At 45.1% G+C, this 144,179-nt stretch overlaps 1 protein-coding gene across 2 annotated transcripts; it reads right to left on the bottom strand.

The window, feature by feature from the left end:
- Positions 1 to 35,450: 35,450 nt before the first annotated feature.
- LOC146855975 (neurotensin/neuromedin N-like) lies at positions 35,451 to 131,966 on the bottom strand. Of its 2 annotated transcripts, none has more exons than XM_085650689.1 (4): positions 131,781 to 131,966; positions 70,486 to 70,547; positions 47,755 to 47,991; positions 35,451 to 35,735 (listed from the first exon to the last, which is right to left on the bottom strand). In XM_085650689.1, the coding sequence occupies exons 1-4, from the start codon at positions 131,953 to 131,955 to the stop codon at positions 35,586 to 35,588; spliced, it is 624 nt and encodes a 207-aa protein (XP_085506815.1). In that variant the 5' UTR covers positions 131,956 to 131,966; the 3' UTR covers positions 35,451 to 35,585. The 2 variants fall into 2 exon arrangements, with proteins under 2 accessions (XP_085506815.1, XP_085506816.1); XM_085650690.1 differs by having other exon boundaries at positions 47,767 to 47,991.
- Between the last annotated feature and the right edge of the window lie 12,213 nt (positions 131,967 to 144,179).

Raw genomic sequence — 144,179 nt, 5'->3', positions numbered from 1 at the left:
TGTTTTAAAATTCTGAGTTTGTTTCTCCAGACCAATCACTATTAAACTATACCGCCTAGTAGTATGGTTGTCATGTGACTCCTACACCTTCTAGTCCTTAGTCTTATGTAACATTTTCTATACAGTGATTTACACACATATTGATTGTCTCTGAGTAATGTGTGTGATGTAAAGTGCTCTGACATCCTACACTGGTATGAATGGCGCTGTAAATCAAATTAAATGCATCTGAGAGAGAGTGTGGTTATGGAGACTTGAGGGGCACTGTTAAAGGGTGGTAGTGAGGGAATCCATGGCAGAGGTGTATATTGGGGGGTACTAACAAACATTAATGCAGAGGGCACCACCAGTGCTAAGACCGGCCCTGCCCTTAAGGCCAGTCTGCCTCAACCATAGTTAGCTCCATTGGCCTTGTTTCAGAAGTAGTAGCTGCAACTCACCAGGGATTGGCAATGCAGATTTTGGCACGCACACCAAACTAAGTTCGCAAACTTTACAGTCTCTCTGCTTCATTCACAAGCACTTTTAACATGTGCTGCTTGCTGTGGGGTCACTGGAATTACATATGCAGCAAAGGAGGACAAAATTATGCCACAGTGTTGACTAAATTATGCATTTAAAAAAAGGCTGCAGCTTAATGCAGTATATTTTGTGATATTTTATTTTTTTGACGTGTACACATGCTAACAGTCTTTGGAAAGATTTTGCCTTATTAGCACCAGTGTAACATACAAATGCAACAGTGATAAAGATGATCAGTCAACCTTTGCAATAAGCCATCCACTCCACAGCAAAACAAGTCACATTTTTTGTTAACTTTTGATACATTTGAGCTATAAACAATTTATTAGTTTAAATGGTCAGATCATGCAGCAGATCTTGCATTAGGAGGCAAATATGGCAGAGCCAGAGTTATATAGAAAACATTTGCAAACTAGGATATTTTGCCATTCATGTTTGAACTGCTGTTGTGGAAAAAGGGAGAAGTGCTGATGATAAACACCATGGCTCTGCGAAAAATGGCCTGTGCTTCCACATTTTATCGTATTTGGGACAGTTTTAATGTCAATAACTCATTATAACCTTATATAATCATGTGTATCCATTGGTTGATTAAACTGGGCAGTGAAATACCAAACAAATACTAAAACTTGGGATATTTGCGCATTCTGGCCACACCTCTGGCTCCGCCCACTGAGCCAATCCTTGGGTTATTCCCACCCTCTGATTCTCCGCCCACAGTTCCCCTACTTTTTTCCCCCCACTTCGACCACTGGCTAAACCTGAGCAGTGGTCAGATCTGCCAGTGTGCCAGCGTGTATGGATTCCAGGCTTCTCTTGCTATCGACCTCATGGGCTGTCATTTAGGCCTGGCCCGGGCTGCAAGTGCCGTTCCGCTTGGCCTGTACCTTTGCTGACCCCTTGCCTGCTCCACCGTGCCCCTGCTGTGCGGCATCCCAAGGGCACTATTCGGGCAGCCCTTCAATCCTGGCTGCCCCTGTGTGCTGTCGCATGCTCACCTGTGCCCCTGCCATGAGGCATCCCTAGGGCACTGTCTGAGCACTTTTTCTACCTAATTTATTCTGTTTTGTAGGTACCTTTCTGTGGTGCTACCACCTCGCTGCCAACAGTTCCCCAACCGATGGCAGCTCCCCCATGCAGCCTGGGCTCTCATGAAAACTCTATCTGCTCCAGGACCCCGACTATGTTTAAAAGGAACATGTCCACGCCCACTCCAGTCAGATGCACCCCATCCTCAGTGTGGTAACCTGGTGACCTAATGTTGATGAGCCCATGTCTCACGAATCCCCAGCAGTTGTCCCTGCAAATCTTTGCCATTCTCATGTTGAGCTTTTTTCCAGACCTATCCACTGCCCCTGGGTCAATGGCCCCCCGCCACACCCATCGTGCTATCATTTCTGACCAGATCAGCTCCGCTGGGTGAAGTATTTTTGCCAGAGCCACCATCCCTGAGATCATGGTGCTCAGCGATTCCTTCCTCCCTATATTCACCAGGTCGTTCCCTCCCAAGTGAACGATGATCGCATCCAGCCTCCTTCTGGTCCGTAGTTCTCTTTGCATTGTCGGGAGTAGCTGCTACCACCTCATGCCTGGTTTTCCCATCCATTTCACATCCATGTGTCTCAGTCATATTCCCTGGAAGTCCTTGCGTGTCGCCGCCCAGCATTGCACCTGCGTGACGTATGTGTGCCCCACGATCCATACCATGCACCGACCCCCCATCAGATCTGTATGCCTTGTCCACAATGCAGTTGATGCATGTGTCCCTCCGTTTGCCGTTTTGATCAGGTTTTGACCTTCTCAGTTGAACTATCATGAAGATGTCCCCTAAGTGTAGATCTCCTATCTGTATTCATGCGTTTCTCCTGGCTGGCGCCACCAGTTCGCTCACTCTGTAGGCCCCAAAGAAGGCCAGAGTGAAAGATGCTCTGAATAACTGTCTTTCGTGCCCCTCCGGGCATATTTCCTCCAGCTCCTACAGGGCTACCTTTAATACGTAAAAGTTGATAGGTCTCCTCCTGTCCTGCTGTCTGGGCTGTAGCTTCCACCATCTCTTCATTGCTGCTCTGCATCTGCCAAGAAACCTTCCGCTTCTGTTTACGTGACCCTGTCGGGAGAGACTCCGGCCTCGTTGCCCTCTTTAAAGTTTCCCAGCACTTACTGTATATGCCTGCAGTTTTCGGAGCCAGCACGTTGCCCACCAGTGTTTTCAGTGTACTTCCATGATATCCCATATTTGCCCAGGCAATGGAGTCATGTCCCGTTCTGCCTGGGGTGCCAGCTCCCTGAATCTGTCCCACTGAAAATGAGAGATGTCATCCACTATTGAGCTGTCCATTCCTTGAATGAGTCGCATCCTAACTGTAATGTTCACCCCTAGCTGGAGGTCTGCCATCCACTGCTAGGCATTTTGCAGATCCCATGTTGATTGCCTGTACTACTGCGTGGTTGTCTGACCACAGCGTGATCTGCCTGTTCGCTAGCCTCTCTTTCCAGACGGTAAAATCCACTATGATGGGGAAGAGTTCAAGCAATGTGATATTTTTTGTGACCCCTGTCCGATGCCAGCGGCATCTGTAAATAGTTACAGCTGCTCTGAAGTCACCCACATGAGCGACCCATTGAACCCACCTAAGAAGGCATCCCATTGGCCCAGATCCTCTTTAACCCTCTGTGAGGCCAACCCAGTGGTGCTTTTTTGATAGTCCTTTCGTCAACCATGCTATTCTCCTAGCAAAAGGATGTCCGGCCGGGATCACTCAGCCTGCAAAATTCAGTTTCCCTATCAGTTGTTGTACTTCTGTCAAGGTGGCCTTCCGCTTTGGAGCTGCCTTATCAACTGCTGCAGCTCTTTTACTTTGTCCTTGGGTAACCTATACATCCCTTCCATAGTGTTCGACTGTATGCTCAGAAAGGATAGCCTTGTCATTGGGCCTTCTGTTTTTCTGGTGCCAGTGGCACCCCCGGCTCCTCTGCTAACTCTTTGAACTGTTGTAGTAGGCTTGCGCATTCGTTGGTCCCTGGCTGCAGTATAAACAGGAAGTCATCGAAGTAATGTAGGCATCCTCCCGCCGAGTGGCGTCTCCTCACTTCCCATTCCAAGAAATTACTGAATGCTTCAAAATAGGGACAAGATATTGCACAAACCATAGGTAGACATTTGTCATAGTAGTATGCCCTGTCCATCTGGAAACCCAACAGGTGAATACTGTTGGGGTGTACAGGCTGGAGGCGGAAAGCTGCTTCTATGTCAGTCTTTGCTAGGAAAGTTACCCGTCCCATATGTCTAATCTGATCCACTGCTTCGTCCAGCGACGTGTAGGACACAGAGCAGCTCCCTAGATCTAGACCATCATTCATTGACTCGCCCTCTGGGTAGGATAGGTGATGAATGAGGTGATACTGCCCCACTCCCTTTTTTGGCACCACCCCTAGTGGGGATACCATCAATCTTTCCATTGGAAGGAGCCTGCTACTGTTCCTAGTCTGACCTCTTTTTCCACTTTCTGCCTAGCCACCTCCTAATTTTCCCTCACAGATTTAAAATTCTGGATACTTCTTGGGAGCACCTAGCCTTTGCATGGTATTTTGAAACCTTCTGTGAAACCCCTAGCTAAGAGTTGTTCATCTGTCTGCTTTGGGTATGTGCCCAGTGAATGCAGCAGTCTTTGAACTATTATAGGGGTGGGTAGTGTTTGTGTTGGTGCCATGTTTGTTCCCTCCCTTTGCCCGGTGTCTGTTCCTCTCTATTTCTTGTGTTTGCTGTCATCGCCCTCCCGCGCTCCCTTGGGCTGCTTACATCGGATGGCCAGGTGGGTGCTGCCACAATTCCCACAGCAGTGTCTAAACCTGCAGGCCAGACCCCATTTCCATTTGTCCTCGTCATATTTCCAACATGCGGCCGTTCGGCCTTTCCCTGCTTTGCCCCCAGAGGTGCTCTTGTACTTTGCACCCTGTGTGCCACTCTTAAATTTTCCTTTACACCCTGAGGAATTAAAATTGATTTCACGGGCTCCAACCCCTTCTCTGGCAGATACCATGTGGCTTGTGAAACCCTCCAAATCCTGGTGGTCCCATTCAATAACTGGCCATGTTTGCATTTTTTCTCGGAAGCCCACGTTGTAGTGTAACCAAGCCTCCCCGTGGAACTTCTGCTGTGCCTCATGCACCTCCTGTTCGTGCAAAAACAGCGCTGCTGTGCTCTGTGGGAATGTTTCTACAAATACGCATGCCAAGGTTCCCATTGCCAGCTCTCTATGGTCCTCTCTACCCCCGGGCTTGCGTCTCTCCCTCCTACCTTCCTACTTTTTTTCCTGTATGGTGAGGTCTAGCCCTGCCTGGCGCACTTCTAGTAAGGAAAAGATGTCTATGACTCCTTCCTCCATATTCTCTCTTTTACTGCCAGTGGTATCAGGTTGGTGAGGCCGGTTAACCTTGTCGTGATGGGAGGGGTCCCCCGGGGAGGTGCGGTGGTATTTGCTTGCAGGCTTGGACCCATCCCCCTGGGTCCCTTCGTTCACCCTGCCACGTTTGGGTTCACCCCTTTCTCTCCCCTCGTGCTCCTGGGGCGCTGCTCCCTGTGCGCTGTCACCTTGGCCTCTTCTCCACTACGCCTGTAGCTCCATCTGTCTTTTGGTGAGCACCCTGTGGGCACTCCCAGCCTCACCTGGGTGGTGCTGCAGGGGCAACTGAGCTGGGCTGGTGATGTGGCCTTGGCAATGGCCACCATGGCATGAAGGGGGGCGTGGTCGCCCATGCTCTGTAGAGCTGTTAGACCCGGCCTCGTAGCATGGCTCTTCCTGTCCTCGCACAACCTAACCGGGTACCAGGGACCCCAAGCACACGGCCCAGCCGATCCTTCCCACCAGAACACACACACGCGACCCGGGCCTCCCCGTCCATGGCCTCTCTCCTTTCGGCCACCCCGGGCACGCGTGCCCACTTCGTGCACCAAGATGGCCGCCCGGCCCCAGCACAACCCGGGCCTAGAGGCGCCACTCCGGCTGGAGGACATCACGCTTCCAGGGGATGAGAGAGGGAGGAGCAGTTTCTATCGCACCTCTGAACTCCCCTGGGACGATGGGTTTCGATCGGCCCTCCGGCCTCCCTGAGGGCTGGCTCCACGCCTGCTGGGTGTCTGGGACTCCTCCCGACCCGGCCCTGAAAGGATCAAAAGACAATGGCAGGAAACCTCGACAAGCGACCCCCAGGTGACAAGACCCCTGCCTGCACAGACTCCGGACATCAAAGAGGGGTCGACCTATAACAAGGGGTGCTCTGGGACTGTCCGGCAGATTCGCCTTGGAACATCTGAGCCCTGCTGAGTGACTCGCGGCTCCCCGAAGATCGTAAGACCTCCGAACTGGTACCTGAGCCTGCTGAGTGACTCGCGGCTCCCTGAAGATCGTAAGACCTCCGAACTTGTGCTTGAGCCCTGCTGAGTGACTCGCGGCTCCCTGAAGATCGTAAGACCTCCGAACTTGTGCTTGAGCCCTGCTGAGTGACTCGCGGCTCCCTGAAGATCGTAAGACCTCCGAACTTGTGCTTGAGCCTGCTGAGTGACTCGCGGCTCCCCCAGACTCTCTTTGGTCCCGCCGGACCCCACGACGACAAGCGTATCCCCCAGCTCGAGGATTGTGAGCTGTGCACCGGGTACGCTCCTGCATTTGATCCATATCCCCCCAAAGACTGTCCCGCTACCTCCTATCCCCGCCAAGACTCTGTGAGCCCACGCTCTGCTTGTAAATATCTGCCTTGCTGATCATAAAGATCTTACCACTTCGATTTGATAAAGCTTGAATCCTAAGAACCCTCGGTGTGGTGTCTCTTTGTCGTGTGGTGCCGAGTGTACGATCCTAGATACGAGATTCCTCCCCTGCGGAATCTCCCGCCAGTGCCCGGCTACGATACCTTGAGGGTGGGTCTCAGGACAGCCAGGGCCCCCTCCGGGCTCCTCTGAGGTCGCCTTCTAACAAGAGCCATGGGGCCCCATGATTCACCCTGAAACCCCTCCCCCCTGAAGGGCCAGCACTTGTAATGGCCTGCCAATGGTAAGGGGAGACCCACGGACCCTGCGTTGTGGCATTAGTCACCCCAAGTTGTGTCCCACAATTGGCAACACTGCCCGGTCCCCCTGGGATTGCCCCCTACCCCTTTTTGCTGCACATTATGCTGACCAGAGGTGTTCTCCCGCCTCTCCTGGGGGCCGCCGATGTGGCCACAGGTCCCCTTTAGGATTCGCTGCTGCAGATGTCTTCCATTATCTCGATATCCACTGCAGCTTGCCAGCTTTGTATGGACGCCGCACCCTTTGCCGCCCACTTCCCCTTGTCCTCCTTCCTTCTTGGGTGTCGGGCGTCCTCTCGTGGTCCTGGAGTCTTTTTTCCAGGGGGAGCCGCCGTTCTGGCTGCATGCCCCCTCCTGCGTGGCTCAGCCCCCTTTCTATTATCCAGCTGGAGTCTCTTTACAGGGCCTCTTTCAGCCCCTTCACCATCTGCTGGTCCACCCATCCCTTCCCTTTGGTTTCGATCAGGGCTCTGGCTGTTTGCAGCATTGCCTACAGGTCGTCATCCAACATCGGTCCTGAGTCCCTCGCCCTGTCTCTGCCCGGCCTTAGTTGCTCCTCTTCATCCTGAAAGCGCACCGGCCGTCGTCGTGTTCTTCCCGCCATCCGGTCGGTGTGTCCTTTTTTTTCCACACATGACCCATGTGTAATCTGCTGCACTTTGCAGACACTTCTTTAACCAAAAAGGGGGTGCCGAGTAATGCCGCCAGATCTTATAGTCCCACAGGCTCCGCAGCGTTCTCCTCTTTATTGGCCCACCTTCTCCCGCAGGCCCTTGCTGCTTTAAGAACACAGGCCAAGACTCTCAGCACTCGCGAGTGCTGCAAAAGCCCTCGATTGAGCAGGCACTTACCAGAGTTCCACCCTCTCCTGCATTTGTGCCTGGGAGCTGTGCCCACTTGCTCGCCGCCACTGAGTCAGATCTGTGGAGGCTCCGACAGGCCCATTGGACAGGGGCCACGTGGCGGTGAGTGCATCAATGAATGAGGGACACAACACTCATGGTAGTGGTCTGGGCCGGAAGTCCCGAGCGACCTCCGCCCATTTATTTATTGTCTCTCTGGCCACGCCTGGCCAGAGAGTGTTACAATGTGTGCATGTGCTTCCTGCAACCTTACGTTCCTTGCGACAACTAGACCGCTACATCCCATCCCAAATCAGTTCTTTTCTTTCCGACCTAGCTGTGCACTCCATGCAAACTCCGATAGCTGGCTGTTCGGCTGTGGATTAGGACGTAGATTGTACCTGTGTCGCACTGTCTCTGTGCCTCTGGTCGGGCTACCCGTTCCGGACCCACATGGTGTTTCTGTTGGGTTGCTCGCCTCCGTTCTTATCATGGTCGGGGACCTCGGTTGCGGACTGATAGGGTGATCGATGCTCGGATCTATGTCCGCTATGCCGGTACAAGGGGTTCTTTCTGCCCCAGGGCGATCTTCCTCTGCCTCCGGAACTTCTTTGAACCAGGATATATTTCTGGTTACTAGTTCGCCGTTCCTTTCTGCTGTCACAGCGGTACCTCTGACCTCCTGCACCAACCATGATCCTGCCTCATAGGGTGTTCGGAGCTTTCCTCCTGGTCTACGATTTCTTATCAGCACACGGTACCCTGGCCTCAGAGTCCGACTCTTCGCTCTTCTCCGTTGACTGGCTCTGATATTGGTCATGGTTCTCCTGTGCTGAGTTGCAGACGCATCGTACGGTTCTTGTTCCCACGTTTCCGACACCGGGAAACTGTCTCGCCGAGGTCCAGCCAACATTAGCGACCACGGGGTCCTCTGAGTCGTGCAGTGTGGTGTGCTGCGATATTCTTGCAGAAATTTCTGCAGCACTACTTCGGGGTCAGATTGTTCTGCCATGGCGATGCGCAGGATCTTATTCAGAGTTCTCATGAACCGCTCTGCTGTGCCATTGGCTTGGGGCCATTGGGGAGTTATGCGATGGTGTTTTATTCCCAACCGCGCCAGGAACTCCTTGAACTCCCCTCCTTGAAAGGGGGGCCCATTGTCAGTCTTGAGGGATCCAGGCAGTCCGAAAAGTGCGAATATTTTTAGGAGCGCTGGAGCGAGGTGATCAAACGCTGTGGATGGTAGTACTTCTACACACGGGTATTTTGAGTAGCTATCCACCAGCACTGCAGTGACCCTCCCATCTGGGAAACTCCCAAAGTCTAAGCTCACACTTGCCCACGGGGCAGGTGCGGGGTCCTCCGTGATCACTGGGGCCGGTGCCTCGGCAGTCCCAGTCAATTGGCACGCTCGGCAGTTCCTGACTACCTGCTCCACAGCCTCCGCTAGTCCGGGGAACCACAGCTTTTCTCGCAGACGGGACTTCATTCTGTTGACCCCTTGATGGCCTTCGTGTGCCAGGTTAGTGATCCTATCCTGCAAGCTTTGTGGAATGACGATTTTTGACCCTCGCAGTAGAACGCCACTCTCCGTTGTGCTGAGTTTGTCTCGCACTCTCCATATTTTCCTGAGACGCGTTCTCTCTGCCTCATTCCACCCTTGCACATTGTTGAGAAAACCGTCCCACGCCCCTGTCCTTATAGTGTCTACTGTCTTCTTGAGGACTATGTCTGAAGCCATGTTTGCACTCACTTCTTCACACGACACCGCTTGGGGGCACGCCCATTGGGACACCATGTTCACAAAGTCTTCGGTCCTCCGTTCCTGTGACGTGTCCCCTTCTTCTTGCCGGCTCGGGTGGCGTGACAGAAAGTCTGCTGGGTTTTTAGCACCTGGCCGGTATGCCAGTTCCATCTGGTATTGTTGAAGTTGTATCGCCCACCTTTCAATCCTCGGTGGTGGGTGTGGGGCTGTCCCTCGAAATAAAGGGAGCAGTGGTTGGTGGTCGGTCACTACTCGGAACGGGTGCCCGCTGACGTATAAGTGAAAATGGTTGCATGCCCACTTGATAGCGAGGGCCTCTCGCTCAATTTGCGAATACCTGGATTCTGTTGCGGTTAGAGCTTTGCTGGCGAACGCTAGCGGCACCCATGTTCCTGGTTCCGTCTCTTGGGTCAGGACTGCTCCCAGTCCCACCGGACTGGCGTCCACGATCAACTCTGTTTGCCGATTGGTGTCAAAGTACGCCATTGTCGTGCTGGCTAGCAACGCTGTCTTGATTTTCTGGAAAGCGTCTTCCTCTCTCTTGGACCATTGCCACCCGGCGTCCTTTTTCGTGAGCTGGCGCTACGGCTCAGCTATTGTCGCCAGGTTCGAGATGAACCTCCCGCAGTACGTCGCCATGCCCATGAAGCTCCGTACCTCTGATGCAGTGTTCGGTGCTGGTGCCAGTTGGATCGCTTCCGACTTTTTTGGGTCAACTTTTACTCCCTCAGGACCAAACACGTACCCGAAGAACTCAATGGACCGCTGGAAAAATTGGCATTTTTCCTTATGTAATGTCACTCCATGTTCTGCTAGCCGCTTCAGCGTTGCCTTTAGTCGGCGGTGGTGCTCCTCGAGTGTGGCAGAATGTATCAGGATGTCATCACTCACATTCATGACTCCTTGCAGCCCTGTTAGCACTTCCTTCACTGCATTTTGGAATATTTCCGCGGCGGATGAAATTCCAAAATTCAACCTGCGGTATCTTCGTAGTCCTAGATGTGTTGAGAAGGTGGTGATATACCGACTGTCCTTATCCAGCTTTAGCTGATGATACCCAGCATTCAAATCTAGTTTTGAAAACCATTGTGCGCCGTTGAGATCGGCTAGAATGTCATCGACTGTGGGTGTCAAATGTCGTTCTCTCTTAATGGCTCAATTAGGTATTCTCATATCAATGCATATGCGGATTTTCCCCGGTTGACGAGGTTTTTCCGCAATCACCATTGGGGACACCCACGGGGTCGGACCGGACACCTCCTCAATTACACCTTGCTGTTCCAGCTTTGTCAGTTCTTGCTCGACCAGTGGGCGCAGGTGAAACGGTATTCTTCTGTGACGTAGGGCTATTGGTTTTATCGCCGTGTCAATGTGTAACTTAATAGGAGGTCTTTTGATCGTACCTAGACCTTGAAACAACTGTGGGAACTGTGTTAGGATTTCTTCCGTTTGTGTTGTCTTGACCGCGTTGGCGAACGTGACTAACGACAGGTCTTCTGCCGTGTGGCTTCCAATCAAAATGTCTGCTTCTTTGTCCACCACGTGGAACGTGGTAGTAACTTCTTGGTCTTCTGCCTGCACGGTCACTGTCATTTTCCCCTTTAGCGGGAGTGGTACCTGGCTTCCGTACGTGAGGATTCTTACTTTGGACGGCATTAACTGAGGTTTTGCCTTGAGCGCTCCGTAGTGTTGAGACCCCATCACATTCACAGAGGCCCCAGTGTCTATTAGTGCGGTGACTCGTGTCCCTGCGATTGAGACTTCGCATGTTGCTTGAGGACGACGTTGTCTCTTCAGGTCACACACGAACGACACAAAATGGCATTCTTCCTCTTCTTCTTCGGACGAAGAGGCTTCGACATACCGTGGATGCCCTGATCCGGTTCGTTGTGACGTTGCCTGCGCTGTCTCTTCCAGCGTTAACTGCTTCACTTGCCTGTATGGCGCCTTTCGTCCTGTCCAGCCTCTCAGACGTGGGCCTCCTCTGCATACGCTTGCAAAGTGGTTGAGGGTGCCGCATTTGGTGCACGTTTTCCCCCTTGCTGGACAGCTCTCTGGAGGGTGGTCTTCCTTCCCACAGTATCCGCACTGAGGTCTCCTGGGTGTTCGGGTGGGCCGCCTCCCTCGAGTACCACGTGCCACCGTACGAAGTGCGTCCGCTCTCTCCGTCTTGGTGGTGACCGTCGGTTCCGCCGCAGTGTGGAGGGCCGCCTCCATCGCAGACGCGCGGACATCAGACAGTTCATGTGACCTGGCTAGAATGAGTATGTCTTCTAGCGCAATGCGCGGTTGACGGAGTATGAGTGTCCTTAGTGTTTTGTTGCGACACCCCTGGATCAATTGAGCTCGGGCTTCCTTCACGGGCTAGCCAACTCTCTCAGGCGGGCATGAAAAGCGTCCATTGACTCCCCTTCCCTCTGCTTCGCTTGACACAATTTGAACCTCTCATAGTCAGGGTTTAGCTGGGGATCAAAATGTGCGTTTAAGGCCCTGACCGCAGCGTCATAGTCGGTTGCCGGTCCAGTGTTTGGTAAGTGCGCAAATAGTTTGTAGATCTCATCCCCTGCAAAGTGTAGCAACAACGACCGTTTTACCTTATCATCCGTTTCTCTAGTGGCAATGAAATAGTTGTCGAGGCGACCCAGCCACACTTTCCATCTTGGGGACGCCGTCGCAGGGTCGATCAGCTCACTGAAGGGAGGCAGGGCGCTTACTTGGGTGTGTGTCGGTGTCGCGACAGGCGCAGGTGTCACCTGTTGTCTGCTCGTGCTTGCCACCTGGTCCACCATCGCCGCTATATGACAAGTAGCCTCCCAACACCAACAGCCGTGGATAGATAGACCCGCTTCTGGGTGTGTCTTGAAGTATGCGCGGCCGCCCCGTGCTGCGCTACGGCGAGACAGAGCAGACTCAGTCCAGCCTGCTGTCACACCAATGCACAAGACCACCTCCGCTGGCGAGCAGTGCAACCTAAAATATGCCTCTCAATCAGGTGCAAAATACAGTCTCAAAGTCTATCCCACTGTTGCATGCGCCAATACTTGATGGTGATGATGATAACTGCTGCATGAGCCAATGCTTGATTGCACTTTCTTTCCGTGCTCCAGGGAGGTACACAGCCGCTCTGGAGGCCAGGGAGATCATACACGGGATGCGTGCAGAGCAGCACAGGCAGGACAACACGTGCGCACCAACAGGCCTCAGAGCGTGCTCCCGCGTCGCGTCTCACCGTCAGGCAGGTGCTGCTCCCGTTGCGCGCGACTCGCGCTGCTGGCGTCAAAGGGAGACGTGGGACCACACCACCGGCATACAGCCGCTCCGCATTACCGGGCAGGCAGCCCAGGGAGCCCGGACAACAGACTCGGTCCGTCGCGGGGCAGCACCCGCATCACCAGGGCAGCGATCGTTGCAGCAGCCGACCAACGCCCACACCGAGGCACACGCTCACGGGGCCACGCAGGACAGGTGGTGCCCACCCTCGTCGCCAGTGTGGAGGCTCCGACAGGCCCATTGGACAGGGGCCACGTGGCGGTGAGTGCATCAATGAATGAGGGACACAACACTCATGGTAGTGGTCTGGGCCGGAAGTCCCGAGCGACCTCCGCCCATTTATTTATAGTCTCTCTGGCCACGCCTGGCCAGAGAGTGTTACAATGTGTGCATGTGCTTCCTGCAACCTTACGTTCCTTGCGACAACTAGACCGCTACAAGATCCTCCATTCCTCCCTGCAGCACTGCTCCGGAATGGGAGGAACCGGCTGGTCCTTAACAGCTGTCCGCTGCAGTGCTCCCTCTGCCGCCGCCAACTGCCTGCAACTCTCGCTCCTCTCCTCCCCACTCCGCACTTCAGGGGGGACGGAAATTTCCCCAGCCGATATTCCGTACCACGTGGTCGCCCGTTGGTTTGGTGATGGTTCAGTGATTGCGACCTCTAGAAATGCCGATCTCAATGGTGAGGTTAGTGTAACTGGGAAGAATTGCCTTGTTCTGGGGATCCTACCCCCTTTTTACTTCCTGGTCCCGGTCACCTCCTACTCGCCCATTGGGTGACTTTTCCTATTTAAATGTCGCGCCAAATCCTGGCGCGCTTATTTTTGCTGCTTTCGCCCCTCGATTTCGTTCCTGCCACCGTGAGGGCTTCCCCGTGGGCCTCTATTGGTCCACTGAGCTTCCCGGCCCACGCCCCCAGTCCACTTCAGATGTGATAGTAGCAGGCCCAACCACTGTCCACCTTAAATTGACTTCCTTGTACAGAATACCATCACCCACCACAGTCTACTTTTAGTGTGTTTCCCATACAAAACAGCAGCACTCCCATTCCAGTCCAGCTTTAACTGCCTCCCAGTGCACACACAGAGCAGTGACACATATAACAGCTCAATTGTAATGTGCATCACACTCACAAACAGACCAGCAGCACCCACCGCACAGTGGGCATCAAGTGCTGGACAAACAGGGCAGCACCCAAAGTACCGTTATCTTGAACAAGCAGAGGGGCATCACTCCGAAAGAATAAACAGAAGCTGAATCTCACTCTAGACTAGAAGGTACATACAACATATTTGAAATGCAAACATTTTGTATAATAAATAAATTACTCTTATTTTTACTGAACAACTTGATCATATGCCTAGAGCATTTTTTTTGCTGTGGCTGTTAACAATTTATCCTCTAAAGGATACTTTTTTTTACAAACCAACACCATCTGCTCTTAGATAATTGCTTGCCTGCACATATATGTATACACACACTTTGCAGAGTGCTCAATGTCATGATCCTGCGGCCAATGTAGAGGTCCACCTGTTCGAGAGAATCTTACCTTTGCAGTTCGTTATCACCAGCTTCAGGACAGATTCACGCTTGCTGCTGGTGAAGTTGGGGACCGTTGCTGACTTGGTGAGGCCATTGGCATGGTGCCCACCAAGTCGAATTGAGAAAGGCAGGTAATCGAGCAGTGGTCGATGGGCCGGTGCCTCAGGGACTTTAATGTGGCACCAGCATCGCAGAGCACTCCCCTGACATGCTATTAACTGAGGCTGAGGTCCAGGTGTTGCTTTAGCCTTTGAGGCATTCTCATCTTAGCACTCTGCCTCTCATTCTCAGCCAGGAGGCCACTTCTCTTACCCCCTCCCCAGCCCATTATAGCCTCATGGCATTTAGCTGGCAAGAGAGGTGTCAAAAGCAGTGTTATCCCCCACAGGACCATCTCTCTTAGACAATGGGTGTGGAGGAGGGCACAAGGAGGGTGTGTTGTATGCAGGGGCCTCACAGGGGTGCAGGTGATATTTGGTTATTCTTACCTAACTTTCCCCCCTTGAGGCTGTAATGGGTTGGGGAGGGGGTAAGAGAAGTGGCATCCTTAGCATCCAGTTGCTGTCACCTCAGCCCCAGTGTCTTTAAGGCCTTTTTGGGGGCTGAGGAGAGGGTTGCATATAATTGAATGCAGTACCATGGGCAGAGCTGCAGATGTTGAAACTGGGTTCGAGTTCCAGTGTCATCTCAACATCCTGTGATTCTAGGCACATCCCTTAATCTCCATACTAAAAATGAAAATGAATTTGATCTTGTGTAATGTAACTGGTTCTCATATCTCCAATGACTTTGGACTGAGTTCATGCTATACAAAACTATAAAAAAAATAATGAGCCTGATTCTAGTGAGACTAACCAGATGGAGAATGTGGGCCACTTTTTTGGGAGTGAACGGGCCTAATTGTGATCCCCTTCTGACCCTGGTGCCCAACCCAATGGGGGGGAGGAGACTCTTGCTCTTCAGGTGCTAGATGGTGCATGATGATGATGAGGAGGCAACAGAAGGCTTTTCTGCCGACTCACATTGAGTCCAATATAGTCCATCGAATCCTCAAAGCGTAGCCACTTCTGGATGTGGTTGGCCATGAGAATTTGGTGTTTTATGGAGACAAGATGGATAACACCCTTCCCTGAACTACTGTTATTGAGCTTCCTCTTCTTAAAAGCACCTCCAGCACTCCTCACACATGGTTACATTATCTGTTGCAATGAATTATGGGAATAGGCATCAGACAACTCCTGATGCCGGGTGAATGGGCTTGTATCACATCCCCTGTATAAGCCAGATGTCCTGTGACTTTGACAATATACATATATACTGTGTACTGTGTGTACAGGCACCAGCGTAACCGTCACCCACCGGAAGTGCTCTTGCCCGGTTCTTTCATAATGCTTCTCGCCGATCTCTTCCTCAGAGCATAGTGGCTCTGGACTCCCCGTGGCTTGCTCTATGTGAAATTACACTCTGATTGGCTGTTGCCATTTATTTATAACATCATCATGCATGTTTTATGGGGGTGAGTGCTTAGCACACCGGAAAACTCTGTTCCTCTGGTGGTTTTTTGCCAAACTCTGCACCCCAATTGAAGCATGGAGTTGGAAAACTTCACGAAATCCACTGGTGGAGCATAGTTCACCACCCACCCCTACCAACCACCACACTCCTTCAAATGTGACAAGTCAGACTTGGCCAGAAATAAAAAGATATCGGCAGCAGGGAATATTCATTTTTAATGTATATTGAATGATTAAATGTCTGTTATTTCGCTCATCTCAAAATTAGACAACAGCGCCACCAAGTGGCAAGCTGTCATTAGAGCCCGTGCTGAGCAACGGAAACTACTGTCTCAAATTAAGCACTGCATGAATGGTCAGCATGTGGCAAGAATGTATAATAATGCACACACCACCACTTCTCATAAACAAGAATATACCATGCATACTTTCAGTAAATGCATTATTATTACACCAATCACTTTACATGTCACACACACACATTGACAGAATGAGGAGTCATATGTTAGTACAGACATACATCCACAAATATTGAGGACCACTAGGCCTGCACCACAGACTCGCCAAAATACTAGCTCTATCCCACTTGTGGCAGTCTCAATCAATACCTCTGCTTTTTGACAGCAGGACCACTAACATGGAGACATTTTTATTGTAGTTCAGAAAAAGGAACCCTAATGTGAATGAGGAGCAAATACTTCACTGAAGCTCCAAAGCCTCTTACAAAGCAGACAGTGAGCCACTGCTATAATCCCTACATGTATAACCAGTACCACTGACACCTGTCCCAACAGCCAGTAATTGTTGTCCAATACAGCCAGAGGAACTCTCTAAACCCGTAGACTGTTAGGAGATAACTATTACCAAAATGTTTTTGTTTTGTGCCAAGAACAACATTACTGAACCACTTACTGAATCTACCACTCCATTCCATTGTCCATATAAACACACACACATATGTGTGTGTATGTTTATATATATTCACTGAATAAAAAAACCTTGGAAATCCACTGAAAAAAAACAAAGGTTACAGGAATGTTATAATTAGGCTCAGATTTCACTCATTCAAAACCAGTGAAATTCAACAGTTTTAGTTACCTGAGCTACCCATAACTTACACCCCCGCAATGCGCTGCTTATGACCTCACATATTACATCACTCATGACATAGTCAGTGACATCACTGATGACATCACTGATGACATCTCACATGACATCATTGATGACATCATCTAGTAATTATGAAAAAAAGTTTTTGTGTGTTAAACGTATATACTAATGTTTCACAAAAGTTATATTTGTATATTTTGTTTACTACTAATGAGTGATTCCATTTTTAACATAGTTTATGTGAGTCCCTGTGTAACTATGTGCATATGTGTGTGTGAGTGGGTGTCTGAGTGACTGTACAGGTGTGTGAGTTGGTGTGTGAGTGACTGTATGGGTGTACAAGTGGGTGTCTGAGTAGCTGTGTGGGCGACTAAGTGGCTGTGTGAGTGGCTATATTGGTGAGTTAGTGGGTGTGTCAGTGGCTGTATGGGTGGGTGAATTAGTGGCTGTGTGAGTGGCTCTATGGGTGGGTGAGTGGATGTGTCAGTGACTATGCATGCATGAGTGGGTGTCTGAATGGCTGTATGAGTGAGTGACAGTGTGTACGTGGCTGTATGTGTGAGTAGCTGTTTGAGTGAGTGTTTGAGTAAGTGAGTTGGTGTGTGAGTGGCAGTATAGAACAGTGAATGTCTGTGGGATTGGCTGTATGGGCGAATGAGTGGCTGTGTGAGTGTTTGTATGGATGTGCGAATGGGTATGTAAGTGGCTGTATGGTTAAGTTAGTGTGCGAGTGGTTGTATGGGTGAGTGAGTGGCTCTGTTGAGAGGATGTATGGAAGAGTGGGGTTGTGAGTGTCTGTATATATGAATAACTGGGCATGCCATTAGCTGTATGGGTGAGTATGTATCTATATAAGTGGCTGCATGGGTGAATGACTGTTTGTGTGATCAGGCTCTATGAGTGAGTGGGTGGGTATGTGAGTGGCTCTATGGATATGTGAATGGTTGTGTAGGTACTTGTATGGGTATGTGAATGGTATGTGAGTGGTTGTGTGGGTTTGTGAGTGGGTGTATGAGAGGTTGTCTGGGGTGTGAGTGGTTGTGTGGGTGATATCATCAGTGATATCATCTGTGATGTCACTGACCATATCATGAGTGATGTAATATGTGAGGTCACAAGCACTGCATTGCAGAGACATAAGTTATAGTTAGCTCAGGTAACTAACTGCTTAATTTCACTGGTTTTGTAGTAGTGAAATCTGAGCCTAACTATAACGTCCCTGCAACCTTTTTTAGTGAATTTCTAAGGTTTTTTTAATTCTATTTCCTAACAATAATGTGCCTGTAACCTTTGTTTTTTAAGTGAATTTGTAAGGCTTTTTTTAATTGTATTTCCTAACTGTATCCACTAACCTTTGACACTGAGTGTGTGAGTGAGTGCATGAGTGTCTTAGTGGATGTTTGAGTAGGTTTATAATTGGGTGTGAGACAGTATGAGTGGGGCTGTAAGTTGGTGTATGAGTGTCTGAGTGGGTCTGTTAGTGGGTGTGTGAGTCTCTGAGAGGTCTGTGAGTTGATGTGTGAGTCTCTGAGCAGATCTGTGAGTGGTTGAGAGAGAGTATGAGTGATTCTGTAAGTGTATGCCTGAGTGTCTGACTGTGTCTGTGAGTGGGTGTACGGTGTACGTGTCTGAGTTAATCTGTGAATGGGTGCATGAGTGAATTGGTCTGTGAGTGGCTATGAGAGTGTCTGAGTTGTTCTGTGAGTTGGTGCATGAGTGCCTGAGTGGGTTCTGCTCATTTTCTGTAGGCCTTGGCAGAGCTTGCGGAGTTGTAATCTGAGGAATTCCACAGAGTTACTGAAAAACTCTGCCAAGTTCTGCAGAGTTACGTGAGTGGGTGGAGTATTGCTCAGTCATCCCTAATGAAGTTCCCTTGGCTGCTGAGGGATATTGGGGGCCAATAACACCTATTGTTCCCCCTAGTAAGTTTCCCACAGCAGGATTGCTGAGACCTCGTCAGAGGCCCCCTTATCACCCACTCTGCAGATGCTCCGCCAGCTGCACTACTGGTTAGGGGATGAAGTCTCCTTGGCTGCTGAGGGTTGTTGGGGGCCAAGAACCCCTATTATTGCCACTGGTTAGTCACACACAACAGGATTGCTGACATCTCATCGGAGGCCATGCCCCCTTTCTCAACACTCTGCAAAGGGCCTCCTGGCTCATTACTGGTTGGGGGATGAAGTCCCCTTGGCTGCTGAGGGTCACTGGGAGCCAAGAACCCCTATTGTTGCCATAATTAAGTCCCCCAAAGCGGAATTGCTGAAACCTCATTGGAGGCACCTCCCCCTTTATCAACCACTCTTAGGAGGGGCCTCCTGGAGCACTACTGTTGAGGGATGTAGTCCCTTTGCCTGCTGAGCGTCATTGAGGCCAGGAAGCCCTATTGTTGCCACAAGCAAGTCACCCACACTGGGATTGCTGAGGCCTTGTTGGAGGCCCGCCTCCTTTCTCAATCGCTCTGCAAATGCACCTCCTTTCGCACTACTGGTTGGGGATGAACTTCCCTTGACTGCTGATGGTCATTGGGGGCCAAGAATCTCTATTGTTGCCACAAGTAAGTCACCCACAGCATGATTGCTGAGACCTCATTGGAGGTCCAGCCCCCTTTCTCAACCACTCTGCTAAGGAGTCTCCTGGAACACTACTAGTTGGGGGATGAAATCCCGTAGGTTGCTGAGGGTCGTTGGGGGCCAAGAACCCTTAGAGTTGCCACAAGTAGGTCCCCCACAGCAGGATTGCTGAGATCTCATCGGAGGTCCTACCCACTTTCTCAACCACTCTGAAAATACGCCTCATAGTGCACTACTGGTTGAGGTAAGAAGTCCCTTTGGCTTATGAGGGTCATTGGGGGCCAAGAACTCCTATTGTTGCCACAAGTAAACCCCCAAAGTGTGATTGCTGAGATCTCATCAGAGGCCCCACCCCCTTTTTAAACTACTCTGCAAAGAGGCCTCTTGGCACTGTACTGGTTGTGGGATGAATTCCCTTGGCTGTTGCTGGTTGTTGGGGGCCAAGAGCCCTATTGTTGCCACAAGTAAGTACCCCACAGCGGGATTGCTAAGACCTTGTTGGAGGCCCCACCCCCTTACTTAACCACTCTGTAAAAGGCCTCCTGACGCACTACTGATTGGTGGATGAAGTCCCGTAGGCTGCTGAGGGTCATTGGGGGCCAAGAACCCTTATTGTTACCACAAGTAAGTCCACCACATCAGGATTGCAGAGACTAGTGGTGAGTGTACCTTAAACTCCTCTCCGCCAGTGGATTGGTAGAGTTTTCTGTGGAACTCCGCATTCCAAGTGGAGCACAGAGTGGCAAAACTCCGCAAACTCAGTAACCGGAGCAGAGTTTACGGCCTACCTCTGCTTTGCACTTAGTCACTTTTTTGAAGCTTTTCTCTTGTTGATGTACTCATCGGTGAGTCCTTGGGTCTTTTGGATCTGATGCTCATTTTGATGAAAGCAGACTGACTCAGTGCAATACCTCGTTGTGTCTCTGGAGGTCTTTGTCCTTGACATCGACAATGTGGAGTGCTGGTGGAGCATTAAGTGGAACAAGCTAGCATGGTCAGGCCGATTCTCAAGTCGATGATGTTGGCTTAACTCATCATATTAAGCCAGTCTTCTCTTGGAGCTTTTTACCAAACTTTTGTAAAAAGATCCTAAACTTTCAGAACTTCTTCTGAGTAGTTTTCTTTGGGCCAGAAAGTGTCCAGCAACATCAGCCAAGAGTTCAAAAGCTCTGGATTGCCTCTTTGGGTCTGGGACTTAATCTCCCACAATGCATCTGGTCAGTCAAGGAAAATCCAGTAGTAGCTGGTCAGCTGGAGTAGTCCTTTCAGTGACTGTTGCAGGTGGTTTTTCCCTGCCCTTTTCTAACTGTTGCTGCTCAGGAAGTCTACTCCTTTTCCCTCAATTATGCACAGTCCTTCTTTTGTGAAGTCCTGAGAGTGCAGCAGGTGCAGGCTTTCTGAGTGCAAGCCTTCTGTGGTGCTGTCCAAAGGTCCAGCAGGGAAGTCTTTCTTCTCCTGATGTTTCAAGCAGGGATTTGAGGGGCTCCTGTAGATCGTCCATGTTTATTCCACATTCTGCACTGGCAAGAGGGGGGATACCCCAACCAATGGGGTTCAAATTGCCACAGAGGAAGCATCCACAAACCACCTCCTGGGAAGTGTGTCATATTTCTGACCCAGAATGGACTATTTATCATAAATCTAAATAGAGAAATGTTCTCTTTAGAGTGTGTGTCTGGCTAACACAACCCAGATGTGTGGTTAACATTCACTACACTCTCTTTTCAGCCCCTCTCCTTATCTAATTAGGATCTTCCAATCTGGCTGGGGATCAAGGAAGTGGATGCTAGCTTGGGTCTTGTGACATCTGTTCTTCTACCTTTGAATTTCACTTTATCTCATTATCCCCTTCCTGTCCCTGGCTTCAAAAGAAAGCAAATCTCCTCTTTCCAAATGGCTGTATTGTTTCAGCCCCAGGCCTTTTCACATCTACCCAGGGAGCAGCTTGGCTTAGGCTGTCAGAGGATGGCCAATCAGAAGAGGCTACTACAGGGCTTTTTAGGTAACTTCAGGATAGTAAGTAAAACTACTTTCCTGTAATAGTTATAATAAATCTGACCATGACAGGTTGTTGGATTTATAGTAGCTAATCATGTTGCTAGCTAACTCCAATCAAAAGTTAGACTTTATTAATGTTTAATAAAGCCTTCCCATGTTAGTCTCTGCAGCTAGCAGCACTACAATGGGAAAAAACAACGTTGATTGTTTTTCCCCGAAGAGGGCATATAAAACATATTTTATAATGTCCCTGATTTTTATAGCAAGGCACCCCACCCTTGGGGCACTTAGGGCAGACCTTAAGGTTGACTTCTAAGGAATAAAAAAGTAGTTTTGGCCTTTGGAATACTTTTAATTCCAAAATTGAATTTAGAAACAGTTTATTCTAAAACTAGCCTGCAAGGCAGGCCTGGCTTTAAAGTGACACTGCAGCAGTGCACACTTAAGTGCATTAAGTCCACTGGGGTCTCTAAAGCTATATGCCCTACCATATACTAGGGATTTACAGGTATGTTGTCTTAGACAATTCATACATGTGCTTAAGGTCAGCAGTGGCTTGAACTTACTGCTTCTTGGATTACAGAGACGGACATGATTTTAGATCTGGTTGCTTCGCAGTATACCACCAGAACTTCATCACCACTTCTCACTGATAGGATTGCTAATAGCAGATTATATGATAAAATATTTAAGACCCCGACAATGCTGCTGCAAAACTGTTTAGATTTGTTGCTAGGGGTGAACAGTTACATAACTAGATCGCTCAGTTCAAAGGAAAGTGTTTTTGCTTCTACAGGTAGCAAATAAGGAGGTAAAGGATTTAGGGAACTGTCTAACTTGTTGTGCATTTGTGTCTTCTGTTTGCATGCATTCCTGCAGCTCCCTAGTGCTTCATTGGGTTCTTCCTCTGCTGAATCAAATGCAGGAGATTACCTGGGAAATACACGTTGCTTCTATGGTTATGGAACCTGGTCTTTACTCTGACACACAGTCAGTCAGTCAGTTAGTAAGAATATCCAGAATGAATTTTCCCTATGTTTTATTGTTGTTTTTATAAGATTTTGTAGTGTACTTTAATGGTTTTAATTAACCCAATAAAGTGATTACTCTGACACACCTTATTGAGAGTCTTCTTGAGGCCAAAGGTTGGCACTACGCAGCCCAAAATGCACCAGCGCAAGGAGGAGCTGAATAGCTAGTATCTGTGTTATTAAATACTTGGGTAGACCCACATAGTCAGAAGAATAGTAGATGATGCAAGGCAGAGCCAGAGTTTGCAACAGTACCTTTAAGGAAGAAATTGAGATAAGTGTTCTGAATTTATGAGTATTGAACAGCAGGTATGAACAAGTTGTTAGAACAGAAGCTATTTCATGAGCCAAACTCAAGGACAAATTAAACTGAGAGCTCAGATTCTGGACCGGCACAGAAAATGGCACAGCACTGGGGGCAAAATAGTGAGAGGAACAGGATAAGAAGAAACAGCAGAGGAGAAATGTGCCTCAGTTTTAATGGGATTAAATTTTGAGAAGATGGTGACCATCCAGGCCTTGGTAGCCTAATAGACAGACAACTTCCTAGGACTTCACCATATCAGTGCTATGAGGCCAATTGTTGCCCCATGCCCCTTTGTTTGGAGCATGGGGCAGTTCAGAGGTTTGCCCTGCATCATGATGTCATACGGAGGTTGGCATACATGTACTCTTGCAATTGTGCTATCAGAAAGTGCCCGGCTGCCTGACCTTCACAGTCAGACGAGGATCTGACTATAAGTTGGGAGCAGGAGGAGCCACAACATTCTATTGAAGGGGCCATCTCTGTTTCTGCCCTTTCAGAGGATAATGATTACCTTGGGCTCCTCAAGGGGGCTTACAGAATGAGGGTAGCAAGGAGGGAGCATTTGCACCGGGTGAGACAGTCTCCTCCTATTAGATCTTACATTTTAAAACTGGTGCTGATGGAAAGAAAAGTGCCTCATATTTGCTGAAGACTACGAGGAAGTCAGGCAGTTCCTCTTCTGGCCCATACACATTCGGAGTCCATTACCGGACTTCCACTAACACAATGTGCATGTGCAGAAGACCTTAATCTTTGGTGAGGTAGGAAGACGATGACCAAAATATTCTGCAGTCCCCCAAAGATGAGGGTAGCAAGGGAGGAGTAACCTCACCAGGTGAGACGCAAGAGGAGTACATGTAGAATTATATGGTGTTCGACTGGGGTGCACTCCACTGAGGGCTATATTTGACTACTAGTACCTACCAAAGGCATATGCTTCAAGTTGTTCCTATAAAAATTGAATTCCAGATTTTCATAGGACAGTATGGTAAATCAAAATTAAATTTCCATGTATAACAATGATGCATGCCTCAGAGAATCATCTTGTTATGCAGATGATATACAATAAATAATGTCTACGTGGCTGAACCACTAAACCCCTTATTTTGAGTGGTCGAATTTCACGGTTAATGCCAGATGAAGTTAAGCCACCCACAATTTCAGGTACCTGTACCCCTGGAATTATGGGGTTCATAAACTCTGACTGAATAATTATAGAACTGGAAATTTCAGGCCCTTTTCCAGGATGCAAGGGCTGCACGCAATAGGACAATGCTACTCCTGCCAAACCCATGTGGCAGCAAGAGGTAAGAGACATTTCTCCCTCCTGGCCTGAAGTCTGCCCTGACCCCCACTCCCCACTCAAAAATCACCCTCCGCAATCTCCACCTGACACTTTCCACCTGCCCTGAGTCAGCAGAAAACGCCACAGGAATCAGAACAACATGGAAAAGGTTATGTGTGGTTATTACTCATTCCAGGAAAAGAGTCATCATTGACGGTCTTCAGTTCGGTGATACCAGACGGAATCCCATCTACAAAACCTACCAGGCTCATAATGGACCTTAGCCATCTGTGCACTAGGGGGCAGATTTACTACAAAGTAACGCAGCACGGTGCAGAAAGTCCTTTTGCTGTGCTGTGCTGCGTTAGTTTGGAAAGCACAGAATTGCGACATATTTACAAGAATATGTCGCATCTCTGTGCTTCCCCTGTGCTGGTGCACAAACTGCAGCCATGCGCCGGCACAGTCACCCTTACACCATGGTGCAAGGATGCCTGCATTGTGGGGAGATTGTTTTTGTGCAGAAAGGAACACCTTCCTGCACAAAAACAATCACAAGAGGCTTTTTCCTCTTTCAATGCGTGCTGTAGAATGCAGCATGCATTGAAAGAGGAAAAACGAGGAGAAATGAAGACATTTCTCCTCGTTGCGCCTCGCTACGCCACCTCTAGGGTGGCGTAGCATTCACAAGCATCTCCAGATTTACGATTTCTCGTAAATCTGGAGATGTGTCCTGTTCCATGGGTGTTGCGTGGGAACACCCACAGCAACCCCCATGGAATGCCCCTTCCACGCACAGTGCTGCGTGTGCAGGGGCCGTATTTACAAGGAGAGGAAAAGTAACGCAGGGTGGCTTTTTCTCTCCTTGTAAATATGGAGGAGCCCCCTACGCGCAAGGCCCCTGGCGCAGGGGCCTTGTAAATCTGCCCCTAGATATTTAGCCTTCCAGGGAGTTCCATTCCTGCATGTTTGTACACTCAGGCCACAGGAACAAAACTGTAGAAGCGTACAAAGCATCTGTTCAAGTCCTGCAGGCTGTAAAGACTCCATGATAAACTTTCTGTTCTTTTGGAACGTGGCAACAAGGATGGAAGTGGAAAATGTATTACACTCATGTGATGTAGAGGCAAGCATTACATGTAGTCTTCACTTGGTGTTTTGAATTGCACAGATTTCTTAGATTTACTCCCGTGCCTATGGTGGGACCAGTGGAATGAGAGGGTGGTCCACTGGTCTATGCTATATTCAGGAAACCCAACGTGGCATATAGCTTTGCCTTTAGTGCATGGTGTGCTCGTTCCCATGCCTTAGCAGTGCTTCCATGACCTGTGTAAGGATTTGCAAACATGGGGGCAGATTTACAAGCCCCTTGCGCCTCATTTGCGCCACCGTTGCGTCACTTCTGTGACGCAGCGGCAGCGTAAACCTTGCGCCACGTTGTGCCCTATTTACAATGTGACACATCTAGGGAGATGTGTCACGTTGTAAAAATTCTGCGCCTGCTTGAAGCAGGCGCAAGGAGTGATGCAGCATGTTGGGCATAGGGCGCCCCTGAGCCTTGCTGGAGCCGCGTCGCGCTTGCAACGTGACTCCAGCAATGCGCTACCTTTACGACAGGGGATGCGACAGGCATCTGCCCATCCGTGCGCCACGGCACGCCGCATTGTAAATGCGGCGCATCAGTGGTGGCGCACGGGTGGTTTTGCCTGTTGCAAGTGCAAGTGTTCTGGCGCATCCCTGTTGATTTGCAGAGATGCGCCAGACCTTGTAAATATGCCCCATGGTGGCTGGGACAGCCCATAAATCAGTACAAATATTCAGTGTATGAACGCCAAATGTGAAATCTTAGTATTGTCAGTAACTTCATCCAGGGTACTAGGATCCATTTTACATGTTCGCTCTAGGTCTTGCCAGTAGCACTGGTGGTGTCCCTGTTCCACATGTACATTCTCAGCATCTGGGCGTTTCGTGTTCTTTGGGTTTTACCTCACGTGGACGATCAGGGGCATCCTTCACATTGTTGAAACGTCGGGTGCTCATGGCCACTGTGCAGCCTGCTTCTCATTCTCCTCTTTTTCCTTGTGTGTCGTGTCTTCATCGTGTCTTCATCAAGTCGTGTGAAGACCTGACATCGCATAAGCGCGTTTTGTGCAGCAGTTTGTATTTGCTGTCTAAGGCTTGATTGCTTGCTGGTGCTGCATTTGTTGTGATGAATAGACATCAAATCAAATCTGTTTGTGGGAGGTGTTGCTGGTTGCATATGGTAACAGTTTTTTGTTTGAACTGCTTCTCTTCATTTTGTGCTTGTGAAGTAGGCGTTATATCAGCAGATATGCGGTGTCATGGCACGCTCGTTTTGACTCTTATTTCCATTGATGTGGTGCCAGGGCCCTATGGATCTATAACATTGTGTTGTTTTGAGGCACAAATGTGGATGTGGATGCATTTGTCACCTACTTTGAGGTTAGTTGAGAATCTCAGTGCAAACTGTTGCATAGTGATTGTTTTTTTATTTTACAGTGTTTTATATAGCGCGAACCTGACCCGAATAGGGTATCAGAACGCTTTACATAGCACCAGTTGCATTACATGAGAACACATTCTGGTTTTTTTATTAGGCACAGGAAGATTACGTGATTTGCCCAGAATCACAGGATGTTCAGCGTCATTGCTGAGACTCGAACCCAGTTCCCCAGTTTCGAGGTCGACCGCCCAAGCCGTTAGGCCAACTCCTCTCCTAGAGTGTGACCTTGATCTGTGCCTGTAGTTTGCCACCCATGACTGTCGGACTGCTAGATAGGGCGCTGATGTTAAAATTTGCTACTACAAAACTGGGAACAAACAATTGTAAATAATCACAATGGCTGTTTGTTGATGGCATTCCTGTTCGGACATATCATTGGGAATACCACTAGGGAGGTTAATTGCTTTCTGATGTCACAAAACTCCAAAGTAAGCTATTCTACATCATACGATACAGGTGACCTATTTAAACCAAGTAGTATCACTTACAATAAAACACACAGATGTGCAAGCACACACATGTTAGAAGTTTGCGAGTTAAAAATAAAGAATGCATTTCATATGTATTCAGTGCATCTTCATATTTAAAGCCCACCCTTTTCCATGAGAGGCTGTTAGAACACGCTCTTGGCAAAGTGAACCAGCTCCTGTTTTGTGCAAATATCTCAACACTTGTCAGAGGAAGACCAAAAAAAGATCATCAAAACAAAAAGTGTCTCGAACTGTGATATGAGAACTAGAGCTATGTAATATATAAGGCTGGCTTGACATAAGTTATAATCAGCTACAGAAATATCAGGTAATACCTGTCACTTTAACATTATTAAATTCAGAAGAAGGACATTTCTGTGGTTTGAAATGAGCTGATAGGCTGCTGACAAAATAGTCAGGTTGTCTTTTTTGCAATCTTGCTACAGATAGCTTCAGCTGTCTGTCGTAGACAGCATCTGATAGAGTAATACATAGAGTGGGCTTTGGGCCAGATCTTTGCTCTTGACTGTTTGGCTTTTTGTCCTTTTCTGTACCCTGCTCTTTATTTGGATGGCTTGCCTTCTCATTTTGTGTTTGTCCCACCTCTGTAGTACAACATATGTACCCTTGTTTTTCATTGAATAAAAAAATGTATCCTTCCACTGCTGACATCAAGGATCTACCTTTGTTTTTTGTTTCCCCATTTAATTATTGATTTAGAACTCCATTGGAGTGCACATTTGCTCCTTCCTCTTCTTTAATGCTTGGAAGCATCCTTGCACTCTTTCCTTGTGCTTCAAACCACCTGCACTTTGTCTTTCTACTCCTACTCTTCCTCCCACTAATTCTTTACGACTCACCAGGCACTACATTTAATGATACCCTGGATGTTTCACCAAGTCGTGAACCTCTCCTACCCCGTCACTCCCAACCATTACTTCTATACAGCATGCCACAACCTGCATGGCAGGCACAGTGATGACCTGGATGTTGTCCAGCAGCACTTTCCTGTGCTTAGTGGTGCCCCTATTCCCTGTATTCTCACCCTCACCTCTGACCATCTCCCACCCAATGGTGGATGTTGCTAGTGGGCTTGGGCAAGTATAGAAAACAATGTGTTCGAGGCATGTGAGCTGTATATCACATCCTGTTCATAGCTCGCCATCTAGTGTTGGATCTGGATGTTTGCACTTTGTTTTTGTTCAAAGAAGTCTTTCCAGTCACAAAGTAGGCTACTCCTCCTTTTGGTGATACTGCGCATGGACATTGGCTCCATCGTTAGATTGTTTTTTTTCTGCAATCGGGTCCGGATTTGTATTGCTACGCTCCGGTTTGGCACTGTTTCTCGGACCCCTTCGACGCGCAATCCACTACCCTCGACGGTATTGTTATCGATCGTGGTTTCCCATTCTTCGCGTATCGTCTCAACTCAAAACAACTTTGGTCGGAAAACTCGTGGTGGGCCTTCAGGCCTACACATAGCGACTTGCACGAAGTGTGCAACCTCTGCCTGTCCCCAGGACACGATGAGAAAGACTGCGAAGTGTGCCGATCGTTTCGATCAAAGAAGACACTTCACGACCGTCAGGCTCGACTTCACGAGATGCAACACCAATGCGCCTCCACACTGGACATCTTTGGCGAAGATTCCGACACAGAACATCATGGTCAAGGAGCAGAGGAAGAAGAACAACATATCCCCGTGCCCAAAGTGGACTCCGACATGGAAGAGGAGGAGCAGGTTACTCCGGGTCAGTGTACCGTGAGTAAAGATGCCCCCTTGACAAACAAAGAAAAAGGCTCCAGTTCCTCCTCTGCCTTCGAGCCAAGGTAGGCGCCGACAAAAGGTTTCAGACGCCATGCCCTCTGGCCCGGCTCTGAAACACAAAGACAAGCCTTCTGGCACGGGCTTGAGCTGGCCTCATATCTGTGCCGAACCGACACCTTCGGCACCAAAACCGAAATCGAAACAGCTCTTGATAACAATTCCACCATTACTGAAGAATCCACCTTCCACACCAAAAGGCTCGAAGCCGAAACCTTTCGGCGAGTAAGGAGAAAGACATTCCATCTAAAGAGCCTTGGCCCGGTGCTCCGCCTTCGGATCTGAAGCAGACAAAACTGGCTATAAACCCTGATACAGGACATATTCATGCCACCCTTCCAAAGAAATGTAAATAGACCAGCCAGAGAATTACAACATTCCTCTCAAAAAGAAAAGTGTGGGTACTAACCCTTCTCCCCCTTACATTACACCTCCAATTTACTTATGACACCCTCAAATTTACCACCACCACCACTGTCACTTGACCCTCAGAATGACGGGGATGGGGATGAAAATCAGGGTAGGCCACAGGACATTGACCCTTGGGAGGTTTAACATACAGACCCTAATACAGATAATGACCCTGATCTGTATCCGTCCAGACCCTCCCCACCTGATGATAACATCGGATATGTTGAGCTTCTTAACAGGGCTGCTCAATATCATGGGGTGGATCTCCATAAAGAGACGTGAGAAGAGGATTTCCTCTTTGAGACCATATTTCCTCCCAAAGAGCCACTCATACATTGCAAATGCTTAAAGGCATGTTAAAACAAACAGATGACACATTTAAAGATCCTTTAAGGGCAATAATTATTACACCTAGCGTGGAGAAAAATATAAGCCTGCCCCTACTGACCCCGCTTATATCAGAGGTCAGTTGCCCTTAGACTCTCTTGTGGTTCCCAACGCTCGCAAGACAGCTAAATCACAGACCACAGGTGAGGCTCCTCCTTCCGATAAGGAGTCTAAGCTCATTGATGCCTCTGGCAAGAGAGTGGACTCACAAGCAGGCAATCATTGGTGCATTGACAATGCTCAAGCTTTGATGGCTTCCTACGATAGGGCTCATTACGATGAGTTGGAAAAACTCATGCAATTCCTGCCTGATGAACACAAGACTAAGGCTAGTGATCTTAGCCAAGAAGGTAAACTCATCACCAATACCCCTATCAGGTGTGCTCTAGATGCAGCAGACACTGCAACCCGTGCAGTAAATACTTGCTTGCTCCTATGCAGGCATACTTGGTTGAGAATCTCAGGATTCAAGCCCGAGGTGCAAACCTCCATTCTCAATCAACCATTTGATAAGGAACATCTCTTTGGCCCAGGGGTTGATACCTCACTGGAGAAAATGCAGAAGGACACAGAGGTCGCAACATCCATGAGGGTTTTGTAGTTACCTACCAATAGGGGTTCCTTTCACCGCTCCTTTTACAGGGGTGGTTCCAAAAATGTATCCACCGAAAATCTCTCCTCCACTTACAAGGGCAACAATGAATCCCCTTCATCAAGAGGTTATTTCAGAGGAGGTTTTAGAGGAAACAACGGTAAGGGAAGAGGCAGAGGCAACCCCACCCGCAGTTCCCCCGCAAACAAACAGTGACTTCCTTCAGTTACCCCCTGGTCATTCCACTCCTGTCGGGGGCGTCTCTCCCAATTCCCACCTGTCTGGAATTCAATCATCTCAGACAAGTGGGTACTACAAATTATCCAGTATGATTACTGCCTGGAGCTTACAGACACTCCACCAAATATTCTTCCAAGATCACATGCAATGTCACAGGAGTATCTTACCCTTCTAAGGCAAGAGGTTCTCTCTCTGTTGGAAAAACATGCTATAGAGCCAGTCCCATTACAATACCAGGGGACCAGAGTATACTCCCTGTACTTCTTAATTCCCCAAAATGACGACTCTATCAGGCCTATACTAGACCTCAGAGAACAAAATTTATACATTCAGTCGGACCACTTTGACATGGTCACACTCCAACAAGTACTCCCACTCCTTCAGCAAGGCGACTTTCTGTCCACTCTGGACTAAAGGACGCCTATTTCCATATTCCCATTCACCCTGCTCACCGCAAATACCTCAGGTTTGTGTTAGACAGCCAACATTATCAATTCAAGGTCCTCCCATTCGGAGTAACTACCGCACCCAGGGTTTTCACACAATTCCTGGCAGTAGCCGCGGCTCATCTAAGAAGACAGCACATCCACGTCTTCCCTTACCTAGACGACTGGCTCATAAAAGCCAACTCGCAGCAAAGCTGCGTATGCCACACTAGAAAAACAGTGCAACTACTTCATGTCCTTGGGTTCACTGTAAACCTTACCAAATCTCATCTTCAGCCGTCCAACATACAAGTGTATCTAGGAGCCACAATAGACACTCACAGAGCTCTAGTGTGTCCCATCCCAATCAAAATCCACAACATGCAGACGCCAATCTCTCAGTTTCAGCCCCAACACTCATTATCAGCTCAAATGTTTATGCAATTGCTAGGAATGATGGTGTCTTGCATTTTAATCGTTCCTTACGCAAGACTCCAAATATGCCCCCTTCAAGAGTGCTTAGCACGTCAGTGGAACAAGGCTCAGGGTCAGTTGCCAGATCTAGTGTTGGTGAACGGCCGCACCCATCACTCTCTGCAGTGGTGGAATATACAAAACCTTTCAAAGGGGCGGCCCTTCATTGACCCAGTTCCACACATAGTGCTAACAGCAGAGGCATCGCTCACTGGTTGGGGAACACATCTCCAAAAGCATACCATTCAGGGTATGTGGACTCCACAACAAAAGCAACTCTACATAAACCATCTCGAGCTGCTAGCAATTTTTCTAGCACTCAAAGCATTGCAACTTCATCTAGTAGGAAAAGCTGTCCTAATTCGCACAGACAACATGACAGCAATATACTACAAACAAAACCAGGGGGGACACACTCTCTCCAGCTGTGACAATTAGCTCAGAACATCTGGAGATGGGCCATAACTCACAAAATATATCTCCTTGCAAAAAGCCTTCCAGGAGTAAACAACCAGATTGCAGATCTTCTCAGTCATCAACGACAACAGATCCGCGAATGGGAACTCCACCCTCAGGTTCTCCTCCCATTCTTTCAAATGTGGGGCTTCCCAGAGATAGATCTTTTCACCTCACATCTAAATGCAAAATGCCTAAGCTTCGTGTCCCGGTATCCACACCCATTGTCCATAGGCAATGCACTATGGATGAACTGGTCAGGGACATTTTCTTATGCTTTTCTGCCTCTCCCACTCATTCCATCAGTGGTTCGGAAGCTCAGACAGCAGTCCCTGACACTAATCCTAGTTGCTCCCACATGGGCCATCTACCCTGGTTCACAACCCTGTTGGAGTTATCAGTAGTTCTTTGCCAAAAATGACACCTTACTCCCAATCTCCTCACTCAGAACTGTGGAGGGATAAGACATCCAGATCCCAGTCATCTCAACCTTGTAATCTGTCACCTGAAATCTTGGAGTTTTGCTATCTCAATCTTCCCCCAGACTGCATGAATATCATCAAAGAGGCTAGATCCGTACTGCAAGAGCATGCTATGCAGCAAAATGGAAGGGGTTTGTGATATACTATAATAACAATCAAATGAATCCACTGGATGCTTCAATCCAAAACATCATTTGCTATCTGTTACATCTACAGCATTCCAATTTAGCGTACATATCCATACGCTTACATCGTGCTGCAATAGCCACATATCTGCAGAACAGACATCTGTCTCTTTTCAGAGGGCCTGCTATTAAAGCATTTAAGGAAGGACTTAAAAGAGTCATTCCCCCAACACTTACACCTGCTCCAGTGTGGAACCTCAACATCGTCCTTACCAGACTCACAGGTCCACCTTTTGAGCCATTGCACAGATGTGAACTACAATTTCTCACTTGAAAGGTAGCTTTCCTCATAGCCATCACATCTCCGAGGATAGTGAGTGAGCTTCAGGCATTAACCATAGAAGAACCATTTTTTCAAATACATGAAAACAAAGTGGTTCTTAGGACTAACCCCAAATTCCTACCTAAAGTCATTTCTGCCTTTCATATCAACCAATCTGTTGAGTTGCCTGTGTTCTTCACTCAACCAGATTTCATGGCAGAACGCCCTCTTCACACCCTATATGCGAAAAGAGCATTACTATACTACATTGAAAGGACAAAACCTTTCCGTAAGACCAAGCAACTCTTTGTTGCTTTTGCTCCACCACATAAAGGGAATCCTATATCAAAATCAGGTATTGCACGGTGGATAGTCAAGTGCATTCAAACATGTTACATTAAAGCAAAACGCACATTGACAATTCCCCCTAGAGCGCACTCCACTCACAAACTAGGGGCCTCTATGGCATTTTTAGGACACATACCCTGCAAAGCTGCAACATGGTCTGGCATGTAGAGCTGTAGAATCACATACGCCCACCCACCTCCCCGAGTACCGGTACCTGTTGCAGTACTATCTTACTTAGATACAATCTACATGGACATCTCTCTTTACTACTCTTACTAACTCCATCATCACCCTCTGCGGCAAAACAATCTAACAATGGAACCGATGCCCATGCGCACTATCACCGAAAGGAGGAGTCACCTACCTCGTGACTGGAAAGACTTCTACGAACAAAAACAAAGTGCAAACATCCGGACCCAACACTAGATGGCGAGCTATGCACAGCATGTGAATATACAGCTCTACATGCCAAGAACAGATGCATACTGTGGTAAGTAGCATTTTCCTTACTATAGTTTTAAAATGGTGAATTACTACTATTGGCTTTGCCGATGTCGGTCTATCCAATCACAACTTGAGATGGGAAGGAAAAATGCATACCATACATCCTCCAAAGATAGACAGCTATAAAAGCAAAGTGTACGGGACAGCAAAACGTACACAGAACAGATAGTATATCTGGTTTTCATTGGCCCTAGGCTCGAATCCTGGATCCTGAATTTCTAGCTGAGGAAGCCTTCTTATGTGGTCGCCTGCCAACATGTTTCTGCCCTTTTTGTAGTCTTATAAATGTTCAAGGGCATTCATCAAGGCTAATAATAAAAAGGATCCCTACTCAACTTTAATCCAAATCTCCATGCAGGTGAAATGATTTCCTACCTTTACCTAGTGGAATGTTGCGCCTATGGAAAGATTAGAGGGCAACACTCATGATTATGAATATTATCATAAAGGCAGTAATAAATGCTTAAACCAAGGAATGCAATCAGCACAGGTGGTTCTGTTTTTTGTCACTGCAAGATAAGCAGCAAGATCTCACGTGAAGATGTGATTCTGTGGGGACAAAACACATACATGCATCCTGACTTGCCCCACTGTTGGCAGTCGCTTTCACAAGGGTTAAGAACCAATGGCTATGGCTCCTGTAGTCACACTTAAAAAATGATATATTTTGCAAACATAAGCATTAGAACAGAGGCATTTTCTGCCTGTATGAAAACGTCAATCATAGTTTTCTTTACAGACAAGAGAAGAGGGGACTCAAAAAAGCAGGTTGGTCAGTGAATATCCCACATGGAGAAGGATAGTCAGCTAATAACAGCAATTCTCTGTGGTATGAGTCTCAGTTTGGCCATTTGACAGTATATCGTCAGGCAGGCCTACACAGAGGGCCTCCAAATATTGGGAGCAAGACCCAAACGGGAGACAAGACACTCACACACCATACATGGCATTAGGGTAAAACCTACTTCATCAAAGAGCAGCGTCCGCCAGTCAGCCTGCACTACCTCCGTCAGTTGGCTGAATCTGAGGCTGAATACAAGGGAGATGCATTGATAAAGAGGCGGACGCCATGTTGGGGCGTGGTTTGCCAGTGTGTGCGCCACCGTGCCATAGTAACATGACGACGCATAGGCACATAGGTGGATGTTGAAGGCAGAGAGCAGGGACCGCTTTTACCAGTAAATATGCTTGCTTGTGAGTGTTTCAGGGAATCATATGCTGGCACGTTTTAAAATCATCCAGCATTGGTAAAGCCAATAGTGGTAGCAGCACAGCACACAAAATACGGACCCACAAATGCCTCTCTGCTCAGAAACGAACATTCAGATATCTATTTTATCAAGATTAGCAAGCACCTGGATGCCTGTGCACTCAAGAGATTATACAGGCATCAACACACTCAGACCAATCATCACACATCTTCCTGTGCATCAGGGAATCGGCCCTAGTAGTTAATTAAAATCTCTCACTACATCAAGGTAGCTGATTTTTGTGAAATCTCCCAAGCTAACAACAAACACTTGAATAGTTGAAGCATGCAATACTTTTGTCTTAGGGCATGTTGAAGTGTAGTTGCCTGTATGGCCAAAGGACACAAATAAACGGGTTATAGGTTGTAAAAAATATTTAGACGCTGTTGATGCTACATGAATAAATATGCTGCCATTATGTGACCCTCATTTCCCACGGATTTGACCAGTGCAACCAATTCCCTATGTTTCAGACAGATGTTTAAGAGACCTTGAGATTTTCCTTTGAATGAGGCGATGGATTTAATGAGGGTCATACAAGCTAAATACCGCCGTTCGGAAGCACAAGCTCTTAGAGTGTCCATGTTTAAGATGAATCCACTAGTAATCACTGCATTATATGGACCCCCTCAAAGACCACACATCTTTTCAAAGCTCTGAACAGTCATAACTTTAAATTCTGCAATCCCATCTGTGTACAAATACTTTATCATGCTCAAAACTAGATTTATTCGCAAATGCACGGCAGGTGTCAAGCGAATTTGAATTGAAAAAAATCACATTCAAGAAGCAGTAGTTTGAAAAAAGACGATTATGTTAATATGATATTTTTCAATATATTTGACAACAATGATTTAACATTTTTCAATAAAATAGTTGCAAATCACAGTTACTTTTACAATGACTATACACTTTTCTTTTAAATCTGTTAATAAAAGGAACTTCTTTTCAGGATGTAGGGTCGTCTGGTTTTGCTCACATGGAGCTGTCGTTTTAGGATATAAGGAGTTTTTCTCTTCATTATCTCTTCTTTTTCGTGGTTTGTGCTGCCTGGATCCAGAAAGTCTTGCTGGAGCAACTGCAAAACATCAAAACCAGGACAAACATAGCTGTAAACATTTTGGAATAACATTTTATTTATTTTGCAAGTACACAGATATATTCACATTTATGCCCGCAGCACTATAGAGCACCAGTATGAATAACATAAATAAGATTGCATTCACAATGTTAACACTTCTCTGAGTTCTTTCCGTCTTAATGTCAGGTCTACTAGCGGGGATGTACATAGGGATCCTCTATAGCTATTCCACGCCTTCCATTTCGTTTCCCACTTTCTAGGGCACCCTCTAATGATGAACACTTCTTTTTCAGCTATCATGCATCTGTCGAGCTCCGGTAACCACACTCGTATGGATGGTGTCCCAGCAGCCCCCCAGTGGCGTGATAGCTCTCGATTGATCAAAGTGAAGCCCAGCGTTACCATCTGCTGCACGATCTCGGTGAGGTCTGTAGCCTCCCATATATTAAGTAGGCCTACCTGAGGCGTGAGGGTAAACGTTTTCCCCAGCGCGGTTTGAAGCTTAGTCGCAGCCCCCTCCCATATCGGTTTGATCGCAGGGCATTCCCAGACCATATGATAGAACGTGGCCTCCTGCCGACATCCCCTGCTACACAGTGAATCTTCCTTGGCCCCTATTCGTGCTAGGACCACCCCTGTCATATAGGACCTGTGGAGAATCCGTAGTTGGATCAATCGGTATCTGAGGGTAATCGCCGCCCATCTAGGAGACATCAATGCTTCCCTCCAGTCCTCTTCCTCAAGGGGTCCTATGTCCTGTTGCCACTTCTCTTGAAACCCCTCGAATGTATCAGGGTGGTTATTGCAAAGCTTTTTATATGTCAGGGAGATGGCCTTCGATTGCAGTTGGCCATCTAGGAGTCTGTCCTCCAGGGGCGAAACGTCTGGAATGGTATGGAAGTTAGTAAACACCATCTGGAGGCCATGCCGAACCTGAAGGTAGCGAAATAGCTCGCTTTGCGCCATATGGCAGGTTCTCTTAAGTTCCTCAAAGCTGGGGATGGCACCTTTTTGTATCAGATCACCGACCATTTGTCGAACCCTGGCTGGAAACAAAGGGTACCGAGTCCTTGGGTTTGCCATAGTGGCGCCGCTTTAGTGAGGGTATTTGCCCATCCCAGGTGAGAGTTCGCTCGGCGCCAAATGCCAACTGTATGGGCCATTGGGCCTATAAATGTCTGTTTCCTGCCCTTGGAATAGAGCGCTCCCAGATACCCTGCACTTCCCGTTTGGTATTTATCTAATATGAACGCCGGGTCGTGGGGCGGTTGGTACATCCAATGGTTTACCACTACCAACTGCGAGGCCCAATAATACAATTTCAGGTCCGGCAGGGCTATACCACCATCGTACCACCCCTTGGCAAGCTTCCTCATCGATATCCTGAGGGCTCCTCCGTTCCATAGTAAAGTACGGATCTCGCCCTCTACCGCCGTAAAATAGGCATCTGGAACTTTGTTGGGGCAGTTTTGAAGGACGTACAGGAAGCGCGGGAGAGCAAGCATTTTAAAGAGGGCAGCTCGGCCCACCAGGGAGAGCGGCAGGGACCGCCAATGCTCGACATCAGATTTCAGCCGGGCCAGTGGGGGGGACCAGATTGTGGTTGTAAAACTGAGCCGGGCTCGCCGTAACATATATTCCCAAGTATCGAAAACCATCTTCTGCCACCTCCAGCTTGCAATCAGCCGGGAGGGGAGGGACCGTCCCATGGAGCATATATAATATGGATTTGGTCCGATTGATGGCGTATCCGGAATACTTACCAAAGTTGGTAAATATATCTAATACCACTCTGATGGACCGATAGGGGGAGACAAGATAGAGTAGGATATCATCTGCGTAGAGTGATATTTTATCTACCAAATCCGGTGCCCATTGCAACCCTCTTGCCATGACATCCCACCGAATCCATGCCGCCAGTCGCTCAAGCATGAGGGAGAATATTAGCGGCGAGAGTGGGCAGCCCTGCCGGGTTCCTCTTTGGAGCCGGAAGGCCCTGGATGTATGATTGTTAACCCGTATTTGACCCCATATGTCTTCATAGAGTAGTCGTACCCACTTTAAAAACTTAGGACCAAACCCGAATCGCACTAGTACCTCAAAGAGATATGGCCACTCCATGGAGTCAAACGCCTTAGAGGCATCTAATGATAGGATCGCTGCATCCTCCTCCAAGAGGAGCTGTAAACATTTTGAAGTACTGTGTTTTAAGTAGACTGTATGTTATCAGCGTGTATGCGAAGTTATTTTCTCAGCTAAACATAAACAGTGCCCAAACTATTGAATCTGGGTAGATTACATACATTTTCATCGCGCAGGACAAATTGTTCCTGTTCAGAAACGGCATTTGCACCCACTACTGGAAATTGTTCATTTTCAACTAGCTGGTTAGTGCAAATTGTCCTTTGCACCGGTAGGCTTGTTTGTGCAAATTCCAGTGCAAGATTGCGCTGGAAAAGTGCAAGTTTACGGCCATGTTTTTTTGCCTCATCCGCACAGAATGCGTCTTATTAGGTCTGCTTTGGTGCAAGATAATTTGATGTATATTTTATGAACATCACTAATATTGTAAAAAGGATCCACTTGCAATATCAGACTGCTACACACTAATTGGTCGCTTGCCAGTTTGTTTTAAAATATGATTTCCACACCCACATACAGAACCAGCCTAATCTTAATTCTCAGTGTAATTGTGTCATGCGGTTTACCCCACATTGGAAAAAAGTTAACTGGGATCAAAAAACTTCCCTTCTTAGGACGTTGAGTAGTATCGACATATAAATAAGTTGAAAGCCTGAATAAGCCTCTCCGTAAGGCTTCCTTAATATGGGTTACCTCCCATTCAGAAAAACAGATGTAGAATTTTAGTTTAACCCCAAATTTAATATAGACTGTTAATATTTAGTAAGACAATTAAATATGCACGTTTAACAAAATATGTATTAAGGGCCAGATTTACATAGCCCTTGTGTGACTCAAGGATTAAAGACTCCCCCTGCCACCTTCCAGACATTGGCGAACAGGATCTTGGCTGGGTTGGAGCAGTTCAGTGGAGCATATCTGGAGGATATAGCTGTATACAGTTTTACATGGGGGGATCACATAAGCCACCTGAGGGAAGTGCTTCAGGCCATGCAGCAGGCAGGCCAAACTATTAAGGCTAGTAAGTGCCAAATAAGGCAGAGTTCTGTTGTGTACCAATGCCACCTTGTAGGCGGAAGGCATGTACACTCTCTCCAGGCCAAAATTCGAACTATTTTGGATTGGACTGATCCTACTGCCGAGATACAGGTCAGGGCATTCCTTTACCTGACTGGGTACCAAAGAAGGTTTGTTCAGAATGATGAGACCATTGAAGCTCCCCTGACAGAACTGATTTCTAAGAAGAGGCCCAAGAAAGGCCCAGAGTGTCAGAAGGTTTTTGAACTCTGAAATCTGCTATGTGTTCAGCACCAGTGTTACTGCCCCTTGACTATACAAAGGAATTTGTGGTTCAGACAGATGCTTTAGAATACGTGATTGGGGCAGTGTTGTCACAGGTGAATAGTGAGGACCTTGATCAGCCAGTTGTCTTCATTAGCATGCAACCTCTTCTCAGAGAGCGGAGGTGGACTGCCATTGAAGGAAAGGCCTTTGCTGTGGTTTGGTCCCTGAAAAAGCTGAGACCATATCTGTTTGGTACACACTTTCATGTTCAAACGGACCACAGACATCTCTTATGGCTCATGCAGATAAGAGGAGAGAATCTGAAGCTATTTAGGTGGTCCATTCCCTACATGGAATGGACTTTACATTGGAACACAGACCTGGGGTTGTCCATGCCAATGCAGATGGACTTTATAGGTTTTCCCACTTAGCTGAGGAGGACTACCAGGGTGTAGGTAAGTGACCCATCACCTTTCGTTTGGGGGGACTATGTTGCTAAGTCATACTGTGTGCCATGTGAACCCCCATTTTTTGCTGACTGGTGCTAGTGGTAACAGACTCTGACTGTTCCTGGGCTCTGTCTAACCAGGCCCAGGGCCAGTGCCATGTTGGAGACACAGTGAAAACACACACATACATGAGGGTACACTATATTTTAGGATACACTTATAACTGGCATGACCTACCCTAGAAGTCCCAAGTACATAATAGGGCAGGGGGATGAAAACTATCTTTAAGTTCCTAGTACATAATAGGGCACAGTAGTTTAGAGGCAAGTAGCCTTTGTTGCACTTGCATCTATGCACTATCAAGAGTTTGAGGTCATTTTAAAAGCAGCAACTCAACGTTGGTGGTAGGAGCACTTAAAAAGTGATAAACTACAATATTTTGGCATTTTATGTCCCTCCCAGGGTCTCTTCTTGTTGTCCCAGGGGTGGCGGTTATGTAATTATAAGGAGGGTCCCTATAAAATATGTTTCATATGCCCTGGGGATAGGGATATTGCACATTTCACTTTCCACATTTTAGTTAAGTGCCTCCCAAAATCGACTTTGGTGTAAGAGCACTGTGGAGTGAAAATCTTCACTATTTCTGCACATTCAGGGCCCCAATGGTCTCCCCTAGGTGTCCTGGGGGTAGGGGGTCCTGTAACTATAACCAGGGGCATTATAAACAATATTTTATATGCCCTGATGATGGGGGAATTGCACATTGCAGTTTCTCCATTGTAGATGCCTAGCACTCATAGCTATCACTAGGAATTAAATAAAATACCATTTAAGGATTTAGGGGAATGGTATTGATAAATCCAACAATATGCTATTGTTGAAATTACCCTAAAATATACAGAATGGAAGTTATAAGACTTTCTTGTGTGTGAGCCAAAATTCAGTCTTCCTGTGGTCTCCTCTGATTGGTCAGAGCTAACAGGATTAGCCTGGCTGCTTCGATGAAGTGATAAGTGTCTCACACAGAGAAAAGTTATCTGTTGGAGAGAGCTCTGCTACACAGGAATGTCAGAGCAAGGGAGAGGGGTCGTAAATCATAAGCTTCCAATGAGAAATAGGACAGGCAATCCCTGGTCCATCTACCCCCCAGCCCCTCTTACCCAGCCAGATAGCAGGCTCAAAGCAAGAATTTTTTCAGATGGTAGGGGAGGAGAGCTATGGAAATGAGTCACACTGGAGGTTGGTTTAACTAGTTCTTGCTCCTTTACTGGGAGTTCAGCCATACTGAATTTTGGAGAAATTGTGCTTTCTGGGAGAAGAGTATGCCACACTGGAGGAAGTGATCATGCTCCGGGGTTTTGTCCTCGACCTCATTGGACTGGAGTGCTGTCCTGCTTGACCCCAGAGAACATTGAATAAATATGTGAGAGGTGCCATGCCTCTCAGTTCCGCTGCTTGAAACTAAGAAAAGAAGGATTGCCAAGCTGGAAACTTGATTTGCAACATCAGGACCTGCATTCTGACTGACTGTGCCTGCTGCATTATCTGGAACTGCAGCCCTTTGGATATACCTTGCTTCAAGAGGAATACATTGTGGACTCCCTGCAAGCTACAGGTTAACAGAGCTCACCTGCATCAAAAAGAAGACGCGCTAGCCCAGGTAGTGCATGCTGCAAACAGTAAGCTCTAGTTCCCAGTTCCTGAGTGTAAGAACGATTGTTGAGCTCTGTTTTAAACATTTTAACTGTTTTTAAAGCCTTTTTATTCCACTTTTACCTCTCTGAGTGTGATTTCCCACTTGAGCCTCATTCGCCTCACCTGGCCGGTACTGAACTCCTCCCCCGCACGCGCTCACAAAGGTCTAGCGACCGTGAGGGTGTCAGCTGCTGCACAGCAGGGCTGATTGGCGGGGAGGAGCCAGGGGTCACGGGGGCACATATAAAGCACGCTGGAGCAGACGCGCTGTCAAAAGAAGACGCGCTAGCCCAGGTAGTGCATGCTGCAAACAGTAAGCTCTAGTTCCCAGTTCCTGAGTACAAGAACGATTGTTGAGCTCTGTTTTAAACATTTTAACTGTTTTTAAAGCCTTTTCATTCCACTTTTACCTCTCTGAGTGTGATTTCTGACTTGAGCCTCATTCGCCTCACCTGGCCGGTACTGAACTCCTCCCCCGCACGTGCTCACAAAGGTCTACCGACCGTGAGGGTGTCAGCTGTTGCACAGCAGGGCTGATTGGCGGGGAGGAGCCAGGGGTCACGGGGGCACATATAAAGCACGCTGGAGCAGACGCGCTGTCAAAAGAAGACGCGCTAGCCCAGGTAGTGCATGCTGCAAACAGTAAGCTCTAGTTCCCAGTTCCTGAGTACAAGAACGATTGTTGAGCTCTGTTTTAAACATTTTAACTGTTTTTAAAGCCTTTTCATTCCACTTTTACCTCTCTGAGTGTGATTTCTGACTTAAGCCTCATTCGCCTCACCTGGCCGGTACTGAACTCTTTCCCCGCACGTGCTCACAAAGGTCTAGCGACCGTGAGGGTGTCAGCTGCTGCACAGCAGGGCTGATTGGCGGGGAGGAGCTAGGGGTCACGGGGGCACATATAAAGCACGCTGGAGCGGACACACAACGGACGCGCACAGCCGTCTGCGCCCGTCTGCGCCCTGACGGGTCCAGGGGCCAAAACCCCTGTCCGACTTCTGTCGTACTCCAGCTCAGAACTAAAATCACTTAATCTGCACCGCTGCCCCTTAAATATCGAGACTACTCTACTATTGCACTCATGAGAGAAGGTCTCCTCCTGCCCACGAAGGATAGAACTCACTCCAAATCCACCCTCATTCAGGGTCGTGCTCCCCCTCTCACGTTCAATTCACTGAAATTAATGGCCCTGAATACGCGCTCCCTTCATAAGCATGCCACCGAAATCTTTACGCTCCTACAAAATGAGGCCCCTGATATCCTCGCCCTGTCTGAAACTTGGTTGGACGAAGAGTCCGGCCCTACCCTACTGGCTGCAATGCCAGATGGCTATGATGCTGTCTGCCGGTAAAAGAGGTAGAGGGGTAGCGTTCCTTTTTAAAAAATACCTGAGCATAGAAAAAGTGTTGGCTGAATCCCTGGCTGGGGCAGATATGCTAACCATCAGGGTCTGCCATCACTCCTCAAGTATTACGATCTCCATGCTCTATCGTCCCCCCAAATGCTCCCCCAACTTTACTGATCTCCTCACCGAATGCATCTCTAACCTCCGGTCACGTTTTCAACATCTCCCGGTAATGGGAGATTTTAACTTTCATTGGGATCAACAACCCAAGGAGGCTCAGGCCCGCCAACTAGAAGAGACTTTCACCAACCTTGGTTTCTCCCAATTAATAACAACCCCCACCCATGTGCTGGGCCACACTCTACACCTGGTTTGGTCAACCGCCCCCTTCATTACACTAAAAGAGGTCACCCCTTGTCCTTGGTCGGACCACTTCTGCATTAACCTGATACTTCCTCTTACCAAACATATAACTCCGCCCCCTGCGGCCTGGAAACGGGTGCGCACCTGGTCAAAAATAGATGGCCCGACACTGTTAAGCGCCCTCCGCGCCCGCCCGCCTAAGAAGCAGGTGCAAGCTGACATTGAAATAGGGACCACTGCCCTTACCGACCGACTTCGTGCAGCCGTCAACACAGTTGCCCCTGAAAAGAGAATAAAAATCTGCAATAAAGGCAAAGGCGCCCCGTGGTTTACGGAAGAACTCAGGACTTCCAAACGCACGCTACGCCACTACGAACAACAATGGCGAAAAAATTATGAACTTCAGGCCCTGACTGATTATAAAGCAAAACTAGCCTCATATAAAAAGGCGCTGCTGTGCAGAAAGGCAGAATTTTACGAAAATAGGATTTCGTCTGCAACCAATAAACAAAAAGAAACGTTCAGAATCCTGAAGGAACTTAGTCAGAAACAATCTCAGTCTACCCCATCCAGCCAGGAACAATGCAATAATTTCCTCGCATATTTCTTCAATAAAATCCAGGATATACTGACTGAGATTGACAACTCCCCCTGTATACCATCACCTTATGCAGAGGATGCCTCATAGGGCTCTAGTACAGATACCCTTTCCTTTTTCCAACCCCTTGACATAGAAACCCTCTGATGCCTGGCCAAAAAGATCAAATCAGGCTCGCCAGCCGATCCTTGCTCTCCTATAATATTCAATCTAGCACTTCCAGAAATTGAGCAGGACATCCTCGCACTCCTAAACTCCTCTCTACGGATGGGGGAGGTTCCATGCTGCTTCAAGGAAGCCAGAATCATCCTCCTTCTCAAAAAACCCGGTGTGGATATTTCGAACATGAAAAATTACCGCCCTATCTCCCAACTCCCCTTTCTTGCTAAAATACTAGAACAGCATGTCCTGCAAAATCTTTCCAGGTTCCTTGAGGATCATCACCTCCTGGGGGACAGGCAAGCCGGCTTCCGAGCTCACCATAGCACAGAATTAGTGATGCTATCAGTACTGGATGATATTAGACGGACTGCCGACATTAAAAAGCCCTGTGTGCTGGTCCTTCTAGACCTATCGGCAGCGTTCGACACGGTCAACAATGCCACTCTCCTGGAAAGATTAGGATCTATAGGAAACAAGGGATCTGTCTTACAATGGATCACCTCTTTCCTGACAAACCACACCCAAAGAATCCAGATGGGTGACTGGGTCTCGGAGAGAGGCTCTTTACCCTGTGGAGTCCCGCAAGGGTCCGCACTCTCACCCCTTCTCTTTAATATCTACCTCAGTCCCCTTATCAAGGCTCTGGCGGCTATGGAGTGTCAGATCTTCAACTATGCAGACGACACCCAAATCATCCTTCACATTGATAACTCCCCTCAAGCACAATCCCGGGCAAAAGAGATCCTACGCTTTACAGTCAACTGGATGACGGCTAACTCTCTTAAAATCAACCCTGGCAAAACCGAAGTCCTTGCCATGACGGATGACCGCAACCCCTGGAACTCCTTGTACTGGCCCCAGGAGTTGGGCGAGGCCCCAGTCCCGATCCCAGTGGTTAAAAGCCTGGGAATTAAAGTGGATGACAAACTCACCCTAGCCAATCAAGTTTCCATGGTATTTGGCACCTGTGTGGGCCTTCTCCGGCTACTCAGGAGGCTCTCCCCCATTCTCTCATTCTCCGCCATGAGAACTATTGTGTCTGCCATTATCTTGGCTCGCCTTGACTACGCCAATTCCTTGTATATCGGACTCCCGGACTCCTTAGTGAGAAAACTCCAGATAATTATGAATGATGCCGCTAGGCTCATTTTTAAACTACCAAGGCACGCGCGAGCCTCAGCCCTTCTACAACGCCTCCACTGGTTGCCCGTAAAACAAAGAGCTAAATTTAAGGGCCTGTGTATCGCCCACAAAGCTATCTATGGCCAAGCCCCCATCTACATCAAGCAAAGACTCACAAATTACGTTCCAGGGCGCACACTTAGGTCCTCCACAGGGAGCCTCCTATACTGCCCAAGGTTCAACTACGTCACCAAAGGAGGAAGGGCCTTCTCCTCCCTCCTCCCCACTCTATGGAACAGGCTGCCTAGCCAACTCCGGGCGGAAAACCGCCTTCTCCCCTTTAGAAAACAACTAAAAACCATCCTGTTCACAGAAGCCTGGGCGTAACTGTAACTGTATTGCTTGGATTCAACGCTACTCTTCTTACAGCGCTTAGAGACCTTTTGGGTATTAAGCGCTCAACAAATCTAAATTACCATAACATAACATAACATCAACTCCAACAAGAGTCTCCTGCCTGGAGTGCATCCAGTGGACTTCTAAAAGTTTTAGTCAGGCGCATTGTGTTAATTGTGGTCCCAAACTTTCAAGGACCATCCTGGAGCTTCCAGACTCTTCAATTGTGTTTTGGACCCTTTGGACCCTCAAGAGGAACTTCAGGAAGAAGTTCCAGAAGTTTGGAGCAACTTTGGTTAAAAAACCTCCATAAGGTGACTAAGTGCTGGAAAGAGCTTATTCTTTAAAAAATCATATCTCTGGTTCACTACATTGGCTGTTTGTTCTTTTGATATCCTTTTAAAGATACAAATATTTCCTATTTTTATAAATGGGTCTTGGATTTTTATTGTGTACTGTGTCCTAATTATTTTCTGAATTTATGTTTTTAAATGCTTTGCATGCCTGTCTCCTAAGTTAAGCCTGTCTGCTTGCTGCCAAACGGCACAGGGTTGAGCATGGGAATAATCTATTGAGACCTTCAGTGAGCCCTAGACTGTGTTAGTGGCTTTGTTGCCATTGGTAGATGTTTATGTACCACTACTAATACCCACTTTCCAACAATTAGATCCTTGCAAAGGTGACATTTTTGCTTTTCTTGCTTTTTTAATCATTAACAGTTTTTCAATTTCTAAAATGTGTTTACGGCTGCAATATTATTGATTTCTCTGTCAGTAAGTTCTAATTAGGGGCAGAGAAATGTTCTTCCAAATGTTAGTCAAGTGAGTGTTGGTCCAGAATGCTGGCGCAGGGTTACATTCAATAACATCAATTATGTGTTGTGTAGTGGTATTTTATGCTATATTGTGATATTGCACCAGTGTTCCCCCAATTTATTTAGCTGAATTCTAGGTTTGTACTTACATTATGATTAGAGCTCCCGGTTTTATGGTATTCATTTTTTTAACATTTTCGTCTGTATATATCCATATTTACTTTTGGGCCATTTTATCTGTATTTATCCATATTTATTTTGTGTTTTGCGTATAAATGAAGGTGTAAAACTGTACATTTCCATTTGTATTTAACTGATAGACGCACACTTATACTTTGATGTCTGTCGTGTTTTAGCTATTTAAGCTGCCAATTATTACATAACAAGACATCCACTGGAAATACTCGCATTATAACACAAATGTATATTGGCACATCCTGTTTTTTAAAGAAATGTCATCCTGTTTTTTTAATTTCGCATGCTGGACATCTGCTCAGCTGTTATGCTATAATTCATTAAAGACAGCACGGAGAGTCACTTAAAAGCAGCACCATTTTCTGTATTTATCTACTTTTAAAAATAAATGCAGACAGAAAACACATTGTTTTCTGTCTGTATTTATAAGGAAAAATCCGTAAAAATGGAAAACAGAGAGCCTTAATTATGATCTTAGGGAGATATAACTACAAGGCCACATAAACCCTCCATGTGTGGCTTTTCACGGCCTTGTAGATATGGAGTCAGGCGAGGCAGCGCAAGTTGCTGCCTTGTCTTACTCTGCACCAAAGAGGTGTACCATGGGTGTTGCTGTGGGTGTTCCCACTCAACACCTATGGAATTTGGCGCTGCACCAGATTTACAATATCAGGTATACCTGGGGCAGTGCCAAAACCTTGTGCTTCCCTAGATCAGGCTTAACAAGGTGCAATGTTGCTCTTATTTTACTCTTTTCACATGTGCTGCATTCTGCAGAACACAGAAAAAGACATAAACGCCTCTAGGATCACCTTTCTGCATAAAAACAATTGTCCCAAAAACACAGACACCCTTGCACCATGGTGCAAGGGTGCTTGCATTGGTGCACAGCTGCAAAATGTGTGCCGGAGCTGGCTGAAAAGACAGGATGTATCTTGTAAATACGGTGCATTCCTGCCCTTTCGAATTGGTGTTGGGCAGCACAACAAAATGATTTGCGGCGTTGCCCTACGCCAATTCTTTGTAAATATGTCCCCATGTCCATGGCCTGCAGCGAGGACCATTGCTTTGTTTTTCTGTCCATGATCACTGTGCTTGTCAAGGCAGTCATGGACAGGACAAAAGAGCATGTAAATATCACAGCTCACTGATAGGCACTTTACAGATACGAAAGGATGAAAGGATGAGTCGACAACTCAGGATTCAAACTTTGGTCTAGTTTGGACACAATTCAGCAGCAGGTGGTGACCCACTGCAGCTATCCTTCTGGTTAAATATTGATACTGGGAGAAACATCCCTACCCTGCAAATCAGTGTAATCTTTTTAACTTTATAAGTAAGTGAATTTTTTTCCATCCTATTATATATTTTCAATTCATGGATCAAAAACAACATCAAAATAATGACACATTTTCAGAGGAGATTTGGTGTCCAAAATTCAACTGGCGTACTTCTTTGTTTACCTCCCAGTACTGCAGTCCCCTGCTGTGGCATATTTTTTGAAGTTGAAATACTGTCAACATGGCTTCCAAGTTAAACCCATCAACAGTGTTTGGAAACTGTTTCCTCATAACGAGCTCCTCGTCTGCTTCCTCTCCTGTTTCCTCTGCTTGACTGTTTCTGCTGTTGATGAGACTGCAGATACTTAGCAGGGTCGTCTTCCAGAAGGGAGCTCCTGCTTTGTTCACCTAAAAAGGCAGAGAGATTACATGAAGATAAGTGATCATGGCACCAGTACCTTTAGCACAGCAGCAGGCTGCTTCTGACTGTCCAGTCATATGTTTCTGATCACGATGAGCAGCTTCACATAGGAGATGCACCGCTGTCTAGCTGCAGCAAAGCTTCCTGGAGCCAGATCATGAACAGTGGTGATGACTCAGCGGTAAGCCGGCTGCTTTTTGCTTTTGAGGTGCCTAAAGTTCATACATATAACTAAAAAATGCTTGAGGCTTCTAGATGCAGAGAAATCCTTTGATTTGGTGAAGTGAATTACTTGAAAACTGCACTTCAGGAAATGCATATTCCATGCCATTTCATCAAACTGACTGAATCTCGGTATCAAACTATATTATGCAAGGGGTGTCAGTCAAATGTTGGTCATCAGTGTGATAAACCTGCAACCCTGTGGACGAGACCTGTAGAAATGTAAGTCGAAAAGCCATTGTGTAATATAACCATGATATTAATTCCTCCTTGGTATGCCATATGTGTTATGACTGTTTTGTCAGAGCAAAACAAGTTATTGAATTTGGAGAAGTGCGCCTCAATGGTGGAGAAGTGTGGCTCAATGATTAGAGCGGCAGACCCTGATGCAGAGGTCTGGCCCGGGACCAGGGTTCAATTCCTCGCCTCGGCGGGTCTTGGGCTCAAAATTCCACGGACCTGATAATTCTCGCCTCGGTACCTATTCCAATCATGGAGTCCCACTCTGCAACTCTGGGCAATAGCTTGCTTAATCTCCACAATGGCCCCCACAATGCTAAGGATGCCTGGCCTCCACCTTGGGGGTGCCCAGGAGTGGACGCCTCACAGGGAAAGCCAGGATGGGTTCCACAGTGTTATTCGTACAAGCGCCTTTAGACCCTTGCGGGTGAGTAGTGCGCTATACAAGTATTAAATTTACATTTTACATTTACATTTACATTTGCTTATTTATTTGGAATTGTCAAACATTATTCATTTTCCACTGCTCCACCTTAAGAAAGTTCAGGAAATGTTCTCAGTGACCAGCTGCTATTGGACAATCATAGATGATGAGCTCCCCCTGTTGGAGGGGCGCCTGTTGGAACTACCCTCTTTTCGGGCACCACTGGCACTGGGTGGGGCATTTAATGTCCCTCTATGTGTGTTAGAAAACATCACTGGCTCATTCAAGCAGACTAGGACACAGAGAGGCTCTTGTGTGAGGGAAGAAATAAAGGTGCTATAGCAGAGTTTGGATTTAGTGGACATCCAAAAGGTGAAATATTCAGAATGTCAGGAATACACACTTTTCATGCACAGCGAAAATACCTTTAAGTTAAAATACATAGCAATGTACTCTACTTTTATCAGCTCAGGCGCCTATGTATGTCCTATTCTGATTAGGAGGCCATATGATCATAAATCCCTTCAAAGCTGGCTGACATCGTAGTTTTAAGATCCTGGCATAGTATTGAGAAGTAAGTGGGTTCTCTCGCTGCTACAGTTTTGGAATTTAAACTGACTAAAGCTTGGAGATGTTTTTGGATGAGGTTGAACCTCCTTTTGCCAAGTCCAAACACATTAAATTGTGAATGGGAATTCTCTTCCTTTACAACTGTATGGAATCGCAATTCCATTCGTTTTTTCCTCTTCTGTCCCCGGGTGGTAGAAACCGCCTAGCATGTTGCACTTCTCTGTCCAACATACCATGGGTTTAGAAAGAAGTAGATTTTACAAGTCTGACGTAACTTGGGTCTTAGAAACAATAGGATTGCGTACAGCATACTAAGAAGCGATACTAGACAATGTATCCACTTCACTGTCTCAAGGTTCCTGATGTATATGTGCGGGCTTATACAGAAGAAGTGGCCTATCTGATGAACTGGGGGATTTCCCTGCTATTATATTTTGATCTCTTCTTAACTGTATTTTATTCTCCAAACGTTTTTTATTGATGGATTTTATTGAGATGTACCATATTGAACTTGTATATTAACTGTAAATTATATTTGGTGACTTTATTGCTTTTGTGGGATGTGTTCAACATGTTCTTTTATGGCCACGAGCTGAAATAAAGATTTTGATGATGAAGTAATTTAAAGATTAAACAATGTTTTCAATAAACTCGGATTTGTAGAGCACGGCTAATCACTTGTGAGGGTATCCAGGCGCTGGTGCTTTTTACATACATAGGAACTCTGTTGGTGCAGAGTGGTGTGGAATGCATTTAAGACCTTTTTCAGAGGAACAGTGATATCGAAAACGGGCAAGAAAAAAGGAGTTAGAGATAAATGTCCTGTAGAGTACGGAAACCCAGTTTAAACAGGCCCAGGACCTGACGGCAATTGATCGTGAGGAGGAAAATGTTATCCTGTTACTAAGAGTGTGTGAAGATGTGCCTCTGCAAAGGCAGCAGATCTCAATGACATCCCAGATGAGATATACCAACTTTTTGGAGCGTAACTTGCCCTTTGGCAATATTTTAAAAATATAGTAAAAATACTCAGGCACATGACCCGTATAGGCCAGAACCCTGACCTGCAAAATCTGTTAAGGTAAGATAGCAAAAGTGCTGCTTTCAATGCAAAAATCGGAATTCCGATCCTGTTTTTTTTTTTTAACTCCAAGCCACCAAAAATGCACTGGTTCTGTCCTCTTATGTTTACAACAAAATGCATTCTGAGAGTTGCAGTACTGATTCACTTCAGTTGCTCCAATTGAATTTATAAACGAAAGAATTGACTTGCAAAAGTCAAAGGGCCCGATTCACAGAACTAACTTAAGACAAAATCCTAAACTTACTACCATTTTCGTATTCACAGAAGACACCTATTCATTTTGGTATTCACAGAAGACACTTACTCACTTCGGTATTCACAGAAGTTAGGAGTCCTAACTTTAGGACTCCTAAATGCCTTCTGTGAATACCGAAAGTCTTAAAATTAGGATTTTTCTCAGTTTAGGAGTCCTAAAGTTAGGACTCCTAACTTTACTACTACTAAACTGAGCAAAATCCTAATTTTAAGACTTTCGGTATTCACAGAAGGCATTTAGGAGTCCTAAAGTTAGGAGTCCTAACTATACTACTACTAAACTGAGAAAAATCCTAATTTTAAGACTTTCGGTATTCACAGAAGGCATTTAGGAGTCCTAAAGTTAGGAGTCCTAACTTTACTACTACTAAATTGAGAAAAATCCTAATTTTAAGACTTTCGGTATTCACAGAAGGCATTTAGGAGTCCTAAAGTTAGGAGTCCTAACTATAGTACTACTAAACTGAGAAAAATCCTAATTTTAAGACTTTCGGTATTCACAGAAGGCATTTAGGAGTCCTAAAGTTAGGACTCCTAACTTCTGTGAATACCGAAATGAGTAAGTGCGTTCTGTGAATACCAAAATGAGTAAGTGCCTTCTGTGAATACCAAAATGATAGTAAGTTTAGAATTTTGTCTTAAGTTAGTTCTGTGAATCGGGCCCCTTGAGTAGAGCATTGCATCCGTGTTAACATGGAATCATTTGGTAACCTTGCTTTTGAATGTGGTGGAGAAGAATTGGCACGAGCTTTGCCCTGATGGGGCACCACATCTATCCTGTAATAAGTGTATCTGAACTCAATTTTACGTTCATTTTAGGAAATCTATACAGTGTGGTTTGTCATTGTTGAAAATGGGTTCCACCCAAGTAGCGTGCCCAAATATTTTGCTTTTTGATCACCTGGTTTTAGACATTTACAGTGGTTGACTCTCACTACCTGAGCCTCCCTCCCATTAATCTCATGATAAAAGGAACTGGCATGTTTATCAACAGTGTACGCATTTTAACCCCTTCGCCGCGGCGGGAATTCCGCCGCGGCGCGGGGGGGTGCGGGGGGGCAGCGCGGCGGGCCTGTGCTCATGACGGAGCCGCTCCGTCATGAGCCACAGTTGAGCTGTGCTCATGACGGAACGGTTCCGTCATGACTCCGCCCATTTGCGTTGTCGCCCCGCACAGGCGGGGAAACAGCGCCGCGCAGGCGGAGCGGCCGCCGACAGGATTGCCATGACGGAACCGTTCCGTCATGAGCACACGGCAACCGTGGCTCATGACGGAACGGTTCCGTCATGAGCAGGGAAGGGGTTAAGATGAGGGCATTGTGAGACAGCTAGGGTAAGCAGCACTGGGCTTATTACATGTGAATATGTGTGCACACATGCGAGCACATGGGTGCTGGCTGCACATCAGGAAACTATAGTTGTTCACACAGGTATTTTGCTTGGGCAAGTTGTAAACTGCAAATCTGACTTATCAAGATACCTCTTTTGAAAGGCTAACCCTTAATTTTAAATATTATTTAGTCACCCATATGTAGACCTTTTTGCTCATAAAGGCAGGGTACAGATATTCACAAGTAGAGCATATAGAAATTAATGGACAGGCCAATCTTTTTATGTGCGGAGTTCTCTGACCTGACTGGTGAGTCTCTGCAGTTGAAAAATTACCATTACCTTGAAGTTTGTGGATAGCAAAAAAATAGTTAACTTACACAAAAGTGTACGTTTACCTTTGTGAATCAGGTCCTATGTATCTGAGGTTTAAGTATCCCCATAGAGTAGCATTAGTAATCTGACAATTTGGACATGAGATAGTAGAGATAATATGATTTTTCATATTATTTCAAGTCTTTTTGTACATTCTTATTAATCCATGGTTAACTCTTAATTTAGTCAAACATATTGCTTTGCCACTAACATTTTACAATATTAAATGAACTACGAATATTGAAACTCTATACAAATCGAGAGTTTCCCTTTTAAATGACATGATTTAATGAGTCTACTGCAATAAATTCCTAGAAATGTAATGCAAAACATAATAAGTCACTTTGGGCCTTATGTAGGTAGCCTTACATTTACCACTTCATAAATACCGAATTTTACCGATTCGGTATTTATGAAGATGGTGAATGCAATGTAGGTAATCAGTCGGTAAAAATTACCGAATCGGAATTGGTCGGTAATTAAGAATCGGTATTTACCGATTCGGTAATGGTAACTGGCTTCCCATTGATTCCTATGGGCCAGGAGGCCCATAGGAATCAATGGGAAGCCAGTTACCATTACCGAATCGGTAAATACCGATTCGGTAATGGGGGGAGCACAATCAAGGGTGGCAGGGTGTCACAGTGACACCCTGTTGCACCCCTGATTCCTGCATGTGTGCACATGTGGCACACATACATGCCCTAAGGGCATGTATGTCTGCCACATTGCACACTTCTAAGGGCCAAATAATGCTTTTTCTAAGACATTCGTCATTTACCACCAACTTTTAGTTGGTGGTAAATAACGAATCCACACTACACCCACACACTCCCCCTACATCCCATTTCAGGATTCGGTATTTACCGAATCGGTAAAATTACCGATTCGGTAATTTTACCGATTCGGTAAATTACCGAATCCTGAAATGTCCCCCCTACATACCAACAGCCTGAATACCGGTCGGTAACGGGATTTTTACCGAAAATCGGCCGTTACCGACCGGTATTGGGCTACCTACATATGGCCCTAAGTGTTTGAAATGTTGAAACAGACATGTTGACATTAAGGGAAGGTCTGCTAGCTTATAGTCAAAGCTTTGCTATCACACATTAGTAAGATCACCGTGCAAACAAGATATTACATTATGGTAGAAACATATTTTGCAAATATTTGAGCATTTCAGAAATTGTGACTGAAAGAACAAGTGGCAGGTGAATAGACAAAGCATGTGATTGATAATGTTTGGTGTCCAAGGTTGCACATATGCACTACAGTTTAAATTGATAAATCTTATAAGACAGAGTCCTCAACTAAACACTAGTAATACTAGAGTCCCTGATTACACTGCCTGACTTCACAGACTGTGGTACTTACTTGGCATGGAGCGATTCTCCCTCTCTGCAGCCCACACATTGGAGTCATACCCCAATATGCGGGAGCCCCAACTAAGCATTCTTGCAATGGAGTTCAATGAGCTGACATGCCCCAAGTATCTCAGACTGCTCCACATACTCCCGCCCACCTCAGAAAAGGTCTCAGAGGCAGCACTACAACGATCCACACATGGGTGTTGACTGCACCAATACCAACTACTCATCAGTGGAGGAAAGGACAGCCCTATTATTGCACACTGGGGGAGTGCACTTGGGGAGGGAAGATTATTAGATTTGTTTTGAGGAAAGGGGTGTTTGAGATTGAGTTATTTTCTCCTCAGGTCCTAATTCCTCTTCTAAGGCTATCACCACCAGCCTCCAGGTAATAGGCATCAAGGCTGTATCATGTATATTTCCCTAACCCCTGCCCTTTGTTTACATCACAAAATCGATAAAACAGAATTGATCCATAAATTGATAATTTTTAGTCTTGATTAATGTGTGTGAGAGGGATTTGTATTCTTTTTTATGGCGAATGATTCTCAAAAGTTACTTAATTATTATTTTCTTCCACTCCTAATTGTGGTCAGCTAAACAGCCTATATTCACAGAGTACGCACTCTGTTTTAAAACACACACACTTATGCTGACAGCCATGCTGAAAACACAAATTCACAAATAGTTTCGGCAAAAAAGGAAAGAGCAAAAGGAGAACAACAATATGGGATTCATAAGTTATTGTGTGAATTATTTGAGTAGGTAACCATAACTGCTTTATTTCAGTGGTTTGCCAAGTTTCAGCCAGAACCATGACTCAGGGATCGATTTGGAGTTTGGCAGACAGGGTACTTTGTTGCAAATGCGATATAGTATCCTGCCCACTAAACCCCTGTCCACCTGTCTTATTTAGAGCTGAGCGGACCTTTATTATTCTGTCGATGCTGACCCCCATTGACAGCGTTGAAGGAACATTCCACCAAAGGCATGATGGAGTAGGATCCGTCAGAGGAAGGATATTACATCATATTCACTATTTAAGGTGGACGGTGTAATGCCTTTTTTGATAGTATGACATTGCTTGGAAAAACGTGGTGATGAGGGCCAGAAAAAACAATAATGACCCCCACAAACTGGGATAAAGCATCCAGAATGTGGGGGTAATTTGTGTTTTGTTTTTCAAAAACAATCTCCCACTTTGGGAATTTGTTTCATAAAAATAAAAACACTTTAAAGGTTTGGAATATGTCAGTCAAAACTAAAGGCCAACGTACACCAAACGTTTTATACATTGCAAGGGACTGCCGTATGGCAGCTCCTTTCAATGTACAGAGTTGTTCGCTGGGCTGATGGACAACTCAAATTTGACCGGCAAAGTACCCTCAGAATGCTGGAAATAATGTCCTCACCGATCTTGAGGGACACTATTCTGTCTCCTAAATCTAAATTGACCTTACAGTTGTTAACTGTACCTTTTCATTGAAATTTATATATATATATATCAAGGCTCCACGGAGCCGAAACGTTATGACGACAGCCTCATGAATCGATTAAAATAAGCACTTTACCAAAGGTCCGTGTCCGCGAGTGTTTTTGGAGCTATAGATGTCTACTACGTCTTCCACGCACCAGTGATTTCTGGATATATATATATATATATATATATATGTGTGTCATAATTTTTGTCTCGTCACCCTCTCCCCCATTTTGGACTGATGCTGGTTGCTACTGACTCTGAAAGTGCCCTGGGTTATGCTAACCAGGCGCATGGCCAGTGCTGTAACCTCTAAAGGTATATGCTGATCAGTATAATTTCAATTTGTAAGGGCAGCCTACCTGTAAAGCCCTGGTATATGATAGATCATGTAGGTTTAGAGGCCCCTATGCACTGCTGTGGTGTCCGATGTCATTTTAAAGCTCAGCCTGCCTTGCAGTGTGGTTTTGAAATAAAACTGTGTCCAAATTTGACTTTGGAATTAAAAGCACTTCCAAAGTCCAAGTCTACCTTTTCAATTATTTATAATCCACCCCTATGGTCTGCCCTAGGTGCCCCATGGGTTGGGTGCATAATTATAAAAAGCAGGAAGAATATAGAAAATGTTTTATATGCCCTGGTTGGGAAAAACAGCTAAAGTAATGTTTACCTAGTGTACTGCTGCTAGCCCCATAGGGTAACATGGCAAGGGCTTTAATAAAACGTAATATAGTCTAATTTTGGATTGGAGCTAGCTAGCCATAGCATTCAAAATATAAAATGAATAGTTACATTAAGCTCAACAACTTGCCATGGTTGGAGTTAATATAATTGTAGCAGGAAAGGGGTTTTCTACTTACTGTTCTGAAGTTACCTAAAGCAACGCCGTAGCATCTTCTTTTGTGGGAGCTAGCATTGCTCCCACCCAGTGAGCAACTAAAAATGCAGCTCCCTGTGGGCAAGAGCAATATTTTCATCTTTTTCACTGCCTGCTTCAGTGCGGGCAGGGAAAAATATGAAAGTACGCTCCCAGCAGGTGGGAGCATTTTTCATGCTCATTCTGGCTAGGACCAGACTTAGTGTCAGCTCTCGCTTGGCATGAGCTTTGAAATTGCTCCTGTCAAGAGAGAGCAAGCACAGGTTTTTCTGCCTGCACCAGTGCAGACAGGGAAACCGCTATGGTTCTAGGAGGGGGGCCATGTAGACCTCCTCACTATTGAAAGCCAGTAGGTAATATGTATATATGACCTACTGGCTTTCAATAGTGACATATGCTAAGAGAGATGAAATTTCATGAAGAGCCAGGCTTAGAGTACAACATAAATTATTTAAAAAGGAAGCTGGGAACGTTTGGTAAATCCCATGTTTTAGGTGGTGAGCAGCCCCTTTATATAGAGCGCCCTCCAACACCATGAAAATCTGAAGCTGCTCAGAGTGTCGATGGTGTTATAGGGTGCTCCACATAAGCATAAAAGGGTGCTCGACATCCCAGCTTCCTTTATCATATATATATCTATACATATAGCTATCTATATATCTATATCTATATCTATATCAATATATATATCAGCAAAGAACTCTCCTCACTCGTGTCAAACCAGCTGAGTACAAGGGAGCACGGACCACGGGATTCTTGTCAAATATCTGCTTGTTTATTCAGAGAACTCAGACAAACAAGATATATATATATTATCTACTGGCGGTCGCCAGTAGATAGTTATAGTTAGGACCGTGTTTCCATAGGAAATCAGCAACATTCTATTTGGAATAACTTTGGCGCCGGTTGAGGAATCCTAGCAAAATTTTCAAAATAGGTGGGGCGCTCCGCTCCGCTCCTACCCTGAAAGTCTCGGGGTGATTCGTCAAGCGGGGGCCGAGAAAAAAGGGGGGTCCCAAAACACGTTTTCCCCATGCATTTTTCCATAGGGACCTTTAGTTCAAGGTACAGCCCGAACGGCTGAACAGAATTACTTGAAATTTGGCAGAGAGGTAGTCCTCAGGTCAGGGAAGTGCTTTTTGCAGGTCTGGCGTCAATCTGTTCAGTAGCTCCTGAGAAAATCAAAAGTAAAATCATATATATATGTGGGCGGAGCCTAACCACACATCTCATCCTGAGATCTGATTGGCTGTCAGCACTTCATCCAAGAAGTGTTGGCAGCCATCTTGGGACCAATATACATGATATCACCTCATTAAAAAGCATTGCAGTTAATAGAAGGTTTTAAGACTTTAGTTACATTATAAATCATTTGTTGATGGTACCATACTCATTTTAGGAATTGTGGTATGTTCTAATGTGATTTCACCATGTGAAAAAGCCTTCTGCTGGGATATCATGATTGAGAGAAAAATATTTTCTCATGCTTTTCCCACAGAGGTTTGGAAGGTGATCTATAAGCTAAACTGAGAGCATATTTTCTCTAAATTCACATTATCTTTCTCAGTCATGTGAGAATGAAGTCTGACATTCTCAGTAAAACATGTACATCCAACAAGGGCAGAGACTGTCAGTTGATTCCTTTGTGTTCTACTGCAGCTTCCCAGAGTGTTCCAAAGAACAACTAGAGCGCTAACAGTCATACTTATGATAAACGTATGGCACACCAGAAGCCATCTTGCTTGGATTAAAGTGGTAACTCTTAAAACATTTAATTTAAAAAGGAACAAAATGAGGGGGTTCATTTTTCCATAAAAAGTATGATTAGTGCTGCAGAAAGAAAAATTAGGGCACATTTTGAGTGACTTCTCAAATCCTCTTCTATTTCATAAAAAAATTCTGACATGCAGACTTAAACATGCACTTTCAATACCAGCAGCAGTTTTCCCTGGTGAGCAGTAGCTTTACTACAGTGATCTAATGAGCAAAAAGAGTGCTAACATTCTGAATTTATGGCAAATGTGCGACACATCTGAATGCCTTCTTGATGGAATCAAAGTAAAAAACTGATAGTATTTCCTACTGAGGAGACTGCAGTACATGAGGAAATTAGGAAACTTCATAACAAATAAATCTCCCAAAAGACAAAAGAGCCCAAATGTAGCCCAAAATCACCCAGATGTAGCCCAAATATAGCCCAATGACAGAAGTGTGCAAAACACTTATTATTTTGTGTTTTTGCAGTGTTATATAGTGCAGACTTGTCAGGTATTGGAGTGCTTTACATGAGCATTGGTTACATCACACAAGAACAAATTCATTTTGGTTGTAGACATGGGGAGACTAAGTAATTTGACCAGAATCACAGAATGTCGAGCTGAAGCAGAAACTCCAACCTGGTCCCCAGTTGCAAAGTCTGCAGTTCTGGAAGTAACACCACATCCTCTCCCCTAAGTGCAACATTTAATCAAGTGGTCAACTGGATAAAAAAACATAAAGATAACAAATAATTTAAAAGTGCTTTGTCGCTATTTGAAAACTCAGAAAATAAGTCCTTATTTTAGTCTTTTAGAGCACTAACCATAATTTTGATGCCAATAAGACCCTCTAATATATGTAATTTCTAAAGGAAATGCTCTAGGTATTACAGTTTTGATTACATCAAGATGACGTCAGACGTTCCACACTTTTGTAATAAATATAGAATGTTAGCAATCTAGTTGTTCATTAGGATACTGTTGAGAGGCAGAGGCCAGGGGCACGGACTCTGAAAATTGAAGGCAGGTAGGAGGGTGCAAAGGCAAAAATGTAACCACACTGAGCAGGCAGGAAGGGCCGTGGCAGCACAACAGACTATGGAGGGCAGTGGAAAGGGGGGCAGGGGAAACAAACCAACAATACAGGACTTGCAAGAGAGGCTGTGGCAATGTAATAGACCATTGTGGCAGAAGGAAGAGGCAATGGTAGTACAACCATACATGTCAACAGACCCGATTCAGCCAGGAAACGTCTAATGTTTTTAAGCTCAAATGGGCTTTATTTGATCTATCTCCTATCTCCTCTTTTTCAATGTAACTCAAAGGGGAAAATCAATAACCCAGTTTTTTTTCAAAATCTCCCTCTTACCAAGTTCAAAATGTTCGCAAGTATGGTACATTGGATCATGGAAGGAAATGGGGTAGGGACATGGACTTGGATAACAGAGGACAGGAGGGACATGGAGAGGTGCACCAAACTGACCCTGCAGGGCAGGCATCAGGGTTTGCAGCAGCACAATACACCACACAATGCATGCGGGACGGGAGTGCAGCACAACAATCCATAGAAAGCAAGAGGGAGGGGACAGGACCATGCACATGGACAACAGAGAACAGAGGGGCAAGAGGCAATGGTAGCTAGCTGACCATAATGGACAGACAGGAGAGAAAGCTGCAGCATAACAGACCATAAAGGGCAGGAGGGATGGATCAGGGGCATTACAATGGAACAGACAAGCCAGGAGGGAGGGAGTAGGGGTCTGCACATGTAAACAGAGGGCTGGGGGCAAGGGGGCAGGGCAGGAGCAGCAAGATAGCCATGGAGGTCAGACAGGATGGGCACTAGAAGCAAGACACACCATGAAGAGCAACAGTGAGACTGTGATGGCATACACACAGACCATGGAGGGAAGGTGGGAGGGGTTCAGGGGCAGCTAACTGACCACACAGGGAAGGTGGGAGGGGCCATGGCAGCACAGAAGACCATGCATGGCAAGTGGGAGGGTTAGTGGCAGCACAATGGCTATGATGGGCAAGAAGGAGGGTGCAGGGGCATGCACAAAGGACGATGGAGGATAGAAGGGAGGGTCAGGACCTGTGCACAGACAAGAAAGTTCAGGGGAAGGGGCCTCACAACAGACCGCATGGGGCAGGCAGGAGGAGCAGTTGCAGCACAACAGACCAGGGAGGGCAGAAGGGTGTGGCAGTACAATGGACCATGTGGACAGGAGGAAGAGGATAGGGGCATGGCATGTGGACAGGCAGGGTGGAGGTGGCAGGGACAGGTTACAGTCATCTGACAATGCTAGGCAGGTGGGAGGGGAGTGGCAGCTCAACAGAACACTCAGAGTAGATAGGAGTGGCAGGTCCATGGAACATGGTGGGCAAAAAGGATGGAGCAGGGGCATGCACAAAGACATCGGAGGGCAGGGGAAGGAGAATAGGGGCAGCAAGCTAAGCACAGAGTTTAAGCAGGAGGTCAATGATGGGACATAGAATTGGGCAATGGAGGGCAGGAGGAGTGGACTGGTACATCATACTAAATTGAGGGCAGTGGCAGCACATCAGACCATGCATGGCAGGAGGGAGGAGGCTAGTCCATGGATTCACACAACAGAGGATAGGGAGGAGGGGGATGGGGCAGCAAGCTAACTGTTCAGAGAATGCGGGTATTAGGAACTTTATTTTAAAACGTGTGTCTGTGCGAACTACTTAAAATATGAACAAGTATGCAGCATAATCTCACTTTTATTCAGGAAGAAGAGGACGTTTGTGACTGTGACTCCGGGCTCACTTGGCAGAAACACCCCTGATCCTCCACCCCCAAAAATGTTTAGGATTTATGATGAACGTCCATATAGTTTATCAGAAATTGTCTCTATGGGAATACGTCATTGGTGTACACTGGGAACCTTTACCAGGTGCATGTATGAATTTGTGCTATCAGTGATGGATAAGTTCTAGGACCAGTGTCCTCCATGACGCGTTTCACTCCTCTTGGGAGCTTGATCACATGATGCGTCTCCAATTACTGACTAATTTTAAAGTGAAAAATGTGCACAGTCAGCTATAAAAAACAGGCTATATATATATATACACATCATCATAGCTTGCCCTTTGTGGAAAAAGCCTTCACAAGTGAGTTACGCCTCTCAATGGTGAGTATAACCAGTAGGGCGGCACCTCATTGCCCCAACTTCGTGCCAAATGCGTTTTGGGCTACAAGCCCTTTTTCACTGGCACGCACAGCTTTCACACACGGATCTTGCAATCACCATTTTTAATTCAAAATAAGCCCCGCCTTCAGGCATCCTGGCATCTTGGTACTTGTAGTGTCTGCATAGTATTCCCTCAGTGGGCTCCATGTGTTGCTCAATAAAATGCTCATTAAAACCACAGTGGGTGGACTACGATGTCACAGTCCTTTACAGTATGTGTACTTGCATTCTCACCCACAGGACCTCACGAGTCTCGAGTCACAAACATCCTGGACTCTAGATCTGCTTTTCTGTGGCGGGCAGTTTCCGCGACCAGACGGGCTGCTAAAAATCCATCATCAAAGTTTGCCCTTTGTGGAAAAAGCCTTCTCAAGTGAGTTATGCCTCTCAATGGTGAGTAGAACCAGAAGGGTGGCACCTCGTTGCCCGAACTTCTTGCCAAACGCGTTTCGGGCTGCACGCCCTTGTTCACTGGCAGGCACAGCTTTCACACAATATATATATTTATGGTTGCCAGTAGGTAGTTTAGTTAGGATGTAGTTTCCATAGGAAGAGTGGGGCATATTATCAAGAAACGGCGTTAAAATTATCGCTTTAGCGGCAGAAAACTGCCGGTAAAGAGTCGATAATGGGCTTGATATTTGCCTTTGAGAATTCCAATAGAAGCCCATGTTCTGGTGTCAACATGGGCTTCTATTGGAATTCTCACGCCCATTATCGCCGCTTTAGCGGCAGTTTTCTGCTGCTAAAGCGGTGATAATTTTAACGCCATGCTTGATAATATGCCCCACTGTTTTTCCATTTGCTAATAACCTTAGCGAATTTGACAAATCTTTGGGAAATTTTCAAAACCAATTTGCCAGTCACCTCAGCTTCTGGATTAAAAATTTTGTGGTGATCGGTCAAGCGGGGGCCGAGAAAAAGGGGGGGTCCCAAAACGCTTTTTCTCCATGTTAATTTCCATAGGAAATGATAGACACGGCTACAGCCTGAACTGCTAAACGGAATTACACCAAATACGGCAGAAAGGTAGCTCTTGGGCCAGAAAGTAACCTTTTTGGCAAATGACGTAAATCCATTAGTAGTTTTGGAGATATTTGAAGAAATTTCCTATTGTATATCTGGGGACGCGGAGGATTCGCAACACCTCCTGATCTCGTTCCTGAGTTGCCAGCCATCTGCTGACTCGGTTGAATCGAGTAACAAGAAAAAATGTTAAAAAAAAGAAAAGAGGGCATGGTAGAAACACTCTGACCACCAAGGCCTCTTAGGGGGGTGTCCAAGAAGGACACTTTGGGGCAAAAAAATTATGTATTTTTAAAACTTTTTGGCAGGAGTCACACTGGATGCCCAACTTCCACAGATTTTTGTTTTTAATTGTGGACTGCTGTGCTTCTTTTAATATAGGCCCCCGGGGGCCAGGTCCCGGAGGCATGTGTAACTATTTATACAGGGCATGCGCAGGCCTCCTGTAGCCCTGGGGACTGCCCCCTCCCCAGGGAAAGACACACGAGAAATGCAGGTGGCCACGCGGCCCCCCATGAGACCTCAGACTACCACACAGACTGCCACCTTCCTGGGGCTAAGTTAAATATTAAAGCGTGGGGGGGCTCTGGCCCAAGCCACACGCCACCAGGGATTGCCATCTCCCTGGGGTACACTATTTTTTCATTTATGTAAAATGCCCACCTTCCCCAGGGACCTCCACCTCTCTGGGGCACATAGATTATTAAACAAATAGCGGGAGAAGGACCTATGGCCTCCCACATAGTCCCGGGGACCGCCACCTCCCCAGGACACATCGATTATTTTTAAAAAAGTGGGGGGAGGCCCTATGGCCTCCTCTGAAGTACCGGAGACCGCCAACTCCCCAGGGCACAAATACAACAATTAATGTTAATGTTAATGTTAATGTCATTTATAGAGCGCAACAATTACTCGGAGGTGTCCTGGCGCTTCTTGATTCTCTAAAGACTGGCAGGAAACAATAAAAGGAGGCAGACTACTCTTTGGAAAAGAGCCACGTTTTTAATTCCTTACGAAAGGGTAAAAGCTCGGTGAAGGATCTCAGATGGCGAGGTAATTCATTCCAAGCCTTCGCTGTCCCATAAATAAAACTTTTGCCTCCCCAACGGGCTTTCTTTATACGTGGCACCCAAACCAGGTTGGCCTCTTCAGAACGCAGGTGTCTGCCTGGAACGTACCAGCGCAGTCTTTGCTGTAGAAACTCTGGACCTATGCCATGTAAGGCCTTAAAGGCCAGGCATAGTACTTTAAATTGTATACGGCTTTTTACTGGGAGCCAGTGTAAAGCTTTCCTCTCTTTGGAAACGGAACAGGGTTTTGAAGAGTCCATAAGTAATCTAACTGCTGCATTTTGCAGTAACTGCAGTTTCTTTAATCCTTTTAGTTGCATATTCAGATAAAGTCCATTACAGTAGTCCAATCTGGACATTACCGTAGCACCAACTACAGTTTGTCTACTGTCCTTAGGCAGTAAGGGCAGGACTTTTCTCAGCATTTTAATGGTATAGCTGATTTTAGAGGCTAGTGCGTTTACTTGCGGTCCTAAGGTCAATTTGTCATCCAGTATGATCCCCAGGTTCTTAACCTTTCTAGTTGGCACCGGGGCTTTCCCCATTCGGTCTGGCCACCAGGAAGGAGTCCAAAAGCTGGTGTTATTCCCAAACAATATAACTTCAGTTTTCTCTGAGTTTAGTTTGAGACAATTGTTTGCCATCCAGTTATCTACTGCTAGCATACACTCTTGAAAACGACCTTCTACATCAGCCTCGTACTCCGGTGTCAGTGATACCACAATTTGAGTGTCGTCGGCGTATGATGTGAGGCCGAAACCAAAGGTGTCTATTATTGGGGCCAGTGCACTAACATAAACATTAAAAAGAGTCGGACTGAGTGAGGACCCTTGCGGGACCCCACAAGGCAATGAAAAGGGATTGGACTGATAATCTCCGAGGGCAACAATCTGTTTCCTGTCCTCGAGGAATGACCTGAGGAGTTCCTAGGCCTTCCCCTGAATACCACAGGTATTTAGACGGTTCAACAGTATGGAATGGTGAACCGTATCAAATGCTGCGGACAGGTCTAACAGGATTAGTGCCGCCCTCCCTCCCTGATCCACAGCAACCCTGATTTCTTCCGTAGCCTTTATAAGAGCCGATTCCGTACTATGACCATAATTAAGGGAGTATGTTGGGGCCCCCAAGCCCTGGAGACCACAACCTCCCCGGAGCTTAATTCAGAAATGAGGGGGGCTGTGTGACCCCCATCCAGGAGCCCTACATGGCCATGGGGACTGCACCCCCAGGGCTGGCTCCAGCAATGTACTGGGATGACCACCCTGGGACATTGCAGTTTGATAAGGCTTGGCTGGAGCACTGCTCCCGCCAAGCCATAGTAAACAAGGGCTCTGGTTTCATCAAGCGAGAGCACAACATTCTCCTGCTTGCTGAAAGCAGAGCAAGTCTGTTTCCCTGCCTACTGTGAAGCCAGCAGGGAAACAGACATTGCTTTGGGATCCAGGGAGCTGCATGTGAGCAGCTCTCTGGGTCTCTAAGGCAATGCCTGCTCCCTCAGGAGGCAAGGAGCTGGCTGAGACTGCAAGGACCTTCAGCCTCCCCCCATGGTCCCCAGTGAAGAGGCCAGGATCTTGGAAATGGGGTCCCTGGGCGATATTGGCCAAAGGAGGGGTGCCACACGGGCCCCCTCCAAATTAAAAAAAAATATTACGGCCTGGCCACAGGGGATGGGGTCCCCGGGCTGAAATTGGTCTGGGCAGGGGGCTGCGAGTCCCCTCCCCTATTTTTTTAAAATATATAAAGGCCGTGCCCTAGGTGAGTCGGATCTCCAGGGCCAGAATTGGCTCGGGAGGAGTGTCACGCAGCCCCCCTCTCTTTTTTTATATCTATTTTTTTTTAAAGGGGCAAGCCCTGGGGACCACGTGGCCCATCATTCCTAAAAAATAGTTTTTTTCAAATCAACAGCTCACTGGAGGCCCTGCTCCCTTTCTCCACCACTCTCCAAACAAGCCTCCTGGCATGCTGTTGATTGGAGGATGAAGCCCCTTTGGCTGCTGAGGGTCCTTAGAGACCACCAAGACCACCTGTTACCTCCAGTAAGTCCCACACAGTGGTCATCTGAGGCCACCCGCCCTTTCTCCACCACTCTGCAAACCCGCCTCTCGGTGCACTGCTGGTGGGGGGATGAGGTCCCCTTGCCTTCTGAGGGCCTCAGGACTAAAGTGGGCTACATCCCCAAGCAGCAGTGTGTCAGGATGCGCAATTGCAGAGTGGTGGAGAAAGGGTGTGCGGCCTCTGATGATCTCTCAGCAATCCAGCTGTGCTGGTCTTATTGGAGGTAACAGGAGGGCTAGTTGGCCCCCAAGGACTCTCAAGAGCCATGGGTCTTAATACCCAACTAGTAGTGTGCCAAGAGGTGTGTTTGCATAGTGATGGAGAAAGGGGGCATGATCACCTAAAAGCTCTCTGCAAACCCACTGTATGGGACTTACTCAAGGTAATAGGAGGGGCAGTTGGCTTCCAAGGACCCTCAATAGCCAAGGCGACTTCATCCCCCACTAGTAGTGCACCAGGAGGTGTGTTTGCAGACTAGTGAAGAAAGGGGGCGTGCCTCCTACCAGGTTTCAGCAAACCTGCTGTGTGGGACTTACTGGAGGTATAGTTGCCTTCCAAGGATGTTCTTGGGGCCAACTACCCCTCCTGTTATCTCTAATAGGTCCCACACAGTGGGATTGCTTAGAGGGCTTCAGAAGCCATGCCCCCTTTCTCCACCACTCTGTAAACGCTGCCCGTGGTACACTAATGGTTGGAAAATTAAGTCCACCTTACTCCTGAGGGACCTTTGGTACCAAGAAGCCCTCCTGGTATCTCCTGTAAATCCTACACAGCTGGATTCCTGAGAGCAGATTAGAGCCACTCTGCAAACGTGACTACTAGTTAAAAAAACATAGAAATTCTCTGAAAAAACCCAAGGTTACTGGGACATTATAGTTAGGAATTAGCTATTTTTCAAAAACCTTAAAAATCCACAGAAAAAAACAAAGGTTGCAGGGATGTTATAGTTAGGAAATGGAATTTTAAAAAAACCTTTGAAATTCAATGAAAAAAACAAAGGTTACAGGGACGTAATAGTTAGGTTCAGGTTTCACTTGTATAAAACCAGAGAAATTCAGCCATTATAGTTAGTGAGCTAACTGTAACATGTGCCCCCGCAATGCACTGCTTATGACCTCACATATTAAATCACTAATGACATGGTCACTGACATCACTGATGACATATTACATGACTTTATTAGTACATCTTACACAGAATCTCTGACACACCCACTCACAAACCTATATAACCTTTCATACACCCACTCCAACTTCCACAATACCATTCTCAAGCCCGTTCACACACCTATACCTACACTTACACAGTCACTCACTAATTCATAGATCAACACACACATCTACTCACTCACCCATACTGCTACTCACCCACCCTTTCACTAATACAGCTGCTGACATATCCACTCATACACTCATACAGCCACTAACACAGTGAGTCAATCACCCATAGAGCTTCTCACACACCTTCTCATTCACCCACAAAGTCAATCACACAGCCACTTACCCACTCATACAGTAACACACACACTCACTCACTTACTTATACAGATACTAACACATACTCACTCACCTATACAGTCACTTACACCAGCACACACTCACCCATACAGCTAATCTCACATTCACTCACTTATCCATACAGTCACTAATATACCCCATCACTCACCTATACTGCCTTTCACATTCCCAGTCATTCACGATGTCACTGACCATGTCATGATAGATGTAATATGTGAGGTCAAAAGCATTTAATTGTGGGGGCGCGAGTTATAGTTAGCGCACTATAACTGCTGAATTTCTGTGATTTTGTATGAGTGACACCTGAGCCTAACTACAATGTCTCCGTAACCTCAAGCACCTAAAACATGGGAACTACCAGGAGTTCCCAGCCTACTTTTTAAATAATGTATGCAGCACTCTAAGCCTGGCTCTTCGTGCAATTTCAGCTCTCTTAGAATATGTAGGTCTGGCTTGTCAAGTTCTGTACAGTTCCATGCAGGTAAAAAAAGTAAAGGGGTGAGTGTCAATATATGATCTGTTTTCTTTTCTAATCTTCGATAGAAACTTTTGCTCACTTCTACAACGAAAAATGCTGAACTAATTTACCTCAGCATAAAGATAGAAATTTACTCCAAAATCATTCTATTCTTAGTGTGGCTTGAATCTGTTGAGTTTTGTTTTTTTAGAAACTAGAGCGAAAAAAGGTGGGGGATAGCTTGAAAGGGTTACCACTTTTGTATACATTGTCAATCACATTTGCCTTTGTGATAGAATGTGACTGGTTAATAAAGGGGACTTAAATATGTTTGCACTGTCTTTAGAAGCGGGATTTTGCCAAAAAATCTGTGCTTCACAAAAATATTCCAGAGATTGAAGCAGAGGCCTGACAACTAATACTAAGCACCAGAGGGGACCAAACACGGACATTGAGCCATATAAAAATGCCAGAAACATTGTTTTAACTCATTTTTAGAATGCTAAATTTTAAAATTCCGAGATATTCGTAAAAAATGCATATTTTGGCGAATGCGTGTTTAAGGAAATTCACACATTTTATTAACAAAAAGGGTAAACCCATCAAGGTTATGCTTGCGTGCAGGCCCTTCTAGGAAACATAGGCTGATGGTTTCAGTGCCTCTGTAGCTGGTAAATGCACTACATCATTTAGAAAAATAGAAATTCACTGAAAAAACACAGTTAAAATTTAGTTATCGTTCAGCGAACACAACCCCTAAAAACAACAAAATTCACCAGTTGTGATATGCAAACCACACCATAACTCATGCCCCCTCCATGCTTATTACCAGCTATCATAAAGTGGGAGCGAGCTGAGACTGTTTACTCCATGTCCCTGATCTTTTATGATCTTTTTATGGGCCTCGCGTTGCCACGGCTAAAGTGTTTATATTACAAAAAACATGCTTAACCTGCATATGTGATACATTAGTGAGACAGCAGTAATGTCAGTGGCACATGATGTCGCCATATAGGTTAGGTACCCGGGCACCAAAAAGCCTTCTGACACACCTCCTTTGTGCACCCATTTTCAGAAGAAATTAATACATAATAAGCTGTCTACCAACAACAAAAGGTGGAGGGGGTTTAGTTATGGTGTGTGCTGTGCATTTCAAGTTTAAATGGCAAATTTCATTGGGTTTTAGTGCTGGCTGAAACATAATTCACTTTTAACACACACACATTCTAGGCTTGGCAATGCACAGTACTGTGCTCCTCACTGCGTTGCATTCACCAATGCATCCTGGAGTGTCCTAGGTCAAACAGAATTCTAGTTTATGCTTCAACTGACCTCACTTTGAGAGGATATTCAATACTGCGGACCACTCAGAGAAAGTGCAGAAAATTTGAAAGTTAAAAACACATAGAGGCACTGTGGAGAAAAGAAATCCAACAGATACGTTCATTTTGTGGTTTCTTCCTTTATACAAAATGATTTTTTTCCATTATCTGACAGTATTGTACATAAGCGTTTAATTAAATTAATTCACAACTAAGTAAAAATCGTATTTCTTTTTCATTAAGCAAAAAGTGAATTTACATGTGCAGTTCACAAATGTCTTCTTCAGAAACTACATCAAACTAAGTATTTAAAAAAAAAATTCTACTAACACAACTATAGATTCCTGTAAATTTTTTATTCAGACAATAACCCAATGAAAAGTCAAGCTGTTGAAAAGTTCAAAGGTATGTGCATGAGTTCAGCATATGTTTTGTACTGAAAGGACACAACCAGATGGGAAATGTGTATGTAATGTGGGTACAAAATGTGATATCATGCACATACTACTAGATTGTTTACATGTTTTACCATTGCGAAAAGTGTTTTTACACCCTATCTTTTTAAAATATGGAATTATGTGTCGCACCCGAGCAATAGAATTTTTGGTTGATATGTGCAACCTTGAAATTGCAATAGCCATTGGAAGGTACCTGGCTGCTGCAAAAAAATTTTATATGGTGTAGTGAGTCAGACAATGTTACCATGGGGAAGTAAGGAACTATGCGAAGGTGAAGAACTTTAGCTTATTCAAACAGAAAAACTACAAATAGGATAATTATATTTGAGTTTTTTAAAAATTATTTATCTTTTTATCAAGTATGTATTAATATGTGGTGTGAATATGCCGTATATATACTGTGGGATTGAGCAGGGAAGTGTTATGAAAGTGTAACCGATTTATTTTTATGGACGGCTGTTTTAATAGTATTAGTTGAATAAATTATTTATAATATTAGAGTGTATATACATTGATTGCTCTTATGCTGTTTAATGACTAATGGTCCAAATAAACATTATCTTGACTGACTGACTACTGGAAGGACACTATTCTTGTACAAATTCCTGTTCTTAAATTAACTATGAAACTATTCATATGTGCTATACAATGCAGCTCACATGCAAAGTTTGAAAAGTTTAGAGAAATAAAAACATTTCTCCTACTTGCTGACTGCATCCAGGAAGAATAGTTTGTTTGTGAAAAGCTCTGTCTACCATTATTATTAGGAAGGGCTTTGCAACAAAAGCCATGGCGAGTAGAAGAGGAACACCTGCATACTACTCCAAGTATGTCCTCATAGAGCAAAGTAATCAAATCAGTGCACAGTTTTTATATAACTATCAACCACAAAACAAGTTTTGAGCTGGAAAGTAAATAACAAATCAATTCTTTGCATCAGTCTGCATACTTTTTTTTGTAATTTTGCACTAGTGCAAAGTGTTGTTAACTCTGGTCCACAAGGTATAAAAGAAGAGCCTGACTGATGCAGGATGGACATTAGTCTACCATCGCAGTGGTGACAGCCTGTCCTTTGTGTGGAATGCTACGCTTTCTTGAAATCTACAGAGCAGGAATCTGAGTGCCCAAGAAATATGCCTACTGTTCCAGTAGTAAGCCTGGACACCTGTGCCTGGTGCAGCCTTCCAGATGTACTACTGGGAATGCTGATTAATACTAAGAGATGTAATAAGTACGTGCCGACAGCGATCAAAATCTCCTTCCATTATTTACATTTTTTATTGGTGAATCGGGCCCAACATATTCCTATGGTGACGTCTGCTTCTCACTTTCATGAGATCCCTAAGCTTTAATACTTTTCAAACAACATACATACCTTTGTAGAATACATATTGTTCAATAAATCTGTTTCTAATGCTTTAATATCCTCTTCTGAATCTGCAAAACAAGAACATAAAGCATATGTTACAAGTGTTATATGTTGTGCATATAGCATCCCTCCCGATGTCTCCTGTAAGCCACGAGGTTCATCAACAAGACGACATAAGGTACCACGTTTGCATGCTAATAAAATGAATGTACAATAGTTTATTTATGCATAGCTGGAAACAACTAACAAGATTATTGTAATCTTCTGTTTACGATACAGGAATGATTTGTGTAGTTAAAACTTAGAATTGTATATTCATTTTAAGACGAATAGTTTGAGGTTTCTCCCTTTAAAACAGAATTGGAAGGAAGTTCTCCGCTTATGTCTTCTTTAAAGAGGTGCCAAGCACGTAGAAAACTTACAACCATAGGTGCTGTACTGAAGTTTAACAATGCCCTCTTCTGTCTTGCAGAAAGTCAAAACCGTAAAATTGATCTAAACCTTGACTTGAAATTTGAGAAGATTAGTAATTTTATCCTAATTCCAGAAGTACTTATTGTGAAATTTCAAACGTTAAGCACCATATTTTCGTTCACATGTTAAATAAAGTTGAAAGAGACATATTGATGGGTCATGTCCCATGGAACAATGCCCCACGTCACCCTCTTTGAGTTACCTCAAAATAATAGAAGATTCTCTCTCTCTAAGATACAAAACAAACTTACCTCCAGCAGGACCATATCATTACGCCACGCTATGGATGACATTGGTCAGCCATACCTCATACAACTATACCAGAACAAGCAACTGATACCGCATATCAGACTGATGCTACATAAAAACCAGTGCTCATTAAACATGGCAAGTGAGTTAGTGGAAAAAGAGCAAACAAATAAGGCAACAGACCGACATAGAAAATTGCTCTCTATCACCGCCTATCACCGCATCAATTGCACTGACAACACTGCAAGTGACACCATCGCAAGCATGGCTGATGTTACTGAAGGAGTAGACCACAGGCAGGGGTGAAGGACAAAAATTCAGGTCTTCACCAAAGTAGAGATGAATTTCCTAGCCAAATGAAATATCACCCTGCATATTAAAAAGCTTCACTTTGCAGGCAAAGCACAGGCACATCAAAGGAGAACCATGGGACCGCTCATGCATAAATATTACCAAATGTGACTCCCCATCCAAGCAACGACCCAGCTGATGATAAAAACAGAGAAAGAACACACGGAAAGCACAGCAATATCAAGAAACAAGACAAAATGAGAAGAGGTGTGGTCGTGCGGAGTCCTGTTGGGGCTGGAATCTGTGATAAGAATCATGGGATGTTCTTAGAATGTTATGATAAGAACTGAACCGGCAGTGACAGAAGTTTTCCTGCCTGGTTGGTCGTGTTTCCATCTACTTGCATGAACTCTAAAAAAGGAGTGGAAAGGTGCCTGTTGTTCATTGGTACTTCCTTTAAAATCCTTTCTTAAGTAACAGCAAATAAAGGGAGTGACCCAAGGTAATGCAGGTGAATAAGGTACGCACACAGTACACAATGTGCACTGCTAGGTCACAAATCCTTTCTTAAGTAACAGCAAATAAAGGGAGTGACCCAAGTTAATGCAGGTGAATAAGGTACGCACACAGTACACAATGTGCACTACTAGGTTACAAATCCTTTCTTAAGTAACAGCAAATAAAGGGAGTGACCCAAGTTAATGCAGGGGAATAAGCTACGCACACAGTACACAATGTGCACTGCTAGGTCACAAATCCTTTCTTAAGTAACAGCAAATAAAGGGAGTGACCCAAGTTAATGCAGGTGAATAAGGTACGCACACAGTACACAATGTGCACTGCTAGGTCACAAATCCTAAGTAACAGCAAATAAAGGGAGTGACCCAAGTTAATGCAGGTGAATAAGGTACGCACACAGTACACAATGTGCACTGCTAGGTCACAAATCCTTGCTTAAGTAACAGCAAATAAAGGGAGTGACCCAAGTTAATGCAGGTGAATAAGGTACGCACACAGTACACAATGTGCACTGCTAGGTCACAAATCCTTTCTTAAGTAACAGCAAATAAAGGGAGTGACCCAAGTTAATGCAGGTGAATAAGGTACGCACACAGTACACAATGTGCACTGCTAGGTCACACAGAGTGATGACGTCCATATATTTAGCTGACAGTGGAGGTGAACTGCACCAAGTGCAATGCTCCAATAGTGCAAACCTCACCACAGTAACCAAACAGCACTGTATAGTGTAATCACTGCATTGGTGGAATACACACACATTAACTGACAATGTCATGTCCTCTGCAAGCAGCATGCAATAAAATAGCATGGAGTGTCGAAGTGAGGTGCTGCTGAACTTCTCTTGAGCAAGGTGCCACATGGAGGGAGGAGAGAGTGGGTGAATCATTACAGCTAAACCACCCGATGTGATATTCACAACCATTCTAATCTTGTAACCTTGAATGTTATGGAGCAAATGGAATGTCCAGGGCACGAAATTGTGACAAAATGAGTTGGATTGACAGGCTGTGCTCTCTTCTCTTTTCTTTAACCCCTCTTGTAATGTTTATTACTAACTCTTCCACACCACAATGAACAAATCAGTCTTTATGATAATGGTATAATAAAGGATGTAGAGTGGCAAAACCCATCTCCTAGATGCCATTAAGGGGGGTTCCTATCACAAGGTTAAGATCGCCAGTTCGAATTACAAGCAAAGCCAAAAAAATGCAAAAACTAATTGGGACACATAAATCCGGAGTGACCTACTAGTTGCTGTAAAAGGGGGAATCACAGGGATTTCTAGCTTGTAATCTCTTATGGTGCTAAATCTGTAAAATGAAACCATAATCCCATATTTTTCCACATGATTGGGTGACTCATTTGAATATCTTATAGTTGCCCTATCCCTTCTCCAAACGGCGAGTCCCTAAACAGATCAGGACAATCAAAAACCACTAAAGTGAACCTACACCCTCCCAAAACATATTCCACCTATGAGGCCAGGCTTTCCTTTAGTAACTCGGAGGTTAAATTTGCCATAATCTCTCAAAATCCAGATAAGGCCCCAGGGGTTGACTGAATTCTAATGGATCTCTTTATCTCAGAACAAGCCATCTGGGTTCCATATCTCACCTACATCTTTAATGCTACACTGCCAAGAGATATCCCCCAGTCATGGAAGGGGGCGGAGATTATTCCTATTCCCAAAAAAGGGACAAATTTGGATTCTGCAAACTACTGGCCAATCAGTCTCATTGAATCTAGCCAAAAACATTTTGTAACATTATACTTGATCGATTACTGTTCTGGATTGCAGAAAGTAAAATCCTGACCCCATTCCAGGCCGGTTTTCACCCCAAGACCAGCACAGTTGACCAGGTCTTCAGGTTTCAGTTGGTAAGGTGGAAAGAGGTGGAGAAGTGTGGCTCAATGGTTAGAGCAGCAGACCTCGATACAGAGCACTGGTCCGGGACCAGGGTTCGATTCCCGCCGCGGCAGGGTCTCAGGCTATAAATTCCTCGGACCGGATATTCTCGCCTCAGTGCCATTCTAATCATGGGTCCCACGCTGCAACTCTGGGCAATAGCTTGCTTAATCTCCACAATGGCCCCAACAGCGCTGCGATGCCTGGCCTCACCATGGGGGTGCCCAGGAGTGGACACCTCACATGGAAAGCCAGGAAGGGTTCCTTTAGCGGTATGAGTACAGCGCTGAGATACCTGTAGTGGTCATCAGCGCTATATAAATACCTATACATTTACATAAATACCTATACATTTACATTTGGGCAATGGTAGTCTATATGCTGCTTTTGTAAACATTAGAGCGGCCTTCGACATGGTCCCCAGGGATAGATTGTGGAGAACCTTAGCAATATGGGGATCCTGGACCCCCTCCTTACCATGATTACACGTCTCCACAGCAATAACTTTCCTCAGGTCAGATGGGGACAAAATGGGGAATCAACTGGCCCATTGGGGTTAAAAAAGGAGTTCAGCAGGGTTGTGTACTTGCACTCACACTATTCCTGTTGTTCATAAATGGATGCATTGACTACTTACAGGCCTGCAACAATGACTCCCGGGCTCTTGGAGGGTCCAAGATTCCAGCTTAGTTATTCACAGATGACATGCTGCTAATATCTAAGACCCCATAGGACCTAGAGACCCTTTTGAGCAAGTTTAGTCTCTTCTGCTCAGATCATGGCCTAGTAATAAACAAAACCAAACCAAATTCATGTCCATACACCCGCATAGAGGTTTCAAAGGGAAAATATTGCTAGAGGGGAAACAGATTGAGAGAGAGTGATTTAATTTGACTATCTTGGAATACGTCTGTCCAGTTACCAACTCCTGGGCAAATCAAGTCACCAAAAGCCCCCTTATCTTAAAACACCGGGCAGCAACATTATTAGAATTTGCAAATAATTCCTCCATCTATTCAGTCTCTCCGATTCTTGAAGCCTAGAGAACCCAAGCTCCTAGCTGCCGGTATCTATGGTGTGAAATTGTCAGGTCATGTTAACTTAGATGCACTGGAAGGGGCTGAGAATAACGTTTTGAGAAAGTTTCTTAAAATACCCCAATGTACCCCTCTAGTATTCAAATTTGATCTACGCATCTGGCCCATTGTCCACCTAATACAACTCAGATCGATTTCATACTGGTTTGGATTCTGGACGACCCCTGATTTGGTAAACTACAGAGAGGGTTTTCTAGACTTACTTGATAGGTCCCATGGTGGAAGAAAGCTCCTGTGGTTGGCCTTTGTGAAACAGACATGTTTCTCACTAGGCCTAGAAAAGTATTCAACAGATCCTCAATCAATCTCTTCTCCTGAAATAAAAAACCTGAAGGCAATGTACTGGGATCAGGTGGGGTCAGAACTAACTAGCCGGGGAAATAAACCAAATCTTTCCCAGATTTTAAACCATATTCTCTCTTTGAGAAATACATGAATGAAATTGACCGCCCCTTCACAAAACCATTCTATATCAGATTTAGGTGGGAGACCCTACCTTTAGCATCAGTTACTTGTAAATGAAAAGCAAATCATGGTGGTTCGAATTTATGCCCTACGTGCAGAGAAACCGAGGAAATGACAGATCATTTATTGTTCTGTTGTTTAAAATACCCTAAACAGAGAAGGCGCTGGATAATACCATTATGCCATTCACTTGTTGTCCACCACTACAGGGTAGCTATAAGATTCTGTAGAACTGATATGTCCCCACTCATAGTTTTTCCAATCGCTACATTTTTAGAGAGTATTTGGCCAATTTGGTGCAAAGTTTTAACATCTATTACCCCACACTAAAATCCAAGACATTAGCAGAGGTTACCAAACTGCATCTCTAGAACAACGCTGTATGATTTTATAGTCTAGACCAGTGTTTCACTTTTGCTTTGCTGATTTTATGATACTTTTATGTATTGTTTTTGGCAGGATTGAAGTAATTTATTCGTACTGTATTGTATGGATATAGGGGTTTATGACCGAACTAAAGTAAACAGACGAGAAACGAGAATGGTATACATGTAAGGGAAAATGACTATATATTGATAATCATTAAGTACATTTTCCACACGATTGGTACAAGCCATTAAGATGCATTTTATTTGCTTACAATATTGCTGATATGACTGAATGTGAGTCTTATTTATCTCTATGACCAGTACAGGTTGTTTTCTTGTACATCATTGCAGCATGACCTGGTTCAAAAACAGAATGTGATAGGGATAGAAAGATAGTCTCTCTTCGTTTCCTTTAATTGCTCTGTGAGGATTATATTTTCTGAATAGGCAGTATCAGGATTTCCGCAGAGTAACTACTATTAGTGAACATTTATATACTCAATGGATTAGAACCGCATGGATGAAAACGTGACCTCTCTTTCTATGAACACTGTGGCCAAATGTTATTGAACAATAAGCCGGCATTGAAAACAGACTTTGATATATGTGAAGAAGAATTGTGTTTTTTTTTATATTAGTTCATCATTTTTTTTCACCATAAACAAATCAAATTGCACTGTTTGAGAAAGGAGGGTTACTCCCGAAATGCATTACAAATAAGGTAGCAGCTATTTATCCCGCTGCTCTGTAGATAGTAAATTTGCACTGCAGGTTACTTGGCCACTGGCTAAATAGTAGAAATGATTTACTATTTGACTGGCAGCCTTGGAAATAGCAGAGAACAGTCACTATTTATTTGCCCACTGGTTAAATAATAGAGATTCTGCTCTGTTCGTCCCGTGGCCATGCAAATAGCAGAAAAACTTCACTCTTTACCCAGCTGCTTGCTTAATAGTAGTGATTCTGCACAGTCTAGCTGGTGGCTGTGCAAAGTGCGGGAAAGCTTCACTATTTATCCAGCTGTTGTCCAAATAGTAGAGAGTTTGCCCTGTTTGGCAAGAAGCCATGCAAACAGCAAGAAACCATCACTATATGCATGCCTTGGCTAAATAGCAGAGGTTTTGTTATATTTAGCTTGCAGTCAGGCAAACAAAAACAACTTCACTCATTATCCAGCTGCTAACAAAACAGCAGTCATGTACAATTAAGCAAGCAGGCATGCACATAACAAATAAACATAATTATTTTTGTGGCTGCTGGTTATATAGCAGAAATTATATATTATCTTACCAGTAGCCGGGCAAGTACAATAGAAATTTCAATTTTTACCCAGCAGCTGCCTAAATAGCTGAAATGATGTACTCTGTTGCTGGTGGTCTTGCAAATAACTATACAAGAAACTTCATTATTCACCTGGTGACTCGGTAAAAAGTAGACAGTATGCACAACTTGACCAGTAGCCATGCAAATGGCAGAGGAACTTCACTATTTACTCGGTTGCTGTTTCATTATGCCATTTACAGATTTCAACAGGTACATACAACAGGTAGAACTGCAAACAAGGAGTGAACATGATAGGTATCCATCTCCTTATGAAAGTTAGGGTTCTGATACATTACCTTTTCATTCACAAAAGTGGTCACTAATTCCACTCATAATTTTTGCAAATGGAATTATATATTGTAAACCGACTGGTTCACAAAATACTGGATCACAGGGGGTTGAAGAACACTCAGCCAAATAAATATTCATTAGACAGGCGTCAATTTGCTACCCTCTGTGATTGCCTTCAATTGCAGGGATGGTGCCTGCAAGGGACTCCACACTACCATCCCTATGACTGCATTTTAAAATGGAAAAACATTTTTTTCAAAGCAGCCCATGTTCCTTAAATAAACCAGTGTTGGTATGAAAAAATAAGTTTTTGGTTTTGGAAAAAGTCTCCTTCCTGAATCTATCCACATGATTTCCAAAGTGAAAGTGATCTTAAGGGGACCCCTTCCTCTGCAAATCAGTTACAACCCTATCTCAGGGGTTGTTAGCTCATCAATGGTTTGTGACTGCAAATGCAGTCAGAAACTATCAATAAATACCTTTCTGAACTGGAAAGGAGAGGGAGGAAATCCCGTTCATGAACCCTCATATCTATGGTTTGGAAACAATTGCAAATGTTCTTTCACTATTCTAAAGAATTTTCCATTCATAAAAAGGATTTTGTGCATAATGATAAACACTTGTGTGGTCCCAAATCCTGTGATTTTGCCACATGAGGGCCTTAGTGCTAATACTGGTTTAGATGCAGGCACTAACTTATAGGTCTAAAGGTCCCAAATGTTTGGATGTTTCCGTTATTTTCATAAACATAGCACAGAACGCCACTCCATTACACCATGGGCAAAGAGATACTGACTTGAGGGGCCCTTTATGGAGCTGTCTCTTGCTCAATAAATTCTCCAACTCCTTAAAGTTTTCCTACAGTCGTGACTAATTATAAAGATGTCTAGAATCCTTGCAAGACTAGTTAAAGCTGTTTACTCTTCTAAAGCTATTTACTCGTTCTTTCTCACAAAGCTACGGAAATGTACCAGGGCCAGATACAGGATTGCTATAAGGCTTGATGTTACCAGAACACCTCTTTTTCTGCAGCAAAACATTTCAATTAAACAAATCAACTGAAACACCTGAAATCAATGATATGGAAAAGCAAAACCCAGACTTGAAAATTTAGTGTCCCAGTAGTAAGGAGCCCTATAATATTTAGGCAGATTTTATAAAAATATTAAACAATTTCATAGGGCCTTATAAATGACCATCAAAGTATAATTGAGAGGATTCATTCTAATCTCGTGACAGACAGAAAAAATCATGGGCCTGATTTTTTTTTTGAGGCTGAAGTAATCTTCATCAGAATGGCACAGGACAATACTTCTGCCATCTTGAGGGACCTCCGCCTATCCACTGGCCTTTTGGACAACTCTCTTTCATTGACAGGATCTGCTGTCATGGTGGTTCCTATCTATGCATAAAATGTTTGAAGGACAGTACCATCAGACATGATGGCTGGCAAGCAAACTTTTTAAAATCTTTTGTTTTTCAAAAACAAATTCCCTACAAATTCCCAATGCAGGAGATTATTTCTGAAAAATAAAAAACTAATATTCCCAAATGCTGTGAGTTTTCTCCCAGGATGATGGAGTCCCTTAAAGCCAGGTTTTACTCTAAATGGGGTAGGTTATATAAAGTCCTTCCTTCGATGAGTCTTGCTCCATCTCTGTTGGGTCATGAGAGGAACTATTCCTTTGAGGAACCACAAGCAAAGGAATGGGACTATACTTAATTGAACTGAATGTCATTGGAATATGAATTAATTTTCCCAATAAATCGGAGAAAGACATATTAACATGAAAGACACAGATGGAAAAAAACTCTCAAATATTTTTATTAATTTTATTCCAAATATTGTAAGAAACAAGACACTGAAGAAACAGAGACAATATGTTATCTGCATTCTTGTAACCTATGGATCGATCATTTCGCAGTTTCACTTTGATTCTCATTTTCCATACAGGGGATGTGGATCCACTATTGAGGTTTTAGAACTGATATGTGCTAATTCTATTTAAAATTAAATTTTCTTACTGTAGCTGAGACACCGCCTTTGTGATAGGCAATGTCTCTCACAGCAGTAACAAAAGTGCTTTCTCCATGCAGAGTGTCCAACACAAGTTCACAATGAAGCATATGATCTCCTTGATCTCAGCACTTGGCTGTCATCAGCATTCTTGAGCAGTCATCAGGCACAGACAAAAGAGCAGTCCAGTATAAAAATTTTGACACCTTTAACTAGTGAAACCGCTGACCAACACCTTCCTCCTGCCATCTACCCTATGTTGTCAACTAAACTAAACTAAACTAAACTAAACTAAACAGCAGCCCTTTGCTAAAAAGGACCTCACAGAATTCCTTGGGGTATCCTTTTCTCCATTCTCCATTACTTCAGTTCTGAGTCTACACCCTCCATCTACAGGGATGCAGTCAATACCTGCCCACTGTGTACGGAAGCTGCAGCAACTCTCCATCATGTCATGCAAAATTCATCCACTAGTGCATGCACGTAGACTTTCACCCCACAAGGTCTTACTACTACACACTTGCTACATACCTACCACACATACACACACATGGAATGTCAACACAAAGATTGTGGGGTCACACTGACAGAATCCCTAGTTGAGCTCTCTCAGATGATCTATCTGGAGCCTCCATTACCCCCTCTTCTTCTCATCAGAGCCTTTTTGTGATCCTAAGCTCCCCTTTGCTGATTGCCATAGCCCTTTGACCCCTTTGGAAGCCAATAACCATTTTTGATGACTTCAGCCATCTGAGTTTCTCAAACCCTTTTCTGTTTATTTTCACCCATCCACCTTTAAACTCCTCCATCACTTTTCAGTCCCTATGCTCTCAGATCCACCCCCAGACTCATGTGCCAGCATCAGACAGGGTCTTCTATCACCCAGAGTTCAGAATGTAACAGTCCTGGTTTTTAATTCACTTTGTATGCTCGGATTTTTCAGAAAAAACTTATCAGTTCTATACATGGGCTGAAGAAGTTCAGATGTTAAGGGTTGGCAGCATAAAAAGCATGAATAAGAATCATCTACAAAAGGGATATCCTAATACATGTGACCTAGAATCACATAGGTGTCCTCCTGCTCCTCTTCCTTTTCTTCCTTTTCTTCCAGGTCTTTCTGAGTCTTTAAGTGTTGGTCCTCCGCTTAGTCCTGTTGCAAATCCTCCTTTTCTGGGTTGGTTTGGTTCCCTGATTCTTCCTTCTGGGACTGATCCAACCAGTTCTGTTCACCCTGGTACTGGTTTCCTGAATCTGGTGCTCATGATAGTAGTCCCTCCTCACCCTGTTCTTCCTGGCTCTGCTCAAGGCTCATCCTTGTATTAACTCTTCCTGGGCATCTGAAAACTGGTGCTAAAGACCCTCACCCTAATCCTGTTGGTCTGATGGGTCCTTATCTACCAAGCACTGTTGTCCTGGTTCTCCTAGGGCTGGCACCCCTAGACTTCCTGGTATGGGTCATCCTGATTCTCCCTGCCCTGGTCCTTGTGGTCCACCTTTTTCTGCATCCACTGGTTCTGGTCCACCTTATGAAGTCTTCTCGGGCTGGGCCTGGTCATTTTGGTCCTCTTCTGGTCCCATTAGTCCTCCAGTCTCTGGTCCTACTGGTACCCAGGATCCTTACCAAACTGGTCCTAATATCTCAGTTCTTAGTCCTCCCTCTTCACTTGAAACTTCAGGTCCTGGTCCCCTTGGTTCTAACCCTTCTAGTCCTCCTAGCTCTGTTCCAGGTGAGGTTCACCCAAACCTCTCACATCTGCTCCCTGGTGTTAATGGCCTTAGTCAACCTGCTCCTGACCTGACTAATTCTCCAGGCCCTCCTCCATCAGGTCAAAATATTCTTGACTCTGGTCCTCCTGCTCACTGTCATCCAAGAATAACTTGTCCACTTTGTTCTGATCCTCCTTGTTCAGGTCATCCTGTTTTTAGCTACCTGGCTTGGTCATCGTGACTCTTATCATCCTGGCCATCCTTGTTCTGGTCCTACTTTTTGCCCTTGTCTGGTCCTGCTTCTCCTGGTATGCCAGGTCTGGACACCCCTGGGCCTCTATAACTTGAGCTTCCATGTCACCTTGGTTGTGGTCCCACTGGTCCTCCTTGTCCTGGCCCTCTTAGCTCCTGCTTGCTTTGGTTGCCTGGCCATCTCCTCTTGATTCTTCAGGTCTCGTTCTCCTAGTCTTCCTCACTCTTAATCTGGTTTGCCTAGCAATGGTCTTCTTATTCCTGGTCCTCACAGTCTGAATTCTCTTCCTAGTTGTGTGCCGACTAGACTTGATTCTTTTGTTTATGGTGTTCCTTGTTTGGGTCTTTGTATGCCTAAACCTGTTGGCTCTAGTCGTCCTGTCCATCCTGGTCCTTTCAGGCCCCCTTCTCCTATCTCTCAATTTTCTTTCCTGATCCTCTTGACTCTTGTCTATATAACATGGTCTTTGTGATCCTTCTTACCCTGCACATCTGATTCCTGGTACATCAGTTCCTGGTCCTACTTCTCCCCTCGCTCTAACTTTCATTTTATGGCCTGGTCCTCTTAGGCCTTTTCTTCCTGGTTTGGATCCTTGAACTCCAGGCCCTGTAGCTTGTTCTAATGGTTCTCCTGGCACTGAACTGAATGGTCTGAGCCCTTTTGGCCCTGGTTCTCTTTCTTTTGGTCCTTCTGAGTCTTGTTGTTTTGGTCCTGGTCCTCCAGGACATCCAGGTCAGTGCCATAAGACTTCCTGGCTCTGGCTGTTCTAGTTCTCCTGATCTTCCTCATACCGGTCCTGCTACCCCAGGCCCTGATCTTTCTGCTCCACTTGGTACTTTGGACTCTGGACCTATGGCCAAGGTTTCCCTGGCACTACTAAGGCTGTTCCTGGTACTCTTGTTACTCATCCTCCTAATCCTCTTTGCTCTGGTCCTGGTCTTTATTGCTCTGGTCTTCCTTTTATACTTGGCACTGATCCCCCTCACCTTCCTTGCTTATTCTGGTTCCCTGGTCCAATTGGCTGGATCTGGTTCTACTGGACCTGGTCCTAATCCTCCAGGCCCTAGTCTTCCTGCCCCTTGTCATTGTGCTTTTACACAAACTCAAAATGGTCCTCCTTTTTCTGGCTCTCCTGAGCCTGGCGATGTTATTACTCATCTTCTTGGCCTGGCTATTCCTAGCCTTGTGGCCTGGATCTCCAGGCTGTAATCATCCTGGTCCTTGTGCCCGTGGTCCTGATTCTCGTTTTCCTCCTCACCCTGGTCCTCCTGGCCATGATATTCAAGGCCCTGATCCTCTTTGCCCTGAAACTACCTGGTCCCCATAGTTCTTTGTTTTCGGGTCCTCTTAGAACTTTTCCCTCTGACTCTGATTGCCTGTATCCCTGGTCTCAGCTACCTGGCTCTCTTGGCCAAGGCCACACTATTCCTGCGTTTCATAAATCTGTCCTTCTCAATATTCTGTGCCAATTGTCCCTTATCCACTAGGTCCTGTTCCTTATAGTGTGGGTTCACCTGGTCCTAGTTCCCTGAGACTTGACTGACCTACCATTCTAGCCTTGGCCTACTTGGTACTGGTTGTCCTGGTCCTTCTTGTCCTATTGTGTTCATTATCATAACATTTGCCTTTTGGCCATCATGGCTCTTCTTGAGACCCACAAACTTGACCCATCAGACTGTGTTCCTCTCTGTTCCTCTCGGTCCTGGTCACCTTGTTCTGGTTCACCTCGTCATCAACCTACTAGGCATGGTACAGCAGGCCCTGGTCCATCTTGCTTCTTGTGTCCTGGCACTCTTAGACATTGTTCTCCTGGTCTTGGTTGCCCTTGCTGTCCTGGATCTGTTGCTTGTCCATTTGATCCTACTGGTACTGCAGCCATTGATTCAGGTTCTCTTGATTCAGGTTCTCCTTGGTTACTCCTGATTATGGCCATTTTTGTCCTGGTCCTCCTGGCCACTACTGTCCATTCCATTTGGTCTACTAGATCTTGGTTGGCCTTTTTTACATCTGATCCTCCTCACCCTGGTCCTACTTGATTGCTCTACCCGGCTTGGTAATCTGCGCCCTGGTCCCCTTGTTCCTGATCTTCATGACCCTCTTAGCCCTGTTTCTGGTTCTCTTGGTCATGATCCTTTTAGTTCACCTAGTCCTTTTTATTATAGTGTTCTGTGTGCCCTTGATACTACCCCCAGTCTCCCTAGTCCCTGTCCTACTTATACTTTTACCCAGGACATGCTGCCATAGCCCTACAGGTCCTGATCTTCATAGCCCTCTTCAACCTGATCCTAATCCTTCTGATCCACACCCTCCTGCTCCTTGCCTGCATGGTTCTGCAATAACTTGTCCTGTCAAAGATCATACTAGCCTCTCCTAGTTGTGATGGTCCTTGAAAGCCGGCTCATGCTTATCTAAGACATGTCTAGCCCTGTAGTTCCTGGTCTGTCTGGTCATCACCCCGGGTACTCGTGTCCCTAGCTCTTTAGATCCTGGGTCTCCTGTTTCACAGACTCTTGGTCCTGAACCTTTTCAACCTCCTCACCCTAATTTTCACCCATCAGTCCTCCTGGGCCTGCTCCCTTAGTTTATCTAGTCCCCTGGTTGTCTGTTCCTAGTCCTTCTGATCCTGACCCCTGTCAACGTAGTCCTGGTGTTAGTTCCGGTACTCCTTTGTCCAGCCCTCATGTATCGGGTCTTCTGGTACTGGTCCCACTAGCCTTGGATTGCCTTGCTCTCCTAGTCCACTTGTCATCCTGCACCCATGCTAGCCTTCCTGGTTTCCCTGTTATTGTCCATCTGGCCATGGTCCCCTTTATCATGGTCCTCCTGGGGTGGTCTTCCTAATCCCTGTGACAATGGCCCTCCTAGTTCCCATGTTGCATGTTCCCAGGTTCAAGGAGACCTTGTTACCCTGGTTTAGGATCCATGTGAGTCTGACCCTTATAGACGTTCTGATCCTAGTCCCAATTGGCCTAGTTTGGATCTAAGGTTTACTGGTCAGGCTTGCCCTAATCCTATTCAGTCTTGGTCTTCTGGATCTTAGTCTATTATCTTCTGGTCTCTTGGTCCTCCTTGATCTGATATGGTTTTGGCCACTCTGTGTCAGATCCTTCTTTCCATTGATCTCCTGGTGCTGGTCTTCTTTGGATTGTCTACCTGGGTATGCTAATCCTAGCCCTGGTCATCCTCATCACTCTAGACATGGTCAACACACTCAGATACTCCTCATTCTCCTTGTTGTGGTGTTCCAGGGCCTTACCCCAGGTCCTTCTTTTCCTTGGGGCATTATGCTCTGGGTCCAGATCTCTCTGTTCCACATGTTCCTGGCTCTCCTGATCCTTCTCACCCCAGTTCTTGTACCCCTAGTGTTATTTGTCCTTGACCTTTTCCCCCTGATCTGTTTTTCCTGTTCCACTTTGGCATTGGTAACCCTGGCCCTCTTGGATTAGGTCTCCCTTGCCCTAGTCTTCGTAGGTCTGGTCATCGTAGCCCTCTTTGTGGTCCAACTTCTGGCATATATTCTCCTACAGGTTATTACCATCTTCCTACAGGTCCTACTTCTTTCTTCTACAGATCCCTCCTCATAGTTGTTAGTCAGGTACAGCCTCTAAGCTTGCCACTCAGATTTGTTTTTATTTTTTTGGCTTTACTGAAAAATCCCTGTCAAGGACAGAAACGAGGGCTCAGTCAAGACATAACCTTGCACACTTAAAATACTGTGTAGCATGCCAAGAAACAAAATTACCATTACCAGGATACATTGTGCAGGTGAGTAAAATGTCAATATGGCTGAATGACCACTCGTGACATGGGACATATCAGCATGTATGCTTCAAAACAATTCTGCTCGGTAAAAAGTGTAAAAAAAGTTTGTTTATTCAGCAGGCAGTTGAGTGAACTAAACATATGCATTACTTACCTGCCTCCTGCTTTCACTTCCCCATTCCACAGAAATCCCATTACTGTGTCTTACTCAATGTACCTCCTGCAAGTATCCCAAAGCACCGTGCCCCCAAGCACTAATTGTCTACTGTAGGTATCCCTCTCTGTGTGGCCCTATCTTGCAGCATTCCTTTTTACTGCTGCTTGTTGGCTGCTGGTGTGTTGCCAGGTTTGAAATACTAAGGAAATACTAAAGAAATGAAACACTCCTTAAAAAGAAGCCTGAAGCTAGCACACGGCCTTCCATAAGAAGCCCAAAGACTCCAGTCCTCAAAAATCAACAAAAGGAGCATCATGAACATTTAAAGAATACAATGTATTTGCATGAGTGAATAAAAGATTTATGTAACATGTTTTTAAACCATACTGATTATTATTTGCAGTTAGCCAAATAATCCTAGACTGCAGAGCAAAATATATGTGTGCCATATCGTGAAGTTCCTGAAACAGAAGTTTTATTCCTGCATTTCTTATTTCTAAAGCTCTTAACATGAATGTTTTTCTTCAAAGTTTAGTCTACTGTTTTTTCATTTATAAAGAGCTTAGCTTAATCCATGAACATACCTTTGTACCAACTGTGGTAACTTGTATGTGCACTTACTTTCACATGCTTCATACATGTTGCATCCAGAGTACAAGATGGCCACCAAACTCCCATTGCCTGGAGTCGCTGTTTTCTTCATGCTTCACACTATTTATCTGGCAACCAATTCAATTGTACATCATCTGCGCTATTTAGCCTGTGGCCGGCTAAATAGCAGCGATAATGCACTATTTCGCCGGCCACTGGAAAAATAGCAGATTATGCACTATTGAGCTAGCAGCCTTGTAAATGGTCATTTCACACGAATAAACCCTCCTTGATTACACACCTCAGAAAGTGGACTTTGTGATGTGTGTGTGTGTAAATATATATTTACACACACACACACACATATATATATATATATATATATATTCACTGAAAAAAAACATAGGTTTCAGAGACATTATAGTTAGAAATTAGCATTTAAAAAACCTTAGAAATTCACAGAAAAAAAACATAGGTTTCAGGGGTGTTATAGTTAGCTGGCCATTCTGCTAACTATAACTCGCGTGCCCGCAATGCACTGCTGATGATGTCACATATTGCATCATTCACGACATGGTCAGTGACATCACTGATGACAATACTGATGACATCACTGATGACATCATCCAGTGAATGTGGTTTAGTGTGAAATTTAAATATGTATTATATATATATATACCAATCTGCATTGAAGATTGAGTGGCTAAATAACTATGTGGATGGAGGATTTAGTAGCTGTCTGACTGTCTGTTTAAGTGAGTAATTAAAAGTGTCTCACTTAATACATGGATTTGTAACTAAACTATGTGAATGTGTGCAGCACTGTCTCTGTTGTTGTGTAACATGCTGCATCAGTTGGTCAGTAACTACATGAGTGTGTATATTAGTTATTTATTAGTTGGGTGAGTATTTGTATGGGACACTGAGTTTGTGTGTGGTTGGATGGGGTGTGTGTAACTCTATGTATAGATGTGTGAATGGTTGATTGACTAGGTGTATAGGTTTAAGAGTGCATGGGGAAACAGTTGTTTGGATGACTGAGTGTATTTATTTGTGTGTTGGTGAGCGAATATATGTTTATGTTGTACATCTTCAACAAAGTAAAAAAATAAAAGGCATTGTATGTGAGAGTTGGTGTATATAAATAAGTATGTGTAAGAGTCAGTGATTGTGAGAGTAACTATATGAATGAGTGTATAATTGTAATGGTGATTTTTTAACATATTAACTATGAGTTACTATGTGTTTGAATAAATGAGGTGTTGTTGGATAATTGTGAAAGTAGGTGAATGTAAGTGTGATTAATTTTTTTCATGAGTGAGTAGGATGACTGCATAACCGACTAAGATGACTGCTGATGTGTCAATGTCTATATATGTGTATAAGTGCATTTGATAGTGTTCTAGTGACTGCATGTATAAATGATTCTGTTGTTGAATGGGTAGTTGTGTGTGTAGACTTAGGAATCAGTGAGTGGGTATGTAGTAACTGGTATTGGTGTGTCAATGGTTTCAAATATGTAACTCTGTATTTTACAGGGAGTGATGAAATGTTATACTAGTGTATGATGAGGTGTATCAGATTGTCACATGGATGATGTCATCAGTGATGTCATTTGAGATGTCATCAGTGATGTCATCAGTGATGTCACTGACCATGTCATGAATGATGCAATATGTGACATCATCAGCAGTGCATTGCGGGCGCGCAAGTTATAGTTAGCAGAACTAACTATAACGGAGGAATTTCTATGGTTTTGTACGAGTGAAATGGCCAGCTAACTATAACACCCCTGAAACCTATGTTTTTTTTCTGTGAATTTCTAAGGTTTTTTAAATGCTAATTTCTAACTATAACGTCTCTGAAACCTATGTTTTTTTTCAGTGAATTTCAAAGGTATTTTAAATGCTTTAAATTTTTAAGTGTGATATAAGTGTGAAATATTGATTAATTTTCTTGTTTTCATTTTTTATTTTAATATATTTATATTATTTTCTTTCAAATAAAAATCAACTGTTTTTTTCGGAGTCGCGCACTCAAAGAGTACACATCATGGTGGGTGCGTGCATTCTATCTGCCATTTTATAAAAGTCTTGAAGGACCCGGAACGATGTGCGACAGCTGCGTGTTTTTCAGTTACATCATATACATTTAATATTACGTGATGTGCGCGATTGGTATGCGACCAGTCCGCGACTCCTGCTGCTGCACATTGCCGATACATGCGCATTACAGTACGAGATGCTTGCGCGGTTGCAGGTCCTGCGTGATGTCATATACGTGCTGGGGCGCGCTGGGCAATATATTATCTAAGATATTCATGAAAATAATATATTTGTACTTATAATAAACTTATATTATTTTTAAATATATTTTCGCGAAGTCGGGTGCATTCATCGTGAGTGAAGGGAACTAGGTCAGCAGAGCTGGTGTAGAGCCAGAGAACCCAGGTCAGCAGAGACGTTGTAGAGCCAGAGAACCAGGTCAGCAGAGCTGCTCTAGAGCCTAAGAAGCAGGTCAGCAGAGCTGCTCTAGAACCAGAGACCCAGGTCAGCAGAGCTGCTCTAGAGGCCGAGAAACAGGTCAGCAGAGCTGCTGTAGAGCCAGAGAAACCAGGTCAGCAGAGCTGCTTTAGAGGGAGAGAACCAGGTCAGCAGAACTGCTTTAGAGCCAGAGAACCAGGTCAGCAGAGCTGCTTTAGAGCCATGGAACCAGGTCAGCAGAGCTGCTCTAGAGGCAGAGAACCAGGTCAGCAGAACTGCTTTAGAGCCAGAGAACCAGGTCAGCAGATCTGCTCTAGAGCCAGAGAACCAGGTCAGCAGAGCTGCTTTAGAGCCAGAGAAACCAGGTCAGTAGAGCTGCTTTAGAGCGAGAGAAGCAGAGCTGCTTTAGAGGGAGAGAACCAGGTCAGCAGAGCTTCTTTAGAGCCAAGGGACCAGGTCAGCAGAGCCGCTCTAGAGCCAGAGATTCAGGTCAGCAGAACTGCTTTAGAACCATAGAACCGGGTCAGCAGAGCTGCTTTAGAGCCAGAGAACCGGGTCAGCAGAGCTGTGGTAGAGCCAGAGAACCAGGTCAGCAGAGCTGCTCTAGAGCCTAAGACCTAAGTCAGCAGAGCTGCTCTAGAGCCAGAGAACCAGGTCAGCAGAGCTGCTGTAGAGCCAGAGAACCAGGTCAGCAGAGCTGCTTTAGAGCCAGAGAACCAGGCCAGCAGAGCTGCTTTAGAGCCAGAGAACCAGGTCAGCAGAGCTGCTTTAGAGCCAGAGAAGCAGGTCAGCAGAGCTGCTCTAGAGCCAGAGAACCAAGTCAGCAGAGCTGCTTTAGAGCCATAGAACCAGGTCAGCAGAGCTGCTTTAGAGCCAGAGAACCAGGTCAGCAGAGCTGCTCTAGAGCCAGAGAACCAGGTCAGCAGACCTGCTGTAGAGCCAGAGAAACCAGGTCAGTAGAGCTGCTTTAGAGGGAGAGAACCAGGTCAGCAGAGCTGCTCTAGAGGGAGAGAACCAGGTCAGCAGAGCTGCCCTAGAGCCAGAGAACCATGTCAGCAGAACTGCTTTAGAGCCATAGAACCGGGTCAGCAGAGCTGCTTTAGAGCCAGAGAACCAGGTCAGCATAACTGCTTTAGAGCCATAGAACCGGGTCAGCAGAGCTGCTTTAGAGCCAGAGAACCAGGTCAGCAGAGCTGCTGTAGAGCCAGAGAAACCAGGCCAGTAGAGCTGCTTTAAAGGGAGAGAACCAGTTCAGCAGAGCTGCTCTAGAGGGAGAGAACCAGGTCAGCAGAGCTGCCCTAGAGCCAGAGAACCATGTCAGCAGAACTGCTCTAGAGCCATAGAACAGGGTCAGCAGAGCTGCTTTAGAGCCAGAGAACCAGGTCAGCAGAGCTGTTGTAGAGCCAGAGAACCAGGTCAGCAGACCTGCTGTAGAGCCAGAGAAACCAGGTCAGCAGAGCTGCTTTAGAGGGAGAGAACCAGGTCAGCAGAGCTGCTTTAGAGCCAAAGAACAAGGTCAGCAGAGCTGCTCTAGCTGACACTGACTGACTGACACTGACTGATTGACACTGAATGACACTGACTGACACTGACACTGACCGACATTAATTGACTGAAACTGACTGACTGACAATGACTGACACTGACTGACTGACACTGACTGACTGACAATGACTGACACTGACTGACTGACACTGACTGACACCGACTGACTGACTGACACTGACTCACACTGATTGACTGACACTGACTGACTGACACTGATTGACTGACACTGACTGACACTGATTGACTGACTGACTGACACTGACTGACACTGATTGACTGACACTGACTGACTGACACTGATTGACTGACACTGACTGACACTGATTTACTGACACTGACTGACTGACTGACTGACTGACACTGACTGACACACTGAATGACTGACACTGACTGACTACTCTCTACTACACTACTACTCACTCTCTACTACTCTCTACTACTCTCTCTCTACTACTCGCTCTATACTACTCACTCTCTACTACTCTCTACTACTCACTCTCTACTACTCTACTACTCTCTACTACTCACTCTCTACTACTCACTCTCTACTACTCTCTACTACTCTCTCTCTACTACTCACTCTCTACTACTCACTCTACTACTCTCTACTACTCACTCTGTACTAGTCTCTCTCTACTACTCACTCTCTACTATTCACTCTCTACTAATCACTCTCTACTAATCACTCTCTACTACTCACTCTCTACTACTCTCTACTACTCACTCTCCACTACTCACTCTCTACTACTCACTCTCTACTACTCACTCTCTACTTCTCACTCTCTACTATTCTCTACTACTCTCTCTACTTCTCACTCTCTACTACTCACTCTCTAGTACTCTACTACTCTCTTGTACTCACTCTCTACTATTGTCTCCTACTCACGCTACTACTCTCTACTACTCTCTACCACTCACTCTCTACTACTCTAATACTCACTCTCTACTACTCTCTCTCTCTACTACTCACTCTCTACTACTCACTCTCTACTACTGTCTACTACTCACACTACTACTCTCTACCACTCACGCTCTACTACTCTACTACTCTACTACTCACTCTCTACTACTCTCTACTACTCACTCTCCACTACTCACTCTCTACTACTCACTCTCTACTACTCACTCTCTACTACTCACTCTCTACTATATTCTCTACTACTCTCTCTACTTCTCACTCTCTACTACTCACTCTCTAGTACTCTACTACTCTCTTGTACTCACTCTCTACTATTGTCTCCTACTCACGCTACTACTCTCTACTACTCTCTACCACTCACTCTCTACTACTCTAATACTCACTCTCTACTACTCTCTCTCTACTACTCACTCTCTACTACTCACTCTCTACTACTGTCTACTACTCACTCTACTACTCTCTACCACTCACGCTCTACTACTCTACTACTCTACTACTCACACTCTACTACTCTCTACTACTCTCTCTATACTACTCACTCTCTACTACTCTACTACTCTCTACTACTCACTCTCCACTACTCTCTACTACTCAATCTCTACTGCTCACTCGCTACTACTCTCTACTACTCTCTGCTACTACTCTCTACTAGTGACTCTCTACTGCTCACTCTCTACTACTCTCTACTACTCACTCTACTACTCTCTACCACTCACTCTCTACTACTCTACTACTCACTCTCTACTACTCTCTAGTACTCACTCTCTACTATTCTCTCTCTACTACTCTCTCTCTACTACTCTCTCTCTACTACTCACACTCTCCTAATCACTCTCTACTACTCGCTCTCTACTACTACTCTCTATTATTCACTCTCTACTACTCACTCTCTACTACTCTCTACCACTCACTCTCTACTACTCTACTACTCACTCTCTACTACTCATTACTACTCTCTCTCTACCACTCCCTCTCTACTACTCACTCTACTACTCTCTACTGCTCTCTCTCTACTACTCACTCTCTACTACTCACTCTCTACTACTCGCTTTCTACTACTCTCTACTATTCACTCTCCACTACTCGCAATCTACTGCTCTCTACTACTCACTCTCTACTACTCACTCTCTACTACTCTATTACTCTCTACTACTCACTCTCTACTACTCAATCTCTACTACTCTCTCTACTACTCTCTCTCTACTACTCTACTACTCACTCTCTACTAATCTCTCTCTACTACACACTCTCTACTACTTGCTCTCTACTACTCACTCTCTATTACTCTCTAGTACTCACTCTACTACTCACTCTCTACTACTCTCTACTACTCACTCTACTACTCACTCTCTACTACTCTCTACTACTCACTCACTACTACACCACTACTCTCTACTACTCGCTCTCTACTACTCACTCTCTACTACTCTCTACTACTCTCTCTCTCTACTACTCACTCTCTACTACTCACTCTCTACTACTCTCTACTGCTCACTCTCTACTACTCACTCTCTACTATTCACTCTCTACTATTCACTCTCTACTAATCACTCTCTACTACTCACTCTCTACTACTCTCTACTGCTCGCTCTCTACTACTCCACTACTCTCTACTACTCACTCTCTACTACTCACTCTCTACTACTCACTCTCTACTACTCTTCTACTCTCTACTACTCTCTCTCTACTACTCTCTCTCTACTACTCACTCTCTACTACTCACTATCTACTACTCTTTGGTACTCACTCTCTACTACTCTCTCTCTACTACTCACTGTCTACTACTCACTCTCTACGACACACTCTCTACTACTTGCTCTCTACTTCTCGCTCTCTACCACTCTCTTGTACTCACTCTACTACTCACTCTCTACTACTCTCTACTACTCACTCTACTACTCATTCTGTACTACTCTCTACTACTCACTCTCTACTACTCCACTACTCTCTACTACTCACTGTCTACTACTCACTCCTTACTACTCTACTACTCTCTACTACTCTCTCTCTACTACTCACTCTCTACTACTCTCTCTTACTCCCTCTCTACTACTCTCTCTCTACTACTCTCTACTACTCTCTACTACTCACTCTCTACTACTCACTCTACTACTCATTCTACTCACTCTACTACTCACTCTCTACTACTCTCTAATACTCTCTCTCTGCTACTCACTCTCTACTACCTTCTACTACTCACTCTCTACTACTCACTCACTACTACTCTCTACTACTCACTTTCTACTACTCTCTGCTACTCTACTACTCACTCTCTACTACTCTATACTACTCACTCTCTACTACTCACTCTCTAATACTCAGTCTCTATTACTCTCGACTACTCACTCTCTACTACTCACTCTCTACTACTCACTCTACTACTCACTCTCTGCTACTCTCTCTACTACTCAGTCTCTACTCTCTAGTACTCAGTCTCTACTCTCTAGTACTCACTCTCTACTCTCTACCTCTCTACATCTATCTACCTCTCTCTCTACTACTCTCTACCTCTCTACCTCTCTACCTCTCTACCTCTACCTCTACACCTCTACCTCTACACCTCTACCTCTCTACTTCTCTCTACCTCTCTCTACACGCACACATATGCACATATATATATATATGCATATGTATGCATATGCATTTATATATATGTATTTGTATATATATATACACATACATAAACATATATATAATCTGCATATCTATATAAATACAAATATAAATGCATGCATACCTATACATATATGCATACATATGCATGTTATGTACATGAATGTTTGAAAAAAACGAATACAAGCAAAGCTAAAAAGCCACCTATTTACAAACAGAATTGCTTTAACTTAAACGAGGGCGAGACCTATTGCATTTTCAATGCTTGTTTACTTTGGTTCCATCAAGAAGGCCTTCAGATGTGTCACACATTTGCCATAAATTCTGAATGGTAGCACTGTAGTTGCTCATTAGATCACTGTAGTAAAGCTACTGCTCACCAGGGAAGTCTGCTGCTGGTTTTCAAAGTGCATGTTTCAGTCTGCATGTCAGAATCTTTTAATGAAATAGAAGAATATTTGAGAAGTCACTCAAAATGTGCCCTAATTTTTCTTTTTTCAGCACTAATGATTATTTCTATGGCAAAATGAACCCCCTCATTGTGTTACTTTTAAATTAAACTACTCACTCTCTACTACTCACTCTCTACTACTTTCTACTACTCACTCTCTACTACTCACTCTCTACTACTCACTCTCTACTACTACTCTCTACTACTCACTCTCTACTACTCACTCTCTACTACTCTCTACCACTCACTCTACTACTCTCTACCACTCACTCTCTACTACTCTACTACTCCCTCTCTACTACTCACTCTACTACTCTCTACTGCTCTCTCTCTACTACTCACTCTCTACTACTCACTCTCTACTACTCGCTTTCTACTACTCTCTACTATTCACTCTCCACTACTCGCACTCTACTGCTCTCTACTACTCACTCTCTACTACTCACTCTCTACTACTCTATTACTCTCTACTACTCACTCTCTACTACTCACTCTCTACTACTCTCTCTACTACTCTCTCTCTACTACTCTACTACTCACTCTCTACTAATCACTCTCTACTACACACTCTCTACTACTTGCTCTCTACTACTCACTCTCTATTACTCTCTAGTACTCACTCTACTACTCACTCTCTACTACTCTCTACTACTCACTCTACTACTCACTCTCTACTACTCTCTACTACTCACTCTACTGCTCACTCTCTACTATTCTCTACTCACTCTCTACTACTCCCTCTCTACTACTTACTCTCTACTACTCACTCTCTACTACTCACTCTACTACTCTCTACTATTCACTCTCTGCTACTCTCTAGTACTCACTCTCTACTCTCTACCTCTCTTCCTCTCTCTACCTCTCTCTCTACTACTCTCTACCAATCTACCTCTCTACCTCTACACCTCTACCTCTACACCTCTACCTCTACACCTCTACCTCTCTACCTCTTTCTACACGCACACATATGCACATATTTATATGCATATATATGCATATGCATTTATATATATGTATGTGTATATATTATCTACTGGCGGTCACCAGTAGATAGTTATAGTTAGGACCTATTTTCCATAGGAAATCCGCAACATTCTATTGGGAATATCTTTGGCGCCGTTTGACGAATCTTCACGAAATTTCACGGTGATTTGTCAAGCGGGGGCCGAGAAAAAAGGGGGGTCCCAAAACGCATTTTCCCCATGCATTTTTCCATAGGACCTGTTGACGCAGCTACAGCCCGAACTGCTGAACAGAATTACACCAAATTTGGCAAAGAGATAGTCCTCAGTTCAGACTCGTGCCTTTTGCTTAAATGGTGTAAATCCGTTCAGTAGTTCCTGAGAAAATTAGGGTAAAAAAGTTAGTGATATCTGGGCGGAGCATAACCACACATCTCATCGTGAGATCTGATTGCCTGTCAGTACTTCATCCAAGAAGTGTTGGCAGCCATCTTGGGACGGTAAACGGCGTTTACTTAGCATGCGTTACTTCGCATGCCATTACTACACGAACGTTAGTACGCACCCTTTGTTACTTAGAAAACCTTTACTACGCAAGTCGGAACAGCGACTTGCGTTAGGGGGGGAAGGTGTTGGATTTAAAATCCAACACCTTCCCTAGTGTCCGCATAGACTGGAGTTGGAATAGTAAATTATACTATTCCAACATCCAGCACCCCCTACTGCAATTCGTTGTTCCGAATTGCGTAGGAAAGGAAGGTGAACTAAAAACGCGGTCGTACTAACGACCGCGTAGTAATGGCATGCGTACGAAACGCATGCGAAGTAACGTTGTATATTCTCTTGGGACCAATATACATGATAGCACCTCATTAAAAAGCATTGCAGTTAATAGAAGGTTTTAAGACTTTAGTTACATTATAAATCATTTGTTGATGGTACCATACTCATTTTAGGAATTGTGGTGTGTTCTAAGGTGATTTTACCATGTGAAAAAGCCTTCTGCTGGGATATCATGAATCATGTTTGTGAGAAAACTATTTTTTCATGCTTTTCCCACAGAGGTTTGGAAGGTGATCTATAAGCTAAACTGAGAGCATATTTTCTGTAAATTCACATTATCTTTCTCAGTCATGTGAGAATGAAGTCTGACATTCTCAGTAAAACATGTACATCCAACAAGGGTAGAGTCTGTCAGTTGATTCCTTTGTGTTCTACTGCAGCTTCCCAGAGTGTTCTAAAGAACAACTAGAGCGCTAACAGTCCTACTTATGACAAACGTATGGCACACCTGAAGCCATCTTGATTGGAATAAAGTGGTAACTCTTAAAACATTTAATTTAAAAAGGAACAAAATGAGGGGGTTCATTTTGCCATAGAAAGTATGATTAGTGCTGCAGAAAGAAAAATTAGAGCACATTTTGAGTGACTTCTCAAATCCTCTTCTATTTCATTAAAAAAAAAATGACATGCAAAATGGCCACCAGAGACAAAAGAGCCCAAATGTAGCCCAAATATCACCCAGATGGAGCCCAAGTATAGCCCAATGACAGAATTTCCCAGAGTGTTCTAACGTACAACTAGAGTGCTTTCAGGCTTACTTATGACAAAAGTATGGCACACCTGAAGCCATCTTGATTGGAATAAAGTGGTAACATTTAAAACATTTAATTTACAAAGAAACAAAATAAGGGGGTTCATTTTGCCATAGAAATTATGATTAGTGCTGCAGAAAGAAAAATTAGGGCACATTGAGTGACTTCTCAAATCCTCTTCTATTTCATTAAAACATTCTGACATGCAGACTGAAACATGCACTTTGAATACCAGAAGCAGACTTCCCTGGTGAGCAGTAGGTTTACTACAGTGATCTAATGAGCAACTAGAGTGCTAACATTCAGAATTTATGGCAAATGCGTGACACATCTGAATGCCTTCTTGATGGAACCAAAGTAAAAAACTGAAAGTATTTCCTACTGAGGAGACTGCAGTAAATGCGGAAATTAGGAAACTTCATAACAAATAAATCTCCCAAGATGGCCACCAGAGACAAAAGAGCCCAAATGTAGCCCAAATATAGCCCAATGACAGAATGTCCCAGAGTGTTCTTAAGAACAACTAGAGCGCTTACTGTCTTACTTATGACAAAAGTATGGCACACCTGAATCCATCTTGATTGGAATAAACTGGTAACACTTAAAACATTTAATTTAAAAAGGAACACAATGAGGGGGTTCATTTTGCCATAGAAATTATGATTAGTGCTGAAGAAAGAAAAATTAGGGCACATTTTGAGTGACTTCTCAAATCCTCTTCTATTTCATTAAAAAATTCTGACATGCAGACTGAAACATGCACTTTTAATACCAGCAGCAGACTTCCGTAGTGAGCAGTAGCTTTACTACAGTGATCTAATGAGCAACTAGAGTGCTAACATTCAGAATTTATGGCAAATAGGTGACATATCTGAATACGTTCTTGATGGAATCAAAGTAAAAAACTGAAAACATTTCCTACTGAGGAGACTGCAGTAAATGAGGAAATTAGGAAACTTCATTACAAATAAATCTCCCAAGATGGCCACCAGAGACAAAAGAGCCCAAATGCAGCACAAATATCACCCAGATGTAGCCCACATGTAGCCCAATGACAGAAGTGTGCAAAACACTTATTTTTTGTGTTTGGCAGTTTTATATAGTGCAGACTTGTCAGGTATTGGAGTGCTTTACATGAGCATTGGTTACCTCACACAAGATCAAATTCATTTGGGTTGTAGACATGGGGAGATTAAGTGATTTGACCAGAATCACAGAATGTTGAGCTGAAACAGAAACTCCAACCTAGTTCCCCAGTTGCAAAGTCTGCAGCTCTGGAAGTAACACCACATCCTCTCCCCTAAGTGCATCATTTAATCAAGTGGTCAACTGGATAAAAAACACATAAAGATTACAAATAATTTAAAAGTTCTTTGTCGCTATTTGAAAACTCAGAAAACATGTCCTCATTTTAGTTTTTTAGAGCACTAACCATAATTTTGATGCAAATAAGACCCTCTCATATATGTAATTTCTAAAGGAAATGCTCTAGGTATTACAGTATTGATTACATCAAGATGACGTCATGTGTTCCACACTTTTGTAATAAATATAGGGGCAGATTTATGAGCCCCTTGCGCCACTTTTGCGTCACTTTTAACATGGGAAAAGTGACGCAAAAGTGGCGCAAGGGGCTCATAAATCTGCCCCATAGAATGTTAGCAATCTAGTTGTTCATTAGGATACTGTTGAGACGCAGAGGCCAGGGGCACGGACTCTGAAAATTGAAGGCAGGTAGGAGAGTGCAGAGGCAACAATTTGACCACACTGGGCAGGCAGGAAGGGCAGTGGCAGCACAACAGACTATGGAGGGCAGTGGAAAGGGGGGCAAGGGCAACAAACCAACAATACAGGACTGGCAAGAGAGGCTCTGGCAAAATAATATACCATTGTGGGCAGAAGGAAATACAACCATACATGCCAACAGACCCGTTTCAGCCGGGAAATGTCCATTGTTTTTAAGCTCAAATGGGCTTTATTTGATCTGTCTCCTGTCTACAATCTCCTCTTTTTCAATGTAACTCAAAGGGGAAAATCAATACCCCAGTTTTTTTTCAAAATCTCCCTCTTACCAAGTTCAAAATGTTCACAAGTATGGTACATTGGATCACGGTAGGCAGGAGGAATTGGGGTAGGGACATGGACTCGGATAACAGAGGACAGGAGGGACATGGAGAGGTGCACCAAACTGACCCTACAGGGCAGGCATCAGGGTTTGTAGCGGCACAATACACCTCACAGGGCATGTGGGACGAGAGTGCAGCACAACAATCCATAGAAAGCAATAGGGAGGGGACAGGACCATGCACATGGATAACAGAGAACAGAGGGGAAAGAGGCAATGGTAGCTAGCTGACCATAATGGACAGACAGGAAAGAAAGCTGCAGCATAACAGACCATAAAGGGCAGGAGGGACGAATCAGGGGCATTACAATGGAACAGACAAGTCAGGAGGGAGGGAATAGGGGTCTGCACATGGAAACAGAGGGCTGGGGGCAAGGGGGCAGGGCAGGAGCAGCAAGATGACCATGAAGGTCAGGCAGGATGGGCACTGGAAACAAGACACACCATGGAGAGCAACAGTGAGACTATGATGGCATACACACAGACCATGGAGGGAAGGTGGAAGGGGGTCAGGGGCAGCTAGCTGACCACACATGGAAGGTGGGAGGGGCCATGGCAGCACAGAAGACCATGCATGGCTAGCAGGAGGGTTAGTGGCAGCACAATGGCTATGATGGGCAAGAAGGAGGGTGCAGGGGCATGCACAAAGGACCATGGAGGATAGAAGGGAGGGTCAGGACCTGGGCACAGACAAGAGAGTTCAGGGGAAGGGGCCTCACAACAGACCGCGCGGGGCAGGCAGGAGGAGCAGTTGCAGCACAACAGACCAGGGAGGGTAGAAGGGTGTGGCAGTAAAACGGACCATGGAGGGCAGGAGGAAGGGGTTAGGGGCATGGCATGTGGACAGGCAGAGTGGAGGTGGCAGGGACAGGTTACAGTCATCTGACAATGCTAGGCAGGTGGGAGGGGAGTGGCAGCTCAACAGAACACTCAGAGTAGATAGGAGTGGCAGGTCCATGGAACATGGTGGGCAAAAAGGATGGATCAGGGGCATGCACAAAGACATCGGAGAGCAGGGGGAAGGAGAATAGGGGCAGCAAGCTAAGCACAGAGGCTAAGCAGGAGGTCAATGATGGGCCATAGAATTGGGCAATGGAATGCAGGAGGAGTTGACTGGTACATCATGCTAAATGGAGGGCAGTGGCAGCCCATCAGACCATTCATGGCATGAGGGAGGAGGCTAGTCCATGGATTCAGACAACAGAGAATAGGGAGGAGGTGTATGGGGCAGCAAGCTAACTGTTCAGAGAAGGTGAGTATTAGGAACTTTATTGATTTTAAAATGTGTCTGTGCGAACTACTTAAAATATGAACAAGTATGCAGCATAATCTCACTTTTATTCAGAAGAAGAGGACGTTTGTGACTGAGACTCTGGGCTCACTTGGCAGAAACACCCCCTGACCCTCCACCCCCATCGCAAAATGTAATGCCCGTGAAAAGGGTAGGTGGACACAGTGTTATATAGAACATAGTCCTGAGAGCACGATTGAAAATGAAAACTAGATATAGTATATGGTATAAACTATGCACCAAAAAGTGTGATATAAGATGAACCGGGCGTGAAATATAATATTCAATACATTGTGCGCAATGACAGATTCATTGGAGAGCGCGAGATAGCACAGGCACTAGCGCGTGCTATGCGATATGCGCCTTGGAATGTAATATGCACAGGGCAGTGTTGTGTAACCTAACTAGTCTCTAAAGTTGTAATATAAAATATGTGCTGGGGAGTGTAACGTTGCATATACACTGTGACAAAGGTATGGATCCCAGATTGTAATATGTACGGCATAGCGCTGTGCGTCATACCATAGGCATCGAGGAAGGCACGATAGATGGGGCAATATAACCCGTGCAAAGGCAAGTGTGGCATTACATATTCACGGGGTGGTGTTACAGTGCACATGGGCTAGAGAGTGTCATAGCATATGCACTAGCTGGTGGAATACAACACAGAGGTGTGTGGCACTCGGCAGGCACTGGTGGGTGTAACACAGCATTGGGCTCAGCCAGGAGCACGCTGTGACTCTCAAGTGAGGTTCGTCTCCTTTCCAGAGAGTAAAATAAAATGTATTACACATCCGGCGGTGGATGTTTGTTTTATTAACTGTGAGGGGGGTTTCTTGCATAGTTTGGTCGAATATTTGTCGAATCCCCTTTGAATGGCTTGGTGTGCGTGTGTATTAAATGTGTCCGTCAATAGCTACCCATGTTTGTATAAATAAATGACAAGGGTGTCTACTTGGAGAGTACCCACCGGCGGGGGTGCCGGGATTAGGCACGGTAGGGCGTCAGGCACGTCAGAGCTTCAATAGCGGTGTAAATACATTACACGTGGATTCATTGTATGCATAGTCGCCTTTTAATGAATATCACACAAATCGTCATGGTGATAGGTACATACGGTTTGTCCAGCATCTCCTAGGTGTTTCTATAAATATATATTTTTTTTAAATAATAAAAAACAATGTCCAGCCCCGGAGGATGGGGTCCCTGGGGCCATAAGTGGCCTGAGGAGGGGGGCAACGCAGCCCCTCCTAAAGAATAAAAAAAAAAGGCCATGACCCGGGGGTTGGGGTCCCCGGGGCCGATTAAGGCCTTGAGAGGGGGGTCACGCGGCCCCCTTCCAAATTTATTTTTTTCAACAAAAAAAATTAGGGTGCAGGCCCTGGGGGATGGGGTCCCCAGGGCCAATAAATTAGAAAAAGAAGGGGGGCCACACAGCCCTCCTTCTTAAAAAAATAAAATAAATAAAAGACCGGCATCGCGCCGGAGGCCATGCCCCTCCTTGCAGCACTCTGGAAACGCGCCCCCTGGCCAATTGTAAGTTGGGGAAATAATTCCCCTTCAATACTGAGGGTCCCTGAGGGCCAACTAGCTGAACAGGTATCTCCAGTATGCGCCAGGGAGCTGCGTTGCAGACAGGTGTTCTGAGGCCACGCCCCTTTTTACACCTCTATGCCACGCAGCTCTGTGGCGCTTACTGGAGGTACCCAGTGGGCTAGTTCGACCCTAGGGACCCTTAGGATTCAAGGGGACTTAATCTCTCAACTTAGAACGGCCACAGGGCGCGTTTACACAGTGGTGAAGGGATGGGACGGGGCCTGAGGTGACGTGTGCAAACACGGCCTTCGGCGCGTTTTAAGTTGGGGAAATAATTCCCTTTCAATCCTGAGGGACCCTGGGGGCCAACTAGCCCACCAGGTGCTTCCAGTAAGCGCCACTGCTCTGCGTTGCAGAGAGGTGGTGCAGGCCGTGCCCCTTTTTACACCTCTCTGCAATGGCACTTACTGGACGTACCTAGTGGGCTTTTTCGCCCCTAGGGACCCTCAGGATTCAAGGGGACTTAATCTCCCAACTTAAATTGGCCACAGGGCATGTTTCCACAGTAGGGAAGGGAGGGGGGCGGGGCCTGAGGTGACATGTGCAAACTCGCCCTATGGCGCGTTTTAAGTTGGGGAAATAATTCCCCTTCAATCCTGAGGGCCCCTGGGGGCTAACTAGCCCACCAGGTGCTTCCAGTAAGTGCCACTGAGCTGCGCTGCAGAGAGGCGGTCCAGGCCGTGCCACTTTTTACACCTCTCTGCAACGCAGCTCTGTGGCTCTTACTGGAGGTACCTAGTGGGTTAGTTGGACCCTAGGAACCCTCAGGATTCAAATTAACTTAATCTCCCAACTAAAAATGGCCACAGGGCGTGTTTACACAGTGGTGAGGGGACGGGGCCTGAGTTAACGTGTGCAAACACTCCCTGTGGCCTATTTTAAGTTGGGGAATTAATTCCCCTTCAATGTTGAGGGTCCCTGAGGGCCAACTAGCTGAACAGGTATCTCCAGTATGCGCCAGGGAGCTGCGTTGCAGACAGGTGTTCTGAGGCCACGCCCCTTTTTACACCTCTATGCCACGCAGCTCTGTGGCGCTTACTGGAGGTACCCAGTGGGCTAGTTCGACCCTAGGGACCCTTAGGATTCAAGGGGACTTAATCTCTCAACTTAGAACGGCCACAGGGCGCGTTTACTCAGTGGTGAAGGGATGGGACGGGGCCTGAGGTGACGTGTGCAAACACGGCCTTCGGCGCGTTTTAAGTTGGGGAAATAATTCCCTTTCAATCCTGAAGGACCCTGGGGGCCAACTAGCCCACCAGGTGCTTCCAGTAAGCGCCACTGCTCTGCGTTGCAGAGAGGTGGTGCAGGCCGTGCCCCTTTTTACACCTCTCTGCAATGGCACTTACTGGACGTACCTAGTGGGCTTTTTTGCCTCAAGGGACCCTCAGGATTCAAGGGGATTTAATCTCCCAACTTAAAACGGCCACAGGTGACATGTGCAAACTCGCCCTATGGTGCGTTTTAAGTTGGGGAAATAATTCCCCTTCAATCCTGAGGGCCCCTGGGGGCTAACTAGCCCACCAGGTGCTTTCAGTAAGTGCCACTGAGCTGTGTTGCAGAGAGGTGGTCCAGGCTGTGCCACTTTTTACACCTCTCTGCAACGCAGCTCTGTGGCTCTTACTGGAGGTACTTAGTGGGCTAGTTGGACCCTAGGGACCCTCAGGATTCAAATTAACTTAATCTCCCAACTAAAAATGGCCACAGGGCGTGTTTACACAGTGGCGAGGGGACGGGGCCTGAGTTAACGTGTGCAAACACGCCCTGTGGCACGTTTTAAGTTGGGGAAATAATTCCTCTTCAATCCTGAGGGACCCTGGGGGCCAACTAGCCCACCAGGTGCTTCCAGTAAGTGCCACTGCGCTGCATTGCAGAGAGGTGGTCTAGGCCGTGCCCCTTTTTACATCTCTCTGCAACGCAGCTCTGTGGCACTTACTGGAGGTACCTAGTGGTCTAGTTGGACCCTAGGGACCCTCAGGATTCAAGAGGACTTAATCTCCCAACTTAAAACGGCCACAGGGCGTGTTTACATAGTGGGGAAGGGAGGGGATGGGGCCTGAGGTGACATATGCAAACACGCCCTGTGGCGCGTTTTAAGAGGAAGTTTTAATCCCTTGCCCTATTATATACTAGGGGCTTACAGAGGAGGTCATGCTAATCACAGGGGGACCCCAACGCATAGTGTTCCCTAGTGTATGTAGTGTCTTTTAACATAGCACTGGCTCTAGGACTGGTTAGTCAGACTCAGTTACCACCAGTATCTGTCTGAAAAAGTTGAGGGTACAGGATGATTTTGCAACAAAGCTTATTTCTGCTCTTCTGTATGTTCTTTCTGCACGTTATCCTTCTTCCTGCACTTTTCTTCGTCTTTGAGGAGAAGTGTGGCTCAATGGTTAGAGCGGCAGACCCTGAAGCAGAGTTCTGGCCCGGGACCAGAGTTCAATCCCCCGCCTCGGCGGGTCTTGGATTCAATTTCCTCGGACCTGATAATTCTTGCCTCGGCGCCTATTCTAATCATGGGTCCCACGATGCAACTCTGGACAATAGCTTGCTTAATCTCCACAATGGCCCCAGCAGCGCTGGGATGCCTGGCTTCACCATGGGGGTGCCCAGGAGTGGACATTTCACAGGGAAAGGCCAGGAAGGGTTCCTCAGCGGTATGAGTAAAAGCGCCAGGAGACCCCCCATTGGGGGTGGCAGTGCGCTATACAAGTACATACACATTTACATTTACTTCTGTTGCTTCTTTCTGCATTTCTTTTTTTTCTTTCTGTGCGTTTTTTCTTCTTTCTTCACATGTCCTATCTCTGTAGGCATAGTTAGGAATTAGCATTTAAAAAACCTTTGCAATTCACTGAAAAAAACATAGGTTTCAGGCATGTTAAAGTTAGCTGGACTTTTCACTCGTACAAAACCATTGAAATTCCAGCGTTATAGTTAGTTCAGCTAACTATAACTCGCGCGCCCTCAATGCACTGCTGTCACCAGTGATGTCATTTGAGATGTCATCAGTGATGTCATGAGTGATGTCACTGACCATGTCATGAGTGATGTAATATGTGACGTCATCAGCAGTGCATTGAGGGCGTGCGAGTTATAGTTAGCTGAACTAACTATAACGTGGGAATTTTAATGGTTTTGTACGAGTAAAAAAGCCAAGTTAATTATAACACCCCTGAAACCTATGGTTTTTTCAGTGAATATATATATACATACATACATAAACATATATATCATCTGCATATCTATATAAATACAAATATAAATGCATGCATACATATACATATATGCATGCATATGCATGTTATGTACATGAAAGTTTGAAAAACACTAATAAAAGCAAAGCTAAAAAGCCACCTAATTACAAACAGAATTGCTTTAACTTAAACGAGGGCGAGACCTATTGCATTTTCAATGCTTGTTTACTTTGGTTCCATCAAGAAGGAATTCAGATGTGTCACACATTTGCCATAAATTCTGAATGGTAGCACTCTAGTTGCTCATTAGATCACTGTAGTAAAGCTACTGCTCACTAGGGAAGTCTGCTGCTGGTATTCAAAGTGCATGTTTCAGTCTGCATGTCAGAATTTTTTCATGAAATAGAAGAGGATTTGAGAAGTCAAAATGAGCCCTAATTTTTCTTTCTGCAGCACTAATCATAATTTCTATGGCAAAATGAACCCCCTCATTTTGTTCCTTTTTAAATTAAATGTTTTAAGTGTTACCACTTTATTCCAATCAAGATGGCTTCAGGTGTGCCATACTTTTGTCATAAGTAAGACTGTTAGCTCTCTCGTTGTTCTTTAGAACACTGTGGGACATTCTGTCATTGGGCTATACTTGGGCTACATCTGGGTGATATTTGTGCTACATTTGGGCTCTTTTGTCACTGGTGGCCATCTTGGGAGACTTATTTGTTATGAAGTTTCCTAATTTCCTCATTTACTGCAGTCTCCTCAGTAGGAAAAACTTTCAGGTTTTTTACTTTGATTCCATCAGGAAGGCATTCAGATGTGTCACACATTTGCCATAAATTCGGAATATTAGCACTCTAGTTGCTTATTAGATCACTGAAGAAAAGCTACTGCTCACCAGGGAAATCTGCTGCTGGTATTAAAAGTGCATGTTTCAGTCTGCATGTCAGAATGTTTTAATGAAATAGAAGAAGATTTGAGAAGTCACACAAAATGTGCCCTAATTTTTCTTTTTTCCCCACTAATCATAATTTCTATGGCAAAATGAACCCCCTCATTGTGTTCCTTTTCAATTAAACTACTCACTCTCTACTACTCACTCGCTACTACTCTCTACTACTCGCTCTCTACTACTCACTCTCTACTATTCTCTACTACTATTCTCTACTACTACTCTCTACTACTCACTCTCTACCACTCACTCTCTACTACTCTCTACTACTCACTCTACTACTCTCTACTACTATCTACTCTACTATTCTACTACTCACTCTCTACTACTCTCTACTACTCTCTACTACTCTCTCTCTACTACTCCCTCTCTACTGCTCACTCTACTACTCTCTAGTACTCTCTCTCCACTACTCACTCTCTACTACTCACTCTCTACTACTCACTCTCTACTACTCGCTCTCTACTACTCTCTACTACTCACTCTCCACTACTCGCTCTCTACTACAATCTACTACTCACTCTCTAATACTCACTCTCTACTACTCACTCTCTACTGCTCTACTACTCTCTACTACTACTCTCTACTACTCACTGTCTACTACTCTCTACTACTCACTCTACTACTCTCTACTACTCTCTACCACTCACTCTCTACTACTCTACTACTCACTCTCTACTACTCACTCTCTACTACTCACTCTCTACTACTCACTCTACTACTCTCTACTACTCACTCTCTACTACTCTACTACTCTCTACTACTCTCTCTACTACTCACTCTCTACTACTCTCTATACTACTCGCTCTCTACTACTCACAACAACTCACTCTCTACTACACACTCTCTACTACTTGCTCTCTACTACTTGCTCTCTTGCTCTCTACTACTCTCTACTCACTCCACTACACTCTCTCTACTACTCACTCTCTACTACTCTCTACTACTCACTCTTTACTACTCACTCTCTACTACTCACTCTCTACTACTCACTCTCTACAACTTTCCACTACTCACTCTCCACTACTCACTCTCTACTACTAGCTCTCTACTATTCTCTACTACTCACTCTACTACTCACTCTCTACTACTCTCTATACTACTCACTCTCTGCTACTCACAACAACTCACTCTCTACTACACACTCTCTACAACTTGCTCTCTACTACTTGCTCTCTACTACTCACTCTGCTACACACTCTCTACTACTCTCTACTACTCACTCTACTACTCACTCTCTACTACTCTCTACTACTCATTCTCTACTACTCACTCTCTACTACTTCACTACTCTATATTCTACTCACTCTCTACTACTCACTCTCTACTACTCTACTACTCCCTACTACTCTCTCTCTACTACTCACTCTCCACTACTCACTCTCTACTACTCGCTCTCTACTACTCACTCTCTACTACTCACTCTCTACTGCTCTACTACTCTCTACTACTACTCTCTGCTACTCACTGTCTACTACTCTCTTCTATTCACTCTACTACTCTCTGCTACTCTCTACCACTCACTTTCTACTACTCTACTACTCACTCTTTACTACTCTCTACTACTCACTATCTACTACTCACTCTCTACTACTCACTCTACTACTCTCTACTACTCACTCTCTACTACTCTACTGCTCTACTACTCTCTACTACTCTCTCTACTACTGTAGAGGGCCAAATAGCTCAACAGGTATCTCCAGTATGCGCCAGGGAGCTGCGTTGCAGACAGGTGTTCTGAGTCCACGCCCCTTTTTACACCTCTATGCCATGCAGCTCTGTGGCGCTTACTGGAGGTACCTAGTGGGCTAGTTCGACCCTAGGGACCCTTAGGATTCAAGGGGACTTAATCTCTCAACTTAGACCGGCCACAGGGCGCGTTTACACAGTGGTGAAGTAAGGGGACGGGGCCTGAGGTGACGTGTGCAAACACGGCCTGTGGCGCGTTTTAAATTGGGGAAATAATTCCCTTTCAATCCTGAGGGACCCTGGGGGCCAACTAGCCCACCAGGTGCTTCCAGTAAGCACCACTGCTCTGCGTTGCAGAGAGGTGGTGCAGGCCGTGCCCCTTTTTACACCTCTCTGCAATGGCACTTACTGGACGTACCTAGTGGGCTTTTTTGCCTCAAGGGACCCTCAGGATTCAAGGGGATTTAATCTCCCAACTTAAAACGGCCACAGGTGACATGTGCAAACTCGCCCTATGGTGCGTTTTAAGTTGGGGAAATAATTCCCCTTCAATCCTGAGGGCCCCTGGGGGCTAACTAGCCCACCAGGTGCTTCCAGTAAGTGCCACTGAGCTGTGTTGCAGAGAGGTGGTCCAGGCCGTTCCACTTTTTACACCTCTCTGCAACGCAGCTCTGTGGCTCTTACTGGAGGTACCTAGTGGGCTAGTTGGACCCTAGGGACCCTCAGGATTCAAATTTACTTAATCTCCCAACTAAAAATGGCCACAGAGCGTGTTTACACAGTGGTGAGGGGACGGGGCCTGAGTTATTGTGTGCAAACACGCCCTGTGGCACGTTTTAAGTTGGGGAAATAATTCCCCTTCAATCCTGAGGGACCCTGGGGGCCAACTAGCCCACCAGGTGCTTCCAGTAAGTGCCACTGCGCTGCATTGCAGAGAGGTGGTCTAGGCCGTGCCCCTTTTTACATCTCTCTGCAACGCAGCTCTGTGGCACTTACTGGAGGTACCTAGTGGTCTAGTTGGACCCTAGGGACCCTCAGGATTAAAGGGGACTTAATCTCCCAACTTAAAACGGCCACAGGGCGTGTTTACATAGTGGGGAAGGGAGGGGATGGGGCCTGAGGTGACATATGCAAACACGCCCTGTGGCGCGTTTTAAGAGGAAGTTTTAATCCCCTGCCCTATTATATACTAGGGGCTTACAGAGGAGGTCATGCTAATCACAGGGGGACCCCAACGCATAGTGTTCCCTAGTGTATGTAGGTGTTTTCACTGTATTCTGAGTGTCTTTTAACATAGCACTGGCTCTAGGACTGGTTAGTCAGACTCAGTTACCACCAGTATCCGTCTGAAAAAGTTGAGGGTGCAGGATGATTTTGCAACAAAGCTTATTTCTGCTCTTCTGTATGTTCTTTCTGCACTTTATCCTTCTTCCTGCACTTTTCTTCGTCTTTGAGGAGAAGTGTGGCTCAATGATTAGAGCGGCAGACCCTGAAGCAGAGTTCTGGCCCGGGACCAGAGTTCAATCCCCCGCCTCAGCAGGTCTTGGATTCAATTTACTCGGACCTGATAATTCTTGCCTCGGTGCCTATTCTAATCATGGGTCCCACGATGCAACTCTGGACAATAGCTTGCTTAATCTCCACAACGGCCCCAGCAGCGCTGGGATGCCTGGCTTCACCATGGGGGTGCCCAGGAGTGGACATTTCACAGGGAAAGGCCAGGAAGGGTTCCTCAGCGGTATGAGTAAAAGCACCAGGAGACCCCCCATTGGGAGTGGCAGTGCGCTATACAAGTACATACACATTTACATTTACTTCTGTTGCTTCTTTCTGCATTTCTTTTTTTTCTTTCTGTGCGTTTTTTCTTCTTTCTTCACATGTCCTATCTCTGTAGGCATAGTTAGGAATTAGCATTTAAAAAACCTTTGCAATTCACTGAAAAAAACATAGGTTTCAGGCATGTTATAGTTAGCTGGACTTTTCACTCGTACAAAACCATTGAAATTTCAGCGTTATAGTTAGTTCAGCTAACTATAACTCGCGCGCCCTCAATGCACTGCTGTCATCAGTGATGTCATTTGAGATGTCATCAGTGATGTCATGAGTGATGTCACTGACCATGTCATGAGTGATGTAATATGTGACGTCATCAGCAGTGCATTGAGGGTGCGCGAGTTATAGTTAGCTGAACTAACTATAACGTGGGAATTTTAATGGTTTTGTACGAGTAAAAAAGCCAAGTTAATTATAACACCCCTGAAACCTATGGTTTTTTCAGTGAATATATATATACATACATACATAAACATATATATCATCTGCATATCTATATAAATACAAATATAAATGCATGCATACATATACATATATGCATGCATATGCATGTTATGTACATGAAAGTTTGAAAAACACTAATAAAAGCAAAGCTAAAAAGCCACCTAATTACAAGCAGAATTGCTTTAACTTAAACGAGGGCGAGACCTATTGCATTTTCAATGCTTGTTTACTTTGGTTCCATCAAGAAGGAATTCAGATGTGTCACACATTTGCCATAAATTCTCTATGGTTGCACTCTAGTTGCTCATTAGATCACTGTAGTAAAGCTACTGCTCACTAGGGAAGTCTGCTGCTGGTATTCAAAGTGCATGTTTCAGTCTGCATGTCAGAATTTTTTAATGAAATAGAAGAGGATTTGAGAAGCCACTCAAAATGTGCCCTAATATTTCTTTCTGCAGCACTTGTCATACTTTCTATGGCAAAATGAACCTCCTCATTTTGTTCCTTTTTAAATTAAATGTTTTAAGAGTTACCAATTTATTACAATCAAGATGGCTTCAGGAATCAACTGACAGTCTCTGCCCTTGTTGGATGTACATGTTTTACTGAGAATGTCAGACTTCATTCTCACATGACTGAGAAAGATAATGTGAATTTACTGAAAATATGCTCTCAGTTTAGCTTATAGATCACCTTCCAAACCTCTGTGGGAAAAGCATGAGAAAATACTTTTCTTTCAATCATGATTCATGATATCCCAGCAGAAGGCTTTTTCACATGGTAAAATCACCTTAGAACATACCACAATTCCTAAAATGAGTATGGTACCATCAACAAATGATTTATAATGTAACTAAAGTCTTAAAACCTTCTATTAACTGCAATGCTTTTTAATGAGGTGCTATGATGTATATTGGTCCCAAGATGGCTGCCAACACTTCTTGGATGAAGTGCTGACAGCCAATCAGATCTCACGATGAGATGTGTGGTTAGGCTCCGTCCAGATATATATGTGATTTTACATTTGTTTTTCTCAGGAGCTACTGAACGGATTTACACCATTAAATCAAAAGGCACGACCAGAGCGGACCACGAGATTTGAAAATTTCGCGAAGATTCGTCAACCGACGCCAAAGTTATTCTAAATAGAATGTTGCGGATTTCCTATGGATAAAAGGTCCTAACTATACCTACCTACTGGCAAAAGCCAGTAGGTAATATCTATATCTATATCTATCTATCGATATATACATATAATTATCTAATTAATTATCTAAATATATAATTAGCTCATTAATATCTAATATATATCTAATATATATATATATATATATATATATATATATATATATCTTAGAGTTAGAGTATATGTATAAATTAGAGATCTGTTTTTGCTAAAAACAAATTAACTTAGAAACACACTGAAAAAAAACAAAGGTTACAGTAACATTATAGTTAGCTGAATAATTCATGTGACATCTTTAATGTTCTGACCTAAACTAAAACACAGAAATTCACCAGTTATAGTTATCAGAGCTAACTATATCTTGCCCCCGCCATGCACTGCTTATGAACTCACATATTACATCATTGTGACATGTTCTATGACATAATTTATGACATCACTGATGAAATCTCAAATGACATCATCGATGACATATATGCTCCTGAATAGCTTTAATTTCACAGAGCAGATTGGGAAGTGTACGCACTATACTGTCCAGCCCTCAATGCTGAATGTACACCTAATACACTTTCTTAATGGCTGACTTCATCTTTTTTATTGCAGTATCCTTTAAGATAATTTTTTCTGCCATGAAAGACCCTTCAAACAGGCTTGCAACTACTTAGCCAACATGAATATAATTAGGTATACTGTCTTCCATTTTTTCCAAAAGGTACAATTTGCCATAAACCTTGAGAGGATCACTTTTTCAAGATCCTTCCACTCATTCAAAATTACCTCCATTACATCATCATGAAGTTGCATTCTTATACATGTAGATGTTTTACATTTTCTTAACACAGAAAACTTCAAGGTGCAAGGAATCTCATGAACAGAACCTATTGTCTTTGCCCTGTGGGCACCATCCAATGTAACATGCAAGTGCACAGTGTTGCGAAACTCTTGGGCGTTTTCCATACAGGACGCATATACCAGTTTAGAAGACTAACCTGCAACCAGCCTCTCCATGGCTTTGGGCATTTGAGAATCAAATAAAATGGAGAACACTGTAACTAACCACTATATTTTTTTTATCACATTGTGTCTCCAAACTGAGCTGAGAATAATTGTCCTTGCTCAGCTAAGCTGGAAGCAATGTTTCACCACAAGCCTGGCAGGAGAAAACCTTTGTTTCATGAAATAGACATCAGCCCAGGTAGCATCTAAGCACTCCCTTATCCTAGTCAGCAAACTAGTCAGGAAGTGCTGGGGAAATGCCATCACATTATAGCACCCAACTGAGGGTGGGTGGGGTTAGGGACAGCATCCCTGCTTATTTCCTATCCTGAGGTGGATCAAATCTTAAAAGTGATGACTGGAATGAGGCCTAGAGTCTTAGAGGTAATATAAAAAAATAATCTTCAAATATTTCACAACGGCCTCGAGTAACAAAAGCTAACTCCATTTGCATGCACAAGAACATCAGATAGAGCCATGGTACTACAAAGATATTGTGCATCTCCCTCCAGCGCTCTATGTATGTAAGGTGGATTTGTAGAGCACTGCTTGTCACCTGTGAGGGTATCCAGGCACTAAGCAGGTGAGTGTAGGCGTGTGGTGAGGCTGGGCCTGAATGCAAGCAGTCTCAATGGTCTTGAAATAGCTAGGTCTTCAGCTTCTTGTGAAATTCAAGAAGTGAGGAGGAGGCCCTGATGTGTTGGGGGAGGTTGTTCCAGGATTTATCAGCTTGGTTGGAGAATGATCGACCTTTTGTTCTGCTTCTGTGGATTTGGCATGTGTGTGAGTGAGAGTGATGCTGAGTGAAGTTGTCTGGTGAGTTGGGGGAAGTAAAGTTGGTAATTGAGGTATGAGCATCCTGTGTTGTGTAGTGACTTAAATGCATGTGCAACAAGTTTGAACTGGCAGTGCTTCTGGATGGAGAGCCAGTGGAGCTCTCTGAGTAGTGGTGTGGTGTGGGTTTGGCGTGGGAGGTTGAGGAGGAACCCGGCAGCAGTCTTTTGGGTGGGTTAAGATGCGATCATTCCTTTTCTTTTCCTAACCACATTAATGGGAAGAACACCTTCCAACAGACTATGAAACAGCACCTCACCTCCCTTCAAAGGCTGTGGTCAACAAACACCCAGCCTGAGGAAAGGATAAAAAATACTTTGCCAAACTGCTCCTACTCTGAGTGAAATAAATTGTTCCCTTTTCGAGTACTCATACAAATCATGGTCCATTGCACCATTTATTTGGGATTCAAAACACAGCAGCCAGACTTCTACAGAAAAGATACCAGTCTTGACCTACACCCATATCACACAGAATCAATAGTCAACATTTTTAAAAAATGCACACAAGAAAAAAAATCCGATGGATAGGCATAGCATTCAAAACTATTCCCAATCCCTACCCTCTCGACCTATAAGACCAACTGACACATTTTGAAGACTACAGCAGTCTCAGAAATAAATCCATCCTGTGAATCCAAGATTATTAGTTGGGTGGAAGGATACTGGCATTTTTAGGTAGAACACATTCTCAATGAGAAAATACGGGCTTAATGCATGGTAGCATTTACACAAAGCAGCAGTCTTTTTATTTTATTTTTTACAACGAAATGCACTACTTAGAGGCGACTTGGCTAATGACCGAAGCATGCTTTAATATTTCTCAAAAGAGTTTCATCTTACATGTGCCTGCTGCAGTTATGGCCACAGCAGTTCAGAGCTGCAGTGGTAGTCTTAAAGATATGCTTTTAAAGAAATTCATGTGGGTAATGTAAATCTACACTGCGGGCAACAGGTGACTTTTAAATTCGATGTCACTGATTCACTCCTCTGCCATATTTCAGTGGTTTATATAAAAGATAAAATGTCAGCTGTAGCTGGCCAATGTTTCACAATGTTTAGGGATGACAGCATATGCTTTGGGGACAGTTGAGAAGTTTTATAGTGTTAAGTGTTGAAATTAACCCGGTCCCATATAATTTTTACGGGGGGGCACCTTAAAAAAATGAGAATTTCCCTACACAGCCTAGGACATGTAACTTTAAAGTTGAAAGTCAGTCTGAATCATTTTCAGGATCATTCACTTTTCTTTGAAACTCCTTCCCAAGTACAATAGGGACCACTAACCCCTTTGCATCCTCTATTAAAAAGTCTCAAGATGTTTTAATTCAACTATCGTATAAAAACATTTTTCACGCTCTAATTTTCTTTGTATTTGCAAAGCTGCTGCTTGCCTAGAATTATAGAGCTGTCCTAATGTCTTGTTTTTAGGTCTCGCCTAGCAACACAGCACATGCGCTGATCACTACTGGCGAGATCTATTGTCGTGGCTTTAGCTTGCGAAGTGAGGGTGGAAGCTCCACCTATGCTTCATATTGGCGCAGGTTCCAAATGCGCACTTTTTATTGGGAGGGAAACATGTTTTGTTCCCTCCCTGTCTTCGTTCGGCGTGCCTGCCCGGACAGGGCTTGTGCACGCACCCGGACATGAGATATGCACGCGTATGCTGTACGAGCATGGCGGGCTGCTTTGCTTTGCATTCTCCAGAGTTTTCCGGGCGTTTCGTGTAATTACAGCATCTTAGCAGAATGCGCGCATGGCGCGCTTTCACTTTCTTTACTCCTTGTTTCCCCTTTATTTTGCATTGCCTGCTCCTATTTATATTTATGCCCTTCACCCTCTGCTACTTTTGTACTCCCACCACAGTATATACAAATGGTATACACCTCCATGCATCTGTGTGATTTACAACTGCGCCCCCTGCGTGTCCTCTCTTCTTATAGCAGCAAAATATGGGATACAAATCATTGGTGTTCTGTGCCGCTACTGCTTTTAAGCTGCTAATGCAAATCAAACATTACCCCCCAGGGTACTTCTGTTCATTCCTTGCTGCATTTCTCTCGCCGTCGGACCCATCGCCGCTTGTTTATATGTTGCTGCTGGTCACTACAAAAGCAGACATCTTCAACTCCCGGCAGTTAAAACAATACTCTTACAACATTGCATTCCCCCACGGATGAGCGTACTACCCATTTGCTAATATGGTTCTGCACTTTTGACTTTGGGCTTAATAAATAATTGGGACTTAAGTACTTTACATGGCCCAGACGCATGCCCATGCAGTTTTTGATGTGCCTCACGTGTTAATTTAAAACAGCTTCCCGCACATACTTTAAATCACCCTTCGTTCGCTCCTTTCCCTCCCATCCACTCCTTCCTCCCTCCATTCTGTGCCCGTGTTGGTTACATTTTAATGTAACTATTAGCAAATGGTGTAAGGGTTTCAAGCCGCTACCCAAAAACCACTGCATTATACACATAGCACGTGCACAGTTTTGCATCTCCACACTGTGCTACCACAATAATCTTGCGCAAAACATTATCCCACAGCGTCCCACTACCCATTTACTAATACGCTCTTGCTACATGTATTTGCCCTTACTACCTAAATTTGTCTTACAAACTGTTCGCGGCACATACACATGCCTTACAGTACCTTTTGTCCCCCATATCTCTGTATAATTTGGGGGGCCTTAAACCACATATTTTTGTTTCCCTTTGCGCGCTCACTTCCTCTCGTTGGTCCAGCCCCTCCTCCCTCCACTCGATTGGTGCTAGTCACACGCCGACGCGGCTATAAACAGTCAGTTAAACACATGCCCTCCAGCCCTTTTCTGCTGCCTCAAAGACTGATTTCCAGACTTTATCTTTTGCACCATCTTGCAGCGCCATACCACATGGATTCCCGTTTGCCCTTCACTCGCTTTTTACCTCCCCCCGTGTTGTCCCTCGTTTTACATTTCTTCTACTGCTGGTAAAAAGGTCGTCTGGGTATAAACAAACGCTGTAGTAGTTTTAAGCCGCTGACCCGAAATAAACATTACCCCACAGAGTATCACTAACCACATTTAATCGGCTTCTGCACCTTTGATTTTGCCCTTATTAAAAAATGTTGCCCTCCATACTTTGCACAGGCCCCACACATGCTATAAAGCGCTTTGCCTACCTTACAGGTTAATTTGTAGTGTTTATACACAGACTCTCTCACTCCCCTCACTCCCTCCCTCCCCCGTCACGCTTCTCCTCCTCCTATTATATGTTGCTGGTGGTTAGAGCCCGCATACCTATAAACGTACGCTATACAACTTACAAGCTTGTTCCACAACAATACAATAATGTTTATACCACACACTCTGTCCCTGTACAAGCGAGCATGTATAGTGTAGCTGCAGCTACACGATTTTTGTCCAAGCAGGCCTTTACCCCCCAAAAGTACCGTATTCCCGATTTGCTCACAAACTACTGCACCTTAAATCCTGCCCTTAATACAATATTTTGTTACACACGCTTTTCGCAGCACACACCCATGCCTTGTATCGCTTTCATTTTACACCACAAACTCACTAATAGCTCTGACCTACCTAATGCGAGACCTGTTGCATTGCAAATGCTTGTTTCTGTTCAACAGTCTCTGAATAACCTAAGCAGTCCCCCTTCACACAATGTTCTTTCTTAAACTCTCTGATGTAGCAAGATTAATCGGCTCTACATGAAGCATAGAAACATAAATAACTCCATAATTAAAAACCAAACCTCCTGCTGTTTGCGGCATCTTTAAAAAAAAAAGTACACTTTATGTAGTTGTTTGTTGATCTTCCAAGCTTTCCACATTTAGGTGACTCTGCGGATTAATGTGCCAGCTGCAAAGATACTTCTAGGGCCGTTGGAGACAGACAGTCCCAAGGCAGGACAAGCAGCTGAGATGTTTTTTAAAGAATGACATGAAAAGAGACAGTCCGCAACACTACACTGAGAGATAAGAGGGGCTTTATATCACAATCCAGCTAAGCCTCTCCTTGTGCATGTGGATGGCTTTGCCTTCAAACACATCTAAGTTCTTTGGATGAGCTAACGCTGGCCCTTGGCGCCTCTCAAGCACTGCCTCTGAAGGGTAATCAGACATGGATTGTTCAATGTTGGCGACTGCATGTTTCTGCCTCTTCATCGTGTGGTTAGTTTTCCGCGGAGGCACTATTACTAATTCTAGTCTAATGTCATGTTTGTGTTTATGCCACTAGATTCTGCTTCTCAAATGATAAATTGTGCATTACATTCTTAATTGGTTCAAATATATGGATATTAAAGCCATTAAACATTTTTCACCTTGAATGATCTGAATTTTATTTTTTTAGCGTTTTTCTCTCATGTTCTCTTATTTTTCAAGACAGGTTCCACTACACCTCTTCTAAGGCCTTCATTTCGCCTTGCTTCTCCTTGGCTCTACAAGTGCTCCTCATTGTGGAATGCTCTACTTTGGTCATTCTGTGGTAAACTAATATTTGAGAAAGTCAGGAGTGACAAAATTCGATTTCCACTATGGTTGTATCAGGTGATTTAATCATACATTCCAGTGGTGGGCTAGCTCTAAACTGGATTCAATTGTGACACATGTATTCTTTAAAAGTATACTTTGTTTGATTAGAACCAACATGCAGCATTAGACTTCAACAACCAATTTCAAGAGGCAGCTGGAAATGTATTAAAAACGGTTTAGAAGATGTTCTGAAATCTGTATGCAGGTAACTGGACCAGCTGAAACTAGATGCAAAAGACCAACTTGAAATGTTACCAGGAATAGTTGCCAATCCAGCGAATGTCATAGAACGATAATAGCATGATTGTTCACAGCACAAGGGGCACTCATTGACGTCATGGCATTTATTTGTAATGATACCATCTGAGTCAGAAGCTATGTGGTCCCTTCCTCTGATCTGCAAGTAATGTCATTTCTTGTGATGTCATCATCTGTACAAACGTATTATTTTGAATCAAAATACCCCATGGTGTCCATTTTTTAAACCTCATTCGGAGCCGGACTGGGGAATAGAAACAGCCCTGGCGAAAATGCTCAAACCAATCTCACTCCCCTGACAGACAGACAGACATCCATCCATCCCCACCCGTTCGTTCATCCATTCCAGGGCCGGATTGGCCATAGCGGGCACCGGGCATTTCCCTGCTGGGCCATCAGGTGTGGGCCGGTTTTGGACCCCTGGGGGCCGGTTTTGTTAACGGGGGCTGGTTTTGCAGCACAGCTGCAAGATTGGCCCCCTGTAACAAAAGCAGCTGCTGTGCTTTCCAAAGGGACACCATTCCCCACCCCTGCGGCCGGTCCAACTGAATTGCCAGGGCAGGTTTGCATTCCCAATTCGGCCCTGATCCATTCTCCCTCTTTCCTTCTGTTCTCTCTCTCTCATCTCCATTTCTGATCACTTTCCCTCTACATCCCCCCTGCCTCCCTCTCTTTCTCTCTCGCCCTCTCTCTCTCTCTCTCTCTCTCTCTCTCTCTCTCTCAGCCTTCTCGTCAGGGCCAGGCTAGGAACCCAAAGCAGCCATGGCAATTTTCTTGTACCAGCCCCTCAGCAAGCACTGCCTGGCCCTGGAAGGCTGGAAACGCTTGCTTGCTGCTTTTGTTACTTTGAACAGATATTGCAGCACTGCTGCAAAGCTGGCCCCCAATAACAAAAGCGGCTCCCACTGCTGTAAAACTGCCCCACCCTTCCAGCCTCCCTGGAAACGCCTGATGCCCATATAGCCAGTCTGACCCTGCTTCTTGTGCCTTCTGCAATTAACCTCGGGCAGGTGGGGGAAGCGACAGCACCAGGAGCGAACCACTGCACTAAAAACCGGCCTCTAGGGACTCCAGCCCACTGGAGAAACGCCCAGTGGAATAAAAGGCCTGTCCAGTCAGTCGTGAATCATTCCAAATAGTATCATCTCTGATTACAGTGCTGTGAAGCAGGACGCGTACAACATGGCATCCCATCGAAAAATGAGATGTTATCAATCGCGGTCCCGCTTAGCGCCATTATTTGTCTTTCCCGCTGTTACTCATCTGCGAGGTTCCCCACCATACAGCTGGTCCTCAGCTCCTGTTTGTCTTGTGAGATATACATGGTCCATGATATGAAGCCGTCATTACAGAAGCTGATCTAATCCCACAGAATGCATATCTCGATGGACGTCAAATAGAACTGATATGAGGATTCCATGTTAGACTTGTTTTTTCATGTCTTTTCAGAAGCTAATCTAATCCCTGCCACACACGTTTCTAAAGATGTCATATAAGCCTGGTAGCGGGACTCTTTGTCCTCCGCTGTTATCAGAAAAATACAGCTTTCTTATTCGTGTAGTTCTGATCATTGACCAGGTCTGTGGTTACTGGAATCCCAGGAGCATCATCTCCCCAAGGTGAGCCATCAGATTACTTTTCTTGATTAAGCCTCCATTTCAAGTTACACCGAGGGCTGGGGTGGCATTTTTATGACTGCTCTCAGGTGAGACTACATCTTCACCCAAGTTTTACTAACATTGGTAGGGTGAGTCTGGCTTGTCTCAGCGAGCCATGTTTCTATATGTCTGGTGTAATAAGTTTTATTACAACTGCATGTGCAAAGTGGTGCTTGAATGTGTGGGCAAGTGACCGTGTCTGTCACTGTGCCACTTTCAAAAGTGAATGAGGGAGAGAGGATGTGCGCCTTGTTCACAACTGTCTTTGTGCTGTGAAACAACATACTAGACACAATGGTCCTACAAGCCAGGCTGCCTTGGCACCTGCACCTGAGCAGGCATACCTGTTCTCTGTGACTCACAGGAGAACTAGGAATTACATCTAGCAGGACACGGGGTACTCACAGCAAGGAAGATGAAGAGCCATGATGGAGTTCAAGTGAAGCGTGACATGCGAGAAAGAGAGTTACCAAACACCGACTGACATTTGGAGATACAACACTGTTGAAAAAGGTGGCTTGGGGTGGACTAGCTTTTCTCATTACCATTTCCCCTACTTGCTCCCTTTCGTTCTTTCATGTTCCGTGTCCACTTCTTTTCTCACCATTTGTCTTTCCATATCGTACCATTCTTTTCTAAGATTCTTTCCACCTTCTCTTTTTCTTCTCTGTTCTCTTCTTCTGCTCTTTCTTCCCTGTCCTGAATGTGTCCCTTCCACTTTGCCTCCTCTCTATCTCGCCCTCTTTCTCTCTAACTCTATTTCTATCCATTTCTGTTGCTAATTTGCCTAAAGCTCTTTCTATGCCTCTCTCTCTTCTCTCATTTCCCACTACTTCATCACTTTCACCCGCTGTTTCTCTTTTTATTTGTTTTTCCCTGCAACGAACTTTGGGGCATATTATCAAGCACGGCGTTAAAATTATCACCGCTTTAGCGGCAGAAAACTGCTGCTACAGCGGCGATAATGGGCTTGATAATATGCAGCAGAGAATTCCAATAGAAGCCGATATTGACACCAGAACATGGGCTTCTATGGGAATTCTCAAGGGCATATTATCGAGCCCATTATCGCCTTTTTAGTGGTAGTTTTCGGTCGCCAAAGCGGAGATAATTTTAATGCCGTTTCTTGATAATATGCCCCTTTCTTTCCTTAATTCTGTGTCACCGATTGCTCCAAATCTTTATCACATTTTCCGTCACCATTCGTCCTTCATCCCTATTTTTTAACTTTCATTCCAGTTCCATACTTCCGTATTTCTATTCTATGCTTTTCTCTTTCCCCACTTTTTTCTCTCATACCCCCTTTTGCTTCTTTTTTCCATTTATCCTTTATTCTCTCTCTCTCAATTGTTTTCTCCTTTGCTTCCTGCCATGTCTATGCTCACCTTTTTTCTCTCTAGAACATTGTTTCTGGCATTGCACTTCCTTTCTCTGCTTCCTAACTTTTGCCTTTCTGGCTCCCCTGTTTTCCTCTTTTATGTTTCACATTTACATTCCTGTACGCAGATTTCTCTCTTTCACTCTCTCTCGCGTTCACTTCTTTTAAACTTTCTTTCCTACTCATTTTTTAAAGTATTAAAGCATCCAAAATAGGGATAGACGTTTACCCCTGCATTCCGACACACTTTCCCTATCTTGCAAATGACTTCAGGCTTAATTCACAAAGGCAAATGTACACGTTTGTGTAAGTTTGCTATTTTTTTGTATTCACAAAACTGCGTTTTAATAGTAAGTTTACAGCTCTGGAGACTCCGCTGTCGGGGCGGATAACTCTGCACATTAAAAAGATAGGCATGTCCTATGTTTCTATGTGTGGAGTTCTCCTCCCTTACTGCAAAGGCTCCGCAGTCGCAAACTTACTATCAAACTGTAATTTTGTGAATTCCACAAAAGCGTAAACTTGAACAAATGTGTAAGTTTACGTTTGTGACTCGGGCTCTTTGTATCTGCCACTCATCCATGTCTGTAGTAACCACCAAGACCGGCTTCTCCTGCAGACCCATTTTCAGCCAATATGCCTCCAAGACTTTGTCAACCAGGTCTTGACTTTTTGGCTCAGTGGAGTATTCATCTCTCCCCTATTGCTACTGGCTGTTTGGGTGTATCTTTCTGCCTCCGCTCAAGTGCTTGCATTCTCCCCTATTGCTACTGGCTGTTTTGTTGTATTTTTCTGTCTCCTATCAAGTGCTTGCATTGTACTGCATGAAGACAGTGGAGTATTCATCTCTCCCCTAATGCTACTGGCTGTTTGGTTGTATCTTTCTGCCTCCGCTCAAGTGCTTGCATTCTCCCCTGTTGCTACTGGCTGTTTGGTTGTATCGTTCTGCCTCCGCTCAAGTGCTTGCATTCTCCCCTATTGCTAGTGGCTGTTTGGTTGTATCTTTCTGCCTCCACTCAAGTGCTTGCATTCTCCCCTATTGCTACTGGCTGTTTTGTTGTATTTTTCTGCCTCCTATCAAGTGCTTGCATTGTACTGCATGAAGACAGTGGAGTATTCATCTCTACCCTAATGCTACTGGCTGTTTGGTTGTATTGTTCTGCCTCCGCTCAAGTGCTTGCATTCTCCCCTATTGCTACTGGCTGTTTGGTTGTATCGTTCTGCCTCCACTCAAGGGCTTGCATTCTCCCCTATTGCTACTGGCTGTTTGGTTGTATCATTCTGCCTCCGCTCAAGGGCTTGCATTCTCCCCTATTGCTACTGGCTGTTTGGTTGTATCGTTCTGCCTCCACTCAAGGGCTTGCATTCTCCCCTATTGCTACTGGCTGTTTGGTTGTATCGTTCTGCCTCCGCTCAAGGGCTTGCATTCTCCCCTATTGCTACTGGCTGTTTGGTTGTAACTTTCTGCCTCCGCAAAAGTGCTTGCATTCTCCCCTATTGCTACTGGCTGTTTGGTTGTATCGTTCTGCCTCCGCTCAAGGGCTTGCATTCTCCCCTATTGCTACTGGCTGTTTGGTTGTATCTTTCTGCCTCCGCAAAAGTGCTTGCATTCTCCCCTATTGCTACTGGCTGTTTGGTTGTATCGTTCTGCCTCTGCTCAAGGGCTTGCATTCTCCCCTAATGCGATTGGCTGTTTGGTTGTATCTTTCTGCCTCCGCTCAAGTGCTTGCATTGAACTGCATGAGGACTACTTTACAGCAATAGCCCGTCTATCTGCTCTCGTTGGCTCCCTCGTGTGTTTTCACACTAATGTGCTAACACTGAAAATCCAAGCAAATATCTGCCATATGCAAATCATTACTGACCCAGCTCCTCATTGAAACAGTTCATTTCAAACTGCCATGCGAGGGAACACAAGCAGCTTCAGACCGGTTTCAGCCTTACTAGGTGTGGTATAGCTTGGATCACGTGGCACCGCAAGCAAGGGAACCACGTCTGGACATACCCTCGGCCACTTAGGGCATTACAACTAACACATACACAAGAGGTGATGGGAGGAATGCGGGAAAAGTGCCTAAACCACCGGTGATTGCTGTGGGTAGCAGTCCAACCTATCAATGCTGCATGTACGCAAGACGGGTTGTATTTGTAGATGGGCCAACAATCTCCCCTGGGAGGTCTCATTGTAATGGGCAGTCAGCTTTAGAGGCATCAGTCTTTGCCAGTAGCATTGGGATTCACTCTGAGATATCAATCTTTGCCAGGAGCATTGGGATTCACACTGAGATATCAATCTTCGCCAGGAGCATTGGGATTCACACTGAGATATCAATCTTTGCCAGTAGCATTGGGATTCACACTGAGATATCAGTCTTTGCCAGGAGCATTGGGATTCACACTGAGATAGCCCTCTATTGTGCACATGACACAGGAGGCGGGGGAGGGGAATGAATCATTTTAAATAGCTGTTTTGCTGAATGTGCCGAACCCTGTGCAATGAGTGGTCACCAACAAATGCCATTTTGAAACTTCCTTTCAGTAAGAGTGCTGGAAAAAGAATAACTGATTAGGCACGTGTACTTTTGGTGTGGTTGTCAGATGTATTTGTTAATCTGTCTATAATTTGACAGGTCGCCTTTTCATAAATTGGAGTGATTGAAATACACAACTATACAATCAAAGTGTATTGCTTTAATGAGGACTGTGTGCATCATTTTATCACACCTTATATTTTACTAGCATTACAAACACATTAGTAGGACCTGCAACTTAAACTGACTCATTGAAAACAGGTTAGGTCCATAAGTGTGCAGTGTATGACATCCAGGGCATGTAATGTTCATTCAGGGACTGAATGTAGAGCTTTCATCTTTCACCTTCCTAATTCAACACCTCTCTTACATATTAGTGTCAGCAAATGCGCAGCAGCGGTCAGAGTGCAACTGTTTCTAGCGCCTGCACATGACATGCATTCTCCGCTCTGCCAGCACTTCACTTATTAACCTTTAATTGTCTCCTAGAATGTTTCATTCGTGGACATGTGTTTCTAACACTGTCAGAAGGGATTGCAAAATTCAACATGCAAAGTGTTGCTGGGTATAAAGGTCAGGATTGGCTGAAGGACTCACATGACACAAGCCCAAAAACAAGCTGAGTTTTTACATTTTACAAAGTGGTCTGGTCCATATCGAGCGTTGTTGCTACTTGTTTCGCATGTAAAACCGCATAAATAATTTTTTACCAAGTTTTGGAAGTGCAATATTTGACTTGCATCACGCATGAGAACAAGCATTGAACATGCCATGTGTTTCTTTTTAACAGACATGATAGGTGTAGCAGGGACCGTAGCGGTGCATACATTGCTAGCACCACACAAATGTAATATGCACAGGTGGCAGCTGCAAGATTTCATCACACACGCAGAACTGCTACAACACAAGCAGCGCAAGCTTCTTCCCTCCCAGACTAGGTACAGATCAGGCAGCAGCAGTGCAAGCTTCCTTTCCATGCAGAACAAGCGCAGCACGGCAGCAGCAGAAGCTTTCCTGTGAGTAGTGTTGTCGCTCTGTAACTCGTGCTACTGTTAAGCCATGTAGTGTTGCTGTTATGTCTGTTCATTATGCATGATCGCTGGCTCGTGAGGACAGTTGAAGGATTTTTGCCAAACTAGCTGAGGGGACGATCTTTTGTGCCACCCTCTTTCCCAATGGCGCCACAATTCCTACTGCAGTGAAATAGGACATTCCCTGCTGGGAGTGCAACAGACTTCCCTCACCAGTATTCATATTGACATGTTCACTGCACGCGCCCTCGTCTCTCTATAGTCTCTCCTTATTTTCATCACTCTATCATCTCACACACATACTCCCCATGCCCTCCTACCCTCTTCCTCTCTCTCATATTTCATCTTCTCGCCCCCTCCGCTTACAAATCACCTACTTTTGCACTCTCAATCTCTGTCCATCCTGTGACCCCCCTGCCCTCACTCACTCTCCCTCCCACTTTCCCTAGTTCACGACTCCCCTCACAATTTATTTTCAGTCAATATCTAATATTACCTTTCATAACCATTCCATCACTAACATTCTTCTCTCCCATGCCCTCCTCTTATTGAATTCTCTCCTACACACTTTTACATCCTCCGCACACTAACCCCCTCACATCTCACATCTCACACCCTCACCTACCACAACCCACTTTCCCACCAAAACCCTGCCCTGTCTCAGCCTTCTCTTGTGCCCGATCTAGCTCCTTCTTCTTATACACTTTGAACCCTCACCCAGCCCTCTCTCTTTCATATTCAAAAGATTCTCAAGCCAGTTCTCCACATGCACTGTGACACTCTCGCCACTTACCACACAAAAACACATATGCGCTCTTGCTAGTGATAGTTTCTTGCATTTCCTATTTACAGGGCAAGTGTAGAGGATTCATTGTAAAACGTGCACTTATGAAAATAAAGCTGTGTTTCACAATACAGTAACATGGATCAGAGAAGTTGGTGATGAAAACCCTCTCCTGGGATGGAGTGAGGTAGCAGGAGAGATTGTACATTTTCTGAATGATGTGGAGAGGAGCATGTGTAGGGAAGCTGACCAGGCAGTGCTTCATTTGTAGAAGAATAAGAGCCGGTGCTCTCATCAGGAGGCCCCTGCATCTTGCACCACACAGTGCCCCTGCCAGTTGCCAATGACAAACACAGCTACTAACCATCACACTCTTACAAGTGAGACAATTCAGACTATTCCAGGCCCCCAAAGCTGTAAGAATGGCTTGGGAGACAGGAATGTGCCATCGTAAATGCAAAATTCAACTAATAAGCAGCTGTTGTTGTGCTCATACCTAAATTAGCCATACACCGCCACCATGTGGTAGACTGTCATAAGCGCCGCTGCTGGCAATTAGCTGCCTGTGCCGAGCACTAGAAACCACAGGCTCAAATTAAGCACTGTCACCAGGTGTGGAGGGACAGTAGGGATAAAGTGTTTTCCATGAGTGGTAGAGGGAATGAAGTGGAAGGGGAGCTTGGGGGAGATAAATATGGGGGCATGAGAGATTATGCACTGTGCATGTGATGCAGAGGCTGGGACGCTGTCTGATACCGGAGGAGATTGGGAGGAGTCCAGAGGAAGTAGACATATTCTGTGTGTTTCAAAGGGAGATACTTGGAAAGGGAAAGAGGGCGATATGACTTTGTTATGGATGTGCTAACGGTAGTGGTAATGAGACAAGTGACAGAAACTAGAGGGCAAACTCCATCAACAGGTACACGTACTATGCAAGTTTACCGATATTTGCACCAGCCACTATGACAACTGTATTGGCAGTGACTTACTGGAGAAAAATGTACTGGTTCTGCCAGTTGGTCAGCTGAAAACTCGGTTGATTGTACAAATGCTGGTGTAAAAATGCACTGCACAGCTCATCGTGTAAATAATGTGGCTGCTGCTTTCTGTGCAGTTGGCAATAGATTGGCCTTAAAAGCCGATGAGATGACAGTTGCCCACGGAGCACAGACTGTTAGCTGATTTCCTGACAGTCTCTTGCTGAATTGTTAAAAGGCTGCCATCAATATCTGTTTTCTGAAAAAGATGACAGCTCATTGGCGGGTTTTAACCATTGGTAAGTGTGAACAGGAGATATCTAGTTAAATATGTTGCCACACAGTGGCCCACTCATTATTACTGTTCTGGATGCAGGAAGGAGTGAGGCAGGGGATACATGTTTCTACTTGTTAAAGGCTGCGTGGGGTGACCCAATGCCCCATCGCAGTAAAACCACCGTGCTACCCCCAAGCTGGTTCAAGACCTCACGGGAGCACCTCATGGGGAAATTGGGGGTGCTGGGTTGCCCATAAGTGACTATCTACTAGACGTTTTGAAGTAAGTGGCACCAAGGCCCTTTGCAACGCTTGGCAAGCCAGGTGACTGATCAGTGCAATAAAGACATTCCTCAGCTGTTGGCGAGATCAAATGTTGGTACACCATTGGCATCTACGCAATCCAGTAGTATCTATGAATGATTGCACCAGCACCAAGCAATCTATGCAATCCGATAATATTGGCACTAGTAAAAATGTTATTTAGGTCATCTGTCAAAGGTGCTACCTATTTGTCCAGGCACAAAGTAATCAGTGTAGTCTGGCACGGTTGGCAACCAATAGTGTCTGCATCAATGCAATCGATGGAATTCGACGATGTCGCTGCATAAAGTCACCAGCATCAGTCTAAGTAAACCAGCTGTGGTGGTGCATATGTATACCCTCTCCAATTAAACATATTTAATCCGGCAAGGTAGGTCTAAAACAATGCATTTTATGCAATCTTGCCCAGCTGCCTATGTTGACAGAACCTTGTCAAGCGACTGCAAAGCCACATTCCCTGCTGTCAGAGTATCACACAACACAGATGTACATCGGTGCCTTATGGAGTACAGAACAGAATACATATAGTGTGCAAGGAGCGAGACGAATCAGCAGTCTGATAAAGACCTCAACGATAAAGGATTATCTGGTAGTCCTGTGGTGAGAGGGTGGTGTACAGGGCGGGTAATGCGGGGATCCTGCCGGATCCCTTATACGGCAGCCATTATTGGACTGGATCTGCCCTGGACCTAGTAAAGTGGGCTAATCTCGTGCGAGCGCTGATGAGGTATCAGGCATTTTGTGTGCTTCATGTGCGTCAAGCTGCAGGGGTCGGACACATGAATGCCTCACGAAAGGGCTATCAGCACTCTTTTTATCAAAGTCTTCACCTGACTGGGAGCTAGCTGGAGCCTAACACCTTGCTGCCAGGAAGGAAAGACAAATCTTGCCTCTCCAGAAGTGCTTCAGAGATAAACTGTGATTTGAGGACAGTTTCCTTAGTTTTTCTATCATTCATCAGTAGAAGATGTGCATGCACTGGAAGAATGACATATGCATCTGTCTGTAAGAGTAACTGCCCGACCAGCTACTCATATATCACTTAGCTCTGGTAAAGAGCCACTAGCATGAAACAGTGGTGTAACGAAACTTGAGCCCCCCCCCCTGAAAAGTACAGGGAGGGGCCCCCTCCGGACAGACTGAGGAGCTCTCAGGCCAGGGTACTGTGCTGAGGGGTCTCCCTGGAGCTCAGCGACCTCCCACTCCACACTGCGGGGGCCTTTGTTATGCCACTGGCATGAATGACTGAATTATAAATCCAATATCTCGCTGCTGTGACACAGCAACGATGACTAACTCAATGTGTTACCCACTGGTGCTACTTCATTAAGGAACCCCAGGCTGCTCTTGCAGAGCTCTCTGGCAGCATGGCGGCTCAGCACTGGCATAACGAACGTTGAGGGGCCCCCCCTTCAAGGTAAATGAAGGGGTCCCCCCTCCGTATTTAATATGGAGCTCTCAGGCCTGAGTACGGTGCTGAGGACCCACCCACACCGCGGGGGCCTCTGTTACGCCCCTGCAGCACAGAGAGTGGTGGGTGTGGATTCCAAGAGGCCAGGTTTTTTCTTTTTTTTGGGACACAGAGAAGAGATCATGTTCTGTATGGCTCCCAAAATATTCATCTGCCCCAGAATAGTAATTGAAAGAAGGGTCAGATGATATTGGGGGTGATACATAACATAAAGGTATATTTGGGAATAAATTGAACTAAGGGGAAGTTTTTCACCTTGGGGTTCTGAGTGACATCACAGACAACTGGAGCTTCACTCCCATTGTCTATTTGATGGCACTCTGACCCCCTCCATGAAAAACATTCCTATAATTCACTGTTACCCATCTATAATTCTAAATATTACTACCAAAATGAACCATTTGTATCAACCCCAGAATAAAGGAAGATTGAGGGACAAAAGAGTTCTAAATGTATGCTTTGCAGTATGCATGCAGTTCCTTGAGGCCAACTAATTAACATTACAAGGCTTGCCCCTTGTGACCTACTGGTCAAAATAGGAGTTTTGCAACATAAGCAGTAATACGCTGAGGTATCTACATAAAATACAGATCTATGACCTGCCTGTTCCACACTGTGCTTTGCAGCAGGCACACTAACTCTCTAAGCTATTTTATGACGGGTCAGAACAGTGACTAGGCTGCATACAGATCTCTCCAACAACTGCATTGACCACTGAAGTTATCTTACCGTTGTTACACAACACAGCCTGTTGGGTATACAAAGATCTCCTCAGGAGATGCATTAAACCCATCTGTTAGCTTAAAATGCAGCTATTGTGACAATTAAGGAAGCCAGAACAGAATTACTATCACATTTGTCCTTTTTGCCAATTTCCTTGTGGCAGATTCTTTCTTTTCTTCAAATGTGTATGTTGACTGTCAGATTCTGTTCCTCGTGACTGCCCCATGTGCCTCCGCCACCTTTCGGACGCCACGCATTCACCCCAGTTTGTGGATCCCGGAGCGAATGTTCTCCACTTCCAGCACTGATTATAGCAGCTTGGAATGTCGCTGTTCTTACAGGATCGCACGTGCAAAGGGGTGCGGCACCCCTAGGTTTCTGCCAACATCTTCCTTGCTGTGCAAATTCGAAAGGGACACCTATACCCTCGAAATACCTCATCTTTAACTGTGCTAGTAAGCAACGTGCACTCGTCTGCCCAGACAACCCTCATTTAATGAGGATGCGTTTGTAAGGCTTCAGTGCCAGAGCACCACCAAAATGCAGCACCAGTGATGAGGTGTGACTGGTGTGCAAACAGTGTGCTGAGGCGTGGGCCACTTTACCTGTTAAATATGCTAAATATGCTCACAACATGGCACGTGTTTGAAGGCTGTGTGTGTAATCGAAGTAGCAAATGTGTGAAATTCATTCTTTCCAGCGGGCATATGTGTGAAAGAAAAATATAATTCCTTGGTACCACATCCGCTTAAAAATGTACATATTTCTTCCAACACCAGACAAATGAAATCTAGAACCTACAGATGACGAAAATGTCTATTTTTTATTTTACTCTTAAACTTATGCTGACCTAACTTTCATGCCAAGTTTTTTAATATAGAACATAATACCTGGAGGGGAGGGGGGTCTGTATCTATGTGTTTCAAGTTCTGGCAGAATAGAAATCCGTTGCAAAGGATCACACGTTTTACTCAAGTGTGGAGTCAGGGGAGGGCCATAGATTCATAGACCACAGCTTTGTTACTAGATCACTGTTTAGTCGCATACATATCTTTAATTTGCCCAGTTAGAGATTAGGCTCTCCAGGGTTTAGTCCAGCCATGCCCGACTAATACATTTTGGCTAGTCGAATTATAAGCCATCCAAACCTACTGGGGGGATAGCTCAGTGAGCTAAAGTACCTGCCTAGAAACTAGTGTTCCATGACTGAGAACACTGGCCTTGTTAAACTTTGACAGTGGTAGAAATAACACTTACATGTCCATTGAAAGTGTGTGTACTCAATGTTGGAAACTGCAGCAAAGGCATCAAACACCTGTTGACGATGCAGCTCGGTCGGCTAACTGCCTGCGTAGAAACCCACAGGACAGGACTGTGAAACCTGGCGGGACTCAATCGACCTCTTATCCTCCTGGATTGATGAAAGAAGTATCTTTATGATATGTAATTATTACACCTCTGACTCGATGCTGGGAAACTATTCAACTTGTGGTATGCGCCACCAAAATATTCCTTATCATTACACCCAAGCCCATAAATCCAGGTGCGCCATGAAGAATGGGGACATTTTGCAGCTTAGCTCACACACACGAAGTAATGAAGGGTGTAGAAAATGAGTTCCTGAAACATGCCACACAAAGGACACTGAACATTACAACAGCATGCCAACTGTAAGCACGCTGCAATGGTGGTATGCACAAGGCCCTTGTCCTTCTTTCATGCCACGGTCCGGTTGGCTTCTCCCTGTCTGATGTTTGTCTTTACTGTCTGGTGCCTGCTCCTACCATAGCTGGTTTAGAAATACTTAGACTGCAGTCTCTACAGACAAATATACTGAAAACATAATACCAAGATCTAAATAGAGGATCGATGGATTGCAATGGCTAGGACCCTAATCCTAAATTGAGATTCCAAAATGTTCAAAAATGAAGAAAAAAAATAATCTATTTTAAGAAACCAACGCGAAAAGGCCTAAAGCTCACCCTGAATCTTGAAAATAAACATAATGTTAGCATGAAACCTAACCTTAACTAATACCGTAGTAATATCTTTAATCTGAGCCCTGACACATAACTTAATGTTGACCCTAAAGATAACCCTAGACCTGGCCCTAAGATCAGCACTAACTAGATGTGCAGAACTTATACCTAACAGTACCCGTCTGTCTGACCCTAGCCATCACCCTAACGCAAGCCCTATTGAAACCCCTAGCCTTGACCCTACGTTTAACTTTAGTCTTCTAGCCCTAAAAGCAACTCTATACCCTGTCCACAACACAGTCCCCAAGCCCTGAACCTAAACCCCATACTAATACCAACCTATAACTTAAACGTTAATTGTTTAGTTATAAAACAAAGACAAGTTTTTTCAGCACAGCGTGCTTTAAAATGTAAGAATTTGAAGCTCGGTTTGTGGGAAATTATGTTTTAGCTGTCCTTGCTTAGTTTACTCAGGCTGCGCGTCCCTCTGGTCATTTTTCGGTAAAAAGGCAAGCGGTTATTTCACTATTTGTGCATTGTAAACGAGGGGTCACTTGGCGTCTGGGTCAACAAAGGCAATTTTCCTTGCAATGGAGGAGTTAAAATAAGTGTGGCAGTGTGTCTAACCACCTCGTGGGATCCTGTAGAAATCGCTCGATCTTCCTGTGCTTAATTTCTCCTTCCAGCAAAAAAAAAACAAAACAAAAAAAACAAGACCTGTGCTTAGAGGCCATCCAGTTCACTTTGTGAGCTATATAAGAAAAGTTAATTTACTCACTACAAAACGGTCACACCTTCCAATATACTCCGTTTCTACAAGATGAAGGGAAGAGAATGTCAGTGCCTATTGGGAAGAGGCGCATTTCCCAGTAGACACGACGAGCACCAAACACCACACAACCTAAACTGAGCAGGGGAGGTAGCCAGCAGCAGTGGCGGAGTAAAACCTACACAAACATAGAGAAGATCTGACAAGTCACCCCGACAGGAAGACAGAAGTAGAGCTCGGCACTTCTATAGATGGTTTAATGCCGCTGCGCGTGTCTCCTTCAAACTAACTACAATTAGTTTAGCAAATTCGCGGCATCTTTCTTTAACAGAAGCACCCCGCGCTTCTTCAGAAGCCCCTAGTTAGTGGAGACCCGCTGGTGACGCACCACCCTGGCTCTGACGGACGAGAGTACGGCTCCCCAGTACCTGCACACGTGCCGCAGGAGGTCAGCGCCAGGAGCGCCAGGCACGCTAGGGGGATCCGCAGAGACGCCATGGCCGGACACTTAGAGGCAGAGGTCCATGAAGGAGTGAGCAGGGATGTGAGCTGACTGCTGCCGCTGCTGCGCTGGCCTCCAACCCGCCTGCACGCCTGGACCATAAAGGGGGCTCCCACTCTTTCCTTTACTATATAAGCGGCCGAGTGACGTCATGGGACGGGTGCGTGTGACTTCTGAATGAATAGCCCGCCCCGCCTACGCCTCGTTCCACCCGGGAGCCGGGCGCGCCTAGTGCGTGAGGGAGTGACGCCCGTCTCAGAGAGATGCGCTCGTTTAAGGGCTCCTGCGTGGGGGCTTATGTGCGTGTGAGAGAGGGAAGCGCCTCAAACGTAGCAGGTGCATCTGGACTGTGACATCTTTCAACGTGGGACACCTGTCTTGTATTCTTGCTTAAATGGGCAGGTTTGTCAAATACTGAGAACCTGCGCTTCTTTATTCCTAATGGAGAGTTCAGGCACTTCTACGCGGGGGTGTAATTATTTTAATGAGATACAACTTCTCATGAGCAAACACGTACAATAATGAGGCAGTATCTGCACTTTTATAAAATCCATACCATGAATAGGGCAGTACCGACTTGCATAGATGGTGGCCCTTTACCCCTCTCCCTTCCCGTCCCGCCAAGCCCAAGAGTCCAGGAGGACACATCAGCGTATAATACAAACACGAGAATGACAATGTATCTCGTAAAATGTAATCTAACCGTGTGCCGCAAAGCCCTGGCGATAGCAGCATCTCTCTCTCCCGTCCATAAGCAGTTCTAGTCTCGAAGAGCAGTTGGGTTTTATATCTCTCAACTTACAACTCTCCTCCGGGCTTTATGGCAGAGTTCTATTGATTTTCTGTCAACCCCAGTGTTTTCCGTGTTGATTGGCAATGATGCTTTCTTTTCAAGTAGTCTACAACTTTCTTAACCGGTACCTCTGGAGAGCGGTGTTTGTCGGATGCGCAGCTATAGTGGCTCACTGCAGTTTATGACCGGTAGGTGGCGCGGTTTACACTGGAAACACTGATAGCTCTGTCCAAGGTGCTGAAGCAACTCTGCTAACGACTCGCACTGAAAGTTGCCTATTTCCTCACGCAAACGTAAAATAAATATATCGGTTTTAAGATACCACGCTTTCACGTGATCTGTGAGGCTAATTTAACACTCCTTTTCACTGTGGCAGTGTTATATGTGAAGTGTAGATGTTGCAATCTAATGGCGCTAATACAGCATGCAAGCTAATGTCCACTTACGAATGAGTGCCGAAGAGCACTTATTGGGCGCTCTGTAGCATGGTACTAACATACGAAGGCAAAAGTAGCAATCTTTAAAAAAAGGAGCACTTCGAGGACTATTCAGGATAGCTTAAAATCTTAAATATGGGTGTATTTCTGACTACACGTATGAGGAAAGGAAAATGGCAAGGGCTTATTAGCACTGGGTTATTCATGTCACAATATTCACAGCTCAGAGAGTGTTTGCAACATATATCATGGTGACACTTTAAGAATGCAGCCATCTGTGTATTTACAAAACACATAAAAGGCTTCCGGTGTCTTTTCACTCGCTTCCAGACCTTCTCCATGGGGAGTAGGCAGAGTGTGCACCTTTCTGGGCTTTTCTAGTGCTCAATCTCTTTTGTGCAAAATGTAAAAAAAAAACAAACGAACGCAAGAACAATTTTTAGGCTAACAGCACCCAGCCATTAAAATCCTTAATGTCTTTTTCTAAGAAAGCAGAGGTGAGAATTGACGAGGAGCGCCCGGTTTATGAAAGAGCATTTGTAATACGTTCGGCAGATGGTGTGGACTAGGCACGGCTATTAAAGGCCACCTAGGAGAATACCGAGGCACAACAGTAGGGACTTGTTAGCAGAAACCTACCAATCAAATGATCAGCCCACGCACAGGGGGAAGATGAATTACACGAGATCAAAACAATAGGAGTGAAAATGAGGTCCGAACAATGGCTGGCCAGATGGACAGGCCCTATTACCATTTGTCGTAAGTTAAGATCAGAGTGAGTCAAGCAATAATGCAGAGTCCGAACTAGAGGGTATGTCCACTCGTATGTTAACTTCACTGAATGACATTAATAGGGAATGCCTGAGGAGGACTGATGGAGGTAAAAAAGTCAGCAAATTAATTTCCAAAATCGTGAGTGGAAAGAGCAGCCTGTTAACAGAGATGGCCCACAAGAGATAATGATGATGCGATGAGTGTATGAAATCCAAGTGCTTCACAAGGAAAAGAGTTAAGTTGAGAGGAAAAACTTTCAAAGAACGTCTACAAATAATAGCAAAGTTGCCTCCGGTGAGGAAAATGGATAGCTTTAAATCAATTTTTGTAAAGAAAAGCTTGGTCAGGGGGAAGCCTCTGAGGTCCAACACTCTGTAACGGAGAGCAAATCTAACGGATGACAGAGTAAAAGGTTATGCATCCCAAGTGAGCGTTTGACCAGTAATCGGGAGGGAATTTAATTATGGTCGAATTAGCTAATTGTTGGCTGAGACCAATATGACAGAATTATCTGATTATATTCTAGCCAAAACCGAAAACGGCGACTCAACCACCAATGGGAGAGGAAGGCTTGAAGCTGGAAGGACCAAATAGACTGAGCAAATAATGCAAGAGGTGGAGCAGTAGGGCATACTTAAGGAAGGATGGGAAGTGAATCTGACAGTCATATCAATTACTGAGGAGTCCAGTGTATAGCAGGAAATAAGAGAGAGAATCTCCCGTGTAGGAGGCAATGAAGGCTTACCTGAAGAGGAGACAGGTGTGGTTGACAGTAGGTGGTGGTTAGACCTGGCACCATTGTCTCCCCTGCATTTTTTGCTTTTGCCTCCTGTGTTTTTGTTGTGTGTTGGGTTCCGTTTTGCTGGTCTAGATACTTTTCCCATTTTGCTACTGTTGTTCAGTGCCAAAGTGCAAGTGCTCCCGTTGTAAATTGGTGTTATGGATTAGTGATTCCATGATTGGCATATTTGGTTTACTAGTCAGACCCTAGTACAGAGCACTATGTGTTCCCAGGGCCTGTAAATTAAAGGCTGCTAGTGGGCTGCAGCACTGATTGTGCCACCCACAGAAGCAGCCTGTAAAATGTGACTCTAGCCTGCCATTGCAGAGCCTTTGTGCAGTCTGGGACTGCCATGTCGACTTGGCCGGTGCAAACACTTGCCAGGCCCTAACCTTCCCTTTTCTACATACGAGTCACCCCTAAGGTAGGCCCAAGGTACCCCTGTGGGCAGGGTGGATTGTATGTGAAAGGTGGGAAGTATTACGGAGCCGCTGCTGTTCCTGGGAAGGTAACGCCGCCTGCAACGCGCTACGCACCTATCTGGTACCACTGTCGCCACCATCACAGAGCCTGCAGTCCTGGTCGCACCCGCCGCCGTGCTTCACATCTCGCGGCCGCGGAGCGGTGCGGACCACAAGTCCCAGCTCGCCCTGAGTCTCCGCCCACTGCCAGAATCCCGCGCCGGAGGAGCTACAAAAGAGGGCTGCTCTCTCCGCCTCGCGGACGCGCGCGGGCGGCGCCGGGCTGAGCCCGGGCAGAGGGCGGGCCGTCTGTGGCCGTCAGGGGCAGAAGGAGGCAGGGCGGGGCCATCCCCCTGACATCGGACACCAGACCACCCACTGCACTACAGGTACTGCTGCTGTACGCTACTTTTACTGCTTCGCCCCTTGTGCATTGTTGTGGTGCTGTTCAGTATAGACGGACTTGTGGCTATTGTCTGGGTCCTGTCGTGGGGGCCGCAACTTTTAGCCATATTCTACGATGTCAGGTCCCAAGAAAAACAAGATAGTCTCGGGGGCTGGCTCTATGAACAATTTTCTAGTCAAGAGGGTGACCAAGATTAACGAGGATAGAAGAGCTTCGTTGGGCAAGGTAGATGATACGGTTCACGCTCCCTCCCTAGCTATAGCCGCTACATTGGAGGACTTCCCAGATGGCGATAGAATCACGGACTTATTACCACAAGATAATAACGTTACCGAACTAATTTGCAATACAGTAGCCCCTATTCTCCAGGAGCATGATAACGCAGCAATGGCCTCCTTAGTGAATGATACGTTACGCCATGACTCTGAGGAAGACTCAGAAACAGTGGAAGAAATTAGGGGCAAGAGACCCGTTAGAACATGCAGAAGGCTCCAAAGTAAGAGGGGGGGTAAGACCACCCATAGGAGAAGGGTGGAAACTCATCGGCCGGATAGCCACAGTCCCCCCAAATCCAACCCAATTATAGAGCCTATGAAGGATCCCAAGACCACTTTGAGCCTAGAGCAGTTCGATCTGTTAATCAAACGTATTGAGGCTGCGGTAGACCTAAAACTTAAAGCCTGTATTGACTGTCTTACAGCCAAACTGGATACCGCAAATGCGGAAATCAAAAGACTTGGAGTTCTATTGGATGGACAGCTGGCTAAATCCTCTCAGGCGAATCCCTCACCCACTCACATTAGCTTAGCAAACCTTGGGGTGACGGGACGTAGTGTTACAAAAGCTTCCAACTCTTTACCCATGATTCGTCCTGTTATTGGTTCGGGCGATAATCTTACTGTTCCCCTAGTAACTCATCCCCCATCAACAGATGTGGATTGCGATCAGGCGAGGGGCTTGCAGAGACCTGACATTAGCAGTAATGCTGTACAAAGCAGACGCGCCAACACTATCAATTTGCCCCCAGAATGCGCACCATACGTCATTGTACTTACAGACGTCCCACTACTCTGCCCAGGTAACACAGAGCTGCAAGTGGAAGCGCATGAGTCCCTCAAGAATAAAGTGGTGGCCTGGTTAGGCGCTAAATGTGGTTTTCCTTCCAAACTTGCTGGAGACATAATCACGACAAGGAGAGTGAACTGGATTGGCCCATCAAGGAAATTTTGTAGAGGGGACTGCGTGGTTGTGAATTTTAAATATCCACAACACGTGGCCACTGTCCTCCTGCGGGCAGCTTCCCTGATGGAGGACAGTAACAGTATTCGTGTTCGCCCATTGGGGTATTTCTACAATAAGGCCAATTTTCCCTCCGCGTCGAGATCAAGATCTTATCCGTTTACCCCGGTGGGGCCTAACCCGGCGCAGCAATGTTCTTTGCAGGGCCGTGAAAATGCCATTTCATGGGGTCCCCCAATTTTAACGCATAATAGGTTTGATGTGCTCTCAGGTCTTGACCTCTGTGATTGACGGGAAGAGGGAGAGGGTACAGAGGACGCCGTGGCTGCGGCCCGAACATCTATGGTCCACGTACCTTCTTCTGAGGTGGTCAAGAACAATTTACCTGAGATTATTATTAGTGATAATGGGGGAACGGTTAGGCTGTTATCGTGGAATATCGCAGGTTTGCGGGCTAAGAAGGGAGACACCAGCTGGGAAAGCTTTGTCAAGAGTTACGATGTTATTGCCCTGCAAGAGACTTGGGACTTGGAATGTGACTACTGGTTAGATGGCTTCACTTCCTTTTTCGTCCCTGCTTTGCCTTCTCCAGCTGGTCGGAACAAAGGCGGCCTTATGATGTTGGTTTCAGTGAATTTGAAAGGTAAACTGACTATGCTAGACTGTGCTTCCAAAAATTTTATCATTCTGGAGTTAACAGCAGAGGATGGTGGTAAATTGTTGTTGGTTAACTGTTACAATGCCCCCAATAGCAACCCAGAATCTCTGCATTTTAACTGGTTATTAGATTTTTTAACTCTCTACGGAGACAAGCAAACCACTTTGTTTCGAATTATTTTAATGGGTGATTTTAATGTTCATTTGTGCTATAAATGTGTTATGGTTGAATTGGAGGGGCCAGACAGTGTGTCACCCCCTCATTTAGAACACACACTGAATGGTCGAGCACTTGAATATGTACTGCTGGGAAATGAGCTATTCGAACCTGAATTTTCTGATATCACCACACGGGTTGCTACCTACACGGGTAGGGCTAGCGATTCGATTATTGACTTTATCTTTATTTCGAGATTCTTTCTTAATTATGTGATCACTTATAATGCTATTGATATGCCCATGAGTGATCACAATCCGGTTGGTCTGGTGCTAATAAATAGTGCCTTATTGTCAAAATCGGTTGTTCTCCAGCAGACTATTTTGCCTTCAAAAGTAAAGGACCAGGGGAGAAGACTTAAATGGGAGTCCGTTGTACCGGAATTTTTTTTTGTAACTTTATCTAATTCAGTCGCAGATGAGTTAAGGGTGTGTGCTACTCCTCTAGCTGGGGACAATGATGTTATATCTGCATTTGAAGGCATTTGCCGGTTTGTGTCTGGTAGTCTTCTAGCTAAAGGGCAGGGGAATAAACAATATCCGGTAAAAGGCTGGTTTGATAATAACTGTAGTAAAGCTCATAACCGCCTCAAAAAAGCCCTGAGTGCCCGCCCAAGGAACAAGGAGCTTGTGGCACGACTGAGGAAGGATTATAATACGGCCATTACTTTACGTAAAAAAGAATTAAAAAGTAAAGCTTGGGAGGACCTAAGGGACAAAGCTACCCTAAAAAACAGCGCTGAGTTCTGGACAATAATAAATTCCCCATTTCTAACAGGTGCCCAAAACTCAGTACAGGAATTAAACATCTCAGAAGTTGAGTGGCTGTCTCATTTTGAAAAAATATATGACAGCCACAGAGAGTTGGGCCCTTTTATAACCCCTGGTAGTCCAAAGGAGCCTGTGAGTTTTGAAATCTGTGAGGTACTTAGGGCAATAGAGGAAACAGCAGGGCGTAAGGCCCCAGGCCCCGACGGAGTACCAGCAGATATGTACAGGGCAAATCCACTGTTTTGGGCAAATATTTTAACTAGAGTTTTTAATGCCGTCGCATTAGTGGGTTTCCCTGAATCCTGGTCCCTCGCTACAATCGTCCCTATATTTAAAAAAGGGCAGAGAGGAGATCCAAAATGTTATCGACCCATATCGCTTTTGGACTCCTCGGTTAAAATTTTAGGCAAGGTTGTCCTGGCGAGGATTTCCGCGTGGGCCAGGGGAAATAACATTTTATCCGAGGCTCAATTTGGCTTCAGGCCAGGGAGGAGTACTGAGGACCAATGCCTCAACCTCCACCTTATACTGTCCAAATACACTAAAGCAAAAGGGGGCAGCTTATTCCTGGGTTTTATGGACCTGTCCACAGCTTTTGATCTTGTTAATAGATCAAAGCTGTGGGCAATGTTGCTGGAGATGGGCCTTGATAGCCCCTTGGTGTACTTTCTAGCGGAGCTTCACAAAGATCTGAGGGCTCGCATTAGAATGACCAACGGCGGAAAGTGCACTGAGAGCTTTAGATCTACCAGAGGGGTCCGCCAGGGTTGTATCCTGGCTCCAATGTTGTTCACGCTTTATGTGAACTCTTTGGAGGGTCACCTAACGTCTGTTACAAAAGATTTCCCGTGCATGGGGGGTGCACCAATTCCGGTGCTCCTCTACGCAGATGACGCGGTACTCATAGCTAGGACCCCAGTTGCCCTACAAAAGTTATTGGACGCCTTCTGTAACTTTATGAGTAGTCTCGATCTGGTGACCAACAAAAGTAAATCACATACCATGTCCGTCGGACGTGGTATGCGTAAAGAAAAATCCTTTTACTGTGACGGAGAGGTGATCTCTAGTGTTAAGGTCTTCACCTACCTGGGTGTGATCTTTGATCAGAGGGGATCCTGGACACCGCAGGTAACATCCAAAATTAATGCGGTAAGAAGTTCATATGCTGCAATTTTGGGTTTTGCGAAGAGACTGGGTGGAAAACCTATGGAGGCCATTATGGCCATCTATAAAGCCAAGACAATTGCTATTGCTAGATATGGTGCAGCTGTCTGGGGTTACGTTAACGTCATAGATATCCAGACAGAGGAAAATAAATTTTTTCGCTCATTGCTGGGGTTACCTCAGTCAACTGCTACCTTCTCAGTACATGTAGAGCTGGGAATGGGTTACATTCTAGACATTTTAAATCTAGCTCCACTCTTGATGTGGATAAAGCTTTGGCTTAACACTAACCTTAGCCTAAACCATCGGATCATCAAAGATTGCCTCCAACTTGATCACAGAAGGGAAATTCAGTGGCTGTCATATATTGAAACTATGACAGCTCTTTTGGGACGCCCTGAAATTTTTAGTAGCCCTGAAGCTTTGTGTAGAGCTGACTTACAGTGGGTGAAATTAAATTTTCTGAGATTTCGCACGGCCGAACGTGAAGCCCGCGATTTATGTAAACCCTCTGTGAGGGCTCACGTTCTGATATCCCCATCCTGTGTCCTGGCCCCTTATTTAATCACGGTAACCAACCCTTTCCATAGATGGCTTTTATCCAAATTTCGGTTTAACCAAATTTATACAGTGCTGTGGGATGTGAAAGACTGGTGCAAGGTGGAGGAATCGGCCCCATGTAAATGTGATGGTTTCTCTGTTCAGGATAACGCCCACTTTTTGTTTTTTTGTTCCTTCTATCATGAACCGCGTATAAAATACTTAAAATCTATTCTGAAGGATTTGGGATTTATCCAGTATAAGCCTGCACTGTTTTATTTACAAATGTTGGTTTCTCCTCTTATTATGTATTGCACTGCTAGTTTTTTAGCCGCTTCTGTGAGATGCAAGAAAATAAGGCTAAGTTTGGAAGAACAATAGGAATATGGATTCAGCCATATTGCCCATTTGAGTGTTTTTTAATGTATTTTATGTATCGCCCTTTTAATCTGCTTTTTAACTCATAAATTGTTTAATATTGTATTAAATTTATCAACTGTTTTATAGATGAACTTTTGACATTTGCTGTAGTATGCTTTTATGATTTTAATTAATCGAATAAAGTGAATTTGACTTGACTTGGTATGTGAAAGGTAGGACTTGCCTTGCTGTGTGTGGCATGTCCTGATAGTGAAATACTGCCAATTTAGTTTTTCACTATTGCAAGGCTACCTGCTCTCATAGGACAGAATGGGGAGTTTGTTTATATTCTCATATTAACATAACTATCCCTGGGAACAAGGTAGGAAAATAAAGTTTAGCATGCCTGAACTCAGAATGTTAAAATTCATCTTTTGGTGAGGGTGGTTTTTACATTCAGTGTTTGAAAATACCGCTTTTAGAAAGTAGGTATTTTCTTGCCTAACCATCCAGTGTGCCTATGCTAGGTTTGTGTATTGCATTTCTGGCTTTTGGATGACAGGGGCTGGAGAGGGGCAGTGGCTCCAGAGAGCCTGACGAGTCAGGGCTGGGCTGAATGGACCTGGGCTGCAATTAGAATAGGGGAGAGAATATTTACTTTTACCTGAATGGGCTTGGTCTGCCTTCAACAATGCTGTCTCCACCTCCTGCCATGAAGATGCACCAGTGAGGATAGAACTGGTTTTGGCTGGGTACAGACAGTCTCCGCCTTCAGAGAACAAATGATTTTTGTGTATAAAAAGACGGGCCTGGACCCCAGACTTTTAGATTACTTCTGGGAATCAAGAGGAACCTTTGCCAAGGAGAAGAGCTGGAGAAGCTGAGGAGGTATACTGCCCCTGTGCTGTTTGCTGTCTGGGGTTGGCCTGCAGTGGCTACTTGCTGCCTAGGAAAGAAGAAAAGGACTTTTTTCATGCCTAATCTCTACTGATGACGGATAATAATCCAGAAACACGTGTTTAGAGATGGCCAGCATTGATCTGCACCAACCTGGTGAAACACTCGAAAGAAATTTTGTGCAACTACACACGCTTGATGAACTGCATCCACCATAATGCTTAGGGGCGAACCCACAGGGAGGTGAAGCAGTGTGATCCCACAATTGTTTCCTGTTTAAAAGGCTCCCTCGAGCCGCTTTGAGCTGACAAGCTCGTGGAGAGGCACCCGTGCGCCTGGAGAGGTACTGTGACCCGAGAATACTCTGGCAGCCTGCTCAGCAACCCCAAATATTTTCATGCCTAATCTCTACTGATGATGGATAATAATCCAGAAACACGTGTTTAGAGATGGCCAGCATTGATCTGCACCAACCTGGTGAAACACTCGAAAGAACTTTTGTGCAAGTACACACGCTTGGTGAACTGCATCCGCCATAATGCTTAGGGGCGAACCCAATGGGAGGTGAAGCAGTGTGATCCCACATTTGTTTCCCGTTTAGGGCACATGTTGGACTGGTATTGGATTTTATGTCCAACAACTTCCCTACTGATACACAGACTGGAGTTAGAATAATAATTTATACTATTCCAAAGTCCAGCGTCGCACTAAGACAAGTCATTGTAATGTCTTGCATGATGAAGGAACGTGTAGTAACATCACAATCGGGTACTAGCTTCAGTGTAAAGGCATGTGGTTCCTACTTGGACAGGGTGCATACATCTGCCAACTAGAGACTACGGGGCATATCAGCAACAACCGGCGATAATTATCGTTAAGCGCACTTAGCGCTAGGATAATTATCGCCGAATTTTATCGCTGAGATAGCATGCTATTAGCAACGCTTATCTCAAAAGTGATAAAATTCCAGGCGCAAGCTGCCAATTGTGTGATTATCGCTGGAAATACAGTGATAATCGCACAACGTTTGGCGATAGCTTGCTGATAGGGCAGGGCAGACTCAGCCATGATATCCACCTTCCATTGGATATCATGGCTAAGTAAAACTAAAAGCAGGCGTAAGGAAAGTAGCGATAACCAAGGTTACCGTTACTTTTCTTATCGCTATGCTTGTTAGCGTGCCCATTGTTAATTGGAGAAATGTCGGTTAGTGACATTTCTCCAGTTATTCTGAGCTGAAACGCCCACTTTGCAACTCATTAGAGATGCAAAGGTGGGCGTTACAGGAAACGGCGCTAAGGCAAGGATTCACGCGATAGCGTGACCTATAGCTGATATTGCGATAAAATTATCGCCGCTTTTTCGGCCGAAAACGGCCGCAAAAGCGGCAATAATTTGCTGGTCTCAAAATAGTATCACAAGAATTGCTCTTCATGTGTGCCTATCTCCCTGGGAATGTCCTCTTAGGCCACAAAACAAGGCAGTCCACATTCAGTATGGGCACCACACACCTATTGCTCTCTATTGTGATAGCAGTTACGTTAAACTTTCTCACTGTGTACACTAGTTTGAGTATCGTCCTTATTTTGATACTTTTTTCTGGAAGTTTTGCTGCTTTTGTTACTAGACATGTGTATGGTACAAAGTGTACCCACGGTCTGGAATTTAAATGCTGTTAGATCGCAGCACCTTTTGTGTCATCCACTACAGTGACAGTGCAAACATGGCTTGAGGTCTACCATAGTAGGCTGGCTGTAGCAGTGTAAGCCTGCAATTCAACCTGTCATAATAAACCCTTTTTACAAGTCAAAAGCTTCCTTTTACATAATGATAAGTTATCCCTATGTAGGCCTAGTATACCAGAATGCATGGGGCATTGTATTTAAAAGCAGTACCTATAGAAATTTAATGTTAACATGACCTTTCAGTGACCAGCATCCAAAAGCTATCTTCTGTGTAGGAGAACTGGCTGGCCTATAGAGAAACACAGTGAAGAAATATTCAATATTAATTCTGCTCTCTCAGGGTAGGGACCATCCAGAAAATAATTCAACAACTTTAAAAAATATTTCATAAAAGCCTTATTCAATGGTGAAGTCAGATATGTAACAACTATTTAAATATTAAGAAAAGTCACTTTTTTAGAAAGCTGCCTTTCATCTGCCTGAAACTTCTAAAGGCTAATTAACATTGACCTTCCAGCTGTCAACCAGCTGATGAATGGCCCTAAATGAGGTATAAAAAATGATCCCAGAGCAAATACAAACACCTAGGTTTCGGAAAGTGTTTTTGTTTCTCTGGCAGGATGGCCATTTGGGCTGTGCCCAGGAACTTAATTTACTTAAAAAGGGGTGTCCCCTGTCACAAGCTGATGTTAGGTGATAGTGGGACAGGTCCTTCTTTTCTCCCCCAGTCAGGCAGGCACCAAGTGGTAGAGGAGTTGACATAGAGCTGGGTTGGCGTGATAACAGAGGAGGGGCTGCTCATTACACTGGCCACGCCTCTGGGTGGGCACAGAGGTTCTAGACAAGGAGAGAAGGGTGTCACCATTTTGGATTTTTGGAGTGAGGGGCTCTGTGAGATTGTGTTCAGGAGGGCAGACAGTAACTGCTGCAAATGTGGGTAGAGTTGCCCCTAGGAACTTTTACCCCATCGGTTAGGGAGGTGACAGAAGCCACGCGCACCTGTAATCTAGTGCCAAGCATAAATGTATAATTACCTTGCACCATCTTCAGAACACTGCTGGACCTGAGGAAAATCAGAAGAGGAATGGACCTGCTGTCTGTGACCTGAGAGGAACCCGGAAGGACTGGACCTGCTTCCCGTTTA

Source organism: Triturus cristatus, chromosome 4_1 (assembly GCF_964204655.1).
Source record: "Triturus cristatus chromosome 4_1, aTriCri1.1, whole genome shotgun sequence".
Classification (NCBI taxonomy): domain Eukaryota; kingdom Metazoa; phylum Chordata; class Amphibia; order Caudata; family Salamandridae; genus Triturus; species Triturus cristatus.
Note: the sequence above shows the minus strand (reverse complement) of the source record. Positions and strands in the feature narration are given on the sequence as shown.

Bases quoted from the DNA above. Each gene is read 5' to 3' on its own strand.
- LOC146855975 (XM_085650689.1), bottom strand. From the start codon at position 131,955: ATGGTCCAGGCGTGCAGGCGGGTTGGAGGCCAGCGCAGCAGCGGCAGC. The intron at 70,548-131,780 runs GTACTGGGGAGC...CTTGTTTTGCAG, and splicing joins CTCCTGCGGCACGTGTGCAG to ATTCAGAAGAGGATATTAAA. The intron at 35,736-47,754 runs GTACGCCAGTTG...GATGTTTTGCAG, and splicing joins ACTGGGAGGTAAACAAAGAA to TTGCTCCAGCAAGACTTTCT.